At 50.0% G+C, this 142,333-nt stretch overlaps 2 protein-coding genes, 2 long non-coding RNA genes and 1 other non-coding gene across 15 annotated transcripts; 1 reads left to right on the plus strand and 4 right to left on the minus strand.

The window, feature by feature from the left end:
- Positions 1 to 33,462: 33,462 nt before the first annotated feature.
- Positions 33,463 to 95,938, plus strand: LOC127052478 (zinc finger protein OZF-like). 11 transcript variants are annotated; one of them, XM_050956194.1, is made up of 5 exons: positions 33,463 to 33,797; positions 74,984 to 75,128; positions 90,590 to 90,703; positions 91,941 to 93,035; positions 93,120 to 95,938. In XM_050956194.1, exons 4-5 carry the CDS (start codon positions 91,988 to 91,990, stop codon positions 93,812 to 93,814), a joined length of 1,743 nt encoding a protein of 580 aa, XP_050812151.1. In that variant the 5' UTR covers positions 33,463 to 33,797; positions 74,984 to 75,128; positions 90,590 to 90,703; positions 91,941 to 91,987; the 3' UTR covers positions 93,815 to 95,938. The 11 variants fall into 11 exon arrangements, with proteins under 11 accessions (XP_050812151.1, XP_050812153.1, XP_050812156.1 ...); XM_050956196.1 differs by having other exon boundaries at positions 33,464 to 33,797; positions 91,941 to 92,783; positions 93,036 to 95,938; XM_050956199.1 differs by having other exon boundaries at positions 33,464 to 33,797; positions 91,941 to 92,783.
- Positions 43,689 to 46,703, minus strand: LOC127052685 (uncharacterized). Its single transcript, XR_007774865.1, has 3 exons — positions 46,650 to 46,703; positions 45,060 to 45,212; positions 43,689 to 44,176 (listed from the first exon to the last, which is right to left on the minus strand). It is a non-coding gene; the product is annotated as an uncharacterized LOC127052685 (long non-coding RNA).
- LOC127052678 (uncharacterized) lies at positions 46,987 to 48,499 on the minus strand. Its single transcript, XR_007774858.1, has 3 exons — positions 48,423 to 48,499; positions 47,538 to 47,642; positions 46,987 to 47,129 (listed from the first exon to the last, which is right to left on the minus strand). It is a non-coding gene; the product is annotated as an uncharacterized LOC127052678 (long non-coding RNA).
- Positions 95,939 to 99,158: 3,220 nt separating the features above from the next.
- LOC127052569 (uncharacterized) lies at positions 99,159 to 109,075 on the minus strand. Its single transcript, XM_050956395.1, has 9 exons — positions 108,964 to 109,075; positions 106,289 to 106,397; positions 104,453 to 104,579; positions 102,870 to 103,036; positions 102,394 to 102,516; positions 101,968 to 102,047; positions 101,574 to 101,679; positions 100,978 to 101,077; positions 99,159 to 99,716 (listed from the first exon to the last, which is right to left on the minus strand). The coding sequence occupies exons 1-9, from the start codon at positions 109,014 to 109,016 to the stop codon at positions 99,706 to 99,708; spliced, it is 876 nt and encodes a 291-aa protein (XP_050812352.1). The 5' UTR covers positions 109,017 to 109,075; the 3' UTR covers positions 99,159 to 99,705.
- Positions 109,076 to 136,457: 27,382 nt separating this feature from the next.
- Positions 136,458 to 136,531, minus strand: TRNAT-UGU (transfer RNA threonine (anticodon UGU)). The gene has a single exon. It is a non-coding gene; the product is annotated as a tRNA-Thr (tRNA).
- Positions 136,532 to 142,333: the final 5,802 nt, after the last annotated feature.

Genomic DNA, 142,333 nt, shown 5'->3' on the forward strand with positions numbered 1-142,333 from the left:
TAGCCTGCTTTAAACCCAAAGTTGTGAGTTCAATCCTTAAGGGGGCCATTTGGGGAACTGGGATAGAAATCTGGGGATTGGTCCTGCTGTAAGCAGGGGTCTGGACTAGATGACCTCCTGAGGTCCCTTCCAATTCTATGATAGAATGAAGAGTAATGGTCTCAAGTTGCAGTGGGGGAAGTTTAGGTTGAGTATTAGGAGAACTTTTTCACTAGGAGGGTGGTGAAGCACTGGAATGGATTCCCTAGGGAGGTGGTGGAATCTTCTTCCTTAGAGATTTTTAAGGTCAGGCTCGACAAAGCCCTGGCTGGGATGATTTAGTTGGGAACTAGTCCTGCTTTCAGCAGGGGGTTGGACTAGATACCTCCTGAGGTCCCTTCCAACCCTGATATTCTATGATTCTGTGACTTCTGTTGGGGGAGACATGCTAGACAGTGCTAAGGATTGGGGAGACAACAAGTGTGAGCCCAGGGTGCAGAGAGAGTTGGGGGAGGGTCTGTGTGTCTGTAACACTTCCCTGTCCTCTCCCACAGATGGAGTCCAAGAAAGATAGGAAGGAGAGGATGAGAGCCTCAGTACTAAAGAAATATAAGGTGCATCCTAGCTGGGCCTGGGGCTCTGTGGGGTTAAGACCAGTGGAAGGGACAAGAGTCTCTTGTGCAGAGTGACTGTGTTGGGTGCAGGAGCAGTGGGGTGCTTTCCAATTGTAGCTGTGACAACATCATGCAAAGGGGGTTCAGGGTAGAGCCCTGGGGTGTGGGTGATGCGAGAAGAAGAGCCTAGCCATCACGGCAAATTGTAATGATCACTTTTGCTTTTCCTTCTTGTGTTGTGTTTGGCACCAAGGGGAAAGAAGTGTGTGGAGGGGAGGAGAGGGAGGGGAAGAGGGGAAAGAGTCCAGCCCAGTGGTGAGATAGAAAACGAGTGAGAGCAGAAGCTTTGTTGATGCCAGGAAAGACCTATTCAGCTGGGAGTGGAGCAGCTGTCACTGTAAGTGAGATAAGTGTCTGGCCTGGCAAGGGCTCTGGTCACCGACCCCCCTGGCTCCAGGCAGGGACTTTCCGTTAGCTGGGTGTGGATTTCTTAAGAAAAAAACAAAAACAAGAAAAAAAGTGTCCTGACTAGCTGTGGATTCGAGGGAGATGATGTTGCCAATTGCGGGGGCTGTTCATCTCTCTGGCCAGCAGTGGTGTGCTGCCTAGGAGAAGGTTGGATCCATGAGAGTGACTCCCTGTTCTGAGTTTCGTTCCTTCCTCCTAGGGGTCTCTCTTGCTCTCTCTCATGTTCAGTTGCCTGCATCTTCTTCCTCTGCCCCCCCCCCCCCGTAACAGTCTCCTATGGGCTAGGTTGTATCTATCTGCCTATGGGCAGAGTCTCTGCCATACTGAGAAGGATGCGTCCTGCCTGCTAGGCTAAGGGGGTTGCTCCTCCCACTTCTGTCTTTCTAGAGAGCTTGGGGAGCCTTCATAGCTGTAACTGGGTCACAGCGTAAGTGGTCAGTCATGTCTCTGGGACTGTGGGGTCTGAGACTGAGAAGGGTGGGCTCACAGCCATGGCTTTGGGCACAGAAGAAGTGGGGCTGGGCTAGAGATACGTGGAACTGCCCTTACCACTCCCTAGCTCCATTACTGCATCACCCAAAAGCCTCGCTCAGGGTCCACACCCAGTACTGGGTTTCTGATGGTGCCACTGGCACCATGGTGCTGGGCCCAGGCTCCGAAGGGGCCCTGGCCTGGCCCCCTCCACTTGTGATGCACCCTGAGGTCCCCCTGCCCACTGGCTCCTCTCCCCTCTACCCCCTTGCCCCTGTCCACTGCTCGCTTCTCTCAACCAGCCAGGCTCAGGGCTCCTCTCCTCTCCCTACCCCCTACCCACTGCCGCTGCTCACTCCTCTCGGCTGGCCAGGCCTCCTCTCCACCCCCTGCCCCCCAACCACTGCCGCTGCTCGCTCCTCTCGGCCGGCCAGGCCTCCTCTCCGCTCCCTGCCCCGACCCACTGTCGCTGCTCTCTCCTCTCGGCCAGCCAGCCTCCTCTCTGCTCCCTGCCCCCCACCCACTGCCACTGCTTACTCCTCTCTGCTGGCCAGGCCTCCTCTCCGCCCCCTGCCCCCCCCCCCACTGCTGCTGCTCTCTCCTCTCAACTGGCCAGGAAGTTTTTAGGACTGTTAGGAAGTTTTTCCTAATGTCCAACCTAAACCTCCTTTACGGCACTTTAAGCCTCTTGCTTCTTGTCCTATCCTCAGAGATTAAGAGGAACAATTTGAATCCCTCCTCGTAACAATGTTTTTTGTACTTGAAAACTTGTGTTATGTCGCCTCTCAGTCTTCTCTTCTCCAGACTAAACAAACCCATTTTTTTCAATCTTCCCTCAAAGCTCATGTTTTTTAGACCTTTAATCATTTCTGTTGCTCTTCTCTGGACTTTTGCCAATTTGTTTACATCTTTCCTGCAATATGGCACCCAGAACTGGATACAATACTCCAGCTGAGGCCTAATCAGCAAAGACTAGAGTGGAAGAATTACTTCTTGTGTCTTGCTTACAATAGTCCAGCTAATACATCCCAGAATAATGTTCCCTTTTTTTCTGTTAAGTCATATTTAGCTTGTGATCCACTATGACCCCCTGAGATCCCTTTCCGCAGTGCTCCTTCCTAGGCAGTTATTTCCCATTCTGTATGTGTGCAACTGATTGTTCCTTCCTAAGTGAAGCACTTTGCATTTGTCCTTATTGAATTTCATCTTATTTACTTCAGAGCATTTCTCCAGTTTGTCTAGATTATTTTGAAGGTTAATCTTATCCCCCAAAGCACTTGCAACCCCTCCCAGCTTGGTATCGTCCACAGGCTTTATAAGTGCACTCTCTATGCCATGGTCTAAATCGTTGATAAAAATATTGCTGTAGCATCTCCCCAGGGCTCTATCTCCCCTCAACCATGTCGGGCCCCATGGCACCATGGGAGAGATGATATCCACTGCCTCCATCTCCCATCACCACTGGGAGGCCCATGGCACCATGGGAGTGGCCGTGTCTCCTGCCTCCATTTCCTATCAGCCACTGCCAGGCCCGGCCCAAACTTCCCATTTCTGGTGCAAGTCCGGAAGCAGAAGTTGCCATGAGGTGGTGCCGGGAAGAGTGGGGCTGGTGTCAGGAGAAAGCAGGAGGAGTAGGTGGGGCCCGTGCTACTGCGGGGAGGTGCCGCCCTTGCTGTAAACGGGCCCCGCCATTATGGGAGATGTCGTCTCCCTGCCCTGCCACGCTCTGCACCTGCACCTGCCCCTGCCCCTGCTCGTCATGGGAGGTGAAGGCTGCAGCCTGCGGAGTTGCAGCAGGGACCTTTGGATGTGAGAAATAAATGGAGTTTTGGGGGCATTATTTTTTCATTTAAAAACAGAACAAAACAAACCTAATTTATCTCAAACCTACAAACAGGATTTTACAAACCATGAGTGTGGTTTAGGTCCTTAAAACCTTGCATAATTACACACAAATATTTACACACACAAATTCTTTTTTTGCCTAATATCCCTTGCACTGCTCTAATTATTTTTTTTATAATACTGTAACCTGATTACATTCCCATTTTGTATAATTGAACGCAGTCAAGTTAGCTTCCAATAGAAACCCCATATATATATATATGTATATAGATTTTGATTACAAACATTTCTGTGGGGAAAATCACCAGCAAAATCATGCTGCCCGAGAATTGTGAAATTTTCCCAGGGCCCCCCAAGTTGCCTGAGGCCCTTGGGCATGGGCCCCCTGTGCGTTAATCCGCCACTGCAATGGCTGCAGGGCTCAGGATCCCTCTTCCCAGCATGTCTGGAATGCCTGGCGGAGACGGAACAAGCAGGGAGCTACCACCAGAGCCAATCAGTAGCCAGCGCTCGGAGACAAAGGGGTTGGTTTACATTCGATTGTTGGCTGTTGGTGGAGTGGAGCGGAGGGAGACGCGTCACAGCCTGGGAGGTGCCCACTGACACTGAGACCGAAGACCCAGTAAGAATCCCCACGTTTGCTTGTTTTCCTTGTGAATTTCAAGTTGGCCAAGGAGCACAGGCAGCATCAGCCCCTAGACAACTAATACTCACCACCCATTCTGCTATGCAGGGGCTGGGAGGGAACTGGTTGGTGGGGGTTGGGCCCCTTTTAAATGCTGTGATTGTTGATGGGTTACTACTCTAGTTGCTCCTGTTCTTTCCTTAGTTCCAGACCTTTCTTCTCTCTGCCCAATAAGCTCCCTCACTTGTTATGTTATTACTGGGGGATTGTGATAGATTTGTACCCTTGAGCCTGGATGACAATCCTAGTCTGTTATTGGGCACTAAACACTTCCCCAGGGCACAGCAGCCCTTGTGACTCAGGTGTTAGGAGGGAGTGGAGTCAGCAGGGGCCAAGATAGTCCTACATTTTGGATGGAAGAATCTCTTTCACCGCTACAGGCTGGGGACCGACTGGCTAAGCAGCAGTTCTGCAAAAAGGGACCCGGGGATTACAGTGGACAAGAAGCTGGATATGAGTCAGCAGTGTGCTCTTGTTGCCAAGAAGGCTAACATCATATTGGGCTGCATTAATAGGAGCATTGCCAGCAGATCGAGGGAGGTGATTATTCCCCTCTATTCAGCACTGGTGAGGCCAGATCTGGAGCATTGTGTTCCGTTTTGGGCCCCCCAGTACAGAAAGGATGTGGAAAAATTGTAGAGAGTCCTGCGGAGGGCAATGAAAATGATCAGGGGGCTGGGGCACAAGGCTTACAAGGAGAGGCTGAGGGAGATGGGCTTCTTTAGTCTGCAGAAGAGAAAAGTGAGGGGGGATTTGATAGCAGCTTTCAATTACCTGAAGGGAGGTTCCAAAGAGGATGGTGCTCGGCTGCTCTCAGTGGCAGCAGATGACAGAACAAGGAGCAATGATCTCAAGTTGCAGTGGGGGAGGTCTAGGTTGGATGTTAGGAAACACTATTTCACTAGGAGGGTGAAGCACTGGAATGGGTTCCCTAGGGAGATGGTGGAATCTCCATCCTCAGAGGTTTTTAGAACCCAACTTGACAAAGCCCTGGTTGGGATGATTTAGTTGGAGTTGGTCCTGCTTTGAGTAGAGGGTGGGACTAGATGACCTCCTGAGGTCTCTTCCAGTCCTGATATTCTATGATTCTAAGGACCCAGGTTCCATCCCTGCTGAGGCAAGAAGCTCCACTGAGCAACAAGCAACAGGGAAAAGGCTTGAGCCAGGCCTCAGAGCAGGGGTTGCAGGGCTATTGGCTTCTCTTTCTGGCTCTGCCACTGCCCTGCTGTGGGGCCCTGGGCAGGTCACTTCCCATCTCTGTACCTCAGTTTCCCCATCTATCCAGTGAAGGGATAGACACTTCTCAAACTCCTGGCAGTAGTGAGTCTTGATCAGACAATGAACATTAAGCCCTCTGAGCTCAGAAGGACAGTGAGTGTTTGGGAAAGAAGTTCTACTGATTTCCCATTTGGCTCCATCCAAAGCCAATAACTAGGGCTGCCAATTATAATGTAAATGTATAATCCATATTTTTATGGATTTTTTTAATATATTAAGATATATTGATTTCAGTTACAAAACAGAATACAAAAACAACAAGGAGTCCTTGTGGCACCTTAGAGACTAACAGATATATCTGGGAATAAGCTTTTGTGGGCTATACCACAAAGAATTTGTTAGTCTCTAAGGTGCCACAAAGTCTCTTTGTTGTTTTTGCTGATACAGACTAACACGACTGCCCCTCTGAAACAGAATACAAAGTGTACAGTGCTCACTATATATTATTATGTTTGATTACAAATATTTACACCACAGAATAGATAAAAGAAATAGTATTTTTCAATTCACCTCATACAAGTACTGTACTGCAATCTCTTTATTGTGAAAGTGAAACTTACAAACCTAGACATTTTTTGTTACATAACTGCACTCATAAACAAACCAATGTAAAACTTTAGAGCCCACAAGTCCACTCAGTCTTACTCCTTGTTCAGCCAAACGCAAAGATAAACAAGTTTGTTTACATTTGCAGGAGATAATGCTGCCCACTTCTCATGGAGAATATCGCTGAAAGTGAGAAGAGACATTTGTATGGTACTACTGTAGCTGGCGTTGCAAGGAATTTACATGCCAGTTATGCTAAACATTTGTATGCCCCTTCAGGCTTCAACTTGTAGATCGTTTTTCTGCACAGCGCAAATATTTGTAATCCAACATAATAATTAGGGCTATCAATTAATTACAGTTAATGCATGTGATTAACCAAATTACTGCATTATTTTTTGTAACAAGAATTAATCACACACCAGGGCACCATGCTCAGGGGGGCATCACTGTGTGCCTCCAGGGCAAAGGTTCCCATCCTCCCACCACGCTGCTCCACTGCTGCTCCCACCTCCTGGCCCCCCGCCCTCATGGAGCCGCCCCTGACCAAGCTGCCTGCCCATGGTCTGCTGCGTGGGGGGGTGGGGTAGGAGTCGGGAGCTGATGTTGGGATATCCTCGATCTGGTAGCTGCTGAGCGGGGGTTGAGGAACAGGGGGCATCTGTCTGCTGTTGCCAGTGGCTCAGGTTCTCAGGAGAACCTGGGTTCTCTGCCTTCTCAGGCCGGAAAGGGAATGTGGCCTGGGGCTACAGGAGGATGATGCCTGTCCAGACTGACTACAGGTCTCTGACCCCATTGCTCTAAAAGGATGTGATTCCCTGGGGATCCCTACACCGGGGGAGCTTTGGGAGCAGCCTACATGGTGAGCCCTGCCAGTGTGTGCAGATCCCAGTCCAGGTGTCCCCCAGGGGGCATGGGATGAGAGAGTCATTCCAGCTGGGGGGCACACAGGCCCATTGGTGAGAGGCTGTCTTGCCCCAGACTCATGGCTGCTCCCTGCTCAGTTCCAGGATGGATGTGCTGAGAAGGTATCTGAGGAGGAAGGCTCCGCAGGTGGCCCCAGAGTCAGAGGGGGGCAGCTGCCAGCGTCCCCAGACAGAGAGCTGCCCCTCCATCCCCATGGCATGGGAAGCAGGCCCCGGCCACCTCAGGAGATGGTCCTGCTTGGCCTTGCTCACCAGGAGGAAACCAACCCCCAGGGCTGATGCTGAGCGGAGAGAGACAACATCCAGGCCAAGATGGAGGTGGCCCAAGTTCAATCTGGGCAGGCAGGACTCAGCCCACAGGAGAAGCCAAGCAACGCAGCTCTGGGTTTGCTTCTGCTGGAAGGCCAGCCCTCAGCCCAGCCACATGGGCCAGCAGGAGGCATCCCCAGGGCAGGAGCTGGGGGATCGCTGCCCCGGTAGCTCAACTGGTGCCGGAGGGGAGAGCAACCACTTTCTGGAGGCTCCCTGCAACACGGAGGTTGAGTGCTCCTCCAGTGCAGGTGAGGAGACCCCCTGGGCATGGAGAGGAGCAAGGGGCCATTAACACTCAGTCACTCTGTCGCAGTCATTGGGGGGATCCCAGCCCAGGGGTCTTGCTTGAGCCACGTGAGCCCAATGACATCAGCGGCAGTCGCAGAGCCACCCCCTGCAGTGGGGCATGGGAGGAGCTGCTGGGAAGTGGGTCCCTGATGCTTTGGGGCAACTCCCAGGGAGAATGGGACAGTGAAGGGCCCCATCTGCTATGGGGCCATAGAACTGAGGATCTGTGGGAGGGGCAGTGTGGGGATCTCTCTGCCATGGGGCCCTGGGGCTGAGGGGTCTGTGGTAGGGGCAGTGTGGGGATCTCTCTGTCATGGGGCCATGGGGGTGAGGGTATCTGGGAGGGGCAGTGTGGGGATCTCTCTGCCTTTAGATGCTTACATGGCAGGGGGAAACATTAAATCTGCTCTCCCCATCCCTTCACACCCCTGTCCTTCCTCTTCCCCCCTCCCCAGCAAGAGTCACCCTCTGCCCTTGTCTCTCTGATGCAGAGACCCCCACGGACCAGTCAGAGAAGGATCTTGCCCCTGAGGAAAAGGCAGAGGAGGATGAATACCCAGACAGAGAAGGAGAGGAAGAGGAGGAAGAGCTAGAGACAGAGGAGGAGGAGAAGCAGGAAGAGCAAGTCCTGATCACTGAAAAAGAGGAGGAGGTGGAGGAGCTAGTGATAAAAGAGAAGGAGAACATGACCACAGAGGAAGAGGAAGACCTGGACACAGAGGAGAAGCGGGCGGAGGAAATATCTATAGAAGAGGACAAGGAGGAGGATGAGAACCTGTCTGCAGAAGAGGATGAAGAGAAGGAGAATGAGAACGAGAACCTGTCTGCAGAAGAGGAAGAGGAGGAGGAGGAAGAGGAGGAGGAGAATGTGTCTGCAGAAGAGGAAGAGGAGAAGAAGGAGGAGGAGAACCTGTCTGCAGAAGAGGAAGAAGAGGAGGAGGAGGAGGAAGAAATTGTGTCTGCAGAAGAGGATGAGGAGGAGGAAGAGGGGAATGTGTCTGAAGAGGAGGAAGAGGAAAACTTGACTTCAGAAGAGGAAGAGGAGGAGGAGAGCCTGTTTGCAGAAGAGGAAGAAGAGGAGGAGGAGGAGGAAGAGAATGTGTCTGCAGAAGAGGAGAGGAGGAGGAGGAGGAGAATGTGTCTGCAGCAGAGGAAAGGAGGAGGAAGAGAACTTGTCAGCAGAAGAGAAGGAGGAGGAGGAGGAGAATGTGTCTGCAGCAGAGGAAAGGAGGAGGAAGAGAACTTGTCAGCAGAAGAGGAGGAGGAAGACCACTGCATAGAAGAGGAAGAGGACTTGACCACTGAGAAGGAGGAGGATGAAGAAAGTAAAGGAAGAGGAAGAGAAGGACGTGGCCCTGGAGGAGGAACACCTGATCATGGAGCAAAAGGAAGAAGAGAAGAATCTGGCCATGGAGCAGGAAGAGGAGCACCTGCCTGTAGAGGGAGAGGAAGAGGACCTGACCACAGGAGTGGAGCACCTGGCCATGGAGCAGGAGGGAGAGGAGGAGGACCTTGCTCCAGAGGAGAAAGAGGAAGACCTGGCCATGGAGAAGGACTAGGCCACAGAGGAGGACAAGGAGGATCTGGGTCAGGAGGAGGAGAAGGAAGCGGACCTGGCAATAAAGGAGGACGAGGATGTGGCCAGGCAGGAGAAGGAAGAGGAGGTACTGGCTATGGAGGAAAAGGAAGTGGAGGAGGATTGGGAAACGGCCACAGAGAAGGAGCAGGAGGAAGAGGACCTGGTCACAGAGGAGGAGGAGGAGAATGTGGCCATGCAGGGGGAAGAAGAAAAGTTGGAGGACCTGGCCATGGAGGAGGAGGAGCAAGAAGACCTGGACAGAGAGGAAGACGAGAAGGAGGAAAAGGAGGAGGAGAACCTGGCTACAGAGAAGGAGCAGGAGGAAGAGGACCTGGTCACGGAGGAGGAGGAGGAGAATGTGGCCATGCAAGGAGAAGAAGAAGAGGCAGAAGAGGAGGTAGAGGACCTAACTATAGACTAGGAGGACCCAGGAATGGAGGAGGACGAAGATGTGCTGATGGAGGGAGAAGAAGAAGAGAAGGGGGTGGACCTGGCAATGGAGGAGTAGGAGCAGGAGGACCTGGCCACAGAGAAAGATGAGAAGGAGGAGAACCTGGCCACGGAAAAGGAGCAGGAGGAAGAGGACCTGGCCAGAGAGGAGGAAGTGGAGGAGAGGGAGGACCTGCCCATGGAAATGGAGCATGTGATCATGGAGAAGAAAGCGGAAGAGGACAACTTGAATGAGGAGGAGGAAGAGGAAAGCAAAGCCAAGTCCTCCTCCACCTCCATGGCCAGTTCCCCCTTGCCCAGATGCATAATCCATTCCCACTGCCAGATTCTTGCCCGTGGTGACGATGAAGGAGCAGGAGAACCCCCGGGCTGCACAGTCGGGTGTCACGGGGACGTCTCTGGGAGCCATTGACAGAGTGTTCTGTTTAGGCCATTTTTCTTCTGTGATCCAGGGGTTCTCTGCTCCCAGAATCTCAGCTAGGGAGGCCACCTTGAAGAATATGGCCCCACAGTTTGGTGATGGGCTGCAGGTGTCACCACGTAGGTGTGTAGCAGCCATAGCACCTGCATTGACCAGGGACCAAAACCTGCAGCCCTCACAGCTCTGGTTGCCCCCATGGATGGCAATGAGAGTGTTGCCTGGGTAACTAGCTGCTGGGCCAGGGCATATAGAGAGGACTCAGAGATGCAACAAACTAGAGGGCAGAGAAGTGAAGGATCTAAGGGAAAGAGAAGAGCGAGGACATTGGGGGAGCTGCTGCAGTCAAGGGACCCCAGCCGGAAGAGAGAAGCTGGGTGGGTTAGACACACAAAGTCCTGCATCTTGGCAGGGGTTAGACTAGATGAACCTTGCCAGAGGCGGCGAGTTATATGGGCTTGTGGTGCCTGGGCTCCAGCATATTCAGGGCCCCAAGGGGCCCAGCTCCACCAGTGTTCAGGGCAGGGTTTCTCCCCCAGCTCGACCTGCTACCCCACGTGCCTCCCACAGAGCGTTCCCCGGCCCTGCCTGCCACCCTCGCGCACCTCCCCCGAGAATCCCTGCCTGCCCCCTGCATCTCCACACTGTGCTCCCTCACTGGCCGCTGCCACTGTGGGCTACAGGGGAGCGGCGCTGGGGACAGGCTGAGGCGGCTGCTGTGCCTGCGGAGGTAGGAGGCACATGGCAGCCTCCCCGCCCCCACCAGGTGACTCCAAGTTGAATCTGAGGAGGGAGGCTTATCCTGGCTGGACCTCCTTTGCAGCAGCCTGTTGGGGCCTGGGTGAGTGTCTTGTCCCTGGGGGGAATCCTCCCCTCTGGCTTCCCATCCTAGCCCCAGGGCAGCCTTCCTGCTGCACCTCAAACTGCTCATCTCTGGCCCAGCCCCACACCCTGCACCCCCTCCTACACCCCAACGCCCTGTCCCAGCCCAGAGCCTGCACTCAGCACTCAAACCCCCTCTCACACCCAGCCCCCCAAGCCCCCTTCTGCACCCCAACCCCCTGTCCCAGCCCAGACCCTGCACCCAGCCCCCAAACCCCCTACTGCATCTTAACCCCCTGTCCCAGCGCAGACCCTGCACCTAGCACCCAAACTCCCTCCCAGAGCTTGAACCCCCTTCTGCACCCCAACCCCAACCCCCTGTCCCAGCCCAGACTCTGCCCCCAGAACCCAAACTCCCTCCCAGAGCCTATACCCCAAACCCCCTTCTTCACCCAAACACCCTCCCTGGACCTTGCAGTCCCTTCTAACCCTATGGGTCTATCATTCTTTGATTCTAGCATCTGTCACCTAAAAGGAAGGGCTGGCGTGTCTGGATTTCCTCTGCCTCCTCTGCAGTGAAGACAGAAGCAAGGAATTAATGTAGCTTCGCTGCAGTGGCCTGGTCTTCCTGGAGTGCTCCTTTAGCATCGATCACCTAGTGGCTTTGCTGACCCTTTGGCAGACTTCCTGCATCCCATGTACTTAAACAACCCTTTGCTGTTAGTTGTTGTGCCTTGGCTAGTTGCTCTTCACATTCGTTTTTGGCCTCTGCCTTATATTTTTCATTTGACTTGCCAGAGTTTATGCTTCTTTGTCTTTTCCTCACTAGGATTTGACTTGCCAATTTTGAAAGGTGCCTTTTTAATGATCTTACAAAGGCTCTAGTGGCTGCACGAGCGCGAGCCTCTCCTAAACAAGGCCTGCCGTTTCACTTGCACCTGGCAACTACTCCAGCAAGCACTGGAGCTGTTTTGCTGCAAAAACAAGCTGGCCAGATGAGACCGATGGCCTCTGGTTCCAAAACTCTCAGTGAGGTGGAGGCGAGGTTTTCAGCTTGCGAATGTGAGGTATTCGCCCTGGCATGGTCCCTAACACATTGGGAGTATCTAACTGGCACAGCTCTCATTGTGGTGAGGACATGCCATACTCCAGTAAAATATGTCCTCTCTGGAAGAATTAATGAGCTCTGGGTATCCTCACCCCAGCTGGCGGGATGGACTCTAAGTCTGGTCAATCGGGATATTCGTACTGAGAAGATCCCCCATACGGGAATCCTTCCTATGCTCCAATTACCACAGGAGATGAGCACGAATGTCCATTGCCAGATCCTGATTTAGGCATACTATCTCCATTCTTCTTAGCAACATCCTGGGAAGAAGTACAAGGAAAAGCGTTAACACTCTGGGCAGTTGATGGGAGTGCTTGTCACCAGGAAGGGCATCCTGTTGCAGGGTTTGCTGCAATCCAGAAGGGGACTCAGCAAGTGGTGCAGGGTACGGTGAGGCCACCGTCAGCACAAGCTGCACAACTAATTGCGGTCCTGGCAGTATCGTCTGGGTTAGCACATGAGGAAAACATCTGTCTGTGTTCTGCTTCTAGTAGGGTGATTGAAGCCCTTACTAGCTGGCTTCCCATCCGCAAGAAAAGAGGAATGAACACCACAGATGGGAAATCTGTCAAATATGCCTCTTATTGAAACCATGCTTGGCAGTTAGCTTCATCAAGAGAGGGTCATACATACTTGTGGAAAGTAAAAGCCCATACGAAGGGGGTCGGTTCTTGCCACGCTTGACAATCAGGCCAATCAGCTAGCAAAATAAGCTGGTAGGTTAGGATCAGCATATATATGGGATAAGACCCCCATTGCAGCTGCTGTAGTTAAGTTGCCGTCTCCAGATGTGTCAGCAGGCCATGGCATCTTGACCCTGCAAAAACAGGATAAAGATCTCTAAGGCCTTTTAACAGCAGGGAAACATCACTGGCTAAAGTTGGGGTTGTTTGTTTGTTGTTTTGGGAAAGCAAACTTGCATACACGGACCTGGTCTGATTAGTTAGCTCAATCGTGCACTCAGGACGACGCAAAGCGGGTTAGGGTGGGAGTTAAGATAGGGATACGTACCTGTCTATTTCATCTGTCGTCCACGTTCAGTGTTCACTACTGGCTTCTGTTTTCTGGATTCTGCACCCCTTTATCGCTGATGTCTGTAAAGATAGAAGAACATCTTGTAGTATAAATGCATGTGTGTGCCTGTGTGTTATTCTGAATCTCCAGACTCATTAATCCATTCCCCTTTCCATTCCTTCCTCTCCCCTTAGCAAATAAAGTGTTGTTGTTTATTTGATAGTTTTGTGTGTGTGGAGTTCATTAAAGTCAGCTCTGATAGATGGCCTTAAAAGGGGAACTCAGCGGGAGATAAATTGTAAGGCCCCTGAGATCTTCTGATCAGATTGGCCTAGAGAGATAAAAATCCTTACACCTGTTGAACCTCATCAGATCTCTTTTGGCCCAGTCCTTCTTGAGAGTGGGAAGGGGCTGGGACAGCAGCTTAAAGCCACGTCTCCCCAGGGCGGCACAGCACAGTGTGCAGCGCAGGGGGGCACATTTCAGTTAGTTTCACTTTGTGCAACTTAACCCTGAGGTTCTCAGCCCTGTGAATGAGACTGTGGAATTACGCAGCCCGTGGGATAGATCGTGAGTGTAAAATACTCCCCAGGGTTGTTCCATCCCTGGGGGACCATCTGCCTCTGGAGGCTGGGGATAGAATCAGGACCTTTCACTGACAGGCCTCTGATTATGACCAGGACCAGGTCAGCCGTGATCAGGTATAAACAGTGACCTGCAATGAGCCTTAGCCCACTGACTGTTGTTAACGGGCAAGGCGGAAAGGCCTCAATTTACAACAATGGCCTAACTTTGGGTACCTCAGTTTCTCTCTTTGAGCTACAGGACTGCAGGAAACTTGTTCCAACTGCAGCCACAGCTGCGTGTGGAGTCCGTGGGCACTGCAGGTGTCCAGCCCCTACACACTTAAAGGCAGGATCCCATATTTGGACCCTACATCAAGAGACATTCTTGAAATCTGGCCCCAGCCCACCACTGTGCTCTGCCTCCCATGCTGCCCAGTGTGGGCCAAAGGGGCTGTAGGGAAGGTGTAAAGCCCTCCCCCAACCTGGGAAATTCCTTCCACACAGGTGCCACTTGGGCCTCCTCCCAGCAGTTGCAGACACAAGGAGTGTTGGGGGGGGCATGGACAGGCTGGAGTGGGAGGGGGTGCAGCAGGGATAGAGGGGTGTGACCAGGATAAAGCTGCACCTCAGTTTTATACAGGGCCACCCGGGGGGGGGGGGAAAAGAGGGGCAATTTGCCCTAGGACCCAGGCCCCACAGGGGCCCCCACGAGAGTTTTTCAGGGCCCCTGCAGCAGGGTCCTACACTCGCTCTGGGAGCCCTGGAAAATGCTCATGGGGCTTGGGACCCCGGAGCTTCTTCTGCCCCTGGTCTTCACTGGCGGGGGGTCTTCCCGCCATCAGATGGACTTTCAGCCTCTGTCTCTGTGGTGGGGGGAGGCATTGGGTCATTGCCCTGGGAGAGCTGCTGGGCGAGGGAGGCGATTTACCTGCTCACAGACCCAATGGGCTAGTTTTATTTTGGTTATTATAGTTGAAAAGTCATGGAAGATGGGAGAGATTCCAGCAGACTGGAAAAGAGCAAATGTAGTTCTCATATATAAAAAGGGAAATAAGGACAAGCCAGGCAGTTACAGACCAGTCAGTTTAACTTCAGCACCAGGAAAGATAATGCAGCAAACAATTCAGGAATCCATCTGAAAACATCTAGAAGAAAATAGGGAGATAAGCAATAGCCATCTTGGATTTATCAAGGACAAGTTGTGTCAAACCAGCCCGATAGCTTTCTTTGACTGGCTAACAAACCTTGTGGATAGGGGGAAGCAGCAGATATGATATATCTAGACTTTAGGAAGGCTTTCGATGCAATCTCACATAACCTTCTCATTAACAAACTAGGGAAATACAACCTAGATGGAGCTACTCTAAGGTGGGTGCATAACTGGTTGGGAAACTGTTCCCAGAGAGTAGTTATCAGTGGTTCACAGTCAGGCCGGAAGGGCATAAGGAGTGGGGTCCCACCATGCTCAGATCTGGGTCCGGTTCTGTTCAATATCTTCATTCACGATTTAGATCGTGGCATAGAGAGTACAGTTACATAGTTTCAGAGTAGCAGCCTTGTTAGTCTGTATCCGCAAAAAGAACAGGAATACTTGTGGCACTTAGAGACTAATAAATTTATTTGAGCATAAGGTTATGCTCAAATAAATTTATTAGTCTCTAAGGTGCCACAAATACTCTTGTTACAAAGTTTGCAGATAACACAAAGTGGGAGGGGTTGCCAGTGCTTTGGAGTATAGGATGAACATTCAAAATGATCTGGACAAACTAGAGAAATGGTCTGTGGGAAATTGGATGAAATTCTATAAGGACAAATGCAAAGTGTTCCACGTAGGAAGGAACAATCTGTTGCACACATACAGAATGAGAAATGATTGCCTAGGAAGGAGCACTGCAGAAAAGGATCCAAGGGTCATAGTGGACCACAAGCTGAAGAAGATTCAACAATATAAAGCTGTTGAAAAGAAGCCAATATCATTCTAGTCCATGCTGAATAGGCCTCAGCTGGATTATTGTGTACAGTTCTGGGCACCACATTTCTGGAAAGACACTCACAACTTGGAGAAAGTCCAGAGAAGAGCAACAAATATGATTACAGTCTGGAAACCATGACCTGTGAGAGAAGATGGAAAGAATTGGGTTTGTTTAATCTGGAGAAGAGAAGACTGAGAGGGGACATGATAACAATTTTCAAGTACGTAAAAGGTTGTGACAAGGAGGAGGAAGAAAAATTATTCTCCTTAACCTCTGATGATAGGACAAGAAGCAACCGGCTTAAATTGCAGCAAGGGTGGTTTAGGTTGGTTATTAGGAAAAACATCCTAACTGTCAGGATGGTTCAGCACTGGAATAAATTGCTTAGGGAGGTTGTGGAATCTCCATCATGGGAGATTTTTAAGAGCAGGTTAGATAAATACCTGTCAGAGATTATCTATATAGTATTTTCTCTTGCCTTGAGTGCAGGCGACTGGACTCGATGACCTCTTGGGATCCCTTCCAATCCTATGATTCTATGATTGGATGATCCAAAGGTCTTTTCTTGCCTTAAAGTCTACAGTTGTCTGCAAAACTAAGTGTGGCACATTGAGCAGCCTCTGCAGTTTTCATGTGTCACCTGCTGGATCTCCAGAATTAACACCGAGTGAGTGGGAATGGGGGAGTGACACAGCGGGAGCAGCTCAAACATGCAAAGGGGCTGGTCAGGGCAGTGACATCAGAGTAGCCTTTTGCAGGACCTCAGCTGATTGGTCAAAGGTGGTTGGGAGGCGGTGACCTCACAGAGAGTCTATGACAACGGGCAGGTAAAGAGGCTGCGTGGGGGGGGGGATGGCTTTGCTGCAGGGAGTCTCCTTCTCAAGATCTCCTCTTGAGGACTGTGAGAGAATACAGGGTCATGCCTGTGAGCATGAGGAGGAGCCTCCTTGGGGTTTTCCCCTTTCCCACTGCTAACTGAATGAGAAGACAGACGTCCTGTGGGGCAGGTATGAGCCCCAGAGAGGTTTGGTACTGGCAGAGAAAAACTTAGTTCTCACTTTTTGGTTGGGTACAGCAAAGTCAGACACTTTAATTTCTCTTTGCAATTGTATAGAGGGAGGGATGCCCTAGGACACAGGGTTGCCTCAGTCCTAGGCAGGTCTCTCTCCAGGTAAACAATTACAGCAGCATTTATACTTTTTGTTAAATACAATAATAAGCAACAGCTGCATTTGGTTTATACATAGGCCATCTTGATATCTTATTTTTCTCACTTCAATTTTGATGCCAGTCTACATTCCTCATTATCGACACAAGGTCGCAACAACTTCTCACACAGTTCTTTCCCACTCGCCTCACACAATCCTCGTTTCTACAAATCTCATGTTAGTAGGGTTACAGCTAGACTGACTCTTGCTAACAGAGACTGACATGCATTAAGATCCCCTCCAAATCCCTGTCAGTTCTTTCTCTACTTTCACACTCCCCCCTTTTGTACTTCTACTACAACAAATATTTTCAAACCTCTATTTGCATTAAGCCATGGATTTCAGATTCTAGGTCAGATGTTTCAACCTTAGGGGTTTTGATTGGATGTAATGACAATGCATGATTAGCATGGACATGAAAGGTATTACTATTAGTACATCCTTTACAACAACAACATAATCCTAAGCTAACTAATAGCAATACAAGCAATAACATTCCCATAGCAATAATATGATGGGGTTGTTGGACAGTTTTAGTCACAAAGCACAATACATCATACTTAGTACATAAAGTAGACTCTCTACAAGCTGTAGGAAAGGCATTCTTTTCAACTTGATATATATATTTTGAAGCATATGAATTTGCCCTTGTATTTCATAGATTCTTTGAACCTTTGATATCACTGACAGCACATTTTGAAATTGATCAGGTATTAAGCTGGTCCAATTAAAGGGCATCTGGAACCTAGGGCTACTTGAAAAATTCTATCTGCAGGCCATTCAATATGATTGCCTGCAGTGGTAATGAGATTAAACTGTATATCTTGCAATGTGGTGGTTTTAACATACACACAGCTATCATTAGCTTGAAAAAGTAAGTGTCCTGTCAGGATCGTTCCTTGTTCCATACCCTCCCAGCAAATGTTGTTGTGAACAGTGACAACTTCCCCGGTCTCAGTTCACAGATACACTGAAGCTGTGGGGGTTCTAATGGCCAAAATGTCCATTGACTTCCTAACCCCATCCAAATGTCACATGTATCCCAGGAGCACTGAGTAAAAATCGATTGGGCATATCAGGTAGTCTAATCTCCTAGAAGTCACCATCCTATCATCCAGTCCCACATGCATCTTCCCCATGGACCCAGCAGGATTCGGTATGTGGGAGCCCACACTCCCCTAACCGGTCCAAATGCTTGGAAGGAGCAGTGTGAATGTCCACACTTCCACCCAGAAAGTCTCCAAGTATGTCTCCATGACCACAGATCAGATGGTACTCCTGATGTGTCTGTAAGGGCAGTGGGCCAAGCCTGGTGCTCAAGATCACTCTGAATGGCCATTAGCTGGTCATACAGGAAATCCTGAATTTCTGAACATGCTAGATCCCACTGCAATGCCTTCCCAGCCTCAGTGATATTCAATACCATCTCTGTCAGCAACTTTTGGGTGATAGAACTAAGGGCGGAAATGACATGTAACTCACCAACTCCAGCCTGTACTTGGGTTAGCTGAGCTCCAGAAATAAGGCTAATGGCTTTTTCTAGTTGGCCCAATTTCTCATCATGTTCTTGGTTCTTAAAATATTCTGAACTGCTGCTGCACTATTGGCCCCATCCCACAGGGATCTGGTCAAGTTCATCTTCTGCCAGAGGAAATAACCCAGGCCCTCTGTTATGCTAATCTAATGGTAGCCCCTTGTGAGCAATTTGGGTATGTAGAGGTGATCTGGAAACTAGAGAAGGGCAATGTAACCTTAACAGTCCCTAGTGTAATATTAATCACAGTCCAGCGATATCCTAATACACCTCTCTTTGGTGTAGTACTATATCACATCTGTTATTTAACTATCCTCAGGTACTTTCAAGGGGCATTAACATTAATAGCGTAGGAGGGGATGTATTGCAATAAGGTACAGGACATTATAAGTCACTGGAATAATTTCTATATAGGTAAAATTTCCAGTGGCAGAAGAAACTCTTTGGGTATTCATTTGATTACACTGCTCTACAGCCAAAATGCTTCTGAAATAAATGTAGTCCAACTTTACTAATTCTGGGTCACTGAGAATGAAAATGATGCTTAAAATTGTTGATTGGCTCTAGTTTTCAAAATATGCTATTGGGTCAGTATATAAGACCCTTGACTTGGGAATGGCGGAGGATAAATGAGTTATAAAGGGAAGGGATCTCAATTTAAACCAGAAATGACCAAATACATCTTTGACTGGATCTATGAATAAATCTATGACTGGGTTTGGACAGTACTTGCTTTTTAGGCAAAACAATGAATGATGCAATCTGAAGCTGGTATTGTGTCATACATGATATGAATTGCATCCTGTTATTCCTAGAAGTCATGGATGATGCAATCATAACGAAGCTTACATCACTCTGCTGAACAAATTGCCCTATATCAGCTCTAGAAATCATACAGTGTCCTGCTCTCTTATTTGTCAGTGTTTCATTTTGCAAAGGGACACATTTCTTTTTAGCCAAAGTGAGCAGAGATGCCTCGTACTTGTGTGAACAGTTCAGATAACTTCTGCTATGTTTGTGGTGAAGTGATTTTTGCATCACAAAAGCGCAGTATAACCACTATGGTTAAGAAAGCCTATCACCTTTATTTTGGCTGCAAAATTGAAGATCAGGACAAGAGGTGGGCCCCACACATATGCTGCAACACTTGTGCAACAAATCTTCTCCAGTGGTTGAACAGGAAAAGGAAATCTATGCCTTTTGCGGTGCCAATGATTTGGAGCAAGCCAACAGATCATACCAGCAATTGTTACTTCTGCATGGTGCCTCCAGTTGGGAAAGGTGTGTCAAAGAAGAAAAAGTGGACTGTGCATTATCCAAACATTCCATCAGCTATACGCCCAGTACCCCACAGAGAAGGACTGCCGGTTCCTGATGCACAAGAATCATTCTCACTTGAGTCAGATGAGGAAGAGGAAGAGGATGAAACTTCTGGTCCTGAACTATCAATATCACAGGACCCACATTTTCTCCCATCCTCCTCCTCTGAACCACACCTCATAACACAAGGTGAACTGAATGACCTTGTCAGGGATTTGGAACTACCCAAGAGTAAGGGAGAGCTGTTGGGCTCCAGACTACAGCAGTGGAATCTCCTGGCAGGCTATCAGGGCAAATGGAGTCCATCAATGCTTGCAGACTATTGCTGGACAGTGACAAGAGATGCTCCATTTAATGAAAACAAGAAACAAGCCAAGAAGCGCTGATTAGACACTGAATAGGACTAAACTATGTACATAATAGTTTTTTGCCTTTTGTTTCATAATAAATTTTATTTATATAACACTTTTGCTGATTTTTAAAGTGTTTCATAAACAGGACAGGTGAAATATTATCATGTAAAGCAACCATAAACACATGAAAAGACCTAGGTTTACAATTTATGATTAAAACTCTACTATCTACACAATATACATAGACATAAAATGTAAAAACTTAAATATCTTAGAAACAGTAGCCAATCAGTTGTTTTAATTGTCATACTTGAATTCAGCACATCAAAATACATAATAAGTATCACATTTTATCTCTGAAGCAGACGACTTGTCAAAAATTGTAGACCAGTGTTATTCACTAATTGGGTGACCAAATAACAATAAGTGTCTCTTTTATGTAACACATTGCAAAGTCCAGGAACAGCCATCATATCTACTTTACTATAGAAGCCATCAATTTCAATTACAGATTCTTGGGGTTCATTTGTAGTGATATCATAGATTTCTATTTCCACAGATCCATTTATTCTCCACTCAATTATTTGCTTATATGGGATATCCGGAACTTTAAAAAAAAAAATTTCAAACAATCTTTAAATAAATCACTCAAGCGTGAAGGCCTTGGCCACTGGTTTTATCAATTATATGGCACCGTCTGTATTTGGATATATTACAGGGGTAATAGTGTAATGGAGGACATGGCAGGGGCAGTGGCAACAAGGTGCCTTTGGTACTTGTCATTTAAAATCCAATTAGGGAGGGCAATACATGCTGAAGGATTTATCCAAAACACAGGGCACAGCCTGTAGAATAAACCCCAACATCCAATCAATACCACATTGCCAAGCATGAGTCCCACAAATTTCTTCCTGCCAGCGTATAATTCTTTATTTCTTCACCAGGGTCAGTTCTGAATGTCCTTTCTAGTCAGGAATTCCTGGACTTTGGCAATTTCGGTGGAGTGAGTGTTCCTTCTTTTTTCCCAAAACAGTCGTGGTTCAGCATCCTACAGGGGAGAGGTTACCAGCACATCACCCTGTAATGGTTTTGCTTCTTCTAGAAAAATCCAAAGGCACAGTACGTCTGTCGGTGGACAACGGAGAGGTTACTAGCACTTCACCTTTTGTCCCTTTTCCCTGTTGTCCAGAAGGCACAGCAGAGCTAGAAGGAGAAATAGGCCAATCATCAGTAGGAGAATCCTCCCAAGGTGGAGGGTCTTTTTGCAGTGAGAATCATGGGTCCAGGCAGGTAGTCCTTGGCACTTCATGGCAGTGTTGGTGGTTAACAGGACTTGGAAAGGGCCTTTCCAGCTTCGAGCCAGAGCAGTCTTTCGCTGATGGACCTTTACATAGATCCAGGCTCCTGGTTCCAAGGAGTGGCAGGACTGGCAGGGTCTTTGGGCAGCGCTTCTTTACCTGTGAGAAAAGAAACCTAACACATTTCATTAATGCGTGGCAGTGTTTTCCAGATCTCATAGATGCTTGGGCACATTCAAGCCCCCCCTTTTCTTGGTTGTCAGCTAAGTCTTAGCTGTGAGCAGTGTCCTTGAATGGGGCCAATGTCTTATCTTTAGACTGAGCATACTAGCTATTTTTTTCCCCAGTTAATTCATTCTGTTCATTTTCCTTCTCCCCTTCTTGGCTTCTTTTAACCTACAAAGGAAACTTCCACTCTTCACTCATACACCTTTTCCCAACAATGAACCCATAAACATTGCCATTATACAGTACATTAGTCTTACTATTCAATGTATGCCACATATACCCTTCCACTAAAATAACTTTATTACAGAGCTTTGGAGCAACAAGCCAGGACAAGCACACCCACTTTGAGGAGTCCACTCAGTACAACCTCTGGTGTCCAATAGTTTCCCACCCTCCTCAGCTCTCTGGCTAGAAATCTGAGGTAGCCAGAAGGATCCCATGTGCAATATTGGGAGTGAGTTAACTTTTCATGTCCTGGCTTCCAAAGACTGTTGATATGCAAATTTTAACAACAATTTTTCCTATTAAAAGATCTGGCCAATGAAGTTTCTTTTTCTTACTTTAGTAAATGTATTAGACTTTAGTATATCACATTATCCTGATTTATCCAAACACTTTGTATTCCAAGTTGAATAAAACAACTATCTGCATTTTTTTTATTTAACCATTTTGTTTGATTTTAAACTAGACTATCCTATGAAAATATTAAACACAACAATTCTGGCCACGAGACAAACACCACAAGACAGGACATAGAACACAGAACATAATCCCTATTGTGCCAGTAAACGCATGGTACGTTGAATGCTGTTCAGTTGGCATCAGTTTTCTCTGATTATCTGAAAGACAAAAAAACAGAGGTCTACCCTTCTGGGCCGTCAGTCATTGCTTACAAGATACAAATACCCTTGTTGATTTCAGGAAAAACAGGGGAATTACCCCATATTTTCTTGTATTTGTTTTATTGGCAGCCCAGGTTTCAGTGGCTTCTACCTTATCAGTTAGATAATTTGATTAATAGAGATGCTTTCTGGTTTGCTTCTGGATCCAAAGCTATTCACAGCTTAAAGATTCTTACCTTAAAAGGGACATAATTAATTTATCAGAATTTTGATTGCCTTTTACTTCTAACTCCTGCTTTCAAACTCTGAAAGAAAATATCACTACTTATAGTGGCCCCTTAGAGCCTAACAGGGTTTTAATTACATAGCACTGTATACATTTATTTAGCTTATTCGACTAAATTGTTCATAGCCAAATAATTGCAATCAAATAATTTCTTGCCTGGATTTATTTACAAACATTTCAAAGACACCAAGAACCTTCCTCTTCAGCATTTTTACAAAGTTCAACTGCTGTTCCCTCCAGCAACTACAGAGTTAACTTCACTTGCTTGTCTCCCAACAGCCACTTTTATCAACTCAAATCACCATTTCAAGTATTGTCCTGGGTATTTGAAATCCCCATGCTTATACTCATTTACTCCTTCCTTCCACTATGCCCTCAACATTTTCCAACCTAGTTTCCAATCGCTCTATCTGTTGCCTGCCAGCTTGGGCCCGATCCTGCTTTCCTCGCTGAACCGTCCCTTCCACGGGCACTGGCTTTGTTCCACTACCAGTAAAGCTAGGAGGGTGGGCTTCTCAACTAGCCCCCACCCTTCCTGCTCTCTTCCCTTAAACATTCTTACTCACAAGGCTACCCAAGTCCTCCCCCATGAGGCTTGCCACCTGGGCAAAACGCATGGTCCATTGGCGTTTAACTATTCAATTTCCTCTTGTGGCAAACACACTGCTGTTATGGCGTATGCTGAGCACAAGTGGTTAAATTTTGACAAGTCCCTGAAAGACCTGTACTTGCTTAGCCAGTGCTTCCTTTTCTGCTTGGAAGTCCTGTCTCAAGGCCTGCAACTTGCTGTGGGCGTAGGTTTGAGTTGCTGCCAGGTTCATGATCTATGCTCTTAATTGCCCAATTCTAGTTATCAAGTACACATCTCTTCCCTTTTCTCCAACATCTCTATTGCCCAATCCTGCTACGACTGGGCATAGATCCACCTGCCACCCTTTCCGGTCAACCGAGGTGGAGAGAGGAATGCTAAACCCTTCTCCAGTTCTCAGACTTACTGCGGCTGAGAGTGGGCACACCTTTAATCATGCAATCTTCAACATATAACACCAACAGTACCAAGCAAAGCAAACATCAAATAACAATGGTAAAAAAAATAGATGGTGAAAATTCTGCAGGGCTCCCCCCTTCTCAATCCCCAAGCCCTTACACCCCCTTTCCTGGGAGGCTTGAGAAGAATATCTTAACCAATTGATTACAAAGTGATCAAAGACCCAAAACCCTGGGTCTTAGGACAATGGAAAAATCTGTCAGGTTCTTAAAAGAAGGATTTTATTTCAAAACAAAAAGGTAAATATGACCTCTGTAAAATCAGGATGGAAGATAACTTTACAGGGTAACAAAAGATTCAGAAACACAGCAGAACTTCCTCTAGGCTTAGTTTCAAAGTTACAAAAAACAGGAATAAACCTCCCTCCAGCCAAGGAAAAATTTACAAGCAAAACCAAAAGAGAATCTAACATGCCTTGCCTGGCTTTTACTTACAATATTTGTAATGTGAGAGACTTTTTAGGGTGGTATACAGGAGAAGGAGTTTTCTGACATGATGCTTCTCTGCTTCCCAAAAGAAAACACACACACAAAAACCACAAACAAAACCTATCTCCGTTCCCCCCTCCCCCGATTTGAAAGTATCCTTTGTCTCCATTGGTTCTTTTGGTCAGGTTATTTGAGCTTCTTAACCCCTTACAGGTAAGGAGGAATTCTAGGCAACTCTTAGCAGTATGGTTATGAAACCCGCACACCCCAACCCTCTGACCTAGCACTGAGACCCTTCCCATATCCCAAACCCCTCATCTACAGCCCTCACCCCTGCAACCCAGCCTTCTGCCTGAGCCCCTCCTATACCCCAAACCCCACAGCACCAGCCCCACTCCAGAGTCCTCACATTTTTACTTTCTTTTAAAAAATATACAGCAACTCTTTGCTTAACATTGTAGTTATGTTCCTGAAAAATGCTACGTTAAGTGAAATGATGTTAAGGAAATCCAATTTCCCCATAAGAATTTACGTAAATGGGGTGGGCGAGGGTTAGGTTCCAGGGAATTTTTTTTGTCTACACACACCCACCCACACACACACACACACTATAAATTTTAAACACACAATTTAATACTGTACACAGAAATGATGATTGTGAAGCTTGGTTGAGGTGGTGGAGTCAGAGAGTGGGCTCTTTCCCAGGGAATAGCTTCCTGCTAAATGATGAACTAGCACTCGCCTGAGCCCTCAAGCATTAGCACATAGTTGTTAATGCAGCCTCACACTCTATAAGGCAACATGAATGGGGTGCGGGGAAGACAGCATGGCAGAGAGAGACAGAGACACACACTGCATGTGTGAGAGGGAGACTTTAAGACAGCAAGTGTTCCCCCCATTCTCAGCCCTGTCATGTGTCCTGCTGTTCTTTGGAGCTAGGGGGGCAGGAACGGAGGAGGGGGACACTCTCACAACAGCACCCCTCCTCCCCTACCAGCTGCCCAAACAGCAATCAGGAGGTTCAAGGGAGCAGATCCAAGGCAGAGGGCAGGAGCAGTACATGGCAGTGGGTTGGAGGGACATCTGAACAATTGATAGTCAATTGATAGTCTTCTGGGTGGCTCCCATACAGGGAACATAGGGGAGCTGATAGGGGAGCTGCCGGTCCACCCTGGTTCCAAGCCCCCCCAGTAGCGCTCCAATGGGCTGCTCTTTCTGAAAGCAGTGGACAAAGCAGGTGGCTGCCAAACAACACTAGAAGGCAGCATGACGCAACTTTAGACAAGCATGTTCTCTAATTCAGAGGTTCTCAAACTCTGGCCCAGCTCCATTCAGGTTGTCCGTGGAAAGTTCCCTCTAAGATGCACTCCTGGGCGGCCTCACATGAGAGAATGAAGGGCCACCCACCTAATGAGTGGAGCCACGAAGGAGTGGCTTCCCTACTTAGATACCTGGACCCTGGAGAAGATGCACATGTAAGGTGAGGTGGTGGCTTTGGGGGCAATAGGGGGTAGGTTTGAGCATGCTGAGTACAAACCTGGGGTTGGAGGGCAGAGGATGTGTGAGAAGGGAGGGTGGGCGGAATTTGGGATGTTCAGGGCTATGGCAGCCAGAGAAACAGGCTCCAGGGCTACAGCTGGTGGAGAGAGACCCCCTTCCTTCCCAGCTTCAGCTCTGTGGCTGCTCTGGCATGGGAGAACCCCCTTCCTGTCCCCGGTCCTTTCTAGCCTGGACTCAGGGGCTGCTGTAGTGGTGGAGAGAGGGTACATCCATCGCATTAGAAAGGTTAAGACTACGGATATTAAAATACAAGTTGTGTGCTTTTATGCGTAGAACAAAAAAGTTAATCATTATTAAGGGTTTTTTTTAATATAGCACTGTGATGAAGTGGGATGGTTCCTAATATTTTCTCTGAGTCCTCTTTGGGTTTCCCCTATGCATTTCTTAAGTATCTTGGTGTAGGGGATAAACAGGTATGACTGTTGCAGAGGCCTAGAGGGCCAGTGTGATGCCTTCAGCACAGAGACTGGCCAACTCACTGTCTCCTGGCAAATGACGGCCTGAGCCCCTCCCCTGCAAGATGGCAACTGAAGGTGTTGGAGAACAAAGAGATCAGGTGACCTCCTGGCGCGGAAAAGAGACAAAGGCCAGAAGAGGGGCTGGAGAGTTTCGGTTTGGAGCTGGCTGGGGAAATGGAAGGAGGCGCAGACGTGGTAATCACCTTAACAACAAAAAAATGTTAATCAGGATGACTTTAAGTGAGAAGTTATTGTCTATTGACTTACAAGGCTGTGGGTGTGGCAGGACTTGGACCACCAAAAATTATTCAAAGCTACTGCCCCTGCCTGGGGACATGTTGTCTTTCTCCCATGGCACCTTCCAATGGAGGGAAGAATGTGACACATGAGGAGGAGTCTCTTCCTGGCTTCCAGATAACCAGTGATGCCCTGTGCCTGCCGATAGAGGGGATGCAGGGTGGGGGCAGAGTGAGGGCAGCTGGCTTCAGCAGTGTTACTGAGCATGCTCAGTCCATGTGAGCATGCTGAGTACAAACCTAGCAGGAACTCAGGGCTGGGGTAGGCGGGGAGAGGATGTGACACTAGATGCCTCCTCCCCTACACAGTGCCTCCGCCGATAATCCTCCTGCAGTAACACAAGTGTGTGCTCAGGGGAATGCTGTGCTGCAGTGTACATGCCCTGTAAGATACTCACTGGAAGTGTGAAGGGAAGTAACACTGCTTTTAGCATGGGAGTCTAGGCAAGAAGGAACAGAAGCTGGAAATTCTCATTGAGGAGGGGAAAGTGGATAGAACAGGGAAACCTGGTGGGACGATGCGTATTACTGGAATGTTAGTGTCACTGGTTACAACCTAGCTAGGACGGGGAGAGATGATAACAGTGGTGAGCTCGGAGGCACTTGACATTAGACATGTCATTACCTGTTTAAAAAGTTCTTGGTTCTAGAGAACCCCAGGACCTCAAATGAACAGGGCTCAACCTGCTAAGTAACACGATTTAGCAGGGGAATCAGTGGGGGGCTGGTACAGTTCACTGAAACCAAACCAGAGAAGGTTCAGTTTCTCCTTTAGCACCTGTTTGTAACTTGTGGGAAGACAATTGGGTTAGCATGGGGGACTTCCTATTTGGAGACAGGTGGGTGAGGTCTCAAGTAGCCATTAGTAAATCATCCTTGGAGATTTAAAAAAATGACAGATACTTTTCTAAGCCTTTATTGTGGGTCTCATTGTGGTGGGTAAAGATGAACTGATCACTGGCCTGCATGTTAACAGTCACTCTGGGGCCACTGATCGTGACTTGATTGTATTCAGTAAGGACCAACAGAGGACAGCTCCAACCAGCCATATTTGTATTTGGTGCATTGAAAGGGCTAACTTTTCAAACAGCTCTCTCCTTCTTGTGGTGGCAGCTGCCTCCTCTCCTGACTTGGCCCTCCAGCCCAGTCACTTCCAAAATTCTTCCCTTCTGGGGTCCTCTAGAAATAAAAGCCAAGGAATCAACACCCAACAAGGGCTAGTAGGTGTGAGGGGGAAATGCCTTCTGTGACAAAGTGGTGGGAGTTTCTTGGTTTTTCTGTGTTTTCCAGTGGGTTGCATGCAGAGGGAGTGCGACTCAGTGTCCCCGGGTATTACTGGTTTGACAAGTTGAGGGGAGAGGGAGTTTGTTGTTACAGAGAACTGGAGAGGGAACTTGGGACCCCAGCTGATGGCCTTGATGATGGATACCGCAGAGATTGGTGAGCTGGTGACACGGAGATACAGCTCAGGAGTTACAGGTGGTTCTGGCCAGTAGGAGGAAAATGGGCTGCAAAGAGAGGACTCTGGTGACTTAACTAGCTGGTTCCAGCCAGAGGAGGGCTGAGAGGAGAGGAGGCCCAGGCCACCCTGTTTACCTGGAGAGAAGACAATGGACAGAAGCGGGGCTTGGGGCTGGGGATATCAGATGCCCAGCTGAGAAGCAGAGGGACACTGGGTTGGAGAGGGGGAACAGGCAGAGCCCATCGGGATGCAGGGGGACTGGGATGTGCTGTGCTGAAGGAGGCCAGGCTTGAGTCCCTGAGAGTTTCCTTCACTGTGTTCAACCCTCAATAAACCCTCCTGTTTTATGCTGGCTGGGAGTCGCTCCAGTCTAGAGAAGAGGGTTGCATCAACCTCTTCGGGGGTGAAGGCCCCAGGGGATCCAGAACGAGTGGACTCCCCGAGGGGGGCCATGGCGAGAAACAGGTGTGCTAAGGCCCAGAGAGGTGCAGCTCCAGGAGGTGGAGGGGCCTAACCCCAAGAGAGGGTGGACCCCCGAGAAGGGCTGTCACACTGGAAGGGGCACCCCCCACAGACCACACGGGACCACGAGTGGGCACGATCTGTGAGTCCGTGACACCTCCCTCTCTGGGTATAAAAGATGCATGTCCTCTATTCCCTCAGGGAGGGATCTTCAGGCAGCTGCTGAGGGACAGAGCCAGCCTTACCTCAGGACTTCCCAGATAAAGGACCTTCCTCTTGCCAGGTCTGCCCACAAGTGAGCTGTTCTGCTCCCTTTGAAATCCTCCCTCTGCTCTGTGCTTACCCTGCAGCTGTGTTGAGGTGGGGCTGGCTGAGGCCAGAGCAGCTCCTTAACCCCTTGTTGCCCAGTGTGAGATTTGTATTCCTCATCAGAAGTCCAAACAGAGGAGAATGAGCCTTGAAGGTACAGCTTTCCATACTGTTAACGGCTAACAAGCCTAGCAGGTCTGAGGGTCTATTTTTGCAAGTCGAGCTTTTTGTTCTATTGGGTACTTTTATCTAATTCTTCAGATGTATTATCTGAGTAGCAAATTATTACCCCAACTAGCAGTAACAATATGAATTCTGAATCCTTAATGTTATCCTGGTTTCTTTTTAACTTCTTGGAAGGTGATTTTAGATGATACTTCATGCATCAAACATTCTTTTGCCCTGTGTCATCCTGGCATCTCTGTTGCAGGGCTTGGGAGGAGGGTTAGAGAGAATCCATTCTGCCAGAATAGGGGCTGCAACCTGGCACACTCTAGATAAACGTGCGCCAGGGTTTCCCTTCTGCCACAGAATGGGCAGGTGTCCAAGACAGGGGTAAACCACATGAAGTACACGCCCGAGCTCATGGTCCTGTGAAGGAGCCACCAACTGATATCTCCGGAGCGCCTGGGAACGAAAATTGAGTGTAGGCTTGACCACTGGGACTTCTCACCCTCGAGAGGTGGCAGGAGGTCCTGCCCCTTTGTGTCAGGGCAGGACTCGCGGGTGAGGAAGTGAAGGGGGTGGGCACGAGATGTACAGATGTTTCCTTGGCGCAGTCTGGAAATGAACTAGCTGCAAATCGTGCAGCTGGCTCACGGTGAAAGTGCGGGGGAGGGGCAGGGGGCAGTCAAGTCCATAGGGCAGAGGCCCCATGAAAATGTCTGGAGTGTCTGGGGTGGAGGGTGGGTGGGGCGTGCCCTTTCGCAGGACCCTTCCTGGCAGATGTTGTGCTTTCGTTCCTGGACACTGCCAGGAGGCCCAGTTTCCATCCCTGGCAGCTTTGCTGTTCCATCCCCTTCTGTGAACCTAAACTGCCGTTAAAGGACTATCCAATCCCTTCCCAGGTTTGTTCTCTCCTCGCTGAGCACAGGCTGTCCTTATAGCACCCAACAGGCCTGGATCCTACTTACATGCCGCTCCCTTCTCATGTAGCCCTGCACTTATTCCCTTCACCTGGGGATAGGTTCAGTTAAGCTGCAACCCCTTTCATGGCCATCTCACCCTGGGACAACCTGAAACTGGAAACCTGTGGGCTAATAGTAACTGTTTCTATGAAAGGTGCTGAAGACACAATGGAAGAGGAAATCCTCTGGACTGGATTTAAATGATTTCAAAGGAAAATGAATGTGAGAAAATTTCCAGCATCACCTTAATAGCAAAATAAAAAGCTGAAGGTCCGAAAGGACTTTATGTCCATCTGATAGACTCATAGACTCCAGGACTGGAAGGGACCTCGAGAGGTCATCGAGTCCAGTCCCCTGCCCTCATGGCAGGACCAAATATTGTCTAGACCATCCCTAATAGACATTTATCTAACCTACTCTTAAATATCTCCAGAGATAGCGATTCCACAACTTCCCTAGGCAATTTATTCCAGTGTTTAACTACCCTGACAGTTAGGAACTTTTTCCTAATGTCCAACCTAAATCTCCCTTACTGCAGTTTAAGCCCATTGCTTCTTGTTCTATCATTGGAGGCTAAGGTGAACAAGTTTTCTCCCTCCTCCTGATGACACCCTTTTAGATACCCGAAAGCTGCTATCATGTCCCCTCTCAGTCTTCTCTTTTCCAAACTAAACAAACCCAATTCCTTCAGCCTTCCTTCATAGCTCATGTTCTCAAGACCTTTAATCATTCTTGTTGCTCTTCTCTGGACCCTCTCCAATTTCTCCACATCTTTCTTGAAATGCGGTGCCCAGAACTGGACACAATACTCCAGGTGAGGCCTGACCAGCGCAGAGTAAAGCGGAAGAATGACTTCTCGTGTCTTGTTTACAACACACCTGTTAATGCATCCCAGAATCACGTTTGCTTTTTTTGCAACAGTATCGCACTGTTGACTCATATTAAGCTTGTGGTCCACTATGACCCCTAGATCTCTTTCTGCCATACTCCTTCCTAGACAGTCTCTTCCCATTCTGTATGTGTGAAACTGATTGTTCCTTCCTAAGTGGAGCACTTTGCATTTATCTTTATTGAACTTCATCCTGTTTACCTCAGACCATTTCTCCAATTTGTCCAGATCATTTTGAATTTTGACCCTGTCCTCCAAAGCAGTTGCAATCCCTCCCAGTTTGGTATCGTCCGCAAACTTAATAAGCGTACTTTCTATGCCAACATCTAAATCGTTGATGAAGATATTGAACAGAACCAGTCCCAAAACAGACCCCTGCGGAACTCCACTTGTTATACCTTTCCAGCAGGATTGGGAGTCATTAACAACTACTCTCTGAGTACGGTTATCCAGCCAGTTATGCACCCACCTTATAGTAGCCCCATCTAAATTGTACTTTCCTAGTTTATCTATAAGAATATCATGCGAGACCATATCAAATGCCTTACTAAAGTCTAGGTATATCACATCCACCACTTCTCCCTTATCCACAAGGCTCGTTATCCTATCAAAGAACGCTATCAGATTAGTTTGACACGATTTGTTCTTTACAAATCCATGCTGGCTATTCCCTATCACCTTACCACCTTCCAAGTGTTTGCAGATGATTTCTTTAATTACCTGCTCCATTATCTTCCCTGGCACAGAAGTTAAACTAACTGGTCTGTAGTTTCCTGGGTTGTTTTTATTTCCCTTTTTATAGATGGGCATTATATTTGCCCTCTTCCAGTCTTCTGGAATCTCCCCCGTCTCCCATGATTTCCCAAAGATAATAGCTAGAGGCTCAGATACCTCTTCTATTAACTCCTTGAGTATTCTAGGATGCATTTCATCAGGCCCTGGTGACTTGCAGGCATCTAACTTTTCTAAGTGATTTTTTAATTGCTCTTTTTTTATTTTCTCTTCTAAACCTACCCTCTTCCCGTAAGCATTCACTATATTAGACATTCCTTCAGACTTCTCAGTGAAGACCGAAACAAAGAAGTCATTAAGCATCTCTGCCATTTCCAAGTCTCCCGTTACTGTTTCCCCCTCCTCACTGAGCAGTGGGCCTACCCTGTCCTTGGTCTTCCTCTTGCTTTTAATGTATTGATAAAAAGTCTTCTTGTTTCCCTTTATTCCCATAGCTAGTCTGAGCTCATTTTGTGCCTTTGCCTTTCTAATCTTGCCTCTGCATTCCTGTGTTATTTGCCTATATTCATCCTTTGTAATCTGACCTAGTTTCCATTTTTTATATGACGCCTTTTTATTTTGTAGGTCACGCAAGATCTCGTGGTTAAGCCAAGGTGGTCTTTTGCCATATTTTCTATCTTTCCTAACCATCGGAATAACTTGCTTTTGGGCCCTTAGTAGTGTCCCTTTGAAAAACTGCCAACTCTCCTCAGTTGTTTTTCCCCTCAGTCTTGATTCCCATGGGACCTTACCTATCAGCTCTCTCAGCTTACCAAAATCCGCCTTCCTGAAATCCATTGTCTCTATTCTGCTGTACTCCCTTCTACCCTTCCTTAGAATTGCAAATTCTATGATTTCATGATGACTTTCACCCAAGCTTCCTTCTACTTTCAAATTCTCAACAAGTTCCTCCCTATTTGTTAAAATCAAGTCTAGAACAGCTTCCCCCCAGTAGCTTTTTCAACTTTCTGAAATAAAAAGTTGTCTGCAATGCAGTCCAGGAACTTATTGGATAGTCTGTGCCCCGCGGTGTTATTTTCCCAACATATATCTGGATAGTTGAAGTCCCCCATCACCACCAAATCTTGGGCTTTGGATGATTTTGTTAGTTGTTTGAAAAAAGCCTCATCCACCTCTTCCACCTGATTAGTTGGCCTGTAGTAGACTCCCAGCACGACATCACCAGTGTTTTTTACCCCTTTTAGCCTAACCCAGAGACTCTCAACACTTCCGTCTCCTATGGCCATCTCCACTTCAGTCCAAGTGTGTACATTTTTAATATATAAGGCAACACCTCCTCCCTTTTTCCCCTGTCTATCCTTCCTGAGCAAACTATACCCATCCACACCAACATTCCAGTCGTGTGTATTATCCCACCAAGTGTCAGTAATGCCAACGTCATAGTTGTATTTATTTATTAGCACTTCCAGTTCTTCCTGCTTATTACCCATACTTCTTGCATTTGTATATAGGCATCTAAGAGACTGGTTTGATCTTGCCTCCCAGCTTTGCCCTGACTCTCCTTCCTCTCTGCCATTATAGCCCGTGCTCCCTCCTGTTTCCAACCCATCTCCCAGATCTTGTTCCCCACTTACCTGTGGGGTTTGCTCACCTGTCCCCGTCGAACCTAGTTTAAAGCCCTCCTTACTAGGTTAGTCAGTCTGTGCGCAAATAAGGCCTTTCCCCTCTTCGAAAGGTGAACGCCATCTGTGCCTAGCAGTCCTTCCTCGAATAGCATCCGGTGGTCGAGGAAGCCAAAGCCCTCCTGGTGACACCATCTTCGCAGCCAGGCATTCACCTCCACGATGCATCTGTCTCTGCCCGGACCCCTACCTTCAACAGGAAGAATCGAACAGAATACCACCTGCGCTCCAAACTCCTTAACCCGTACTCCCAGAGCCCTGTAGTCACTCTTGATCTGCTCAGTGTCCCACCTCGCAGTATCATTTGTGCCCACATGGATGAGTAGCATGGGGTAGTAGTCAGAAGGCCGGATAATCCTCGACAATGCCTCTGTAACATCTCGGATACGGGCCCCTGGCAGGCAGCATACCTCTCGGGATGAACGGTCAGGGCGACAGATGGGTGTCTCCGTCCCCCTCAGCAGAGAGTCTCCAAACACCACTACCCTACGTTTCTTATCAGTGGTGGCAGCAGACCTCCCAGCCTTAGGGATACGAGGCTTCACCTCCTTGACTGTTGGGGTTGATTCCTTCTCTCCTGTATCAAGAAGAGCATAACGGTTATCTTTTACCACAGCAGGAGGGTTCGCAGCAGGGGTGGAGCACTGCCTGCTGCTAGAAGTAACCAGCTGGCTGTGTCCACCCTGAGCCTCCTCCTCCACTGGTGTGTCAGATACACCCTGAGGCATCTCCTCCTCCACTGGTGTTTCAGTAGTCCTGTGAACTCGGACAGCTACGTCAGCTGTCTCCACATGGATACTGTCCAGGAATTGCTCATGGATATGGAGGTTCCTCAGCCTAGCCACCTCCTCCTGTAGCTCTCCCACCTGCTGCCTGAGAGATTCCACCAGTAGGCACCTTTCACATTGGATTCCACCCCCAGCCTGGATATCAGTAAGTGGAAATTGCAAATTACATTCTTTGCAAGCCCACACCAGAATCTGGGTAAAAGCATCCATGCTTTCGTGCTCTGTCTGGCTACAGGCGCAGGTGGAGGAGACAGAAGCAGTGCTGGCACAGGTGTTGCGGGTCCTCCTCACCATTGTAAGCCTCCCTCTGTCAAACTCTCTCAAATTCCCATCTGCAGCTCCCTGTCCGCTCTGCTCTGCTGTAAACAGAAAGGTTTTGGATGTGGCTCAGTTTATAGGTTCAGGGGACCAATGGGTCACAGATGAGACCGACAAGGGACCCCCACTCCCTTCCTACTCTCCTTCCAAACTCCCTTGCAAAACCCCCTGTTAGCAGCTCCTGTTCGCTAAGCTCCCTGGTCACTTGTGCGCAGCTTTATAAAGCCCTGGCCTGAGTGAATGCCTCGCCCACTGGTTAAGGCTCAGCCAATTACCAGAGGCTTCTAGCTTTCAAACCTTCCTGGTAGCTCCGCTTCCAACTGCCAGCTACAGCACACGGTCCTTCAAACAAACAAACCAAACAGACTGACAAACACAAGCTCAGCACACAGCAAGTAACCCCCAAACACAAACACAAACACTGCAGACAGTCACTTACCCCACAGATGCTAAATGTGCTCCTCCTTCACCTGGAGAACTCCCTTGCAAAACTCCCTGTTAGCAGCTCCTGTTCGCTGTATAACACAGGCCCTAGAACATCACCGAGTGCTTCCTCCAGAAAACCTATGGCATGTGACTAAGCCAGACCACATCTTCTGAAAAGACATCTCCATGCATTCGAGCCAGCTGGTAAGAAAAAATCCTTCATCTGCGGTGATGTGAAGTTAAAGAACATGGAGAAGAAGAAAACCTCTACTTGGGTTGTTACTGGAGCTGAAGCAGAGAGGCCAGGATGAACACAGCTAGGGCCCAGGACTGACTATCAGCAGATCTGCCGTTTTCTGTTCTTGGCTTTTGACCATGAGCGAATCTCTTTGCTTCTGTGTGCCTCAGTTTCCACAACTATCAAATAAAGCTAATCAAGGTTCTGGTTTTTTTCTCTTCTCTTTTGCAAGGTGGGAAATTTAGATACATTTTGGGCCTGTTTACACTACCAGTCTAAAGTGTCTTTGTAAGCTGATGACCCCACCTCTTGTTCAGAACCTATGGATAACACAAGCTCCTAAGTTTGTTCTGTGCTTAGTCCCTGTGGACCAGCTGGGCTGGCCGGCCTTTTCTCGCTGGGCTGTGTGGAGCAGGTTCTGGGTACTAGGGATATGAAGAGGCTCTCAAGGACTAATTCTTGAAAATAAATATCGATGAACTGAAACACAATATAAAATCACTGCCGCTAACATTGGTGCGTGATCAAATACTAGCAGAGCGGTAATTAATGCTGAGGACAGGGCAGTGACAAAGAGTAATCGGATCCCTTGATAAGTTGGGACCCAGTGAAAGAAAACAAGTTTGAAAAGAACCAAAGGAAAGGTCCTCTACCTAGTAACAAAGCATGCAGGCCACACCTACACAATGGGGAAGTGTCTCCAGGAAAGCACTAACTGTGAAGAGGATTTAGGGGCCATGCTGGGCAAGTCATTCAACATGAGCACCCAGTGTGAACAGGGCTAATGTCATCATTAGATGTATGAAAAGAGCAGTGAATAGCATAGGGAGGTGACACACCATCAGTAAGACTGATCCTGGAATACAGCCTCCAGTTTTGGCATCCACCTTTGAAAAAGATTTTGAAATATTGGAGATGGGGCAGCCAAAAGCAATGAAACTTTTTGAGGGCTGGAGACAAATGCCTGCTAGTGAGCTATTGAAGAGCTCAGCACGTTTAGATGATCAAAAAGATCGGGAGGTGACGTCATTGAAGTGTTGAAGTGACTTCATAGAGAGAAAAGATTGGGTATTAAAGGGCTCGTTAATCTAGCAGAGAAAAGCAGAACAAGACCCCGTGGCTGGAAACTCAAAAGAGACCAATTCATATTAGAAATAGGACACAAATATTCAACAGTGAGGATGAATCACCAAAGGAAGAAACTAGAAAGGGAAGTGGTAGGAATTCCCCATTTCTTGGTGTCTTCTAATGAAGACGAGGTGCCTTTCTGGAATGTGTTTAGTGAAAAACTAGCTACTATTCTATACAGAAAGCATGTGCTATGCAGGGTGTCAGATTACATGCTCTAATTGTCAATTCTGTCCATAAAGTCTTCTAATTTATGAACAATTGAGCGTAGCATGGGGAAGAGCCTCTCGTGTTTACTGTGTAGTCGGTGTCATTCCCACAATGAAGAATCACTGAGTGGGGTGAGACAGGGGCAGCAGCTCAAACATCCAATGCAGCTGGACAGAGGCAGGACATCAGCACTGCAGGGGAGGGGTGAGTGCAGCAGTGACATCACAAGGGCGTTTGGCAGGACCTCAGCCTATTGGACAAAGGTGGTGGGGAGGCGATGATCTCAGAGAGAGATCTTGACATCAGCCAGGCAGGACAGGGGTGAAGGACAGGGGCAACCTTGGAGATCCCTGTAGCTTTGCTTCAGCACGTCTCCTTCTCGAGGTCTCTCCTTGAGGACTGAGAATTCACTTTCACATACGTGAGCGCAAGGAGGACCCTCTTTGGAGTTTTTTCCTTTTCCTTGATTGATTTTGCCAGAAAACAGACATCCCTGTACAGAAGGTAAGAACCTCCGAGAGGTTTGGAACCTGTTCAATCTGATCCATCAGGTGCTAGCTGATTTTTAGGAAAGGAAAACACTAGATCGTGGGGGCAGCATTTGATTTTCAACCTAGGACTTTGTCCCTTAGAATCACTGGGGATCTTGGGGTTTCTCCTTTTTGTTTTCCCTTTTTCTCTGTCCCTCCTACTTTTCTCTTCTTGCTTCCTTTGTCCTTTTCCTCTGCTCTCCTCCCACCACCAGGAGCTCTGTGTGTGCACTAGCAGGGGTGGGAGGCCCTCACAGAGAGGTGAGACTGGAACAGTGTTCCAAGAGCGATCCCCTCGGTGGTGACCTGCGTCATTCTTTGGGCTATTTGATGAGAACCGTTCGCCTCCCTCCCCTCAATGTCTCAACCTTTATTGGCTGAGGAGGGGGCTATTGACAGGGAGGAAACTCTGGTCTTTGTTGTTCTCTTTTATGACCAAGCACAGAAGTCACAACCAGTTATACATTTGACTAATGTTGATGTTGCTCTCCATTCATTGTCTCAGAGCAGTTCATGATCCTCTCTAACCTTCCAATTCTTCTCAAAGAATTGCTGAATAATTCCTATGAACAATTGTTGGTCTGTAGCACATTTGAGAGCAACTCTGTTTCTTAGTGGCTGCATCAGCTAAGACAAGTCACTGCTCCTTTCTCAGCCTTAGTTTCTCCTTCTGTCAAATACAAATAACAATCCTCTCCCACCTACCTCACGATGGGTGGATGATGGGGATCCATTGAAGAGTGTCACTAGTAGCAGGGCAGAAGAGGAGGTGTCCTATCACATTGAGCCATATCAGATGATGACATAATATTCTATTTTATTGATATTTTATGCTTTTGAAATTGTTAAGAGCAGCAACTACTTAGCTCAGACTGAAGCATCTCATCTAACTTTCTAGACCACAGTGTCTCCTCTTTGTGTACGATGAGACAGTTTAATGCACTGTGACAAGGAGGAGATGCTCTTGTTTTGCAAACAAATATTTTTGCAAAGAGTTTTCATCCTACTTGTTATGATTTCAAGAAACAACGTGGTTTAGTCATTCAGATTTGGATTTTTTGACAGAAAACAGTTTCCATGAAAATTGTCACCCCTTCTTTCCTGGGCTGTATCCCTGCCTCCGTGGGGGTTGCTGTCTGTTAGTTAGAACAGGAGTCAGGACTGTTGGCTTCTCTTTCTGGCTCTGTCACTGCTTTGCTGTGAGACTCCTTGGGTAGGTCCAATGGGAATAGGATCAATTCTCTAACTCCAGGCAGCAGTGAGCCTGGGTGAGAAGGGATGCTCAAGCTGTCTGCGGAGGAGAAAGGGATGTTTCCAGGTGTTGAACGTCAAGAATTCTAAACTTTGCTAAAATGGCTGGTGTAGAGAAACAAGAAATAGTTGAGACCAAACTTGAACCATTGTCTTTTTTAAAGCCCATTCAGGGATGGGAGTGCCAGAGAGCCATAGAGAGGGGGAGAAACTTGCCCAGTCCCAAAGATAAATAAGCAGCAATGGAACCAGAAGTGACACTTCCTCTCAAAGGCAGGGGGACTGGACATTAGGGCCTAGTTGCAATTGCCAGCTGTGGGAGGGAGTGTGCAGCAGTGTTAGTGAAGGGGTCCATCCATGGCTCTGACACTCGGTGTGACTCTGAGCCGGTAGCTGAGGTCCGTTTGCCATCAGTAGGGTTGGGGTCCCATGGCTACAACCCAGGGGGGTTGGGAGGCTCCAAGAAGGTGTGCAAAGTGCTGGGATGTCAAGATCCAGGAGCCGCTGTCACCTCTGCACTAGGGCAGTGTTCTGCACCCCGCGGCTGCTGGCTGACTTTCTCTGTCCCCTGACAATAAGACAGACTCTTGTTTTCACAGCCAGTCAATCGCCCTAGAGTCATCACCCTGCCTGCTACCTGGGCAGGGTAACTCCTCACGTCATCACCCTCTCCAGTCTGCCTTCGGCTTGGAGAGTGAGGAGGAGGGCGAGGGACATCTGCTGACCCTGAACATCTGCCATCCATCAGACCATCACTAGAGCAAGTTAGTGGCATTAGGGTTCCTCGGTGGCTTCCCCTGTCTGTCTGGAGAGAGACAGAAAGGGGGAGAGAACATCTCAGAAGGGGATTTCATTTGCAAACAGCCCCCAAGAGCCCCTCACTCTCATACTGGGCAGGGGCCTCTCCCGAGCCATCTCCAGTGTGTTTGGAAATGTGCCAGCAATGGGACTCCCAGCCCTTCACTTATGGGACACTGTTCTCCAGGCTGAGTCTCTGATCTGGGCCAGACCCTGTGAGCTGCTGAGCATGGGAATCAATGGGGAATGAGGAAGAATGGCCCTGGTCTTCCTTTGCCTAAGGTCTTTGTGACTTTGAAGTGGGCAATGGTTTCCCAGGAGAAGTCCGGACTCCTGGGTTTTGTTCCTTCTCTAGCCTGGGCAAGGGAGTGTGGCCTGGGATGACAGGAGGGGGCTGCTTGTCCAGAGTAACCGATGGTCTTTGGGACTGATTCCATTGCTCTAAAAGGATTAGACTTCCTTGATATTGCAGTAGCAGCAGGGATTACGAGGGGGAATGTTGGGAGCAGATCATGCAATGAACTCCTGCCAGCGTGTGTAGCTTGCACTCCCTGCCTCCTGTGGGGGGAGAAGGGGCTGCTCTGGTTGGAGCAGGGATGAGGAGGGACTGAAAAGGCCCATGAGTGAAAGGCTACCTTGAGCCCAGACTCACACTTGCTCCCCGCTCGATTCTAGGATGGCCAGGCTCCTGAGGATGCTCAGGAAGAAGGCTCTGCAGGTGGCCCCAGAGCTTGAGGGAAGCAGCTGCCATCTTCCCAAGGGGAAGAGTTGCATTCTTTATCTGAATAGTGGTGATAGGTGTATTCTCTATTCGTTCAAAGTAAAAGATTTCCTTCTGGGCAATATCTCGATGGTTGACTGGCAACAGCAGGCTGAGAGACCATCTGTATTGTCATGCAGAGTGGATTTCTTTATTTGATTTCATATGTGTGCGCAGAAAGCAACAATGCCCACCATTGCATACGACTAGCGGCTAATGGAGGAATGCCTGTGTGGGGTCCAAAAATTGAAGTCAGGGGTCAATGGTCAGAGAGAAGAGTAAACTTCTGTCCGAACAGGTACTGATGAAACTTTCGAATTCTGAAAACAATTCCCAATGCCTCACATTCGATTTGGGCATAGTTAGTTTCTGCTTTGCTTAGAGTGCGTGAAGCAAAAGCAATAGGTCTCTCTTCTCCCAAAGGCATAATGTGTGACACGACTGCTCCCACTCCATAAGGGGAAACATTGCAGGCCAACTGTAGGGGTAAGGATGGATCAAAGTGCCTCAGAACTTCAGAATTTAGCAATACATCCGTAGCTTTGTTAAAAGCAACGTCACAGGCTTCAGTTCATTTCCAGGCCTTGTTCTCTCAAGGAGTTTGTGCAGTGGTTTTAGCAGTGTGGCTAACTGTGAGATAAACTTTCCATAATAGTTCAATAGTCCTAGAAACTAGCAAATCTGGCTAACATTTCGAGGAGGGGGAGCCTCCACAATAGCCTTAACTTTGGCAGGGGCCTTACGAAGACCTGTAGCATCAATGATGTGTCCCAGATATTCAGCAGAGGGCTGGAAGAATTCACACTTGTCTTTGCAGACTCACAGTCCATACTCTTCCAGTCTTTGTAGGGCAGCCTCTAAATTCTTTAGGTGATCCTCCTCATTCCTTCCAGTGACCAGGATGTCATCCAGATAGCATTGGACTCCTGGCAAGCCACACAAGGTCTGGTCCATAGCCCTCTGGAACAGGGCGGGAGCAGATGTTATTCAAATGGGTAGGTGACAGTATCGATAAAGCCCTTTATGCTTCACAATAGTCAACAGCTCTTGGGACTTTTCATCAACGTGCATGCGTAAATATGCTTGACTCAGATCAATCTTACTGAACTTTTGTCCCCCAGCCAGGCCTGCGAAGAGGTCATCGATTTGGGGAAGCAGGTATTGCTCTGCACATAACACTGGGTTGACAATGACTTTAAAATCACCGCAAATCCAGAGGGAGCCATCTTTCTTCACTATTGGAACAATGGGAGGTGCCCATGGGCTATGGGAAACTGGTATTAAGACACCATTTGTGACCAGGTGCTCCAGGTCCGCTTCGACTTTCGGCCTGATGGCATATGGCACAGTTCTGGCTTTCAGATATTTTGGTTGACTGTCAGGTTTAATGTTCAATTTCACAGTGATTCCCTTCATACTTCCCAGAGCCTCTCCAAAAACAGCAGCATGTTTCCTTAGTATAGTGGTCAGACCCGTTTCTTCTTTAGTCACTCGGTGCACTTCTGCCCAATTCAGCTGGATCTTCCTAAGCCAAGACCTACCCATTAAGGCTGGGTAATTACCTCTCATCACAAACAGTGGCAATTTAGCAGCCTGTCCATTGAGCTCCACCTTAACATCAGTATTGCCCAACATGGGTACAGCTTCTCCCGTATATGTCTTCAACACAGTTTTTGTTGCTTTAAGTGGAAGAAGCTGTAGCTTTTCTTTATACACAGTCTCTGAGACCAGCAAAATGGCTGCACCAATGTCCAGTTCCATGCATATAGGTTTGCCGTCCAACAACAGGGTTACCCAGTATTCATGTGAGCTCACTGCCAAAGACAAAACGTGGAGTGGCTCTTCTTCTTGTGAGGAGGTATCTCCTTGGTTATCCTGGGTCTCCTTGAGGATATGCAGATTTCCCTTCTTGGTTAGCCAGACCACAGGCCTCTTTTTTCTTTTGTTTACAGGCACACTCGATGTGTCTCTTTTTGCCACAGTGTCGACACACCAGGTCCTTACACCAGCATTCTGATGCAGGGTGACCTGGCTTACCACAGTGGTAACATTCCTGACTCCCCACAGTTTTGTGGCTAGGTTCTTGTGACACCTTATGCACCCTAGGGGATGCACCGATGGCTTGTGCCTTCTTTGTAGCCAGTTCCATGGAGACAGCAATAACAATGGCCTTCTGTAAGGTAAGCTGAACCTCTATCAATAGGTGCTTCCGTATAGCTTCACTGTGCAGGCCACACACTAACCTGTCACGTAGGGCCTCATTTAACATCTCCTTAAATTCACAGTGTTCTGCAAGCTTTCTCAGAGTTGCTACAAATTGTACAACTGTTTCGTCTTCTTTCTGGTCTCTTTTGTGGAACCTATATCTTTCAGCAATTGCCAGTGGTTTTGGAGAAAAATGGGACCCCAGGATTTCCACAATGTCACTGTAAGATTTAGTCTCTGGCTTAACAGGGTGTAGTAAGTTGCACAGCAGGGAGTAGGTCTTAGCCCCTACAACACTTAAGAACATTGGCACCTTCTTCTCTTCTGTAATGTCATTTGCAATAACAAAAAGCTCAAAATGCTCAGTATATACAGGCCACTGCACTATATACTCCTCGAAAGGTTCCAATGGCCCTGAGAGTGTAGCCATGATTTTAGTTTCAGTTTGCACAGTCAGAGCAAACAAGCCACTTCTCAGCCCCTTCCAGCAGCAAACAAGGTTTGTTTGTCTGTTTTTGTACCTTTAACTTTACTTCCTTCTGTTGCTGGGGCAGCACAGAGATCCCATCCTCATCGCCACATTGTTATATCCTTGGGGGGCAACAGCTTTAGGAAGAAATCACTGGAGACACAGAGAGCTGTAAACCTTGGAGCAGCCATTTATTGCTACACACAGAACTAACCAACAGGCAGCCAAACAGGCTGGGCTATCCCCTAATACTCTGACCCAGTTGCCATAGCAACACAAGATTCTATTACCACAACAACCAAATACACAACAGAACCCGGTCCCACTCTGACACTGGTAGCAGCCCAGGGCTCTGTACTCAATAGCTAGGGCTGCTCTTTTCTCTTTGATGCAGGTTTCCATGGGCACATCCTACCTCTCTTCTCAAGTTCCCTTTTAGGCTTTCCTTGCTGCTTTCAATTTCCTACCTAGTTCTCATTCCAGTTCATAACTCAGCTAGGCTTGATCACCACTGAAGTCTGGTACTTTCGGGGCCAATACATGGTCCCTCTGAGGTAAGAATCATTCTGTAACCAGTTTGGCTAAGCCCCAGGCTCTGCAGCCCAGGGGAAAGCACTCTCCTTTCCCTGTTACAGACCTGCGCTGCCAAGGCCTGCTTTTATTGGGTTGAGGTGAGTCTTGCCCACAGGCTCAGGGTTTAGCTGATGGCCATATTTGGGCTCAGGAAGAAATTTTCCTCCAGGGCTGATTGGCAGAGTCCCTTGGGGTTTTCACCTTCCTCTGCAGTATAGGGCACGAGTCACTTGCTGGAGGATTCTCTGCACCTTCAAATCTTTAAACCATTATTTGAGGACTTCAGTAGTACAGACATAGGTTAGGGGTTTATTACAAGAGTGGGTGGATGAGATTCTGTGGCCTGTATTGTGCAGGTCGTCCGACTAGATGATCCTGAATGGTCCCCTCTGACCTTAAAGTCTAGGTGTCCATGAGTTCAGACCTCTCCAGTTCAGAGCTGGTTTCCAGAGGGGCTAAGTTCACAAAGGCTCGACTGGCTGCAGTTGGAGTTTTGCTGGTTCTGGTGACTCTGACATTCATCATTCAGAGGCTGACAGGTTTGTTGAGGGGATGGGGAAACCCCATTGCTGATCAGAAGGAGGTCAGAGTCAGATCTCTAGGAGCTGAAGGTTCATTTGTCCTGCTGCAGGACGTGGAACTGGAGAGTGGAGATGTTGTTATGTGAATGAGACTGCATGATGGAGTTGGAGCCTGAGGGATGGAAGCCTCCTCCCAGAAATGCTCCCAGGAGAACAGGTTTGAGGACATTTCTTGGGAGCCTCTTGCTAGAAAAAAAAACAAGAGTGATGGAGATGTCTCTGTTCCAGGGATGGAGGAAGCTCCCTCTCAGGCTATGCAGCAGGGATCCCATTTCTCACCCAGGAGACCCATATTCCCAAAGAAGTCAATGGCTCTTACCTCCATGAGGGAGCGGGGTCTTCCCTCTCAGCCTCTTTGAGAACTAGCACTGCTTGGTTTCATAGGACAAGGTGACCTGTCCCCACTGCTCCCTGAGGTGGCTCAGCTTCTGACTGCACCCATCTGGGAGGCTTGCACACACCCGAAGACCTAGAAGACAGGTTCCTATTCATGTCACCCTCTGAGAGCCCATAGAAGGGCCAAAGGAAGAATAAAGGGCAAGAGGTGAAGCAGGCCCTGAGCCTCTCTCTCATCCTCACCTCCTCAAATGTAGAGCTTCCCGAGCTTCAGTTGGGCAGACAGTCTGTAGCCCTGACACAAAGGTCCTTCTGCGCCATATGGGGCAGGGAGATCTCTGCCTGGCAGCATGGGGAATGGGATGGGGGTAAGAGCAAGGAAAGAGGGGAGGGGTATGGGAGTGAGTGGAAGAGCTCATGCCCCAGATGAAGGAAGTTTGGAGTCAGAGGGAAGGACCCTGGCCCACAGAGAGGGGAGAGAGTTTCTGTCAGGGACAGGGGCCTCCATTTCCCCTTCCACTAGCCCCCCAGTTACAGTGAGACAGAGCAATACCTACAGCAGGGAGCGGGAGTTGCTGAACATGGGAGGGGAACCTTTAAGGGCATCAGATGAGGCGAAGCCCTTGCAGTGCCTCAGGCACTTGGTGCAAGTGACGGATAATGCGCAGCTGACACATCACCTTGGCTGTGACATCCTCCAGCTGCAGGGGAACGAGAACGTGTCAGAGACTGAGACCCCACCCAGAAATCTGCCCAGGGAGGACTAAGGTCACCTGGAACCAGCACCACTTCCACCCAGCAGCTCCTCATGTCTGAGTGGTGGATTCACACTCCTGATCCCCAGGATGGAGGCTTGTTGTCCTCTCTAGTGACCTCAAGTGCCAACCCCCCTCCTTGTAGGGTTAGCTCCTGCCATCTCCCCGTCAGTGCCTCTGACAACTGTTGCACCTCCAACGCACCTGGGGACACTGCTCAAGTTTGTAGAACCCTCTCCTCCACCCCTACCTCCATCCTCACCCAGGTAGGGCAGGGAGCGGGGCAGGAGGGATTCTGACAGCAGTGAAGTGGGATGTGGGAATGTGAGGAGGTTGAGACCTTTCCCCAAGTCACCCAAGTGACAAATGCTGAAGCCACTGGATGGCAGCACTGGTGAAGGGGGGAGGTCAGCAGCCCCTGGTGACTGAATCCTCCCGTTCTCTCTAGAGGGGGTCCAGCCCTGCCAGCAGCAGGACAAACTTCCCCCACTCACGTGTGCCTCAGAACTGCCTGGCCAGTCGCCATCACCCATCAGTCCTTGGCCTCCCAGGCTGCCAGTGATGGGAGCAGCTCCGGGTGCTGGCTCAGGTGACATGGACACTAGGCCATGGGAAAATGGGTGCAGGTCTGTGGGGCAGGGAAGGTTCACAGAGGGCACTTAGGGGACTCTCCTGCCCTTCCCAGAAGTGAGAGCAGAGCATCATATCCTAAGAACAGAAGTCCAGAAGTCCCCACTAGGATTCTTGCTTTCAGGACAGTGAATGGTGATAGGATGGGAATGAGGCCTGGGCCCCACCCCCAATCTCTGAGTCTAATGCAGCTGCTTACCTTGTCCCCCATCAGCTGCTGGGCTTCCCTCTTGATGGAGTAAGTGAGGAGAAATGCAGCCTGGCTGACACGGAGCAGGGAGTCGTGGATAGCCAGCATTACTGTCTGGAGGAAGTATTTTCTCTGCCCCTCAGAGAAGAATTTTCCAAAGACCTAAACCCAACAGGACACGAGGCTTTAGCAGATTGTCCTGAGCCAGCCTCCAAGTCCTGTAGATAGAATGGCTTCAGCATCTGCTGCCCCAAAGGAAGGGTAAGAGAGCTGCTGTAGCCAAGGCAATTCGTTCCCCAGGAGGCTTTCAGGGTCCCATGGCTCAGGAAAGCCCCTTGATTAAAAGGTGGCAGATGCTTAGGGACCAAAGCCTCCAGTGGCTCTTTCTGGAGGGAGATTGATCGCAGGGGCCATGTTGGGCTGGAAATGGATCTCTAATGTGGGGGAGCAGGGCCCACTCTGCTGTGCAGCGCACAGAGATAATAGGGGACCCTGTATTGCTTCCAGCAGAGAGATCTCCTGCACCTCAGTGACTAGAGGACTGTGCGTGTGGGGGAGGGGGTTGGAGCTGACAGACCAAAAGTCTATTCCCACCAAATTAGTAATTGCTGGGTAAGGCCACTGCAGCTCCTTGGTTTCTTCCAAAGGGAATCCAATCTGCAACCTGACAAGGATAAGGAGACTCACGTCCCTGTCCCCATCACAGACCCTCCTAGGAAACTTTTCTTCTGCTGCAGCAATTCAGCTTGCAGGACAAGCTCACACAGTCTCTCTCACGTGTGGTCTATAGAGCAGCATTCTGTAGATGCACTTGTAGATCCAGGAGCCATTCCAAGGCCTCCTCTGTGAGATTGTGGAAATCACCCATTTCACCTTTGACTCCAATCTGGGGGCACTGGGTTATGGTGTCTTTCAAGATTTGGATGTTCTCCCCACAGTTGTGAGACGGGGCGGTGGGGGGGGTGGTCTTTGATTTTCTACTTGTGCAGCAAGTAGCTGCAACTTGGGTCAGTGACAATGTGCTTCTTGGAATAGTGGCTGAGATCCAGATACTCTGCCATTCCCTGGCCGGGTCTGGAGACATGAGGAGGGCTCATGTGGTCCATATTGACTCTGGAGCTCACTGTGTCCCCTACCCAGTGCCCAGGTTGGGGCATTCTGCTTCCTGACTGGCAATGGAATTGGGCAAACCCCACCTCCTTTCTCTGCTTCTACAGGGTGCAGGGAATTAAACAAGGGTCTCATCAAGCAATAGTGACTGACTGACCAAGTGCTCTTCTCTCAGACACTTGGGGATCAGCCAGGGGGACAAGGAGCAGAGAGACACCCAGAGCCATAATCCTCTATTAACTCACCCATCCGGGGATTCTCCTTATGCCACGTAGCAATGGCTCCATGTAAGACACTCAACTCATGGCAACTAGCGAGGTAACAGTGTGGGACCTTTAGCACCAGCCTGTCCCACTGGGTGCTGGATGAGGAACTCTGAGATGGAAATAAGGAGTGGGCTCTTGCCCTGTCTCCAGGAGGCATCCACCGCAGGGACCCCAGCCAGACCAACTAACTGAGCTGTCTCATGCCCTGCCACAGTGTCCTTACCTCCCCTACCCTGGCTGTGTTCTTATAGCCCAGGAGCCTGGTGTCCCAGGGCCAGTCGTGGCACCACAGATCTTCTGCCTCATGTATAGTCAGCCCTGGAAGAGAGAGAGAGAGAGAGAGAGAGAAAGAAAGAAAGAGATAGAGAGAGACTTTGATCCTTCTGTTTGCAGTTTCTGTGTCCATCCAATCCCATTGGTGGCTGCACAGTGGAGTGGAGAACAGAGGCAGAGAGAGACTTGACCTCCAGCTGGGGCCAGCCTGAGAGAAATTGTCTGGGGTCCCATTATCTACCTGTGGTCACTCTCAGTCCCCTATTGGGTTCCATGTGCCAGCGAGTTCCTTACCCCTCTGTTGGAGCAGCAGCTGGTACAGCCGGGAAGTCCCTTCCCTGGCCTGCCGGTTGATGTCCTTGTCTGGGTCACTGACAAACAGAGCCAGTTGGGCCACGTGGTGACCCATCCTAGGGAACTCTGCTGAGATCTAATGGAAGGGAGAGGAGAGGAGACTCCATCAGCAGTTTCCTGTCAGCTCCCTGTCCCCCCAGGCCAGAAGGATCCTTCCCCTGAGCCCCTCTGAAGGAGATGTTGGGGGAGAGGAGCCTGAGCTAGGCCCTTCATTTGCTCTGCTGCCAAGGGAGCCAGGAGCTGCTTTGGGTTGCCAAGCAGGGGCTGGAACATGATCCTCTGAAAGGCCTAGGGACAACACTTGACCAGGACAAGAAGAACTTGACTCAAGCCTACCTCATTCCTTGCTCTGACTCTGCCTCCCCAAGAGGAACACTCCGAACCCACAGCCCCTGCAGGAGCAGAAGCAGCAACAGATCCTACAGCCCGTTGCAGCCAGCCCACCTACGCCTGGAGTCAGGAAGCTGGGGTAAAGGTCACTTACGTCAAACTCAGGGAGGGTGACTGCATATCTGAGCAGGGGCGTGCTGCTTCTAATAGCCCTGGCTCTATCCTGGGACACCCTGGACACCATCCAGAGGTTGACATGCTGTGGGGAAAGGAGGCAGGTCAGGATCAATGGGCAGGTGGTGCTTTGCAAATGAGCCCCACCCCCCAGCACTAAGGGCCCGAGACATTATGCGCAGGGGGGAATAGCTGAGTCATTGATCACAGAGCTTTATAAGCGGATTTTTTCCCCCAGGACACAGCTTGTATCCTGCAGGTCACAACTCGTCAGGGTCTCTCTAGATTGGGACAAGTTCGGTGTTGGGGCTGGTCCCATCCTCCCAGAACTCCTGATTCCTGAACAGTTCACCAGAAAGGAGACTGAACCCTTGCCCTTCCCTGGTACTAAAATCCTTGCTGGCATGTAGGGAGTCACTGAGAGCACAATCCTCCCAGGAATTTCAGAGCATATCAAAGAGAAAGGCTGATTCCCTGGGGTCCTCCTGTTTCTCTAGGAAGGAGCATGTGCCTCTTCTCTGAGAACCATCTCTGGAATCTCATGGCGTGTGTGTGTTGGGGGTGTGGGGCGGGGCGGGGGAGGAAAGGGTGGGTTTTCAGACTCTCACTCCCCAAGACAAGCAGGGGCCCTGTGGTTAGTGCTCAGCAGAACCAGGCAGACCTCTGGCTTGAAGTCCCAGCTCCTTTCTCTGTCCCTCAAGAAAACAGGACCTGACACTGCATTGCACTGACCTCCCCAATAAGGATGCCCCACTGGGGACCCAGCTAGGAGAACAGAGTGGAAAATGGATCTTCCAGTCTCTCCTTACCAGTCCCCCAAAGAGTTAAGGTAAACTTGGTTCCCACCCCTCTTTATGGGGCTCACCTACAAGATGTAGTGGAGCATGTCTGCGTCTGGGAACTCTGCCAGCAGGTTCCCCAGCATGGTATCCAGGAGCTCTCGCATGATATTGTGCAGAGCCTGCAAAGCATGAGTCAGAGTTAGGGAAACTGGGCCTACACCTGCCACAGGATGGGAAGAGGGGTCTCTGGGAAGCACTGGGGAGACTCCCAAACACATATCCTAGCCTCTTTCATTCACATCCCAGTGCAGGCAATCAGGGCCGGCTTTAGGAAGTGCGGGGCCCAATTTGAACAGTTTCAATGGGGCCCCAGCAGGGAAGACAAAAAAAAACACATGAAAAAAACACATGGGGCTTGTACTCACCGGGCAGTGCTCCAAGTCACTTCGGCGGCGGGTCCTTCATTTGCTCCAGATCTTCGGTGGCACTGAAGGACCCGCCGCCGAAGACCCAGAACAAGTGAAGGACCCACCGCCGAAGTGCTGCCGAAGACCCAGAGTGCCGCTAGGTGAGTAAAAATTAAAAAGGTGCCTCTAGCCAGGGAAGAGATTCTCACTGGGTGCGGGGCCCTCTTAGGCGTGGGGCCCAATTCGGGGGAATTGGTGGAATTGGCCTAAAGCCGGCCCTGCAGGCAATTAGCAAGGATTGATGATACCTGGATCTTTGATCCATGAGCTTAGCAGGTCTCTGCAGAGGGCCTTGTAGGCAGAAGAGTATGAAACAGCCAAGTTGCTATGGATGGAAGCTGGGCTGCTGGGCAAAACACGGCATAAGAAAGAAAGAAAGAAAGAAAGGAATCCCGCAGGGAGGGGTAATCCTCTGGAGGGAAGGGTCCAATTCTGCAGCTTGTTCCATCTCTGCTTACCCCACCCCTAAACCTGGAGCTCCAGCGAATCAAAAGAGCAGGGACCAAGGACCACTCTGGAAGAGGAGGAGGTTGGAGGAGGAGGATGTACCTGGCTGTTGATGGTGTCCTTCTCCATGCCCAGGGTGAAGACGCAGCGAAGGGCAGCTCGCAAGAGGTGGGTCTCTAGGTCTGGCTCAAGGGCAGGTTTCATGGTGCTGGCAAGAGAGAGGAGCTGGTATTAGACTGTGCAGTACGGGGGTGGGACTGTAGCCAACATGAACACAAAACCACAGGGATATAGGCACAGGCTGGCGAGAATGGAAATTGAGGCCCTGAGCTAGGGAATGACAAGGCCAAGGCGTCACAGACAGACAGTGGCAGGACAGGAATAGCGCCTGTTCCCTGAAGACTGCTGCCCCTCCTGTATCTGAGCCCGGGAGTGAGCCCCTCCCCAAGGCCCCTGGAATGTTAGTGGAGTGAAAAGAACAGTCCCACCAGGAGAGAATGAAACTTTCCACCCCACCAGATGTGCCAGAGGAGCCACTCCTGGCAGGTGACCTGGGAGTGGGAGGGACAGTGACTCCCAGCCTTGGGCCTGAGCAGCACTGGGGTTAGGGGAGCCAGCGGTGGGAAGGAGGGGGCTGTCTCGGTACCTGAGGTTGCCCACTGGAACCAGGGAGTTGGCTAGGATGGTGCTGGGTGGAGAGTCCTTAGGAAGCTCCTCAATGAGCTCCTGTGAGACGCGAAGGAGACAAAGGAGCATGAGAGATTCAAGTCCTACTGACACCTCCCAATAGAGATTACACAGCCAGTGCCCCACATGGCCAGCAGGATCCCCCACTCCTGCTCCTCCGATTTCTTCCTGCCCATCAAACTTGTCCCCCTTCCAGGATTCCTGCCCAGCTCAGTCCCAATCGCCTTCTTTCCTCCTCCCTGTCAAAACTGCCCCCATTCAGCACCACCCCAACTACTGAGCTGGGACCATGTCATTCCTTGTCCCCCAGTCTCAGCTGCACTTCAGTCCCACAATTTCCTGACTGCCCAATCTCACAATTACTCCCTTCTCTTCTCCCCAGCCTTCAGCCCCAGCAATTTCTGCCCTCTGCTGCCCCCTCCAACACCCCCCACCCCCCACCCATTAGCCCGATGATACCCGTGCCAATCCCATGTCTCTCTCCTCCCTTCAGCTGCCGTATGACATGTCTCACTCACCACAATCCTCTCCACCACAGCCGCCTTGCAGCAGCGTGGCTCCAGTGTGTCCTACCCTCTGTCCTGTGCAGCAAGATACATGCGGTAGATGGCCTGCAGGAACATGAGCTGCTGCCCCTCATCCTGTACCCACCAGGAGCGGGGAATATAGTGAGAGAGAACCTGTTAGCTAGGGACCTTCCTGCCCCACCCACACCAGCTCCAGGGCTCAGGCCTCAGTCGGGTATTGTGGGGACCCATCTATTGTGCAAATCCCCCACCACTCCTACACAAGCAGGATCAGGAACTGGGACAGTGCCTATGGGGGGAGGAGAGAGCTGTTGTGGGACAAACACTCCCATCTTGGGGGTCCCACATCATGGAAGTAAAAGGGCCTCATTAGGGGTAGTGGATTATCAGGGACAAGACCCTCGGTATGGAGTGGGGATGCTGGGAAAGGACAGGACAATCTTGGTTTCAGCCCAGGTGGGGAACATTTGTACCTTTTCTCTGCACTGGAGCTGCTCTCTGATGACTTTGAGAGCAGCTTCATCTGTGGACATGGCCGGCCATTCCTCCTCCTCTGAACGCCTGGGGGTCCCTGCAACAGGGAGAGAAGGTAACAGGGTGAGGTCTGCTACCCCTTAGGGGAAGGACAGGGGCATGGTGGGGAGAGTAGGATTAAAGGCCCCCCTTCCCACTTCAGGCACCCAGGGCAGATCAGGCTACACACCTCCCTCTGAGGGATGCCTTCAGCCTCCAACAGCTTCAGAAGCCCAGAGCAGAGAGCTTCCCCTTCACTGTCAAGGACTCTGTGGAAGGTGCCGACTCCCCCAGCTCCGGAACATCAAGGTACAAAGTGGCAGCAGCTCTTGATGCCCCCCACCCCCAGTTCCCCTTGCTGCTGGGGCAGCTGTGTGACTGCTGCTGGTGTCAGTAGGGTTCACATGGCTCAGGCCAGACACCTGGGCTGGGGACCTCCCCCCACCCCGCCATATCACTGGGAGAGTGTCTGGGACCAGGGTGTTCACATCGCCATCCTCACCCCTCCCTGAGCTCAGCCTGGCTCCTCACCTGGAACAAAGCAGCAGCGTCCATCGGCGTCGCTGCTGCCAGAGTCCCAGGCACTGCTGCTGTCCCGTGCTGAGCTGCTGGTGCTGGGATAGGGATCTTCCACCTCCTGGCCTAAGGGGGCTGGAAGGTCCTCAGTGACCGGGCAGGGCGATGCCTCCTGCTGGGAATGAGGGCTGGGCTCCTGGGGCCACTGCTGCCCACAAAACAAGCACCAGAGCCTCCCTGCCTGGCTCCCCTCCTGGGCTGGGTCCTGTCTTCGAAAACACATCCTGAGCCAGCTCCATCTGGACTAGGTCGGGGCCTCTCCTAGCTCGTCGCCTGCGCCGGAAGCTGGTTTTATTCGCCAGAAGGCTGGGCACTGCCGCCTTCTGGCCTGGATGGGAGCTGCTTCCCCACCAGCAGGGATGAAGCGGTTGCTCTTCCCCTTGGGAAGATTGCAGCTGTATCCCTGAGGCTCTGGGGCCACCTGCAGAGCCTTCTTCCTGAACATCCTCAGGAGCCTGGCCAGCCTGGAATCGAGCAGGGAGCAGGTGTGAGTCTGGGCTCAAGGCATCCTTTCACTCATGGGCCTTTTCAGTCCCTCCTCATCCCTGCTCCAACCAGAGCAGACCCTTCTCCCCCCACACAAGTGCAGGGAGCGCAAGCTACACACACTGGCAGGAGTTCATTGCATGATCTGCTCCCAACATTCCCCCTCGTAATCCCTGCTGCTGCTGCTGCAGTATCCAGGAAGTCTTACCCTTTCACAGCAACAGGGTCAGTCTCAAAGACCATCGTTTACTCTGGACAAGCAGCCCCCTCCTGTCATCCCAGGCCACACTCCCCCACCCCGGCTAAAGAAGGAACAGAACCCAGGAGTCTGGACTTCTCCTAGGAAACCATTCCGCATGTCAAAGTCACAAAGACCTTAGGCACAGGAAGACCAGGGCCCTCCTCATTCCCCATTGATTTCCATGCTCAGTAGCTCGCAGGGGCTGGCCCAGCTATGAGACTCTCAGCCTGGGGAACAGTGTCCCACAAAGGAAGGGCTGGGAGCCCTGTTGCTGGCACCTTTCCAAACACACTGAAGATGGCTCTGGAGAAGCCCTTGCCAAGTCTGAGAGTGAGGGCTCTTGGCGGCTGTTTGCAAATGAAATCCCCCTCTGGAGAGGTTCTCCCCCCCTCTTTCTGCCTTTCTCCAGACACAGGGTAAGGCACCCTGGAACCCTAATGCAACTCACTTGCTCTACGTGATGGCCTGATGGATGGCGGATGTTCAGGGCCAGCAGATGTCCCTCGCCTTCCTCCTCAGTCTCCAAGTGAAGGCAGACTGGAGAGGGTGGTGACGTGAGGAGTTACCCTGCCCAGCCAGCAGGCAGGGTGATGACTCTAGGGCAATCGACTGGCTGTGAAAACAAGAGTCTGTCTTATTGCCAGGGGACAGAGAAAGTCAGCCAGCAGCCAAGGGGTGCAGAACACTGCCCTAGTGCGGAGGTGACAGCGGCTCCTGGATCCTGACATCCCAGCACTTTACACACCTTTCTGGAGCCTTCCAACCCCCCTGGGCTGTAGCCATGGGACCCCCAACCCTACTGATGGCAAACGGGCCTCAGCTACCGGCTCAGAGTCACACCGAGTGTCAGAGCCATGGATGGACCCCTTCACTAACACTGCTGCACACTCCCTCCCACAGCTGGCAATTGCATCCAGGCCCTAATGTCCAGTCCCCCTGCCTTTGAGAGGAAGTGTCACTTCTGGTTCCATTGCTGCCTATTGATCTTTGGGACTGGGCAAGTTTCTCCCCCTCTCTATGGTTCTCTGGCACTCACATACCCAAATGGGCTTTAAAAGAGACAATGGTTCAAGTTTGGCCCCAACTATTTCTTGTTTCTCTACACCAGCCATTTTAGCAAAGTGTAGAATTCTTGACGTTCAACACCAGGAAACATCCCTTTCTCCTCTGCAGACAGCTTGAGCATCCCTTCTCACCCAGGCTCACTGCTGCTTGGAGTTAGAGAATTGACCCTACTCCCATTGGACCTACTCAAGGAGTCCCACAGCAAAGCAGTGACAGAGCCAGAAAGAGTAGCCAACAGTCCTGATTCCTGTTCTAACTAACAGACAACAACCCCCATGGAGGCAGGGATAGAGCTCAGGAAAGAAGGGATGACAATTTTCATGGAAACCGTTTTCTGTCAGAAAATCCAAATCTGAATGACTAAATCACTTTGTTTCTTGAAATCATAACAAGTAGGATGAAAATTCTTTGCAAAAATATTTGTTTGCAAAACAAGAGCATCTCCTCCTTGTCACAGTGCATTAAACTGTCTCGTCGTACACAAAGAGGAGACACCGTGGTCTAGAAAGTTAGATGAGATGCTTCAGTCTGAGCTAAGCAGTTGCTGCTCTTTACAATTTCAAAAGAATAAAATACCAATACAATAGAATATTATGTCATCATCTGATATGGCTCAATGTGATAGGACACCTCCTCTTCTGCACTGCTACTAGTGACACTCTTCAATGGATCCCCATCATCCACCCATCATGGGGTAGGTAGGAGTGGATCGTTATTTGTCCTTGACAGAAGGAGAAACTAAGGCTGAGAAAGGAGCAGTGACTTGTCTTAGCTGATGCAGCCACTAAGTAGCAGAGTTGCTCTCAAATGAGCTACAGACCAACAATTGTTCACAGGAATTATTCTACAATTCTTTTTGAAGAATTGGAAGGTTAGAGAGGATCATGAACTGCTCCGAGACAATGAATGGAGAGCAGCATCAACATTGGTCAAACATATAACTGGTTGTGACTTATTTGCAATTTGCCCCAGGCCCCGGGCCCTGCAGGGGCCCCTATGAGAGTTTTTCGGGCCCCTGGATGGGGGTCCTTCACTCGCTTCGGGGGCCCTGGAAAACTCTTGTGTGGCCCGGGCTCCCGGAGCTTCTTCAGCTCCCGGTTTTCGCTGGCAGGGGATCCTTCCTTCCGTGGCAGAAGGACCCCCCCGCCAGCAAATTACCGCCGAAACAGGACCCACCGCCAAAGTGCCGCCGGGTCGTCGGCTGTAATTCGGCGTCTGGGGGCTCTTCCGTTCCAGGACTTACCACCAAAGTGCCTCGAAGCCACCAAGGACCCCAGGGCCCTGAAATCCTCTGGGCAGCCCTGCCGAGGGGATCACTCTCGGAGCACTATTCCAGTCTCATCTCTCTGTGAGGGCGTCTCAAAACCCTCCCACCCCCTCCAGTGCACACACAGAGCTCCTGGTGGTGGGAGGAGAGCAGAGGAAAGGAACAAAGGAAGCAAGAAAAGAAAGGTCAGAAGGACAGAGGAAAAGGGAAAACAAAAAGGAGAATCCCCAAGGTCCCCAGTGATTGTAAGGGATAAAGCCCTAGATTGGAAATAAAATGCTGCCCCCACAATCTAGTGTTTTCCTTTCCTAAAAATCAGCTGGCACGTGATGGATCAGACTGAACAGGTTCCAAACCTCTCAGAGGCTCTTACCTTCTCTACAGGGACATCTGTTTTCTAGCAAAATCAACCAAGGAAAAGGAGAAAACTCCGAAGAGGGTCCTCCTTGCGCTCACATACGTGAAAGTGAATTCTCTATCAGTCCTCAAGGAGAGACCTCGAGAAGAAGATGTGCTGAAGCAAAGCCACAGGGATCTCCAAGGTTGCCCCTGTCCTGCACCCCTGTCCTGCCTGGCTGATGTCAACATCCCTCTGTGAGATCATCGCCTCCTCACCACCTTTGTCCAATAGGCTGAGGTCCTGCCACTGCCTCACTCACCCCTTCCCTGCAGTGCTGATGTCTTGCCCTTGTCCAGCCACATTGGATGTTTGAGCTGCTGCCCCTGTCTCACTCCACTCAATGACTCCTCATTGTGGGGATGACACCGCCTACGCAGTAGAACACGAGAGGCTCTTCCCCATGCTACGCTCAATTGTTCATAAATTAGCAGACTTTATGGACAGAATTGACAATTAGAGCATGTAATCTGACACCCTGCATAGCACATGCTTTTTGTATAGAATAGTAGCTAGTTTTTCACTAAACACATTCCAGAAAGGCACCTCATCTTCATTAGAAGACACCAAGAAATGGGGAATTCCTACCACTTCCCTTTCTAGTTTCTTCCTTTGGTGATTCATCCTCACTGTTGAATATTTGTGTCCTATTTCTAATATGAATTGGTCTCTTTTGAGTTTCCAGCCACGGGGTCTTGTTCTGCTTTTCTCTGCTAGATTAACGAGCCCTTTAATACCCAATCTTTTCTCTCTATGAAGTCACTTCAACACTTCAATGACGTCACCTCCCGATCTTTTTGATCATCTAAACGTGCTGAGCTCTTCAATAGCTCACTAGCAGGCATTTGTCTCCAGCCCTCAAAAAGTTTCATTGCTTTTGGCTGCCCCATCTCCAATATTTCAAAATCTTTTTCAAAGGTGGATGCCAAAACTGGAGGCTGTATTCCAGGATCAGTCTTACTGATGGTGAGTCACCTCCCTATGCTATTCACTGCTCTTTTCATACATCTAATGATGGCGTTAGCCCTGTTCACACTGGGTGCTCATGTTGAATGACTTGCCCAGCATGGCCCCTAAATCCTCTTCACAGTTAGTACTTTCCTGGAGATACTTCCCCATTGTGTAGGTGTGGCCTGCATGCTTTGTTACTAGGTAGAGGACCTTTCCTTTGGTTCTTTTCAAACTTGTTTTCTTTCACTGGGTCCCAACTTATCAAGGGATCCGATTACTCTATGTCACAGCTCTGTCCTCAGCATTAATTATCACTCTGCTAGTATTTGATCACCCACCAATATTAGCAGCAGTGATTTTATATTGTGTTTCAGTTCATTGATATTTATTTTCAAGAATTAGTCCTTGAGAGCCTCTTCATATCCCTAGTACCCAGAACCTGCTGCACACAGCCCAGCGAGAAAAGGCCGGCCAACCCAGTTGGTCCATAGGGGCTAAGCACAGAACAAACTTAGGAGCTTGTGTTGTCTATAGGTTCTGAACAAGAGGTGGGGTCATCAGCTTACAAAGACACTCTAGACTGGTAGTGTAGACAGGCCCAAAATGTATCTAAGTTTCCCGCCTTGCAAAAGAGGAGAAAAAAAAAAGAATCTTGATTAGCTTTATTTGATAGTTGTGGAAACTGAGGCACACAGAAGCAAAGAGATTCGCTCATGGTCAAAAAGCCAGGAATAGAGAACGGCAGATCTGTTGAGAGTCAGTCCTGGGCCCTAGCCACGTTTATCCTGGCCTCTCTGCTTCAGCTCCAGTAACAACCCCAGTAGAAGTTTTCTTCTTCTCCATGTTCTTTAACTTCACATCACTGCAGAAGAAAGATTTTTTCTTATCAGCTGGCTCGAATGCATGGAGATGTCTTTTCAGAAGATGTGCTCTGGCTCAGTCACATGCCATAGGTTTTCTGGAGGAAGCACTCAGTGACGTTCTATGGCCTGAGTTATACAGAAGATGGACATAAAGTCCTTTCGGACCTTCAACTTTTTCTTTTGCTATTAGGGTGATGCTGGACATTTTCTCACAATCACTTTCCTTTGAAATCACTTAAATCCAGTCCAAAGGATTTCCTCTTCCATTGTACCTTCAGCAACTTTCATAGAAACAGTTACTATTAGCTCACAGGTTTCCAGTTGCAGGCTGTCCCAGGGTGAGATGGCCATGAAAGAGGTTGCAGCTCAACTGAACCTATCCCCAGGTGAAGGGAATAAGTGCAGGGCTACATGAGAAGGGAGTGGCATGTAAGTAGGATCCAGACCTGCTGGGTGCTGTAAGGACAGCCTGTGCTCAGCCTAGAGAGACCCCCCAGTGGGAGGAGACCTGGGAAGGGGTTGGATAGTTCTTTAATGGCAGTTTAGGTTCACAGTAGGGGATGGAACAGTCAAGCTGCTAGGGATGGAAGCTGGGCCTCCTGGCAGTGTCCAGGAATGAAAGCAGAGCATCTGCCAGGAAGGGTCCTGCGAAAGGGCATGCCCCACCCACCCTCCACTCCAGACACTCCAGACATTTTCATCGGGCCCTGCCCTGTGGACCTGACCGCCCCCCTGCCCCTCCCCCGCACTTTCACCAGGAGCCAGCTGCACGATTTGCAGCCAGTTCAGTTCCAGACCGTGCCAAGGAAACATCTGTACATGCTCATGCTCCACCCTCTTCACTTCATCACCCTCACATCCCGCCATGACACAAAGGGGCAGGACCTCCTGCCACCTCTCGATGGTGAGAAGTCCCACTGGACTAGCCTATACTCCACCCTGGTTCCCAGGCCCTCCGGAGATATCAGTCGGTAGCTCCTCCACAGGGATGTGAGCACAGTCATGTACTTCACACGGTTTACCCCTATTCTGAACACCTGCGCCTTCTGTGGCGCAAGGGAAACCCTGGCGCACGTTTATTTAGAGTGTGCCAGGTTGCAGCCCATATTCCGGCACAATGGATTCTCTCTAACCCTCCTCCCAAACCCAGCAACAGAGATGCCAGGATGACACAGGGGAAAAGAATGTTTGATGCATGAAGCATCATCTAAAATCACCTTCCAAGGAGTTAGAGAGAATCCAGGATAAAATTAAGGATTCAAAATTCATATTGTTACTGCTAGTAGGGGTAATAATTTGCTATTCAGATAATACATCTGAAGAATTAGATAAAAGTACCCAGTAGAACAAAAAGCTCGGCTTGCAAAATTAGACCCTCAGACCTGTTAGGCTTGTTAGCCGTTAACAGTATGGAAAGCTGTTCCTTCAAGGTTGTTTCTCCTCTGTTTGGACTTGTGACACAGGTGAAAGTAAGCAGGTATGGGCTGGTACGGAGGACCGGTAAGAAAAGCAGACTGGCTGAGGGAGGGAAAAGCCTGCCCCCTGCATAAGCATAGTTTAAACTCAGCTGTTCCCTCGGGGTTAGGAGCAGTTTCTGGCATCCTTGTTAATTTCACTCACAGTAGCTGGGGGGAGTAGGGAGGGTGTGTTTGACCATGGCAGGGGCAGTCCTTGTCAGCCCCTGGGATGAGGGGATCTTGTCTCCAATACTAATATACACAACAAATAAAAGTATTTGGCTGCACAGCTTAAATCCAGAGCTAATAAAAGCAGGTGGAAGGGGAAAACTCACTGTCACATTGGTTTCTCGTCTTCTCCATCCCCCTCCTCCAGCCAGGCTGCAGACAAGGCTCTGCATTCCTCATCCCCAGCAGGGCTCCTCCTTTAGGCTCTAGCTTGCAGTAGGGACACTGCCTGCTGCTGCTGCCTGCCTAAGAACAATTTAAATTCAGCTGTTCCCTGCGCAGTTCAGCCCCCAGGGTTAGAAGCCATTTCTGGCATCCTTGTTAATTTCACTCCCAGTTGTTATTGTTGGGGAGGGGAGAGTGTGTGTGACCATGGCAGGGGCAGTTCTTTTCTGTCCCCAGGATGAGGGGATCTCCTATACCCAAAAAACACAATCAAAATCAGGTACCATTTCCAAGTTCAAATCTATCCCATTCCCTCCCCAGCAGAGGATCATGGTTGTGATGTCCAAACTGCTTGCAGATTCTCTTTGAAATGTTACTGAACCGCACAGGGAACAGCTGAGTTTAAACCAGGGGTCAGCAACCTATGGCACGTGTGCCAAAGGCGGCACGCGAGACAATTTTTCATGGCACGCGGGGCAGACTGAGCTGCTCAGCCTGCCACCTATCTGGGGTTCCCGCTGCTGGCCCTTTGCCAGCCGGGGTCCCACTCAGCACCCGCTGCTGGCCTGGGGGAAGGAACCCCAGGCTGAGACCCCAGCTGGCAGGAGTCAGTGGTGGAAACCCCAGAGCTCTGGTGGTCAGCCCCCGGCTGCTCTGGGGTTCTGGCTGCTGGCCCCTTGCCAGCTGGGGTCCCCGCAGCCCACTCACTTTGCTTCCAGTTGGAGTTCCAGCGCAGGCCCCCTGCTAGACAGGGTCCAGACTTTCAGCCCTGCTCAGCCCTACCAGCCACCAGCTCCATTCACCTAGGCTGCTGATCTGGGGTTCCAGCCGCTGACCTTCTGCCACCTGGTTATCAACTGATAAGTCAGAAGCCTGTATGCAGCTTAAAGTATCTAAATAGGTGCCACCAGACATTGGAAAACTCAGCAAGGAAAAGCAAGAGCAAGGATCACACTACACTAATAAGATCTGAATTTTAATTTAATTTTAGATAAAGCTTCTGAAACATTTTGAAAACCTTGTTTACTTTACATATAACAGTAATTTGGTTATATAGTATAGACTGATAGAGAGACCTTCTAAAAAACCAGCACTCGAAGCCTTAAATTAGAGTGTATACATGAAGACTCGGCACACCATTGCTGAAAGGTTGCCGATCCCTGGTTTAAACTGTTCTTATACAGAAGGCAGGCTTCTCCCTTTCTCAGCCAGTCTCCCTGCTCCTGCTGCAAGCTAGAGGGAAACTCCTGCAGCTGCTGCTGAGTGCCAGGCAGGGAGAAAGCATGGAGCCCAGTGTCCGCAGCCTGGCTGGAAGAGGAGGGAAGATACGGAGAAAAATGTGACAGTGAGTTTTCACTTTTTCAGGCTTATTCCAATTGTAAAGTTTTATTACAGACAGTATTGGTAGTAGTAATAGTAGCTTTATTTTCTCTATCTATGTCATGCAATAGGAGGGATCCATGAAGTACGTAGGAGAGGTGGGTTGCTTGCGATAGGACCATACGGGTAAGAAATGTAAATTACTTTCACCCCTGCCCAAACCCCAGGGCTCCCAGCTGGTAGCTCCGGGGATGATTTAAAGGGCCTGGCTCCTAGCTTCAGCTGACTCTCCGAGCGCTTAAAATCCTGATTTAAAAGCCCCAGGATTTAAAGGCTCCACCTCTTCTGATAGAGGCCACACCTCTTCTGGTTGAGGCCCCTCTCCCTCAGCAGGACTCTGGAGTACTGGCAAGTCCTTTAAGTTACTTTCAACCCTGCCTTTCTCCATAAGAAATGGCAATGAATTGAATCACTGGGAGTCATACTTAACAATAAAAAAAAATTTTTTACATGTTTATTACAATAGAAACAAAGTATTGCTTTATTACATGAATTTAAAATACATTTGAAAAGAATATAAAGAGATGTATGAGTAAGCAAATAATAAAGAATGAAATGTCTTTTCTTGTATTTTAAAATATTACATGTGAACTACTTAAGTTATTAAAAAAAGTAATATATTCATGTTGAAGTATACAATGCAACAACAAACAACATTTTAACGAATATTTAAGCACATTTATTACTAAGTAGATAGTAGTTTCCAAATGGCTTCTTGATCTCCATAATCTTTGGTGTTGGATACACGAATTCTGGTATCTAATGTAGATCGATGACTTGTCATCCATGATTTAACATATGGTATTGGGTCCCAAGAACTTAGTGGTTTTCCCAACAAATTGATGGTCATAAAGCTTGAGTTATGTTTAACTGTTAAATTCGCCCTTTTATCACTACAAATAATATTCATCAACGAAAAAACTCTTTCTGCTTCTGCAGAACTAATTGCCATTGTGTTCATAATTTGTTTTGCTTTCCTTATTGTTTCCAGATCAGGAAGATTTTTTGATTGAAATGTTATTGTCTACATAGTCAGGAAAATCATTTAAATCGACTACAAATTTTATGAATGTACTTAATTCATGCACTTCTTCTTCTCCTGATTTCCAAGGTAACCTGACTTCTTCAATATTCCATGAAATGAGATCCATAACACTGAATTATTCAACTATTTTAGGTATATTACAAGAATGACCTAAATTATCTTCTTTATATTTAATGTGCTTTTCGTTTAATAATCTTGCCTTCATTTTTTCAATAATGCACTCTATTACATTGTCCTGTGGCAGTGATTTAAACCTTACATTATCTTCAAACTCTATGCATTAAAAAGCATCACTTTCTATCATTTCATTAATTTTATTTTCTTGTATACCAAAACTATCTTTTAATTGGATGAAAAAAAATTGTTCGTTTGATTAGTTTATCTTCCTTTGTTAAACTCAATTGTCTAGCTTGCAGTGAATTTGATAATAATGCAAGTTCATCCAAAATGTCAATCATTAATGCCAAGTCTTTTAAAAATTCTTTGTTTTTCAATCTTTTCTGGCATGCCAGAAAATTTCTGATTTTTGGAAAAGTAAATATAAAGAGCTGGATACGCTCTCCAGACCTCTTCGACAGCTCTAAGGCTTCAAGAAACCCATCGTGGACCAAAAACACAGCCTATTTTGATGATTTCAATATATAGTTCTTCAGAAACTTGTTTAAGTTCAAACTGATTTATATTTGACTGATGAAAAATTGCATAAATCTTTTCCAAAAAAATCTTGAAATGGCTTATTTCATTGATATCATTTATAGAATCATCTTAAGCCACTTGTAGCCAATGATTCAAACAATGCCAAATTATAATGTTTGTAAAATCTTCAATCAGTCTTGTAGCAACTTCAGATTTATGTCCAAGCATGGTGCTCGTGCCATCAGAACAAAAACTGATTAACTTTTCTTTAAATATTCTGTATCAAATCCTGTATCAGTTAATGTACGTCTCAAAGCATTATAAATATTTTCTACTTTTGTTGATTCTAATTCCACTAAATCAAGAAAAATTGTTGGTGAAGAATCTTGTAATTCACATTTTAGAAGAATTACAAGCACAGTTTTACTTGAAATTGTAGAAGCTTCATCAATAATAATACAAATCTTTGAATAGTTTTTGATTATTTTACTAAAAATTATTCTTCTTATTCATTCAGCAATATGTTCTACGATTCTGATGGCTGAAAATTGAGAATGTAGGCAGTTCCCTAAATCAGTTTCATTCTTAATTTGTAGCTCTACTTCATCCTCCATATCTGACATTGGTCGTTTTCTTCTTACTAAGCTGTAAACGATGTTGAAATTTTTGCTGGTTATTGCAATATTTTTTTCAGTAAGTTTATCATTCACTGTAGTGAGAGGTTCTTTTTTAGATTCATTTAAAAAATATTTATAACTCTCATATGAGAGCTTGATTCGAAATGTTCCTTCATTTTTCTTCTTAATGAAGCTTGCTGAACTTTTTTATCAGTTCCAGATGCTTTAATAGTACATTTTTGCCATTTCGAAGAAATGTGTAAAGATTTTCCTCCAAGGACCCCCAAATGTGACGTCTTTGCGCAGTGGGAACAGCCAAGTTTTTTGCCTTCAATTATCAAGCCATTATATTTCTTTAAAAAATATCGTGCCTGCTCAGAAGTCCAACAATCGGGTACTACATTTTCACAATCATGTAAATCTTCTTCCATTGTGGACACATTTTCAGATGATTCAACATTTAAGATATTTTCATCACCAAAATTATTGTCATCGGCGTTTTCAGTAATTAAATCATTATTTTTCACTACTCGAACTACTGACTAATGATTTTGTCATTTTACTGGAAAACCAATCACTAATGCTTTTCTGGCATTTCATTATGAAGGGTAAATAATATTGAATAGAAAACTTTAATCTTCCAATAACAGTCCATTTAGTATTACACACTGAAATATCACACGCAATTTACTAGAAACAAACAGACCGACTATGACTGGTCGTGTAGAAAACAGTTGCACAACTGCACGAATAAGGCAAGTGCGACTTCAATTAACTAACACAAGAAACAAGACGTTGTCTCTCTCTCTCTCTCTCAACAAGACGAACTTTGGGAGCGATAACATTTGACTCACATGCATATATCAACTTAACGAACGAGGCAAGTGCGACCCTGTTAATAAAATAATAAACTAGTTTGCGGTGAGCAAACATTGGCAGAGCTGGCTTTAGGCCGATTCCACCAATTCCCCTGAATTGGACCCCGTGCCCAGTGAGAATCCCTTCCCTGGCTAGAGGCGCCTTTTTAATTTTTTCTTACCCGGCGGTGTTCCGGGTCTTCAGCGGGTTCTTTGGGGTCCACTTGGGGCTTCGAGAACTGCATCAGGCAGCTTGTTTTCAGAAAGTGACCTAGACAGAATGTGTGTGCAGATACTTGGAAGGCTGCAGCAACTGTCTGAAAACTCCATAGCTAGTTGCTGCCAGCCAGCCCCAGATGGCCGCCGGGCACAGCACTGCCAAGTGCAACCTGGGCATAGGCTGCTCCATTTGGCTTACCTGGGGTAGGATGACTAGACGGCAAATGTGAAAAATCGGACAGGGGGTGAGGGGTAATAGGAGCCTATACAAGAAAAAAACCACAAAAATCGGCACATCTGGTCACCCTAACCCAGGACCACGGACCCTGCCCCACTAGCCACGGCCTGCCTTACCAAATGCTACTGCAGGAGAGATCTGAACCCACCCAGAGGCAGAACTGGGGGCTGACTCTCCTCTGGAGGATAAAGGGAGCCCCCCCACACATACCCTGTCCTGGTTCCATCCTTCCCTCCTGCCCTCATCACACAGGTTCCTCCAGGACCTGCATTCAGAGGTTCATAAATTACAGATCAACAAACAAGCTGCTGGCTGCCAGGAGCCCTAGGCAGCCAACCCAAGGCACGCCAGCTACACAACCACTGCACAACAGCCCCCATCTACACCACACTCAACAAACAATCCATTGTGCTGCAAGAACCCTGTGCAGGCCCAGCAGAGCATACAGCACCTCACCCCCAGCAACACAACCACAACACACTGTACACAGCCCTCCTCCTCCCATACACACCATAAGTGACCTGAACTGCACAACCCCAAGTATTATACATCCCTCCCCAGTGCACAACCCCCAGCCCTCACCCACCACTGTGCAGACCCTCCCCTAGCCGCACAACTCCCCTGCTACACAACCAACCTGCAACACACAACTCTGTCTGACGCACACACTATACACACGTCTCCACCACAGCACTCCTCGAACTAAAAAATGCACAGTGCTCTGAGCCAGGGGATGTGGGAAGGTGGAGTCGGAGCCAGGAGTGGGCACATCCTCGTGGGGCAGAGGGCCCCTACAGGGCCCGGGGCAAATTGCCCCACATGCCCCCCGAGCAGGCCTGGAGCTCCCAGTCCCCCCTTACCTTGGCGGCCGCTCAAAGCAGCAGGACAAATCTGCAGCTGGCCACACTGCGGCTCTGCAGGTGAGAGGCTGGGGGCGAGGGGGCATCCTCGTTGGGCAGGGGAGCCCTGCAGGGCCCGGGGCAATTTGCCCCACTTGCCCTCAGGCGGCCCTGGAGCTCCCAGCCCCCCATATCTTTTGGCGGCCACTCACTGACTGTTGTTAACGGGCAAGGCGGGAAGGCCTCAATTTACAACAATGGCCTAACTTTGGGTACCTCAGTTTCTCTCTTTGAGCTACAGGACTGCAGGGAACTTGTTCCAACTGCAGCCACAGTTGCGTGTGGAGTCCGTGGGCACTGCAGGTGTCCAGCCCCTACGCATGTTAAGGCAGGATCCCATATTTGGACCCTACGTCAAGAGACATTCTTGAAATCTGACCCCAGCCCACCACTGTGTCTGCCTCCCATGCTGCCCAGTGTGGGCCAAAGGGGCTGTAGGGAAGGTGTAAATCCCTCCCCGACCCTGGGAAATTCCTCCCACAAAGGTATCACTTGGGCCTCCCCCCAGCAGCTGCAGGCACAAGGAGTGTTCGGGGGAGGGGGGCATGGACAGGCTGGAGGGGGAGGGGATGGAGCAGGGATAGAGGAGTGTGACCAGGATGAAGCTGCACCTCAGTTTTATACCCTGGCAAAGCCCCTAACACCATTAAAACGGGTGCAGCACATTACTCAGCTGAGCTGAAACCTTTATATTAACCATGTAATTAAAGTGCTGCAGCGTCGTACCCAGGGAACTAGCTGCATCTGCAGCAGCCTCTCTGCTCAGCCCTGCTTCCCCAGTACAGCTGAATTCCCTCCTTCTCCCAGACAGCTGCTTTCCCGACTCCTACCCCAGTCCCCTCGGGCTGCTCCCAGATCCCCTCCTGCAGTGGGATGGACACATGGCCTGAGAGCCCTGGACACTGGAGTTCTCTGTTCATCCCACACCATGGACCCTGCAGGAGCACAAGTGCAAGCTCCTCTCACCCGCTGCCCTTGACCACTGGGTTGCAGCCCCCAGCTGGGGGAGAGGAGCTCATTCTCCATGGACCAGTGAGTCCCTGGTTTCTCTGCTGGGACTCACAGACAGGGAGAAAATCGGTGCAAGCCTTGCTGGGGGTGGTTGTGTGTGACGGGGTCACCTACCTCACTAGGGCCCAGGCTGAGATCTCAGCACATTCCACGCCAGCCCCTGACCCACCATCAAATGGACTTTCAGCCTCTGTCCCTGTGGTAGGGGGAGGCATTGGGTCATTGCCCTGGGGGAGCTGCTGGGCGAAGGAGGCGATTTACCTGCTCACAGACCCAATGGGCTAGTTTTACTTTGGTTATTATAGTTGAAAAGTCAAGGAAGATGGGAGAGATTCCAGCAGACTGGAAAAGGGCAAATGTAGTTCCCACACATAAAAAGGGAAATAAGGACAAGCCAGGCAGTTACAGACCAGTCAGTTTAACTTCTGCACCACGAAAGATAATGCAGCAAACAATTCAGGAATCTATCTGAAAACATCTAGAAGATAATAGGGAGATAAGCGATAGCCAGCTTGGATTTATCAAGGACAAGTTGTGTCAAATCAGCCCCGATAGCTTTCTTTGACTGGGTAACAAACCTTGTGGATGGGGGGAAGCGGCAAATATACTATATCTAGACTTTAGGAAGGCTTTCGATACAGTCTCACATGACCTTTTCATTAACAAACTGGGGAAATACAACCTAGATGGAGCTACTCTAAGGTGGGCGCATAACTGGTTGGGAAACTGTTCCCAGAGAGTAGTTATCAGTGGTTCACAGTCAGGCTGGAAGAGCATCAAAAGTGGAGTCCCACTGTGCTCACACCTGGGTCCGGTTCTGTTCAATATCTTCACCAATGATTTAGATCGTAGCATAGAGAGTACAGTTACATAGTTTCACATGATAGCAAGTTGGGAGGGGTTGCAAGTGCTTTGGAGGATAGAATGAATATTCAAAATGATCTGGACAAACTGGAGAAATGGTCTGAGGGAAATAGGATGAAATTCAATAAGGACAAATGGAAAGTGCTCCACGTAGGAAGGAACAATCAGTTGCACACATACAGAATGGGAAATGATTGCCTAGGAAGGAGCGCTGCAGAAAAGGATCCAAGGGTCATAGTGGACCACAAGCTAAATAAGAGTCAACAATGTAGAGCTGTTGAAAAGAAGCCTACATCATTCTACTCCATGCTGATTAGGCCTCAACTGGATTATTGTGTACAGTTCTGGGCACCACATTTCTGGAAAGATGCTCACAACTTGGAGAAAGTCCAGAGAAGAGCAACAAATATGATTAAAGTCTAGAAAACATGACCTATGAGAGAAGATTGAAAGAACTGGGTTTGTTTAGTCTGGAGAAGAGAAGACTGAGAGGGGACATGATAACAGTTTTCAACTATGTAAAAGGTTTTTACAAGGAGAAGGAAGAAAAAATATTCTCCTTAACCTCTGATGATAGGACAAGAAGCAACGGGCTTAAATTGCAGCAAGGAAGGTTTAGGTTAGTTATTAGGAAAAACTTCCTAACTGTCAGGGTGGTTCAGCACTGGAATAAATTGCCTAGGGAGGTTGTGGAATCTCCATCCTTGGAGATTTTTAAGAGGAGGTTAGACAAACACCTGTCAGAGATGATCTATATAGTATTTACTCTTGCCTTGAGTGCAAGCGACTGGACTCAATGACCTCTTGGGGGTCCCTTCCAGTCCTATGATTCTATGATTGGATGATCCAAAGGTCTCTTCTTGCCTTAACATCTACAAATCTCTGCAAAACTAAGGGCTTGGCTACACTTGAGAGTTACAGCGCTGGGGGTGGCTTTACAGCGCTGTAACTTACCCCCCGTCCACACTGGCAAGGCACATGCAGCGCTGTATCTCCCTGGCTACAGCACTGCATGTACTCCACCTCGATGACAGGAATAAAGAGAACAGCGCTGCTGTTGCATCGCTGGGGTGCCAGTGTAATCAGTGATTAACCTTACTACGCAGTAACTGACCTCCGGAACCTTCCCATAATGCTTTTAAGTAAAGATAACACCCTTTGTTTTGTTGTGATGCCTCTCTTTGTTTTGTTGTGAACTCAGGGCTCCCAGAGCTGCTTATCTAAAAAACAAACACAGCTACTGTTTGCAGTGAATGAGCAGAGGTAGGCAGGGGGATCCCTTTGGACTGTCCACAGCTAGTGTTTGCTTGAGGAGAGAAGCAGCACAGCGGACGGGAGGCGGGGGGTCCGTTTCGGAGCAGCTGCTTATCTGGTCTGTGAGGAAAAAAACAAAGAAGGCTATTTGCATTTAGTGAATGAGAGAGGGGTGGGGGAAGGGGTCGGAACTTGCAAGGCAGGGAGCTGACACAGTGTCAGCTCCAAAAATCCACCCTCTCTGTCTCCCCCACGCTCCTTGTCACACTCCACCTTACCCCCCTCTTTTGAAAAGCACGTTGCAGCCATTTGAACTCTGGGATAGCTGCCCACAATGCACCACTCCCAACACCGCTGCAAATGCTGCAAATGTGGCCACACTGCAGCGCTGGTAGCTGTCAGTGTGGCCACACTGCAGCGCTTTCCCTACACACCTGTACGAAGACAGCTGTAACTCCTAGCGCTGTACAGCTGCAAGTGTAGCCAAACCCTAAGGGCTTGGCTATCCTGGCACTTTACAGCGCTGCAACTTTCGCGCTCAGGGGTGTGAAAAAACACTCCCCTGAGTGCTGCAAGATACAGCGCTGTAAAGCCTCAGTGTAATCAGTGCCACAGCGCTGGGAGCGTGGCTCCCAGCGCTGCAAGCTACACCCATAAGGGATGTGGTTTACATGCAGCGCTGGGAGAGCTCTCTCCCAGCGCTGGCGCTCCAACCACATTCACACTTCAAAGCGCTGCCGCGACAGCGCTCCTGCAGCGCTGCCGCGGCAGCGCTTTGAAATTTCAAGTGTGGCCATACCCTCAGTGCGGCACATTGAGCAGCCTCTGATGTTTTCATGTATCACGTGCTTGATCTCCAGAACTAACACTGAGTGGGTGGGGGTGGGGGTGGGGGTGTGACACAGCAGGAGCAGCTCAAATATGCAAAGGGGCTGGTCAGGGCAGTGACATCACAGTAGCCTTTTGCAGGACCTCAGCTGATTGGTCAAAGGCGGTTGGGAGGCGGTGACCTCACAGATAGTCTATGACAACAGACAAGTAAAAGAGGCGGCAGGGTGGGGAAATGGCTTTGCTGCAGGGAGTCTCCTTCTCAAGGTCTCCCCTTGAGGACTGTGAGAGAATACAGGATCATGCCTGTGAGCGTGAGGAGGAGCCTCCTTGTGGTTTTCCCCTTTCCCACTGCTAATTGAGCGAGAAGACAGACGTCCTGTACAGCAGGTAAGAGCCACAGAGAGGTTTGGTACCTAGGCAGCCTGACCCACCTGGTGCTGGCCAAATTTAAGGCATGGAAAACACTAGGTTAAGATGTGAGGATTTCCCCCCTGCACACACCTTAGGCCATTGTCCCTCAGAATTACTGGCAGGGGCGGCTCTAGACATTTTGCCGCCTCAAGCATGGCGGCATGCCGCGGGGGGCGCTCTGCCGGTCGTCGGTCCCGTGGCTCTGGTGGACCTCCCGCAGGCATGCCTGCAGAGGGTCCGCTGGTCCTGTGGCTTCAGTGGACTTCCCGCAGGCATGCCTGAGGAGGGTCTGTGGCTTCGGTGGACAGGAGCGCATGGAGACCTCCTGGCCCGCCCAACCTGGGACCCACTGCCGGAGGGGTGCCTCAGGTAAGCACTGAACCCCCCACCCCCTTCCAGAGTCTGTACTCACACCCCCTCCCCCACACACCCTCCTGTCCCCAAATTCAATGCTGCACACCCACCCCGTCTAGCCCCCAAACTCCCTCCCAGAGCCCACATCCCTCCGCCACACCCACCTCTTGCCCCAGCCCAGAGCCTGCATCCAGCACCCAAATTCCTTCCTACAGCCTGCATCTCTCACCCCCCGGCTCCAATCCCCTGCCTAACCCAGAGCCTGCACCCAAACTTTCTTCCAGAGCCTGCACCCCAGAGCCCCACCCAAACCCAAAGCCTTAGACAGGTGGGTGGAGGGGTGGGGGGAATTCGGAGGGGTAGGTTCTTGACATCACCAAAATTTCTACAAACCTGCCGTCCTTGGGCATTATTAGCACCACGCTCTCACAGGCTGAGCTAGCCGGTCCACAGAAAACAGCCTGCCAAGCAGCCCTTTCGGAAAGAAGTCATGGGCAGCCGCAGGGTCGTTCTTGGCCTCTGGAATGAGACGGGTGGCTGAGGACATCTACTTGTGTACAGTAGAATTAGTTCAAGTGGTTGAGTGCTCGCTTTACATGCGAGAGGCAGTGGGATCAATGGCCCCATTCCTCGGTGGCAGGAGTGTTCCCATCCTCTGCCTTCCTTTTGAAAGCACTGACAGTTTGATAGATAGGATGCTTTAAAGTGGGCACGAAGGCCCATAAGATAGGCCCATAAGATAGGCTGAGCAGGTGATCACACGCTTGATGCATGAACAAGGAGGGCTCAGAAGGTGAGTGAATGAAGTCAGCAAGCAGGAGCTGGGTGGATAAACCCCTTCCCCCCCGCTTGCTCTCAAGCTTGGGAAGTGCCGATAAAAAAATTCTCAGTACTGATAAGGAAGATGCTTGTGCGTCAGGGACTGCTCAAGGCCATGAATTTTGTAATCAAATGCTTCACCAGGTGCTGTTTATTAAGCGCAGGCAATTAAATGCTTTAACTGTGATATAAACTTGCTTATATAAATTTGTGCTGTATTGAAGAAAGTCGGGAGGGGGGGCTGTTTCTGGTTCTCTGTGGAGAACAGGCATGTTCTTTGTTGCTTATGTGCATGCATCAATAAATAACTTGGTTTTGGACTTTGCTGGGTTGCCTGTCTCTCTTGCCGTCAGACAAGGAACCTGAAAAGTCTGGGATAAAGATAACCTCAACAAGTTCAACTCCCCCACAACTCCCGCTTCTCCCCTTCCCGCCCAACACCCCTCTCCCCCCACGGACCTGCCCCCTGGCCCCAGGCTCCGCCCCCCCACCTGGTCCTAGGCTCCGCCCCCACAATCCCAGCGAGGCCGGGGCCGATCCTGCTGCAGCTCCACTGGGGCTGAGGCAGCTCCGAAGCTTCTCCCAGGTTCCCCGGGACAGAGAGTCACTTTCCCACCCGGCCCCAGCGCCAGGGCCGTCCTTAGCCATAGGCAGAATAGGCAGCCGCCTAGGGCACCACTAAGTCTGAACAGATGGGAAGCAGTGGAGCGTGTAAGAGCAGAGCTGCTGGGTCCTAAAGAGAGCCGAATGCAGCACAGTCTGAGGGAGGGGATTGGCTGCTGGTGTCTCTGGCAAGGGGTCGGGGAAGGAAATCACCTGTGAATGTGACTCTTTCCCCTGGCATGAGGTGAGGCAGGCTCGGTGGCTCTGGCAGTATCCTTTGTTGTCCCCCATAACCTTCATTCTTCTCCCCTCTGCCCCACAGAGCACCCCCGTTTCTCCCTCCCCCCCACGGAGCACCTCTCTCTTCCCCTTCCCCTCCATCAGGGCTGGGTTGGTGAAGTGCTGTGGGGGAGAGGAGAATGGCTGGCTGGCTGCCTGCTGAGGAATGAAAGTGAAAGTAACTCACTTCCTCGCAGGCAGCCAGGATTGGAAGGGTCGCACAGGGCTGGGCTGGGGATAGCCAGATAGCATGCACAAAAAATCAGGACAGGGGGTTGGGGTAGGGTGAGCAGATGTCCCACTTTTATAGGGCCAGTCCCAATTTTGGGGTCTTTTTCTTATATAGGCTCCTATTCCCCCCCACCCCCTTCCTGATTTTTCACACTTGCTATCTGGTCATCCTAGGTGGGGGTAATTGGTGCCTATATAAGACAAAGCCCCAAATATCGGGACTGGCCCTATAAAATCAGGACATCTGGATCTGGTCACCCTAGCTGGGGAGCATGTCTCTCCCCCGGGCTGGCAGCGATCCATCTCATTTGGGGAGAACTGCACAGGGCAGGATGAGCTGCTGTGGCTCCATGAGTGCCCCGTCCCTGAGATCAGATGCTGTGCTAACTTCACCATGATCCGTTGGGCACGCGGTGGTGCCCATTGGTGTGTGATCGGACCTGAGGGTTTGCTGCTGCTGTTGCCACTCTGCACCCCAAGAGGTGGATTTTGGGGTTCTGCAGTTTTCCACCTATGTCCTCCTCTACTGCAGCTGTTGGACCAGCAGGCTGGGGGGTGAGCCAAGCATGAAAGCAGTACTGTGTTGCCATATAAAGTGTCATTTAACAACTTTGTTTGCCAAAAATGCTTGCTAACAATCCTGAATTCAATTTCAATATTTTTTTTAAATCAATATCTTAGCCAAAAACAGAAGATTAAGTTAACAATTATTTGTGACAAGTTTGGTATGGGGAAGGGAGTGGGCCAGTTTTCATCAGAGAAACAAAAAATGTTGACTGACTTTCTGATAGCCCTGTTACTGCTAAATAGAGCCCTCCAACAACTGTAATATGCTCATCTCCTTACTAATGTATAGAGCAGGGGTCGGCAACCTACGGCACACGTGCCAAAGGTGACACGCAAGCTGATTTTTGATGGCACGCAGTGGCGAACTGAGTGGCTCAGCCTGCCACTGCTCTGGGGTTCCGTCTGCTGCCCCATTGGCACCCACGGTCCCGGCCGCCGGCCCCACTCAGCACCCACTGCTGGCTTGGGGACCCTCAAGGAACCCCAGGCTGGCAGCGGCTGAGCAGGCTGGTGGCTGAGACCCCAGCTGAGCCACTCAACCCATTGTCGGCCTGGGGTTCCATTCACTCAGCTGGCAGCGGGCTGAGTGGGACTAAATTCAACGAAATAGGAAAACAAGAGCAACTAATGACAAAGTGCAAGAGCTTAGAGCAGTGGTCCCCAAACTTTTTCGTCTGGCGGGCGACGGATGAAGGACCGTGGTGGCAGACAAGCATCCGCCGAAATGATGCCGAATTTTGGCGGCATTTCGGCAGATGCTCATCCTCCGGCCAGTACATGGGTGCACTGAGAGGCCCCTGTGGGTGCCGGGGCACGTGCGGGCACCACATTGGGGACCCCTGACCTACAGAGCCTCCTGAAGCACGGTGATCGTTTTGATTTAAATGGACTTGAACTGTACAAAGAATTGAGTTGTTGCCACATGCAAAATCGATGATGGACACTGTACAGTTTATACATACCAGCAAACTTGTTGACATATATCCTAATGTGTACATTGCCACTCGTATTCTACCGACAATTCCTGTAACAGTAGCATCAGGAGAATGGAGTTTTTCAAAACTAAATCTCATTAAAAACTATCTCCGCTCTACAATGAGTCAGGAACACTTGACTGGTCTTGCTATTCTTGCAATCAAACAAGACATCACTTTGTCTTTGTCATAGGATGACATTATTACTGATTTTGCAACCAAAAAAGCCATAAAGATTGCTTTTAATTAAAAACTAATCCTTGTTTCAATACCTCTTCATGTACATTTCCAATAAGATATTATTTGCATCATTCTGTCAAATCAGAATTTTTTCTATAGCGCTACTTCTTTAGTGCTAGTCCATCAGCATTACAGTGTGCTTCATTAAGTTAAACTGGTTTTAATAACATGCTTGTGGCAAGTTTTCCAATAGTGTTAGCTTATGTTTGTGTTGCTAAGAGCAAGACATGCAGGGGGCACCAGTTTAATAATCTCGCCTAGGGCACCATAAAGTCTAAGAACGGCCCTGGCCAGTGCCCCCGGGGTCTCTCACTCACGGGGGCCTCGGGGCTGGGGCGGGTCCCAGCTGGAGAAAGCCCCCTCGGCCGGGCACGGAGTGGTTAATGCCGGGACGCCCCCGCACAGACCTGGGAGCAGCAGCTGCTCAGCCCCGGCCCGGCTCACACGGAGACGGCAGCAGCAGCAGCTTTGTTCTCCCGCCCCCACCGGGGCTCTCACGGAATATGCGCAATTTCACCTGTTGAACCCCTCCCTTACCTGAGCTGGAGAGGGTGGAAGCGCCCCGGGGTAGGCTGGGAAATGTAGTTCCTGACTCTCAGGCTGGCCTTTCCCGTCACTGGGCATGCGCAGATCGGGGGGAGGGGCGGAGTGTGATCCGCTGCTCTATTGTGATCTGGGAGCGCGAGCGGAGCGGAAGGGTCTGTTGCGGGGGAGACTCATTAACCACCCCCCCCCCCCGTGCCCGGCGCCGACCCCGCTCCCGCTGGAGCCGCCCCGGGCTTCGCCTGCCCCGCTGCGGAGCTGCAGCCTCCAGGTACCGGAGCGCGCCTGGGGGGGCGGGGCCGGGCGGTGACTCTGCCCCAGTATCTCGCAGCGCCGGAATCTGCTCCCTGGGCCGCGCCCGCTGGGGGCTCGGAGCAGCTGCCCCCGCAGGAGCCCAGCGCCCCCCGGGCCCGGCCAGGATCTGCCCTGGGGGCCTGGCGCCACTGGGGTCGCGGCGTGGGGGTCCTGGGGGGAGACTGGGAAAGAGGCGGATGAAAAGTGTCTGTGCAGCCCGGACATGGGCGAGGGCGAGGGCGAGGGCGGGGGGGGGAAGAGCCGGTGACCCCCGAGGAGCGGGGAGAATAATGGCGGGGCTGAGAGCCCCTCGGATTTACCGCTGCCCCCTCCCGTGGGGATTTCCCCCCCCGTTCCCTCCAGTCCTGCCCCCTTTCTCTCTCGAGAGCAACGAACAACATCCAGGGTGACTCCCCCCTCAAATCCCTGAGAAGTGCCCTGTTTTCTTCCCTCGTTTGTGTCCCATTTTCTCTCCACTTCGCCAATGTCCAGTTCAAATCTCAGGTTTGGGGTGTTTCTCCCCCATTTTTACCTGCAGTGATTTGTCCTTGTTTAGGTGGGAAATCGTTCCCCTGAGTGATTGCTGAACTGGGCAGAGGGTTAATGGGCAGAGGCTGGGGGAGCCCTGAGACAGGGACACCTCTGAGCTGGGCTGACGGGGGGAAGGCACTCTCTGCTGGCAACAGGGCATGGGAAGGCCCAGGAAGCAAAAGGAGGAATAAGCCTCTCCCCCTGGAGATGGCCCAGACCCAGGCTTCCCTGTACCAGCTACTTCCCCCCACCGCCTACTAGTCACATTCCCAGACCCCACAGCCAGTGACTTTCACAGTCACAGCCAGCGACCTTCTAACTCCAGCCCCACTCCTTTCTCCTGTGAAAGCCACATCACCCAGGGCTTCCTGCTGGCCATGTGAATGTGAGGCAAGAAGAATCCATCCCATTCTGTTGTTGATTCAATATCATTGTATAATCCCCTCAAATTTCCCCTTTTTTCTCTTGAGTGGTTGAATGATGACATAAAATCTCCCCACATGTTAATGCTTGTCTCTTATATTGGAAAATATTTAGTTTGTGCCCCTTTTTTTCCTCAGTTCTGAAATACTGAACAAATTCTCAAAAATCTTCCCGCTTTTCTCTCCAGGTGTGTGACTGAGATCAGGGCTCTTATCGTACTAAGCATGGCCCTGTTCTGCCACGTGCTGCAGAAACCCCAACTGAAATCTGGGCCCTGTTCTGCCAGGCACTGAAGAGACCCCACGTGAGATCAGACCCCACTGTTGTGCCAGGTAAACTGAGATCTGGACTGAGATCACGGCCCCCCTTGTGCCGGGCAGCGCACGACTGCTACCCAAACTGCTGCCTCCATAGTGCTGGGCACTTCAGAGGCCTTGACTGAGATCTGTGTCCCTGTGAGGGTCTGGAACTGCACTGACCCCAAAATCAGGGATCCTGTAATACTGGGAGTTGCAGAGTCCCCAAATGAGATCAGGGGACTGTTGTGTCCCCTGTTGTGCAGGGCTCTGCACAGACACCGACCAAGATCAGGGTCCCTATTGTGACAGGTGCTGAACAGACACCAAGGATATCTTTACCCTGCTGTTAAAACCCCCCAGCTGGCCCCTGGCAGCTGCCTCAGGCTCACAGGGCTCAGGCGAAGGGGCTGGTTAATTGCCATGTAGATGTCTGGGCTTGGGCTGGAGCCAAGCTATAGGACCCTGCGAGGTGGTAGGGTGCCAGACATCCAGCTCCAGCCCAAGCCGGAACATCTACACCACCATTAAACAGCCCTGCAGCCTGAGCAGTGTGAGCCCAAGTCAGCGGGCATGGGCCAGCCGCCGGTGTCTGACTGCAGTGTGGACATGCCCACAGTGACACCAAGGCCTTGCCACAAAAAGCTCAAAGCCTAAATAGGCCGATGGTGGGAGGCGACTCTCCATTTTACAGATGAGGAAACTGAATCTCCGAGAGCTGAAGTAATTTGCTAGTTTGCATGGAGAATTTGGGGCAGAACCGGGAACTGAACCCAGATTGTTTGAATTCTTTCCTCTCCCCTTAACTCCAAGCCCAGCGTGTGCGTGTGCAGCTTGTTTTGGTCTGTGTTTGCCTTGCGTTGTTTTCCAAGGGAGGCTGTGGCATTTCCTTCATTGGAGGTTTCTAAGACCAGGTTAGAGGTACACCAGGCTGGGAATGTCTAGGAACTCTTGGTCCTGCTTCAGCCCAGGAGGCTTGAGTAGACGCCCTGTCAAGATCCCTTCCAGGCCTACATTGAAATCATTCTCTTTCCTGCTGTTGTGTACTATGCTGAGCTGTTTTGCATAGTGCCGTTTGGAATTGGGATTGCCCCATGCTGTACTGCAGAGTTTTATGGTGCATTGTTTTGCCTCAGCTTGTTTGGTGTCTGTTGTGTTGGTTTAAGCTGAGCTTTTGTGCATTGTGTACTTTTGTCCTAGGGTGTGTTAGTTTGCATTGTGTTGCTTTCTTCTTCTTTGTATTGTGTCATTTTAGGCTGTGGAGTGTCGTTTTTTTGGTTTTTGATGTTTTTCTGAATTGCCTGACAGTATGTTGTGGTGGGTTTTTTCTGTACGTTGTGTTTTATACGTATCTATTGCATAGCATCAGAGACATGTAGGGCTGGACAGGACCTCAAGATGTCATCAAGTCCAACTCTCTCTGCCGAGGCAGGATCAAGTCTATGTAGATTATCTCTGCCAGAGGTTTGTCCTACCTGTTCTTAAAAGCTTCCAGGGACAGAGACTCCACAGCCCCACTTGTAAGACCATTCCAGAGCTGAACTATCTTAGCTCTGGTGACCCTCTCAGATTTGAGTGGTGAGCAGCTGTGGAGAGAGGAGACCCCAGTGAGTGGGCACCTTGGTAAAGAGACTAAAGTTGAGAGGAAAAACATTGACGTGTCCAAGGTCACCCAGGCTGTCCCTGACAGAGCTAGAAATAGATCCCAGTTCTAGTGCCACCATACTGCTGTTTTGGGCACTGAAGGGCTCTGCCACACTGGTGTTTTAGGCACTGGTGTAAACCCTTAGTATAGACAAAATTTACACGAGTGCACTTGGATTGGCACTGGTGCACCATGTCCGAGTTTGAAGGTTTGGAGTGTGGGGGGACAGTGACCTCGCTAAGGCCTGGGACTGGCTGAACAGTGCAGCTGGTAACGGAGCGGCAGCAGTGAGTGCTGGAGGTGTGAGCCAGGAGCACAGGGCTGTGTGCAGGGACTGCAGCTGAGCTCCATGCCAAGACAGCCTGTGCATCCATGGGCAGACCACCTCTTCCTGCAGCCTAATACAATGGGGTCTGGAGACCATTCCAGGCTGCGGATGACGGGGCTCTGGAGTTACTGGGGTCTGTTCCGGGGTCTGTCACTGAGCTGCTTGGTGACCTTGGGGAAGTCACAGCCCCTCTCTGTTTTCCTCCTACTCATTGTCTACTTGGATTGTGATCTGTTTGGGGCAGGGACTGTCCCTCTCTGTCAGCAGTGCCCAGCACAATGGTGATGCTGATCTCAGTCAGATTCTCTGCCATGTGCAGCACGATGGGGCCCTGATCTCCACCAGTGTCTGTGCAACGCAAGGCACAGTTTATAGACTCAGGGCATGGCTACACTTGAAACTTCAAAGCGCTGCCGCGTCAGCACTTTGAAGTGCGAGTGTGGTCGCAGCGCCAGCGCTGGGAGAGAATTCTCCGAGCACTGCACGTACTCCACATCCTCATGGGGTTTAGCTTGCAACACTGGGAGCCGCGCTTCCAGCGCTGCGGCACTGTTTACACTGGCGCTTTACAGCGCTGTATCTTGCAGTGCTCAGGGGGGTGTTTTTTTCACACCCCTGAGTGAGAAAGTTGCAGTTCTGTAAAGCGCCAGTGTAGCCATGGCCTCACAGACTTTAAGGCCAGAATGGACCATCATGATCATCTAGTCTGACCTCCTGCACAACACAGGCCAGTGAACCTCATTCACCCACTCCTGTAATAGACCCCTAACCTCTGGCTGGGTTAATGAAGTTCTCAGATCATTATTTAAAGACTTCAAGTTACAAATAAATCCACCATTTACACTAGTTTAAACCTGCAAATGACCCAGGCCATGCCCCATGCTGCAGAGGAAGGCAAAAAAAACCCCAAACCCCAGGATCTCTGCCAATCTGAGTCTGGGCAAAATTTCTTCCCATCCCCTAATCTGGCAATCAATTAGACCCTGAGCATGTGGGCAAGACCCAGCAGCCAGACACACGGGAAAGAATTCTCTGTAGTAACTCAGAGCCCTCCCCATCTAGTGTCCCATCACCGGCCGTTGGAGATATTTGCTGCTAGAAGCTGCAGATCAGCTACATGGCACTGTAGAAAGCCCCATCATACCACTCCCTCCATGAAGGTATCGAGCTCAGTCTTGAAGCCAGTTAGATTTTTTTGCCCCCACTGCTTCCCTTGAAAGGTTGTTCCAAAACTTCACTTTGATGGTTAGAAACCTTTGCCTAATATCAAGCCAACATGTGTTGATGGCCAATATTCATTTGTTCTAGTGCCAACATTGGTGCTTAACCTACATTACTCCTCTCCTTCCCTAGTATTTATCCTTCTGATGTATTTCTAGAGAGCGATCATATCTCCCCTCAGCCTTCTTTTGGGTAGGCTAAACAAGCCAAGCTCTTTGAGTCTCCTCTCATAAGGCAGATTTTCCATTCCTCAGATCATCCTAGTATACAATCATAGAATATCAGGGTTGGAAGGGACCTCAGGAGGTCATCTAGTCCAACCGCCTGCTCAAAGCAGGACCAATCCCCAAATAAATCATCCCAGCCAGGACTTTGTCAAGCCTGACCTAGTAGCCCTTCTCTGCACCTGTTCCACTTTGAATTAAACCTTCTTAAACATGAGAGACCAGAATTGCCCACAGTATTTCAGATGAGGTCTCATCAGTGCCTTGTATAACATTATTAACCCTTCTCTGTGTCTACTGGAAATACCTCGCCAGATGCATCCTAGGACTGCATTAACCTATTTCACGGCTGCAGCACATTGATAGGTCATAATTATCCTTTGATCAACCAATACACCCAGATCTTTCTCCTCCTCTGTCACTTCCAACTGATAAGTCCCCAGCTTCTTGCAAATATTCTTGTCCTTTGTCCCGAAGTGCATAAGTTTGCACTATTAATTTTCATCCCATTTCTATTACTCCAGCTTTCAAGGTCACACAGATCTTCTTGTGTGATATTCCTGTTCTCCATCTTGGCAATACCTCTCAGTTTTGTGTCACTTTTTGTGCCAAGGTCGCTAATAAAAAGGGTGAATAAGATTGGTCCCAAGACTGATCTCTAAGGAACTCCACTAATAACCTCCCTCCAGCCTGACAGCTCACCGTTCAGTATGGCCCCTTGTAGTCTCCCCTGTAACCAATTCCTTATTGACCTTTCGGTTCTCATATTAATCTCCGTCTTCTCCAATGTAACAAACAGTTTCCCATGTGGAACTGTACCAAATGCCTTATTGACATCCACATAGATGAGAGCTACTGCATTTCCTTTGTGCAAAAAATTAGTTACCTTCTCACAGAAGGAGAACAGGTTTCTCTGGCATGATCTACCTTTTGTAACACCATGTTTTATTTATTTATAGTGCTGAAGGCTGGAAGGAGCTGTTAGCAATGGGCTGAGAATGGCCACGTGGAGGTGTGGGAGGGGATGGGATGCTGGAGGTGTATCAGGGATTTTGTTTTGTAGGAGTCCATGTGTCTGCTCCCTGTGGCTGTGGTGCCTTCCGTATCAAAGCAGCACGTCAGCAGAGCAGACACACACACCGTAACTCCGTCTGGAACACGCAGCATTTGCTGCCAGGCAGAATGGGTGATTTTTTCAGTGGCCCAGCTTGATATGCCTGGCTGGGGTGGGTTCAGTTGGACGGGGGTCTGGGGCTCTGATAGTTTGCGATGTTCCTTTTTGCATAGTTAGTTCTTTCCCTTTATTGTTTTACCCCCGCCTGTGCCCGATGTCACTCTCTTCTTAACTTGCTTTGGTTATTTCAGTTCCAGTTTTTAAATGGGATCTAAGAATTGCAAAGCTGAATGAAAGATAAAACAAACAGAACCATTTGAATTTTGGCACATAGCTGGTAGAACGATACCTAGTGGAGATCTGCTGTAATGACCTGGTTACCTACAGCCTTTTCTGGTGGAGTGCATAAAGCAATGTCAGAGAGCCAAAAACGCTTTTAGGGCAAAAGGGCTCATCAGGTGTTTGCTCTCTAGGGAGCAAGTCACCAGCCGGGGCTTGCAGTCTTTCAGGAGTGGTGCGGTGGGTTGTATTTAGTAATGTCAAAATAAAAAGTTAAGATGGCTGGTTCACAATGTCTAGTGAAATCTTGCAAACAATTATACAAATAGATTCTGATGATATTTAAACAACATAGTGTTAATACTGATCCAAAGCTAAAATTAAAATTGAGATAAATGCATGAGAAATGAACTGGCACCTAATTTCAATTTCTTAATGCCTGAAATTTTTACATTGGCTCATGCCAACTTTTTTTTAAAGCGATGCACAGCACACAGTCAAGTTAATTCATGAAAGCACACCAATTATTGACTGCTTTGTGTTACATAGGCATCTGATTAAGCACCTAATTAAAACTGTACCACTGTCATTGGAAATGCATCAAAACAGCTTAGCTCCAATGCGTTTAAATGTGAATGAAAAGTTTCTATATTAAATACATGGCAGGATGGTAAATGGGGAAAATACACAGAAGTGCCTCTACCCAGTCCTGTTCACTTCTTGTCCCAACCCCCCATGAGTTATGGCCTCTTGGTCAACTCAGCCCCCAGTCCCACATCAGCTGTGGCCTCTCCCAGCCTAAGCCATTTCCACTGCACTTCTTTATCCCCCTCCTCCAGGCAGAGGTTGGCGCTGCAGCCCCTAAGGCACCTGCGTTAATCACTGTCTCACATACTGGGGCTATTTAGATTTCAGGGAAGGATAATCAGAGTTACTGACTCTGGAAGGTGGGAGAGAGGAGAGGGTCACAGGGAGTTTGCTCCCCACACTCTGTAGGGCCATGTTCAACCCTGGTAACCTCCATGTTACCTCATCCTCCACCCTCCCCCATGGGTCTCTGCTCATGTGTCAGTGTCAGCTTCTGATCAGAATGCCACTGGCCTCAGCAGAGCTCCCAGACAGGAGCTACATCACAATGAGGTTACAGTACTGAGAGTAAAATATATCATGAAAGGTGTAATTATCCTCAAAGGAAGCATTACAGTCTAGGAAGTGAAAGAATTAAAGTACTTAAATGTATGCTTGAAAGGATTGGATTTTTATTAATAAATTGCAATAAATGTTGATTTCACTGTACACACAGAGATGAAAGATATTTATATATAATTAGTCAAGGTTTGGCTTTCTGACACTCAACAGTTACTGTTATTAAATAATTGTTGCCTGGTCACCCCTATAATTTCCCACAGCTCTGAACATTGAAATTGTAAACATTGAAAAAAAGGATTTAAAAATAAATATTGATACCATCAACTGAAATTTAAAAAAAGAAAGACAAAATTCATTTTGTCTAACCCAATTAATAGCAATCACAATATACTAGGGAATGGAAATTCACAGCTATGACACCCAACCTTAATTCTGCCCCGTAGTGACTCCAGGCCGTCACTATAGGGCTACGAATAAGGCATTTTAGTGTATAAAGTCCCAGATTAGATTATACCAATTTATAAAGACACATGAGATCTTTCTCTCAGGGTATCAACTTCACTGGGTTGTTTCCTTTATTGGTACTTCCCAGAAGTCAATAGATAAATAACATTCTATCAGTTATGAACTGGCTATTTCAGATTTCTGGGGAGTGCCTGTTATTTTGAACTAGGGTCCAGGTGGTTGGAAAGACAGAACCTTGGTTTAATTTTAACTTGTCCATGCTCAGCAGCTTCCAGAATTTGGTTCAAAGAATTTACATGTTTCCCTGACCTGTTTTTAAAAAGTGCTGCTATAGAAAGTGGGGAAGGGCAGAAACTCACTGCAGGATTGGTTGGTGAGTCCCTTAAATATTTATAGCTCATCGGAAGATGGACGGGATTGGTGGATGTCTGGAGATTTAATAATAAACACACAAATATCATTGTTCTTAATGAATTTCCCTCTTCTAATTCTCATAACCCGCTAACTATCCCTGACTGCCCCCAGCAGTCTGGGGAGGGAGTACTAGTAAACTCCTGTGACCGGTGTGGAACTGAAGGCACAAGGATCTTTCGGTGGCTGGCTCAATTCACTTCACTACCCCTGTGTGCTGAGACTTCAGCTTTCTGCCCTGGGCCTCAGAGAGGCTAATGCCGGCCTTGCTTGGCAGTCCCTCTGAAAGCTGCTTGCAGTCCCCAGGGGGCCAGAGACCCCTGGTTGAGAACCACTGCCTTACACCATGAATCACTGCAATGTTCAGGTTACTGCCAGTCCCAAAGGACCAGTCACTTACTTAAGTCCATTGAATCTTAGGCCTGGTCTACACTACGTGTTTATACCGATTTTAGCAGCGTTAAACCGATTTAACGCCGCATTCGTCCACACTACGATGCCCTTTACATCGATATAAAGGGCTCTTTAAATCGGTTTCTGTACTCCTCCTCAACGAGAGGAGTAGCGCTAAAATCGGTATTATTATATCGGATTAGGGTTAGTGTGGCCGCAAATCAATGGTATTGGCTTCCGGGCCGTATCCCACAGTGCACCACTGACCGCTCTGGACAGCTATCTGAACTCGGATGCACTGGCCAGGTAGACAGGAAAAGCCCCGCGAACTTTTGAATTTCATTTCCTGTTTGGCCAGCGTGGAGCTCTGATCAGCACAGGTGACCACGCAGAGTTCATCAGCACAGGTAACAATGCAGTCTCCTGAGAATAGAAAAAGAGCTCCAGCATGGACCACACGGGAGGACTGGATTTGATCGCTATATGGGGAGAGGATTCAGTGCTAACAGAACTCCGTTCCAAAAGACGAAATGAAAAAAACTTTTGAAAAAATTTCCAAGATCATGAAGGAGAGAGGCCACACCAGGGACTCAGTGCAGTGCAGAGTGAAAGTGAAGGAGCTCAGATAAGCCTACCAGAAAACCAAAGATGCAAATGGAAGGTCTGGGGCAGGGCTGAAAACATGCCGCTTCTACGCTGAGCTGCATGCAATTTTAGGGGGCTGCACCACCACTACCCCCCTCCCCCCGTCCTTGGATTCCGTGGTGGGGATTGTAATCTCAGCCATGCCTGAGGATTATGCGGACGGGGAAGGTGAGAAGGAGAAAGAGGAGGATAAACTTGAAGAGAGCACACAGCACTCTGTTAACCGCAACAGCCAGGAGCTCTTTCTGACCCAGACAGAATTACCGTCCCAGCCCTCCCAAGCCACTAGCCCAGACAGTGAAGCCATGGAAGCAACCTCTGGTGAGTGTATGTTTGTAAATATAAAACATGGTTTAAAAGCAAGCTTTTTTTAATGATTTATTTGCCCTGAGGGCTTGGGATGCATTCGTGGGCAGTAAAGTTACTAGAAAAGTTTGTTAACATGTCTAGGGCTACGTCTAGACTACCCGCCGTATCGGCGGGTTAAAATCGATTGCTCAGGGATCGATATATTGCGTCTAGATGAGACGCTATATATCGATCCCCGAGCGCGCTTATATCGATTCCGGAACTCCTCCAACCCCAACGGAGTTGCGGAATCGACAGGGGGAGCCACGGACATCGATCCTGCGTGGTGAGGACGGGTGAGTAATCAGATCTTAGATATTCGACTTCAGCTACATTATTCACGTAGCTGAAGTTGCGTATCTAAGATCGATTTCCCCCTCGTAGTGTAGACCAGCCCTAGGGATGGAGCGGAAATCCTCCAGGGACATCTCCGTGAAGCGCTCCTGGAGGTACTCCAAAAGCCTTTGCAGAAGGTTTCTGGGCAAGGCAGCCTTGTTCCATCCACCATGGTAGGACACTTTACCACGCCATGCATGTAGCAAGTAATCGGGTATCATTGCATGACAAAGCATAGCTGCGTATGGTCCCGGTGATTGCAGGCATTCAAGAAACATCCGTTCTTTATCTCGCTCTGTTATCCTCAGCAAAGTGATATCGTTCATGGTAACCTGGTTGAAATTCAGGAATTTAATTAAGGGGACAGAGATGGCCTTTTTCCTACAGGGGTGTTTGCCTGTTGCTTACAAGAAATCCTTCCTTGCATGTGGCCAAGCAGGGGGAGGAGAGGAAGGATAGCGCTGACCTTTCTCGTGTTTGGCTAGCAGGAATCTTCCCAGCTACCAGCCACACAGTGTGGGGGAAAGGGGGTGATTAGCGGTGATCTTCCATGATACCAGCCATGCGGTGGGGGGAGGGGGTAAAGCGATCATCCTTGAGAATTGGAGGGGGGTGGGGGTGGCTTCTGTGAATGGAAGTGAAGGCTGCTGAAGCCGAAAGACAATGGCTTACCATGGTCGCATGCAAGCTGAATTCTGATGCCTGGACCTGCGTCTGTGAGATCTGTAACACCAGAGCCCAGGCACTCAAAGTTAAGATGCAAAATGCGACCTTGTAGTGAAATAACATGTGCTGTGTAAGATGAATAGTGTTGTTCACTGTGAAAGAGTATAACCATTGTTCTGTAAAATGTATCTTCTCTCCCTTTTTTCCCTCCCTCATGCAGCTGCACATTTTTCAAGCCTCCCTACTCCATCCCGAAGGCTAGCTCAGATAAGGCGGAGGAAGAAGAGGACTCGAGATGAAACGTTCTCTGAAATCATGGAAGTAACCCGCAATGAAAGAGCTCATCTGAATCAGTGGAAGGACGTGGTATCAAATTACAGGAAAGATGCCAGTGAACGTGAGGACAGGAGAAACGCTCGAGATCAGAGGTAGTGGCAGGAAGATCAGAGGTGTAGGCAGGAAGATCAGAGGTGGCGGAATGAAACGCTGGGGCTGCTGCGTGATCAAACTGACATCCTCTGACATCTGGTGGAGCTTCAGGAAGAGCAGCGAGGTCACAGAGTGCCACTGCAGCCCCTGTGTAACCACCCTCAGTACTCATCATGTTCCATATCTTCCTCACCCAGACGTGTAAGAATGTGTGGGGGGAGGCTTTGTGCACCCACCCACTCCCCTCCTGTGGACAGCCCAACCAAAAGGCGGTCATTACATTGAAATGATTTTAGTGGCCTTTTCCTTCCCTCCTATCCTCCTCCCAAACCGCACCCTTGCCAGTTCTCTCCCTCTTTTTATAATGAGCTTTTTAATAAAGAATACATGATTTTTAAACGATAGTGACTTTATTTTCTTAAGCAAGCTGTAATCGAAGGGGGAGGGGGAGTTGCTTACAGGAAATGAGTCAATCAAGGGGGTGGGGTTCATCAAGGGGAAACAAACACAGCAGTCACACCATACCCTGGCCCATGATGAAACTCGTTTTCAAAGCTTCTCTGATGCGCACCGCTTCCCGGTGTTCTCTTCTAATCGCCCTGGTGTCTGGCTGCGCGTAATAGCGGCCAGGTGATTTGCCTCAGCCTCCCACCCCGCCATAAAGGTCTCCCCCTTACTCTCACAGAGATTGTGGAGCACACAGCAAGCAGCAATAACAAAGGGGACATTGGTTTGGCTGAGATCTGAGCGAGTCAGTAATGTGCGCTAGCGCGCCTTTAAATGGCCAAATGCACATTCTGCCACCATTCTTCACTTGCTCAGCCTGTAGTTGAACAGCTCCTGACCACTGTCCAGGCTGCCTGTGTATGGCTTCATGAGCCATGGCATCAAGGCTGGGTCCCCCAGGAGAACGACAGGCATTTCAACATCCCCAACAGTTATTTTCTGGTCTGGGAAGTAAATTCCTTGCTGCAGCATTTTAAACAGAGCAGTGCTTCTGAAGACGCGAGCGTCATGAACCCTTCCTGACCATCCCACATGGATGTTGGTGAAACGTCCCTTGTGATCCACCATTGCTTGCAGCACCATTGAAAAGTACCCCTTGTGGTTTACGTACTGGGTGGCCTGGTGCGCTGGTGCCAAGATAGGGATATGGGTTCCATCTATCGCCCCCCCACAGTTAGGGAATCCCATTGCAGCAAAGCCATCCACTATGGCCTGCACGTTTCCTAGAGTCACAACCTTTTGTAGCAGCAGCTTAGTGATTGCTTTGGCTACTTGCATCACAGCAGCCCCCACTCCAAATTGATTCCCGACTGACCGGTAGCTGTCTGGCATTGCAAACTTCCACAGGACTATTGCCACTTGCTTCTCCACTGTAAGGGCTGCTCTCATCTTGGTATTGTGGCGTTTCAGGGCAGGGGAAAGCAAGTCACAAAGTTCCATGAAAGTGCTGTTATGCATGCGAATGTTTCGCAGCCACTGCGAATCGTCCCACACCTGCAAAACTATGCGGTCCCACCAGTCTGTGCTTGTTTCTTGGGCCCAAAATCGGCATTCAGTGGGTAGAACCTGCCCCATTACCAGCAGGAGCTCCAAAGTGCAGGGGCACACCTTTAAGGAGAATTCAGTTTCCATGTCCTCATCACTCTCGTCGCTGTGCTGCCGTAGCCGCTGCCTCCTCCTCGCCTGGCTTTGCAGTTCATGGTTCACTATAGACTGCACGAGAATGCGTGAGGTGTTTACAATGTTCACGATCGCGGTGTTGATCTGAGCGGTGTCCATGCTTGCAGTGCTATGGCGTCTGCACAGTTCACCCAGGAAAAAAGGCGCGAAACGGTTGTCTGCTGCTTTCACTTAGGGAGGGATGAGGCTGTACCCAGAACCACCTGCGAAAATGATTTCTGTCCATCAGGCACTGGGCTCTCAAACCAGAATTCCAATGGGTGGAGGAGACTGCGAGAATTATGGGATAGCTACGGGATAGCTACCCACAGTGCAACGCTCCAGAAATCAACACTAGCCTCGGACCATGGACGCACACCGCTGAATTAATGTACCTAGTGTGGCCGCGCGCAATCGACTTTATACTATCTGTTTTATAAAACCGGTTTATGTTAAATCGAATTTATCCCGTAGGGTAGACGTACGCTTAGACATCACAGCAAAGACAGACTTGTAGCCAGTCCTGTAATAACCTGTATTAACATTTATATAAAAGGCAATGAGAGTTGTTTACAAAGTTAAAGCAGGTGATCATATAGATGCAGACGAGTTACAGTCTTAAATTTCAAAAGGTAATAGAAGCTTCTATAATAAGCAAGCTCTATATCTTCCTTAGGACTAACACAGGCTAATCAGCTGGGGATCTCTTGCCTATGCCTAAAAACTTTTCCTTCCAGAGTCCAAGCAGCATACACATAATCGGTTACTTCTGTATGGGGTTTTTATCAGCTTCCCTGCCTCTCTCCTCTCCCAGAGCCTCAGTGTGCCACATCCTCGAACGTCCCTGGACAGTGCTGCAGTGGCGGTATCTTCAGCAGGGCCTGAGCTCCCACCGGTTGACCTGGAGCTCGCAGCCCCTCCCCTTTACCACATGGCTCTGAGTTGGAGGAGCTCAGGCCCCGCTGGAGCCATACTGCTGCAGTGCTGTCCAGGGTGGCTCCTGGACGCGGTGCACTGAGGCTCCGGGAGAGGGGGGAGGCGGGGGTAAGTGGCATGGTAAGGGGCTGGGGCCGGGGGGCATTGGATATGGGGCAGGGAGTCCCGGGGACAGGGAACGGGATGGGGGGGTTGGATGGGGCAGAGGTTCTGGGGGTGCGGTCAGGAGACAGGGAACAGGGGAGTTAGATGGGGGAAGGTGGAGGCAGGGCCAGTGCTGGGGGGGAGCCTCAGAAGTCCCACTTCCTCCCCCCAGGGGCCTTGCCAACTTCCTTCCAGCCCTGGCCTGGCCCCCTTACTATGCCGCTCAAAGCTACAAGAGCTGCGCTGGTGGCTCGGCACGCTGTCGCTCTGCGACGAGGGGAGCCTCCCCCTCTGGGAGCTCAGGCAGGCCAGACAGTACGGTCCCGCGGACCGGATATGACCTGCAGACCAGAGTTTGCCCACCCGCCCGCCTCTTTAGCAACCGGTAGTTTCTAAATTTCACAACCAATTCTTGTGAGCTGGTGCGAACTGGCTCCAGCTCACAACTGCAAAAATCCCATTTGATTCTCTCACAAGCTGTCTTCTCTCCAGCTTCTTGGATCTTTGAGCTTGTCCCTCCTGAGGTTGCGTGGCCCAGTTCTTGTTTGTTACATTTTCCTTTTCCGGAAGAATTAGAGGCTGTTGCTCCTGAATGTCAGTGTTTAATTCCCCAGCCTTCTCCTCTCACTGGGGGAGTTTAATTCTCCCTCCCATTACACCTGAATCACTAGATTTCCTAATTCCCCAGAATGTGCTTTTGCAGTATCACAGTTCTGGGACAGCCAAGCCTCTGACCTGCCTCCATGGGGTGCTCAAGGAATGGCCTCTCGGGTATCAGGCCTCTAGTCAGCCCCTCTCTGTGGGTAGGGACCCACATGCCTCTCCTTTTTGACCAGGTTTGAGGATTGCAGCTTCTCCTACACTGTGTTCACTGGACTAACCTCCAGTTCCTGTGCTTTGCTTTCTCTCCAAGGGCTGTGAGCTCTGTGTGTGTGTGTGTGATAGAGGTGGGAATTTTGGCAATATTTCTATGATGCCAATACACACCTCAGTTTCCCTCTGTGATTGGGATTGCTATGATTAGAAAGCAGGAGACATGAGGTGTTTTGTCACGTAGCTGTCATGGGGTGATATGAATGGGTGGGTCATTAAGGACTGGCTGGGCCAACCTACATCAATGGAATACCTGACAGAGACAAGGGAATAATTGTCACCTGTCCATGGGAGGATCTCAGCTTGGCCAAGTGAAGCGTTTATGGACTTGTTATGTTTTTGGGAGCAGGAAGAACTGGGTTTGCAGACGCAGGGAGCTCTACTGAAGTGAAGACAAATGGACAGGCACAGTGAAAGGAAACCAAACTTTTCTACAGCAGCATGGCTCAAGGGCATTGGCCAGTATGGACTATATTGTCATCTTTGCATCTCTGTGCTAATCTAAGGACTTTCCAATGCTATGTTTCAGTTGACTAATAAACCCTGCTGTGTTTTAAAAGTCTGCCCAGTGTCACAGCAAAAACTTGCTGAGGTGCATCGAAGCATGAGTGAGGAACAGTCTCTGCACAGGAGTGTCGTTCAGCTGGACCTGCTGGGCAGAGCTCACAGATTGAAATAGGAGTGTTGAAGCCAGAGGCTCAGTCGTAGGTGTTGAAGCTACATGGCCTATCCTTGTGGAAGAGTGGGACCCCGTGGGGGTCTAGCGCACTCAAGGGGCACCTCCCAAGGACTGTTTAAAAGCCAGGGTATTGCACAGATCCTGTGGATCCATGACAGTGCGCCAGAGGGTAAGCCTTTTGAGGGAAAGATATAAAACAAGAAAAGGATCTAAATGTGTATTTACCATTGCCCCCTCATCAGTACTCGTGGGAATCCCTGATCTGTTCCAAAGTGTATTAAAGCCTTCCTTAAAGGCTTACCTCTTGGTTATCAGGTCATGTCAGTTTTGTTACAGGGCTTTCTCTTCCCCCGCCCACTTTCCTGGTTCTTATCACACAGACAGCAAGCAGCAAAGGATCAGAAGTCTGAAGCGCAGACAAAGTGATGTTTACTGGGGTTAGTTTCCAAGCAAGCAGATTCCGAAGCCCTTCACACTAGTCGGGCTTATCTCTATACGCCAATAGAGTCTGTTCCGCAGTGTCCGCCTTCTCAGTTCTGACGCCGCAGAGCGTTTATGCAGCGTCCCCCTTCCCAGCTTTGATGCCGCAGAGCCTTGCCTGTGTCCCTGTAACCCCCCCATAACAAATATGATTCCAATTTCCTTTCCCCCTCCTGTCTGACCCCAGTTTATACAGTAATATTCTCAGCTATACCGTAACCAGTCGTTTTACTGAAATTTAACTAACCAATTCTAACATATTGTAACATAATTCTCTAGCCAATTATATTCCAATACCCTAATTAACTTACACCCAGCAAAATTAATTGTACAGCAGACAGAAACAATTAGAGAACCAGACAGATTAACAATGGAAAAGTGAGGGCCATAAAGATAAAACATACAGAAATGAGGGTTTCACAACCGCAACCATTGAGAAGGGATTTCTTGCCAGACCGGATGCTCTCTTAAGATCTGTTTCTTTATCTGGTGGTGATGGGCACTATTGGGACAGAATCGTCTTCCTAACAGCCCAACTCCACCTTATTTCAGTGTGATGGCTTTTGGAGGTGAGGATGTGACCGTTCACTTCCCAGCTTATGGCTGCCCCTGCTGCTTCGCCAAAGGCCTTAGCCTACGAACAAGGGCTCAGACTTTCCTAGGGAGAGAAGGCCCAGACACAGGCATACTGGGATTTTGGTTCTTTGTTTTATGCCCCTGTCACTAGCTAATGCTAAAAATACACCTAAGGTCTTAAAGTCTTAAAAGCAGGCCTGAATATCTCTATTCTAACAGTGGGTTCTATCCCTTCCCCCATTCTGTGTCTGTCTTGTCTATTTAGATTGTACATTCTTCAGGGCATGGGACAGCTACTATTCTGGGTTTGTACTTTGCCTAGCACAATGGGGACGCACTGTTAGTTGGGTCCTTAGGCACTACGGTAATGAATAGATGGCCTTGGGATGTTACTGCTTAAAAATGAGCTGGGCTTAAAGCCATGGACTATTCCTTGTGACAAGTATCCCACAAACTCCACTGACCTCCCTTCTTTTCTTTGCCTGGAGTAGAGTTTCCAGTTTCCAAACTGAATGTGACCTCGTGGCTGGAAGGAGGGGAAGAGCCGTGGGTCCAATACCTCCAGGGCTCTGAGAAAGAAGTGCTCCCGAGAGCTGCCTGCACAGGTGAGAGTAGTGGTTCCTCATTCTCCCGCTCAGAAGGAGGCCACTCGATCTAGTTGCTTTTGAGCTCGTCTGGCCCAGGCACGAAGCTGCAGGACAGTCTAGGGCCCCTGTCTCCACCCGAGGTGGAGCAAGGCCCTCCAGGTCCTCTCGTTCCCAGCCCCACAAAGTCACGGCCAGGCTTTAGCCTGGGCTTGGGGAGGCTCAAGCTGCCAGCAATTAAACAGACTTACGGCTGGCTTTAGCCTGGGCGGGGCTCAGGTAGCCAGCAAAGCAACAGTCTATAAGGGAGCTGGTAAGGGAGGCTCCTTCTTCAGATCAGGAGCTTCCCTGCACAGTGTAAGAAGTCAGCTACCCCAGGGTGGGGTGGCAGGGGGACGTGGGCCCACTCTATTCCACCACGTCCCAGCCCACGGCGCTGGCAGATGCAGGATTGGCTGCTCCTGCGTCGGCGCAGATCCAGCCACAACATGCGAACAGAGCTACACCCAGCTCCACAGCCGGCTGCTCTGTGGCTGCCCCTGGACCACTTCCTGCCTCCCTGGGGTTTGGTACCTCTCTCTTCCAGGGCTCCTCAGGCTCCTTGCGGTACACCGTGGCCAGTAGTCTGGGCTAGTCCTTGTCGGGGTCTCCCACTTCTGTGGCTATGGGACAGCCAGGTGTAAGTTCCCCTCCTGGGCACAGCAGCACGGCCGGAGTGTCCTTCTCCTCTGGGGATTCTGCCCCAGCTGGGCTGCAGGGCCTGCCTCTTATACTTCCGGCCTAGCCCCGGCATTTCTGGCAAGGGAGGCGGGGCAGGCTTGGCTCCTCCCACCAAGGGAAGTGTAGTGGTCCCTCGCTCTCCCGTTCAGAGGGAGGCCACTTGGCCTCGCTACCGTGAGGAATTGGTTAAACCAACTCAAAAACTGTCTGTGAATACAGAAAACATTTGGGATGCCCTACAAAGACCTCCTGAGCTCTCCAAGTTCAGGATTGTTCTCTGCAGATGTGGAATCATGGCAGATGTCACTCATGGCTTCCCACCTATTCTGACTGACAACTGGAAGCAGGTCCCTCCCCAATCTCACTTTCTTCTGAATGATCTCATGAGATACAGACCAAAACTGATCCCTTCCTCTCTCCTCTGGGGAAGGGTTTGGGGAAAATCAGATCCTGATAGGTTTGATCTCTCCTGCACGTATTTTGGTTTGTTCATCCCTTTTCCATTCCTCTCTCTGAGATTCCTTTCTCTCCGGCATAGGGGGTGACCTATGTCTGGATTCTCTCTATCTCCCATCAGGTGATGGGATGGTGAGTGAGAATGAGGAGGAGAAACCCCAGCAGGAAGATGCTGAACAAGTAGAACCACATGGAACATTAGCAGGAAGATCCAAAGGGAATGTTTCCGGGAGTTGTGCACTCCCAGAAAAAGCGAAAGACTGTGAGACTCAGCACAGGCCAGAGGAAAACTTCAGTAGCCACTCAGACCTTATTAGAGGCAAGAGAATCAACCTGGACGAGACACGCTACAGATGCCATAAGTGTGGGAAAAGCTTCAATCGGAGCTCAACTCTTCTCACACATTGGAGAACCCACACTGGAGAGAAACCCTACACGTGCTCTGAGTGCGGGAAAAGCTTCAATCGGAGCTCTGCCCTGATCACACATCGGAGAATCCACACAGGTGAGAAACCTTATGGATGCTCTGAGTGTGGGAAACACTTCAGTCAGAGGCCACACCTTACCGCACATCAGACAATCCACACGGGCGAGAAACCTTATGAATGCTCTGAGTGTGGGAAACGCTTCATTGATAGTTCAACTCTCATCTCACATCAGCGAATCCACACAGGAGAGATGCCCTACACATGCTCTGAGTGCGGGAAAAGCTTTAATCAGCACTCACACCTTATCACACATCATAGAATCCACACAGGAGAGACACCCTACACGTGCGCCGAATGCGGGAAAAGCTTCAATCAGAGCTCAAACCTTATCAAACATAGGAGAATCCACACAGGTGAGAAACCTCATAGATGCTCTGAGTGTGGGAAACGCTTCATTCATCATTCAGCCCTCATCTCACATCAGAGAATCCACACTGGTGAGAAACCTCATGGATGCTCTGAGTGTGGGAAACGCTTCAGTGATAGTTCAGCCCTCATTTCACATCAGCGAATCCACACAGGAGAGACGCCCTACACATGCTTGGAGTGTGGGAAAAGTTTTAGTCGGCACTCAGCCCTTATCACACATTGTAGAATCCACACAGGAGAGATGCCCTACACGTGCTCTGAGTGCGGGAAGAGCTTCAATCGGAGCTCAAACCTTATCACACATAGGAGAATCCACACAGGTGAGAAACCTTATGGATGCTCTGAGTGTGGGAAACGCTTCATTCATCGTTCAGCCCTCATCTCACATCAGAGAATCCACACAGGAGAGACGCCCTACACATGCTCTGAGTGTGGGAAAAGCTTCAATCAGAGCTCTGCCCTGATCACACATCAGAGAATCCACACAGGAGAGATGCCCTACACATGCTCTGAGTGTGGGAAAAGCTTCAATAAGAGCTCAAACCTTATCACACACAGGAGAATCCACACAGGTGAAAAACCATATGGATGCTCTGAGTGTGGGAAACGCTTCATTGATAATTCAACCCTCACCTCACATCAGCGGATCCACACGGGAGAGAAGCCCTACACGTGCTCTGAGTGTGGGAAAAGCTTCAATCAGAGCTCAAACCTTATCAAACATCATAGAATCCACACAGGAGAGATGCCCTTCACATGCTCTGAGTGTGGGAAAAGCTTTAGTCAGCACTCACAACTTATCTCACATTGTAGAATCCACACAGGAGAGAAACCCTACACATGCTCTGAGTGCGGAAAACACTTCCGTTATAGCTCAGCCCTTACCACACATCAGAGAATCCACACAGGTGAGAAGCCCTACATATGCTCGGAGTGCGGGGAAAGCTTCAATCAGAACTCTACCCTGATTGCACATCAGAGAATCCACACAAGAGAGAGACCGTACACATGCTCTGAGTGTGGGAAAAGCTTCAATCAGAGCTCAAACCTTATTAAACATCAAAAAATCCACATGGGAGATGCCCTAAGGATTAGCTGAGTGTAGGGGTATGTCTACACTGCGGGATTATTCCGATTTTACAGAAACCTGTTTTTGGAAACAGATTGTATAAAGTCGAGTGCACGTGGCCACACTAAGCACATTAATTCGGCAGTGTGCGTCCATGTACCAAGGCTAGCATTGATTTCTGGAGTGTTGCAATGTGGGTAGCTATCCCATAGTTTCCGTAGTCTCCCCTGCCCATTGGAATTCTGGATTGAGATACCAGTGAATGATGGGGCAAAAACAGTGTCACGGGTGATTCTGGGTAAATGTCATCAGACAATCCTCCCTCCATGAAAGCAACGGCAGACAATTATTTCACACCCTTTTCCCTGGATTGCCCGGGCAGACGCCATAACAGCAACCATGGAGCCCGTTCAGCCTTTTTTCACTGTCACCATATGTCTACTGGATGTTGCTAATGAATGTGGTACTGCAGCGCTACACAGCATCATCCCCTTGCCTTTTGCAAATCAGCAAGGAGGATTACCAGCTCTACTGTATCATCTGCTGCCTTGCAAGTTGACAATGACGGTAACCAGTCATACTGTACCGTCTGCTGTTGTCATGGGTGTTCCTGGCCAGCCTCGGTGAGGTCAGCCGGAGGCACAAGGACAAAAATGGGAATGACTCCCCAGGTCATTCTCTTCTTCAAGTTTTGTCTAAAGGGAGAGTCTGTCCTGCCTAGAATATCAGGCAAGCCTACTAAAGAACCAGAGAGGCAAACAGCTGCTCCAGGTCGGAGCCCCAGACATCCCGCAGAAATGATAAGTTGCATGCCATTCTAGGGGGTGCCCCTGCAACAATGCCACCCATTGTTTCCCTCCTCCCCCACCCCTCCTGGGCTACCGTGGCAGTTATCCCCCCATTTGTGTGATGAAGTAATAAAGAGTGCATGAATTTGAAACAACACTGACTTTATTGCCTCTGCAAGCAGAGATCAAAGGGGGGAGGGGAGGGCAGCCTCCAGCTGCTATGATATTCCAGGCAGGAGTGAATCTCCAGGAGACAAAACTTAAAGAAGAGAATGATCTAGGGAGTCATTCTCATTTTTGCCCAGGCGCCCCCGGCCGACCTCACCGAGGCTGACCAGGAGCAGTCATGGGACGACGATGATAGATATCAGTCATACTGCATTGTCTGCAAGGGAAGGGAAGGGGATGCTGCAGTGTAGCGCTGCAGCATTGCGTCTGCCAGCAGCATCCAGTAGAGATACAGTGACATTGAAAAAAGGCGGGAAACAATTTTTTTCCCTTTGGTTTCACAGAGGGAGGGTCCAGGGCCTGATGACATATACCCTGAGCCACCCGCAACAATGTTTTTGACCCTTCGGGCTTTGGGAGCTCAGCCAAGAATTCAAATGGTTTTCAGAGAGTGCAGGAACTGTGGGATAGCTACAGTTGTCAGTTGCCCCTCCCTCCGTGAGTGTCCATTTCATTCTTTGGCTTTCTGGTACACTTGTCTCAGCTCCTTAAGTTTCACACAGCACTGTGTCCAGTCCCTGTTGTGGCCTCTGTCCATCATAGTCTTGGAGATTTTTTCAAATGTTTTGGCATTTCATCTATTGGAATGGAGTTCTGGTAGAATAGATTCATCTCCCCATACAGGGATCAGATTCAGTATCTCCTGTATGGTCCATGCTGGAGCTCTTTTTTGATTCTGGGACTGAATGGTCACCTGTGCCGATCAGCGCTCCACGCTGGGCAAACAGGAAATTAAATTCAAAAGTTCCTGGGGCTTTTCCTGTCTATCTGCCCAGTGCATCCGAGTTCAGATTGCTGTCCAGAGTGGTCACAACGGTGCACTGTGGGATAGCTCCCGGAGGCCAATACCGTCGAATTGCAGCCACACTAACCCTAATTCGAAATGGCAATACCAATTTCAGAGCTACTCCCCTCATGGGGGAGGAGTGCAGATATCAATATTAAGAGCCCTTTATACCAAAATAAAGGGTTTCATTGTGTGGACGGGTGCAGCGTTAATTTGGTTTAACGCTGCTATATTCGAAATAAACTCGTAGTGTAAACCAGGCCTAGGAAAACCTTCAATCAGAGCTCAAGCCTTATTAGACATCAGAAAATCCACATGGGAGAGACACCCTACACATGCCCTGAGTGTGGAAAAAGCTTCAGTTATAACTCAAAGCTTTTCACACATCAGAGAATCCATGGTGGAGAGACTCTACATGTGCTCTGAGTGTGGGAAAAGCTTCAATCAGAGCTCAAGCCTTATTAGACCTCATAAAATCCACACGAGAGAGAACTGTAATAAATGCCTTGATTAGGGTTAGCCAGAGACTTTTTTTTTAATCACATTTGTTAATTCCCCACATAGTGATCTTCACACCATCTTCACCGTGGTCTCTCAGCTCTCGCAGATGAGTTGCCTGCTTCTGCTTTTTGCAGCTCACCCTTTTTTGAGGTCAATCCTGTGATCTTTTCTATCAACTTGTTTCCTTTTGAGTCGTAGGAGTGTGTGTCCCTTCAGCTAGGAATGTTCATCAGCTCTAGGTGGGGAAGAGAGGCTTGATCCCAACAAGCTACACTGAGACAAAAACTACCTGGGCCTTCCATCCACTAGGGCTGTACATGGCGTTGGCTGCTCAAGTTAGTGATCTTGGTGTAAACAGACAATTATAGTTGTAGTGCAGCTGCAGCCCAGGTGCAGTGGTTGGTATTAGCTTTCCCCTTGACCTGACCTAAACTCGATCACTTTTCCTAGTCTAAACAAACCCTGAGCATCACCGTTATACTGTTCCCCCATTTCAAAGCAATTGTTGGTCATCAACAAATTGTTTTGTTCCCAGTTGCTCTGATGTTGCTTCATGTTGTGCTGGAGAGCAAATTTTTACTACCACTTTTGTCACTTAAAATATATTGAACTATAACAAAGAGAAGGAAGAGGGAGGGATAACTCAGTGGTTTGAGCATTGGCCTGTTACACCTAGGGCTGTGAGTTCAGCCCTTAAGGGGACTATTTAGGGATTTGGGGCAAAAAACTGGGGATTGGTCATGCTTTGAGCAGGGGGGTTGAACTAGATGATCTCCTGAGGTCCCTTCTAACCCTGATATTCTATATATTTATATTTTGTAATCTTTGAATAAGTTGTTACCTGATTTGCCCAGAGACCTCGCGAGAGGTGTGGTAAGGTGGAGTAAGCTGGAATCTACAATAAAGTAAAAGGTAAGGGTGGGAGTCCTTCAGCTTTCAGATCAACAAGCATGTTCTGTTCATTCCCTCTGAAGCACCTGGCACTGGTCACTCTCAGGCAGCACACTGGACTAGATGGCCCATTGGTTTGACCTAGTATGACCTGTCTTGTGTTCTTATGTAAGTCATCTAAGAGAGACTGACTTCCAGGATCCCAGGACTGATCCCTTCTAGGGAATGAAGCACAACGGTGACAGGCTGTGCAGCCTTCACTGGTCTCCTGTACCTGAAAAACCTGCTAGCCCGAAGTGCTGGGCCAGCTATGCCAGTACCTAGTTCCGCAACTGCAGCTACAGGTCCTGCTCCATGTGACTCCAAAGCCGAAGAGCTGCAGAGATCCAACCCCTCGTAATCTTTGCCATTTATTTTCCTTTTTCTATTATTAGTGATGCAATAGTGAAATCTAAGGAGAAAACTAATTCGCTTGGAGGCTGTGGGCTAAATATAAGCAATAATTTGATTTCGGTATTGAAATGTTCAGCTGGCTGAATGTAGGATGCACTGCCTGGGTGAAAACCTCTGATTGGGATTTTGGCATCACTAAATATGCACCTGCCTCCTTGGGTTGCTGATCTAGGATTTATAAGTTGATTTTCTGCTGTATTCATCTGACGGTTTGACTAAATTGACGACTTGATTCCAACGCAATATCCTAGGTAACTCGTTGATTTACTGATTTGACCTGAACTTTCACTGTGTTGTTTAACCCTTCGTTAGCTGTGTAGTATTTATAGTCATTTAGCCTTAGCAATGTGTGTTCTTGGTTTTATTTGTTCATGTTAGTAAAACATGAAACTGGGATATTGAGTCATTGATTTCAATAAGCAACAGGGGCTGGAACTGTGGAGAATGTGAATGGAGATCAGTCACTCCATGTCTGAGCCTTATCAGATTCGTCTACATTAACACTGTGTTTCCCAAAAGTGAGCAATGGAGGGGGCATCTATCTTAGCTCCAACTGTGGCCGGGTCGGGAGGGAGAGCTCAGACCATCACAAGGGAAAATAAGCTCCCCTACCCAGGCTTTCAGGAATTTGGGGAGGGGTGCGGTGTGTCCAAGTGAGGAGAGATCAGTGAGGTGGGGCTGATCTGAGTAGGGGTCAGGGGTCTTGCTATGCAGTCACTCTCATGGCCCTGTCCAATCCTTACCCCAGTCTGGTTTGCCCAGGGGTTGGGCCTCGTCAGGCCAAGATGGAGTTGGAGCTCTGGTTGGAGGGGCTGGAAAAGGTAGTGAACATTTTGTAGATTTCAACCAGCAGGGTGTTGGCAGAGTAAATATGTGTGTGTGTTAAAGGGATGCTGCTGACAGAGGACAGGATGAAGGTGGTGCAGGCAACTGTAACTGCATCTCCTGCTTTTCAGAAGTTTGAGTTTTGCGGCTGCAGAGGTTCTGCAAGGGGCTGATATTGCACCAGCCAATCTTAACTCTGCATTAAGAAAGGGTTTTGCCCTTTAATTAATACTTCTCCCTCAGTACTAACTGGGCTGTGTGGCTGACCCCCGAGCTAAATGCTTAGAAAGAAAACAAAGAAAATATCCACTGTCCATGACTCATTTAAAACAAATCCTGTCCCTCCTGTCTGCACTGGCAATGGTGAGGGGAAACCAAGCCAAGTGATTCATTGCCTCGGAAGAAGTTTAACCACTTCCATTCTCTGTATCTTTACTGTAAGGGAAAGGAACAAAAAAAAGCAAATTGAGTTCACAGAGAAAAAGTGGCAGATTTCTTTTCTCTCCAAGGCTCTGAGAGCAAACCCTCTTCTCCACATGACCCTCTTCTTTATATTTAACTCCTCCCCATTGGGTTGGATTACTGCTAGTAGCAAATCCTCACTCTGCTCCCTTCAACGTCTCAATGTGGTTACGATTAGATGAGTAATGTCTGTCCTTTCCCCTTCAACCTGCAAAGGAAACTTCTGCTTCACCACACTGGCTAACAAGAAGTCACGAAAGCAGTTTCCTTGGGAATTCCAGTCCTTGTACTAGCACCGAAAACACCAGACTGAGAAATGAGTGGTTCTTTAAAATCAATGTCTTCAACTAAGAGGCTATTCTGATCCCACAGGACCAGCCACCCACCCAGGTCAATAGATAACTTAGATATTTCCCAAAAATCACGTTGATGCCAATCCTTCAGTATCTAAATGGTAAAGGTTTATTTATAAAAAGAAAGAAAGAAAGGTGAGAATTAAAATTGGTTAAAGTAATCAAATACAATAATTGCAAAGTTTTTGGTTCAGGCTTATAGCAGTGATGGAATAAACTGCTGGCTTGGTAAGTCTTTGGGTGCTTCCAAATCACTGGAAGTTCCTCTTCCTTGGTTAGATGCTCCCATTAATATAAGTCCATAGTCCAGAGGTTTGAGCAGGAAAGAGGCTGAAGCAGGACAGAGGCACAGTGGAGATGTTTCCAGGGCCTCTTTTAACTTCTGTCATGTGAAGGGAGACCCACTGTTTCAAAGTCCTCAGCACAGCTAGTGGAAAATCACAGGTGAAAGATGGGAGCTTGGAGTCACATGGGCAAGTCCCCATCCATGACCGATTTTGCTCAGTCATTGCAGGATGGTTACTTTGCAGGATACATCAGATGGAACGTTCACAGAAAAGTCCGTTCAGTGTAGATGGGCACCTCCCATGGTCCGTTGTGAATTAAGTGTCCGTTCGATGGGCCACTCACTGGCTAACAGCTCACTTCAACAGATGCATAGAATGGAACACATAGAAAGAAGATATTTATACATACAGAGACCATGAAAAGGTGGAAGTAGCCATACCAACTTTAAGAGGCCAATCAATTGAGATGAGCTATCATCAGCAGGAGAAAAAAACCTTTGAAGTGATAATTGAGATGACCCATAGAAGGTGTGAGGATACTTAACATGGGGAAATAGATTCAATTAGTGTAATGACCCAACCATTCCCAGTCTGTTTAAAACTAAGTTAATTGTATCTAATTTGCATATTAATTCAAGTTCAGCAGTCTCTCTTTGGAGTCTGTTTTTGAAGTTTTTTTGTTGCAAAATTGCCACCTTCAAGTCTGTCACTGAGTGGTTAGAGAGGTTGAAGTGTTCTACTGGTTTTTGAATGTTGTGATTCCTGATGTCAGATGTGTCCATTTATTCTTTTGTGTAGAGACTGTCCGGTTTGGCCAATATACATGGCAGAGGGGCATTGCTGGCACATGATGGCATATATCACTTTGGTAGATGTGCAGGTGAATGAGCCCCTGATGGCGTGGTCACTTTGGAGAAGTGGGGCTCCAGAGTGTCCAGCCCCTGCTGCTGTGCCAAGAAGCACAGACGTGGGACAGCATGGAGGAAGCCGAGCTGTTTGACCCTGTCTTCCACTGGGCACAAGCTGTCATTGTCTTGGGACAATGGTCGGTCTTGGGGCTGGTCTGTTTGCTCTGAACCCTCAGATCATGTGCTCTGATCCATGAACAGCACGTCAGGATCAAGGCACATGCCCTGGACCCCAGACCCCAGCTGCAAAAGCCTTGGTAGGATGGATGGAGTGGCCATGAGGACAATCCCTCCAGGAACTGCAGTGTCCCTAGGACAGAAGAGCTGATTCCCTGAGGCGCCTCCTGTATCTCAGGGTCTCCCTAGAAAGGAGCCAGTGACTTTTCTCAGAGGCCCATGTCCTGCATCTCACAGGGGTGGGTTTCAGTCTCTCAGGCCCCAGCCAGGCCTGGTTTTCACTGTTAGTGCTTAATGCCACCATGCAGAGCTCTGGCTGACAGTCCCAGCTCCTTCCCTCTGCTCCCCTGCTCTCCTGCCCCAGGAGGCATAAGGGTCCCAACATTACACTGCACTGACAGCTCTGGGAACATGGGGCTGCTTGGATCCAAGCTAGGAGGACACAATGGAAATGGGACTCTTCTAGTCTCTCCTCTGCAGCCGTCTCACGGGGTTAAGAGGAAATTCTGCCTCAGACCAGCCCATTCACTCACCTCCAAGACGTGCTGCAGCTTTTCTGGCGGGGGGGGGGGTCTCGGTGAGCAGGCACCCGACCATGGCGTCCAGGCTCTGTAAATAGATGTTGTGCAGAGCCTGCAAGAAAAGGGAACACCCGTCAGTCATGGGACATGGGGCTACACCAGTCACAGGACCAGGGGAGTTCTCTGGGAGCCCTGGCCAGACCCAAAAGGCACATCCTGGCCTCTCCCATTCACATCACTCCAAGGACACTTAGCAAGAGTTCATGGCCGGATGCCTGCTGGCTCCTTAATCCTTGCCCTTAGCAGTTCTCTGTGCAGGGCCTGGTACCCAGCAGACTAGGGACCAGCCAAACTGCAATGAGTGGGAGGAAGTATCCCCGGGAGAGTCTAGGCAGCAGAGCACAGAATGAGGAGAGGGAAGGCTGGGATCAGCCACAAAGGGGTAACAATCCCCCCTGGAGGGAAGGGGCCGTCCCTGCCAGTTTGTCCTGGGCCTGTTCCCAGCTCTGCTCACCCCTCCCCTATTCTCAGCAGCTCCATCAAAGCAAGGGAGCACGGACCAGAGGCAGCTCCTGCTCCTGGGTCAGAGAAGTAGGATCGTGACCTACCTGGAAGTGGGTGGTATCCTTCCCAGTGCCTATGGTGAAGATGGTGTAAAGAAGAGCCCGCAGGAGGTGTGATTCCAGCTCCAGGGCAAGCAGCTGCTTCAGTTTGCTGTGGGGAGAGAGGAGCCCATGTTATCCTTGGCAGCACCGGAGTGGCGCTGGCACTGCCATGGACATGACCCTCTCCCCTGCAGTGGTCCCCTCCCTACGACCACTCAAACGTTACTGGAGTGAAATCACCCCCCAGCCAGGAAAGGGGGGACATTCCCACCTCCTCTGCTGGGGAATGTGAACAGCCACAGTTGGGGGTAATCTAGGCCAGAGAAGATCTGGGACTCCCAGCTCCAGACCCGATCAGCACCAGGGTTAGGGCAGCTGGAAGGGACGGTCCTGGTACCTGAGGCTGCAAACTGCGGCCATGAAGCTGGAGATGATGAAGGTTGGCTCTGGCACCACGGGCAGATTTTCAATCAGCTCCTGAGAGACCCCAAGAAGATAAAATTGCATGTGAGACTCAGGCCCCACAGACCCACAGGCACTTCCCAGGGAGAAGGCCAAAGTGCTCTGCAGAAACAGCCAGTGTCACCCCCCACCCCCAACCAGCTGGGCCCCCCATTCCTCCCATCCATCAAACTTCCTTCCCCCTCCCCTCCGGCCTTTCAATTCCCCCACTGCCAGCTCCCGATCGGTGTCAGAAGCTCTCCCTTCCCTGCTCCCCAGCCCCAGGAACCACTGTCCTCTGCTTCCCCCTCTGGCCCCACCAACTCTTCCTCCCATTTCTGGGTCTCTCGCCCCAGGGGCCAAACACGGGGGTCCCACTCACCGCAATGCTCTCCACGAGGGCCACTTTGGAGAAGTGGGGCTTCAGAGTGTTCAGCCCCTGCTGCTGTGCCGAGAAGCACAGACATGGGAGAGTATGGAGGAAGCGGAGCTGTTTGGCCACCAGCTAGGAGTGGGGTGGGGGGAGAGAGAGAGACAGTTAGGTAGGGACCTCCCCAACCCACCTACACCAGCTCCATGGCTCAGGAACCCCATGGAGTTGGACAAGGAAAGCCGCCCCGCTTCCCGAAACCAGCGTCGCCCTGCACAGACTGGGGTTGTAACTGGGACAGTGTCTGCGGGGAGCGGACACCTTGGCGTGCATGAGACACATGCTCTCACTTGGGGTGCCAGGTAACAAGGGAGAAGTTCCCCCCATTGGGGGTGAGGGATTCTCTGGGACAAGACCCCCTGTGTAGGTGGGGATGGAAGAAGGGGCAGGGCAGACTCAGGGGCAGCGCAGCTGAAAGATTTTTGTACCTCAGCTCTGCCCCAGAGGTGCTCCTGGATGACTCTGATGGTGTCTTGTTCAGGGGACACACCCTCCTCCTCCTTCTCTTCTTCCTCCTCCTCCTCAGCCCACTCCTGCTCGGCACTGGGGGTCTCTGCACCAGGGAGAGGAGGAGAAAGGATAATCCCTGCTGCCACTGGGGGGATGCAGTGTAGAGAAATGGCTCAATGTCCCCCATCCTCAACAAGAAACCCCATGGCATAGAGGGCCCCACCCTGCCCCTCCCAGAGACACCCTCAGGCCCATCAGCCTCAGGGCCCCGTGGCCATCAGCCCCCCCCCCCCCCCCGCAACATCAGGGAAGGCTGGAGCTCCCCGGACTCTGCCCAGCATCCCCTGCCACAGGGTGTGGCTGTGCCACCCCCATGGTTTTAGTGGGGCTCCCATGGCTCAGTCCTGGTGCCTTGGTGACCCAATGGGCACAGGGTGTTACTAGTCCCCCACTGCCCTCGTCCTTCCCCCTGTCCCCTGGGTCTCCCCTCACCTGCACAAAGGGAGCCTTCAGCCTCAGGGCTGTCAGACCCCACAGAAGAGCTGGCCCCTCAGGAATAGGCAGAGCTGCTGGTCCCCGTGCCGAAGCCACCCAGCTCCTGTTCTGGGCTGGCTGGGGGCTCCTCAGTGGGCAGGCTGGTGGATGGCTCCTGCTGGGCCCTGGGGCTGGGCTCCTGGCTCCTCTGCTTCCTGGAAAGGAATCCACAGAGCCACCCTGCCCGGCTCCCGCCCTCTCCTGGGTCCCTCCTACATAGCACCATCCGAGGCCACCTCCATTTGGGACCAGAAGGTGCCTCAGGGCCTGCTAAGGGAGCTGGTGTTTTTCTCTTCCTCCAGAAGGTCAGGGAGCTTCTCCACTTTGCCTGCCCACTGGCCTCTTCCCTGCCCGCAGGGACAGAGGGGCCACTCTCCTCCTGGGCAAGACGGACGCTGCTCTCTACTGGCTCCAGAGCCACCTGCCCAGCCTCCCTCCTCAGCATCCGCTTCAACCGCTCCATCCTGGAACTCAGTGGGGGGCAGCCATGAGTCTGGGCTCAAAGCAGCCTCTCATTAACAGGCCTGGCTGCTCCCCTGCCCACGTCCCCTCTGCTGAGGCAATTCCTCCTCACCACACACCCCACCCCAGGGCAGGTGGGCTGCCGTCCACAAGCACTGGCAGCAGCTCACAGCACAGGCTGCTCCCAATGTTCCTCCTCACAAATAAGGCCCTGTGAAACTGAGAGAGTCTCGTTCTTTCAGAGCAATGGGGCGCTCCGTTCGTTTGGACAAGCAGCTCCCTCCACCCCAGAAGGCCCCGCTCCCTCCCAGGCCAGAGAAAGAGCAGAACCTGGATAGTCCTCAACGAAAGTTCGCTCACAAGGTGCCGATCCTAGAAGGGATGAGTCGCTCTCAGTTCCCACTGATTTCACTGCTTGCGGTTGTGGGTGTTCAGCACTTGGCAGGTTCTGCCCTCCCCAAAGACTCTCGATGTTGGGAACAAACTCCTGCAAGGGAAGGGCTGGGAGCCCTATTGCTGGGCCATTCCCACCACACTGGCGATGGCTCTGGAGACCTCCACTCACTTGCTGGGATGGAGCTGGATGGCAGATGCTCTCTTCCTCGATCTCCTGCACCCAGGTAGGCTGGAAAGGGTGCTGCACAATGCCCTGCCAGCAGGGTAGGGGGTAGAAGCCAAGAGATCGAAAGTGGCTGTGAAAACAAGACAATGTTTTATTGCCAGGAGATAGATAAACTCAGCCTAGCAACTGGGGGGTCACAACACTGACCTACGGCCAGCAGGACACCCCCCATCTCCAGGTCTCCTAGTATCTCATGCACATTCCTGAAACGTGATGGCCCAAGGGCTCTAGGGCATTTCTTCGGAGGTGTCTCCGTTGTCGTCGTCTTTGCTGTTGTCATGTTCCATTCTAGATGATTTTATAAAAATATGCTAATGAGTGTGAATATAATGTAACTTCAATATGCTTCATGCAAAAGGTCTCTTGTAAGGTATCATTACAATGCTTATAATCTACTGAATGTGGTCATCCTATTTGTATAAATGTATCACTTTTGTATCTGTATCTGGGTGGAAGAGAACAAATGGGGCAGCCATTATGAGAAATCCACGAGCTACCACCTGAGCTGGAACAAAGGCTGTACCAGGGGAAAGGAGCGTGAGGAGGGCTCCAGGGAGGGATGGCAAGGCCCAGCCCAGCGGCTCCCTCCAGTCTATTCCTGACTGAGCGGCTCCCTCTGGCCTGGCTTCGTTGGCCCCTACCTGGCCCCAGCTGAGTGCCCCAGACCCAGCCTGGTCCCAGCCTGGCCACGACTGTTTTGATCATATATGGCCTGTGACGCTATGGGTGTAATATAATATCTCATTGGAAGGCGACAGGGCCAGAAAGAGTTAATTAACTCACAGACTGACTTAACCTTTTAAAGACTGGTTAGGAAGATATGTAAAAATCCACTGACCTTCCTTTTGAAAGAGCCAGTGTGGATAGCTTTGAAAAAGTCTCAGATGGAGTAAGAGCTGTTAAGAAAGTTGAGCAGCTCTATAACCAAGTGGCTGTGTTTGGCCAGCTGGTTGGGAAGACAAAGGTGTTGGAACAGGAATGTCTCCATTCTGATTCTTTAAGTGAGCAGTCTGTGCTTCTGTGTTGATGCAAATTACTTGCCTGGTAGGGAGAAGAAAGACTTGCTAATGGCTGTTAGCAAAGAGAGCCCACCCCATCAGCCAGTAATGTGAGTTCTTCACTCTACTTGATGGCATTTCTCTGTTTGTAACATGAACTTGTGAACACCACATCCAATCAATTCCAAAATTCCAGGAATATTCTAGGCATTAGTGAGCAGAACCGTACTGGTTTTGGTGAAAATTGGAATGGGAAATAGATCAGTAGTGCTTAAGTTAGGTTTGGCGCCTAACTCCTATTGAAATCGGTGGGTGTTACGCACCTAACCTGCTGGTGTGATTTTCAAAAGCACCTTTAAGCATCTGTTTGCATCTTAAGCACCTAAATACCTTTGAAAATCTGGTCCTTCATCTCTGCCTCAGTTCCCCATCTATAAATGGAAGTTAATAATACTTTATCCTACTGTTTGCCTATCTTGTCTATTTGTTTAGATTGTATTTGAGGCACGGGACAATCTCTTACTATGTTTTTGTAATGGGACCCTGAATTTTGGTTGGGACATCTAAACACTACCATAAAACAAAAAAGGATCAACCCCATAATATAAAGGCCCACCAATGATCTATTTTTCAGGGCAAGTCACAGGCCCAGCTGCCTCAGAGGAAAGTCTGAGAAATCCCACACCAAACAATTATAGATTAACCTGCCCATAGGAGAAGTTTCTTCCTGACCCCTATCAGTTAGTGGTAGGCTTATATCCTGAAGCATGAGGATTTATACCTCTTCTACATTTGGTATACCAGCAAAGTTTGGATGATATTGTCCATATAAATGTCTAATCCTTTTCTGAATCAGCAGCATCTCACCCAGGAAACTCAACCCCAATATCCTGAGGGGAGAGAGAGAAAGAGACAATCAGACAGAGACTGAGAGCTCCCCCTACCTTTAGCAACAACTGAAACCCCCTCCCCACAGGGACAAGTCCTTATTTTATTTGCCCCCATGTTAATCCAGCCCAGAGCCTGCACCCCTCCCACCTGGTGAAAGTGAGCGAGGGTCGGGGAGAGCAAGTGACGGAGGAAGGGGGAAGGTGTGAGCGGGGCGGGGCCTCGGTAGATCCTGGGCTGCTCTGAAGTTCACAAAGTGACTGTGTGTGAAGAGGCTGCAGCCCCTAAACTACCGACAACTCAAAGACTGATTCTGCCCCTCGCACGCGGGATGGGACATCAGATTTCTTTTGGCCCAATCCTCCAATTTGTCTAGGTCACTCTGGACTCTATCCCTACCCTCCAGCATATCTATCACGTCAGTGTCATCTGCAAACTTGCTGAGGGTGCAATTAATCCCGTCATCCAGATCACCGATAAAGATGTTGAACAAAACCGGCCCCACGACAGACCCCTGGGGCACTCTGCTTGCTACCAGCTGCCAAATAGACATCAAGCCATTGATCACTACCCATTGAGTCTGACAATCTAGCCAGCTTTCTATCCATCTTATAGTCCATTCATCCAATCCATACTTTTTTAAACTTGCTGGGAAGAATACTGTGGGAGATCATATCAAAAGCTTTGCTAAAGTGAAGATATATCATATCCAGTGATTTCCCCATATCCACAAATCCAGTTATCTCCTCATAGAAGGCAGTCAGGTTGGTCAGGCATGACTTGTCCTTGGTGAATCCATGTTTACGGATTGATTTCTCAGACAACTGGGCCCTTCCCGGTGCATCCCGGACATCGCCCGGCCCCGTGGCCCCAGGCTGCCGCTTGTGGGGCTCCCAGGCAGCTCAGCTCCGCCCCCCCGCCCCTTTCACTCCGCGCTGCCTCTGCCCTGTGGCTGCCCCCAGCCCGGCTCCCATGGGCCCGGGGCTGCTCCCGGGGCTGGGCCTGGCACCTGGAACTGGGTGTCTGAGCCCCCGGCCCCCCCGTGAGGAGCCGCCACCCACCGTCCCGCCTCAGCGCTCCTCAGACCAGCCCCGGCCCCGTGTCCCCGCCCCCCCCACTCCGGGCCCCCCAGCAGCGCCGCGGCGGATCCCACTGGTGCCGCCCGCGAGGACTGAACCGCATGACCCCCCGGCTCCCCAGGGCTGGGGCCGCCCCTGGCCGCGAGCGGGATTCGAATCCCAACGGCGGCAGCACGCGCCTGGGGTTGGGGGGGGGCAGCGAAGCCTCGGGGCGAGGGAACCGGGGCCTCACCCCACGCGCAAAGTCTCTGTCCCGCGCTCTCTCCACCAATCAAGGAGCGGGGAGGGGCTCGGCACAGTGACGAGTTACGGCCCCTCCTCCAATAGAAGGCAGCGTGTGAGTGGGAGCTACGCTTCCCAGTGTGCACCGGGAAGGGCCCAGTTGTCTGAGCAATCAATCCGTCACTTCCGCTCTGAGAAGAGCCAGGAACTACAACTCCCAGCCTGCCCTGGGGCACTTCCGTCCTCTCGAGCCCTGGTAAGGGCGGGTCCGTGGGTCAACCTGACTCCTCCCCCCCAACTCCTCATCCCCGCCGCGCCCACCCCCCCCCGTGCGGTGTATTAAACTGCCCCGCGTAGGATCGTGCTGCGCCGCTTCGCCCCTTTCACTCCCTGCACAAAGCAGCTGATGGGGGCGGGGGCGGGAGAGCGAGGACCGGGGCGGCCGAAGATCCCGCCGCCGGAGGCGCTGCCGGCCCTGGGCGAGGGGCAGGTCTGTCTCTGTTCCCCTTTCCAAGATCTGTGTTGCTTGGGTGCGTCCCTCCCCCAAGTCAGAATCCCCATCGTCTGGGTGCTCCTATCCCCTCCCCCTCCAGGCTCTGCAGGGGGTGTCTGTATAAAAAGAGACCGTGTCTCGTTGTCTGCCCAGGCTACACTGCAGGGGCTATTCATAGGCGTGATCCCACTACTGATCGGCACGGGAGTTTTGACCTGCTCCGTTTCTGACCTGGGCCGGTTCACCCCTCCTTAGGCAGCCTGGGGACCCCAAGCTCCCCAGGGATCGCCGTATTGATGCCAAACTTAGTGCGGACACCCGATCGGCACAGCCCACTGCAGCCCAGAACTCCTGAGCTCAAGCGATCTGCCGGCCTCAGCCTCCCCAGGAGCTGGGATCACAGGCACCAGCCACGGTGCCCAGCTGGTTGCAGACTCTCCCACTTACAATTTCAGGCTCAGCCTGGGAGCTCTGCTCTCTGAGCGGGTGGAAGTGGAGCCTGGAACTGAGCTGATGCGCTGAGGGTTATTTGCACTGTGCGCTCCACAGGGAGGTGAAAACACGGGGCACGGATCTTTGAGCACAACCCTCGTCCTGAGGAATGGGGGAGGGGCTGCATAAAGAGAGACCGGCTCTCCCTGAAGGGGCCACAGCGGCTCTCCACAGAGCAGTCCCACTGTCAATTGGTACCAGAGTTTTCACAGCTTCCCTGCCTGGCTCCCTAGGGAACCTGGTGACCCCAAACTTACGAGAAAGCACCATAGAGAGGCCAACCTGAGCACAGACACCTGCTCAGCACCCCGGGGTGCAGTCCTGAACACCAGCATCAGGTACGCTCAGTCTCCTACTGCATAGCCAGGATTACACGCAAGAGCCTCCAGGTCCGTCCCAGCGCCAGCTTTAAACTCTAAGCTTTGGCCACACGGGGGCAGCCTGGAGCTCAGCCAATGCCTCCCGCTGCTGGTTGCATTTCCCACTCCTCGTGGCAGGTTAACACCCCGCAGGCAGATCTCTGAACCGAAGCGAACAGTTCCCCAAATCCAGCGCTTTAGCAGCAGCTTTGCTAGGAAAGTGCTGACGTCACCAAGTAAAGTAAGAGCCAGAGTTCTGTGTCCAGGATCTTCTCTTGGGCCCCTCCCTGTGGTGTCTGACAGGCGCAAGGAGAAACCAGGGAAATGTTTTCATGGAGTTTAAGGGCAGAAGGGGCCATTAGCTCAGCTAGTCGGACCCCCGTATGACACAGGACAGTGCACATATTGATCCCAAAGACCTTAGATAGATCAAAGCCTTTCAGCCCTCAGGAAGGAGGCTAAACTGGGTGCCAGAGGCAGCGAACAAGGACCCCCCAAGGCAATGGCAGGGCACTGACCAGGTGAAATATGCCCAGATGATCCCGGCAGGCAACCCACCCCCATGCTACAGAGGTGGAAGTCCCTGTTCCTCCTGCCCTTAGAATCTCTGGTGGTAAGTGGGTAGCCCAAGTTCCCCAGTTAAGAATCCTCCATGTGGTTTCCCTCCCTTCACCTTCAAATAAGAAGTGTGTGTGGAGGGAATGAGAGGAAGGTTGTTTGGCAGATATGTAAAGGGGGGACTGTGTCTCCCTGTCTGGCCCAGGCTCCTGGGAGGAAGTGATCTCAGTGTGTATGGCTGTCTCCATTCCTCCTACCCATAAGAATGCCTGGTGTGTGGGTGCACCCTAGACCATTAAGGATCTCTGGTGGGTGGGTGTCTCTCTTCCCCTAGTCAGGATCTCTGGTGCGTGGCGGTATAAAAAGAGACTTTTGACTCACCCAGGCTGGGCTGCCATCATGGAACAGACCAGGTCCTTCTGTGGGGTGTTTGGATTCCTTCAAGGATGTGATCTCAATGTGTGTGGGTGTCCCTGTCTCTTCAACCCTTAACAATCCCTGGTGTGTGAGTGCACTGGGCCCCATTACAATCCCTGGTGTTTGGGTGCCTCTGCCTTACCCATGAGGAATCCGGTGGATGTGGGTGTTCTCCACAGTACTGGGGGTGTCTGGTGCCCCTGTCCCTCCTGGTTAATAGTGGAGTGTGTGGGTGTCCCCCAGCCCCTTAAGGATCACTGTTGTGTGGATGTCCCCGTTCTTCTCATTAAGAATGGTGCAATGGAGTATATGGGTATGTCCCCCATCCCATGAACTAGCTCCTGTGTGTGCTTCCCCTGCCCCCCTCCAGGCTCTGTGGTGTGTGGGTGTCACTGTTCCCCTTTTCAAGATCTGTGTGGCAGGGGGGCGTCCCTTCCCCGAAGTCAGGATCCCCATCGTGTGAGTGCTCCCATCCCCCTCTCCAGGCTCTGCATGGGTTGTGTGTATAAAAAGAGACTGTGTCTCACGCAGGCTACACTGCAGTGGCTATTCACAGGCACAATCCCACTACTGATCAGCACAGGAGTATTGACTGGCTCCATTTCCAACCTGGGCCAGTTCACCTCTCCTTAGGCAACTTGGGGACCCCAAGCATCACCATATTGATGCCAAACTTAGTGCGGACACCCGATCGGCACAGCCTGCTGCAGCCCAGAACTCCTAAGCTCAAGCAATCCGCTGGCCTCAGCCTCCCTGGGAGCTGGGATCACAGGCACCAGCCACAGTGCCCGGCTGGTTCCACATTCTCCCACTTCCAACTTCAGCCTCCAGTACAGGATACCAGCTATGTTGGTGTCTGTGTTTCTCCTTTTCAAGATCCCTGTTGCATGGGTGCATCCCTCCCCCACAATTCAGGATCCTCGAGTGAGCGGGGCTGGGGCTGGGGCAGGAGTGGGTCAAGGGTGTTTGCTTTGTGTGATTACTTTTATTTCTACATTGTCTTTCAGGTAGATCCTGGACTGTGCTTAAATTGAAAAAGTGACCTTAAAAACATTGCAGACCACTGATGTAGCTATTACTGTTCTCCAGAGTGTAGGAAACTTGGCATTTAGCCATGAAAGCAGCAGGGTGTTTTGCCCATTAGGTCTCTAATGTCTTCTCTGCTCTGCAGCGTTTTAAGACTGGTTACAGGCACTAGCTGTGAAACATTAGTCTCACAAGGTCTTTTAACATAAAGTGTGGTGTCAGGTAATGACACAGCATAACCATAATGGTGTCTAGCACATAGTGAGTTCCCAACATACTTAAGAGTTTTCCCAAAAGCTCATGCACATTGTACATTTTTATAGTTTTTGGTATCAGAAACAAAAGTCACAAAAGTTAACAGCAATAATATTATCATCAAATATATCACGTGTACATTTACAAATATTTTTGTCACGTCACATCTTTGGTTCAATGTCATTGAGGTTTTGGCATTTAATGTTTAACCTGTGACTTCCATTAGCAGGATAAAGTTTGTCCCTTCCTCCCTGTCCTAGAGGGTCAAAATCTGAGCTCTTTTGTGTAACAATCCATTGGCTGGTTAGGTGCTTTATACACAGAAACTTTAGTGTAGACAAGGTCCTCAATAGAACCTTCATATGAAAGTCCCATCAGGTGTGGATGGTTATCTTCCACGGTCCATTGTGAGTTAAGTATTCCTGAATGGGCCATTTAACTTCAATGGTCCCTTCAAGATGTGCAGGCTAAATACCTTCTGGGTGTTACCACAGGAGCAAACATATGAAATACAGGTACAGAGTTAATATTCATAACTTCAGATACAAACGTGATACATGCATACAAGTAGCATAATCATATTCCGCACATCATCAAATTTGTGGTGATCGGGGGAGGTCCTGGACTATTGGAAAAAGGCAAATATAGTGGCCATATTTAAAAAAGGTAAGAAACACAATCCGGGGAACTACAGACCAGTTAGCCTCACTTCAGTCACTGGCAAAATCATGGAGCAGGTCCTCAAGCAATCCATTTTAAAGCACTTGGAGGTGAGGAAGATGATCAGGAACAGTAAACATGGATTCACCAAGGACAAGACATGTCTGACCAACCTGACTGCCTTCTATGAGGAGATAACTGGATTTGTGGATATGGGGAAATCACTGGATATGATATATCTTCACTTTAGCAAAGCTTTTGATATGATCTCCCACAGTGCCCCAGAGTGCCCCAGAGTGCCCCAGGGGTCTGTCGTGGGGCCGGTTTTGTTCAACATCTTTATCGGTGATCTGGATGATGGGATTAATTGCACCCTCAGCAAGTTTGCAGATGACACTGATGTGATAGATATGCTGGAGGGTAGGGATAGAGTCCAGAGTGACCTAGACAAATTGGAGGATTGGGCCAAAAGAAATCTGATGAGGTTCAACAAGGACAATTGCAGAGTCCTGCACTTAGGACAGAAGAATCCCGTGCACTGCTGTAGGCTAGAGACCTACTGGCTAAGCAGCAGTTGTGCAAAAAAGGACCTGGGGGATTACAGTGGATGAGAAGCTGGATATGAGTTAGCAGTGTGCCCTTGTTGCCAAGACGGCCAACGGCATATTGGGCTGTATTAGTAGGAGCATTGTCAACAGATTGAGAGAAGTGATGATTCCTCTCTATTTGGCACTGGTGAGGCCACATCTGGAGTATTGCATCCAGTTTTGGTCCCTCGGCTACAGAAGGGATGTGGACAAATTGGAGAGAGTCCAGCAGAAGGCAATGAAAATTATCAGGGGGCTAGGGCAAATGACTTACGAGAGGAGGCTGAGAGAACTGGGCTTATTTAGTCTGCAGAAGAGAAGACTGAGGGGGGATTTGATAGCAGCCTTCAACTACCTGAAGGGGGTTCCAAAGAGGATGGATTGAGACTGTTCTCAGTGGTACCTGATGACAGAATAAGGAGTAATGGTCTCAAGTTGCAGTGGGGGAGGTCTGGGTTGGATATTAGGAAACACTATTTCACGAGGAGGGTGGTGAAGCACTGGAATGGGTTCCCTAGGGAGGTGGTGGAATCTCCATCCTTAGAGATTTTGAAGACCCAGCTTGACAAAGCCCTGGCTGGGATGATTTAGTTGCTATTGGTCCTGCTTTGAGCAGGAGGTTGGACTAGATGACTCCTGAGGTCCCTTCCAACCCTGATAGTCTATGATTCTATGATAACCTTTCCATAGACATCTTACATGCCACACTTTGGACAATATTTGTTGTGATTATATAACAGTGGTAGCAACAATGATCTACATAGTCATATTTTATCAGATAATATCACAGGCACCTGCACAGCCAGGATCCTTTATGGGGGGGGATAGAGGCACCTGCACACCCAGGGTGCTCTACAGAGGCACAGGCAATAAGGACTCTGTATGGACGGATATGGACACCCAGACACCTGGGCTCCTGAACAGGGGCAAGAGGGCACCGAAACATCCAGGATCTTATCTGGGGAGGATAGCGAAGCCCACACATCTGAGATACTCTACAGGGGCAGGAACATTAGCCCAGTTGCAGGCTGCCCCTGTCTGGCCACATTATTCACAACCAGAGGTTAAAACTGGAGCTGGTAGTAAGTAAAGTCAGCCGGGCATTGTGGCTGGTGCCTGTCATCCCAGCTCCTAGGGAGGCTGAGGCCGGCGAATCGCTTGAGCTCAGGAGTTCTGGGCTGTAGTGGGCTGTGCCGATCGGGTGTCCACACTAAGTTCGGTATCAATACGGTTATCCCTGGGAAGCTTGGGGTCTCCAGGTTCCCTAAGGAGGAGTGAACCGGCCCAGGTCAGAAACGGAGCAAGTCAAAACTCCCGTGCCGATCAGTAGTGGGATCGTGCCTGTGAATAGCCTCTGCAGCGTAGCCTGGGCAAGATGGTGAGACATGGTCTCTTTTTATACACCTCCCGTCCCCCGTAGAGGGGGGGGATGGGAGCACCCATTGTGGGGATCCTGAACTGGTGGAAGGGAGGCACCATGTACCAGGGATCCCGAAACGTGGAACAGGGACACCCACACGCCAGGTATCTTGCAGCAAGGGCTGCAATGTTGATTTACAAACTGCAAGTGATGGGGAATTTACCACCTCCCTTGCGGAGCTTGTTCCACTAGATAATCAGCCTCATGGTTCAAAAATGGTCATTTCCAGTTGGGATTTTGTGATATTGACTGCAGGCCAATGGGGTCTTGTTCAATCTTCCTCTGATGAATTAAAGACCTTTTAAAATCACATATTCCCCCCTCTGGGAATTTGTAAAACGTATTTAAAACAGTGATTAAATCGCCTCTTAACCTCCAGTCAATGAAATCAATGGAGCTTCTTTAGTCTCTCGATGTAAACAGAACAACAATCAGGGCCAGCTCTAGCAATTTCGCCGCCCCAAGCACGGCGGCACTCCACGGGGGGTGCTCTGCCGCTCGCCAGTCCCACGGCTCTGGTGGACCACCCGCAGGTGTGCCTGCGGATGCTCCACCGGAGCCGCGGGACCAGCAGACCCTCCGCAGGGACACCTGCGGGAGATCCACTGGAGCCACCTGCCACCCTCCCGGCAACTGACAGAGCGCCCTCCATGGCATGCCACCCCAAGCACGTGCTTAGTGCACTGTGGCCTGGAGCCGGCCCTGAGAACAATGCACATTTTCTTTGTTTTTAAAGGCAAAAATCCCGATCTTTCCAAGGGAGCTTCTGTTTAGTTTGAGGAAGGATTTGGCTGCACTCAGAGAACTGTCCGTGGGTTATAATCTGCAATCTGAAGGGTTGAATGCAAACAGCGTTTAGATTACAGACACTTAGTGCTGCTCCCGTCTGTCCGGAGAGGGGAGCTCACAAGCAGAGTTGAAAGCTGGAGCTGGGACGGTCCTGGCTGGACATGCGGGGCACAAAGGCTCTTGCGTATAATCCTTGCTGTGCAGTAGGAGGCTGAGGCAATCTGACGGAATTCAGAGCTGCACCCTGCCATGCTGAGCAGTGTCTGTGCTAAGGTTGGAGTCAATAAAGTGATTCTGGGAAGTTTGGGGTCCCCAGGTTCCCAAAGGAGAGATGAAGTAGGTCACCCCTGGAGCAGGTTAAAGCTGCAGGTTGACAGTGGGATTGCTGCCCCTGTGAACAGCTGCTGTAGCACCGACAGGGCGGGAGAGTGAGAGCCCGTTATACCCCCCCGCCCCCGCCTGTATCGGGGGATGGGAGCACTCACACCCTAGGGACCCTGAGTTGGGTTGGAGGGAGGCCCCTGTGCACCAGGGATGCTGTAAGGGCAAGAGGGTCATCCAGCCACCCACCTGAAATCTTCTATGGGGAGAGAGTTGCACCCACACACCCAGGATCTTGTAGGAGGGGACAAGGGCATCCACACTCCGGGATCCTCTGCAGAGGACGGACACCCACACATTCAGGATTCTGTATGGGGAGCAGAGGCATCCGGACATCTGGGTTCCTGGACGGGGGGTGGGGGCACCGAAACATCCGGGATCTTATCTGGGAGGACAGCGATGCCTGCAGCCCGACATGAGATGGGGTGGGGGAAGCAGGAGCATTACCCAGTTCCAGGCTGTCCCCATCTGGCAAAGGCACAGAGCTCACAAGCAGAGTTTAAAGCTTGAGCTGCGAGACAGCAAAACCAGCTGGGCACCATGGCTGGTGCCTGTGATCCCAGCTCCTGGTGAGGCTGAGGCTGGCGGATCACATGAGCTCGGGAGCTCTGGGCTGCAGTCAGGGCCGGCCGTAGCCATTTCGCCACCACAAGCACGGTGGCACGCTGCGGGGGGTGCTCTGCTGGTCCTGCGGGACCAGCAGACCCTCCACAGGCATGCCTGTGGGAGGGCCACCGGAGCAGCCTGCTGGCAGAGTGCTCCCAGCAGCATGCCGACCCAAGCATGCGCTTGGTGTGCTGGGGCCTGGAGCCGGCCCTGTGTGCGGGGCAGTTTAGTGCCAGATCTGTCTCTGTCCGATGACTTTATACGTTTGTCTGCACCGTGGGGATGTTCCCTGTGCCCCTTGTTTGCTGGGGCTTTAACCCCCCCCCCCCCCGTCTAGGGTGTGAGCTAGTTTCTGTGTGTGTCTGATGAGCCTTGTAACCGGCTACTTGTCAGCTTCCCTAACTCCCGCTGTCCCCAGCCATATAGCCCCTCCCTTGGGTGAGCTTGGCTTTAAACACCCACTGCACTAACAATGTCACCCACGGACAAACCTGCCACTGATCTGAATTAATCCTCCTCATTCCCCGAGCCCCCCCTCGCTCTGCTCCTTCCCCCAAAGCCCTGCCCCTGCCCCCCCTTTCCCTGAGGTCCTGCCCTCACGCTGCCCCTACCCCCGAGGTCCCCGCCTCACATTGCCTGTTCCCCCTAATCCCCGCCCCTTTCGCTAAAGTCCTGCTCCTGCCCTGCCCCTTCCTCCAAGGCACCACCCTCGCATTGCCCCTTTTCCCCAATACCCCACCCTCACTCTGCCCCTTCCCCCGAATCCCCACTCTCGCATTGCCCCTCCCCAATACACCCCTCCCCTGCCCTCACATTGCCCCTTCCCCCAAGTTTCTGCCCCTGCACCAACCAGTGACCCAGCAGCAGGCCAAACCAGGGAGAGGGGAGGCAGAAACATGCTTTGCTCTGCCACAGACTTCCCAAGTGTCCTTGGGCACATCACTCAGCCTCTCTGGGCCTCAGTTCTCCCGTGCGGGAAATGGGGCTGGTAGTGCTTCCCGCCCTTACACGAGCCTGGGAGGAGAACTACCCTGCAAATTAGGAAGATGCTCAGATCCTGGAGTAATGGGGGAGGGGCGCAGGGGGAGCATATTAGCACCATCATTTGGTATATTGAGTCTGTTTGGAAACAAAATATTTCCCTGAAGTCATTCCAAACCCTGTATTCAGCCATAACCTTGGGAAATATGTAACGGAGCAGTGTGGTTTTTCCCCGTGTAGCCAGCACCGACCTGGCACCACCCCCAGCTCTGCCCCTTTCCTGCCACTGCGATGCCATCTCACCTCCTGACCCTGGCTGGACACCCCCAGCCCCTCGTAGCAGGGGGCTGTGTAGGGGGGTCTCCTTGCAACCATGAGTAGATGTCTCGTGGGTGCTGTCACCTCCGCCAGAGACCCCCAAGAAACTCACTAGCTTCCTCCACATGTGGGGAGGGGCTCCTACTTTTTGACTTGCGGCGGGGGGCGAGATTCCGTGATATCAGAGCCTGTGGGAGGAGGGGTTCTAATCACAAGTCTGGAGTGGCAGGGCAACCCCCTCCCCCAGTCAGATTCTGCTAGGGGGCTGGGCTGGGATCTCCAGGGAGGGGGAGACAGGAAAAAACAGTTGCCGCTATGGAACCCAGGAGTCCTGGCTCCCAGTCCCCCTGCTTTTACCTCTAGACCCCCCTCTGCTCCCAGAGCCAGTGATGGAACCCAACCTCCACCCTGCTCTGACCATTAGACCCCACTCAGGCTTGCTGCCTCATCTATCCGCTGAGCCCACCTGTCCATCCCTTTGCTGCAGGTTTCTGGGGTGTCACCCCTGCTCTGCATTCCCCCAGTGCAGCCAAAGACCTTTCCTCCCCCCAACCACATTTCCTCTCCCCCTTGTGCTGGATCATCTGCTTGGCCCCCCACCGCCTCTTGGGGTGTGCTGTGTGGCGTGACTGGGGATTGTGCAATGGCCTAGCACCAGACAATGCAGAATGTAAACCACAGGCCCTGCCCTGCACCACCCCACCAGAGCTGCTTTCCAGGTGCATCGGAGCCCAGCGCCCTGCACCTGTGCCCTCCTGCCCCACAGTCCCCACCCCGTTCCACAGAGGGAAAAAGGGTCAAGCCAACCAGCCCATTTAGGATGGGGGAATCAACACCCTTTTTTCTGAACAGCCACTGTCCATCAGCAGGATTCCTCCTCTTCCTCCCTCCTGTGCCTCAGTGCGACTAAATCTCTGCACCTAGACAGCCGGTCCATTCGCTGCACCTCAATCCCCCATGCCTAAGCCTCCCTGCCAAAGTCCTGCACCTGGCCCCATAGAATTAAGTCTCACATGTCGCTGGGAACTCGACTTCTTGTGCCCAGAGAGTCTCAGCCCCCCTCAGTAGATAACCTGAGTCTGAGAAACACAGTGTTCGTCTTCTCCAAAGAAGTACTTGGAGAAATTTTTCTTGTGTGACCCTGTGGCCTAATGGCTAAGGCATCTGACTCTGGATCAGGCATTTGAGGGTTTGAGTCCCTTTGTGGTTGTTCTTGTGCAGTTTTACCATTGTGCTGAAAGTCCTGCTCCCTTCTGGGCTGGAACCTCTTCTTAGCCGCTCTGGCTTCAGCTAGAGCCACAAGGAGGAGTTGGGATTTGGGGGTCACAAAGGCTGGGGCATGAGCCCCAGGTGCTTCCAGTCTAGCCTTTGCCATTCCTGACTTGCCAAAGTAAATGGGCAGCTGCCCGGGCTAATGTGTGGAGCATTTTCCCTCTGTCCCTGTGCTTGAGGGGGTTTGCTACATAGCGCTTTGGGAGCCTTGGTGTTTCTCTGCTTCTCGCCAGCTGGGGAAAAGCCTCTTGGGGTAAAATCGCCTGCCCCACTGCCAAAGTGAGCACCTTGAGTGGGAATGGTTAGAGGCCCCACCAGGGGGGCTGACCCTGCTTTCTTACCGTCCTCTGATGTTGGCCACAGAGCATCAGCAGCCGCCCCGCATGCTGATCTGCGGGTGGCCTTCAGTGGGTGTTTGGCATGGCAGGAAGCAGGCTGGCTAGGGGTCTTTGTCGCTGTCTGCTGGCCACGCATAGGCATGGTCCTCCCCTCCTCTGAACAGCCAGTTAGTCTGCGCTTGAAAAGAAAGACACAGGAGACTCAAGACAAGAGGTTGAGAAAGACTGAGAAAGGAGCTATGAAGACAGCACACACTACAGGGACACTGCCTGATTAAGGGATGTGGAGGCACCAAATTGCCCATTTTTCCTGGTGCCCTACGCAGCTGCGTACTGCTCCAGCAGCCAGCCCGATCCCCTGGCTGGCTGAACCGGCCAGGAAAGCTGCACCTGCTCCGCCTCTTCCCCAAAACCCCCACCCCGCCTCTTCCCACCACTGCTCCAACCCATCCCCCCAACTCCACTCCTTCCCCTGAGCTACATCCCGGTGGACTGCAGGAGGATCAGGTGCACCCTGCACTCACTGGGTGGTGGGAAGTGGAAGGACCTGGACCCAGCCTGCTCTGCTCCACCAGCTCCCAGCTGCACCGCTGGTGAGTGTTGAGGGACATTTCCCCCCCACCCACCCCACAAGTTTCAGGACTGGGAGCAGAGTGCAGCAGGCTGGGGCCAGATCACTCCACTTCTCGCCGCCCCATGAGTGTGGGGTCAGGCCTGCCCTGCAATTACACTGCTCTACAGCCAAAATGCTTCTGAAATAAATGTAGTCCAACTTTACTAATTCTGGGTCACTGAGAACGAAAATGATGCTTAAAATTGTTGATCGGCTCTAGTTTTCAAGATATGCTATTGGGTCAGTATATACGACCCTTGACTTGGGAATGGCGGAGGATAAGTGAGTTATAAAGGGAAGAGATCTCAATTTAAACCAGAAATGACTAAAATACATCTTTGACTGGATCAATGAATAAATTTATGACTGGGTTTGGACAGTATTTGCTTTTTAGGCAAACCAATGAATGATGCAATCTGAAGCTGGTATTGTGTCATACATGATATGAATTGCATCATGTTATTCCTAGAAGTCATGGATGATGCAATCATAACGAAGCTTATATCACTCTGCTGAACAAATTGCCCTATATCAGCTCTAGCAATCATAGGGTGTCCTGCTTTCTTATTTGTCAGTGTTTGATTTTGCAAAGGGACACATTTCTGTTTAGCCAAAGTGAACAGAGATGCCTCGTACTTGTGAGAACAGTTCAGATAACTTCTGCTATGTTTGTGGTGAAGTGACTTTAGCATCACAAAAGCACAGTATAACCATTATGGTTAAGAAAGCCTATCACCTTTCTTTTGCCTTCAAAATTGGAGATCAGGACAAGAGGTGGGCCCCACACATATGCTGCAACACTTGTGCAACAAATCTTCTCCAGTGGTTGAACAGGAAAAGGAAATCTATGCCTTTTGGGAAAAGTGGGAAAAGTGTGTCAAAGAAGAAAAAGTGGACTGTGCATTATCCAAACATTCCATCAGTTATACGCCCAGTACCCCATGGAGAAGGACTGCTGGTTCTTGATGCACCAGAATCATTCTCACTTGAGTCAGACGAGGAAGAGGATGAAACTTCTGGTCCTGAAACTTCAATGTCACAGGACCCACATTTTCTCCCATCCTCCTCCTCTGAACCACACCTCATAACACAAGGTGAACTGAAGGACCTTGTCAGGGATTTGGAACTACCCAAGAGTAAGGGAGAGCTGTTGGGCTCCAGACTACAGCAGTGGAATCTCCTGGCAGGCTATCAGGGCAAATGGAGTCCATCAATGCTTGCAGACTATTGCTGGACAGTGACAAGAGATGCTCCATTTAATGAATACAAGAGACAAGCCAAGAAGCGCCGAGTAGACACTGAATAGGACTAAACTATGTACATAATAGTTTTTTGCCTTTTGTTTCATAATAAATTTTATTTATATAACCCTTTTGCTGATTTTTAAAGTGTTACATAAACAGGACAGGTGAAATATTATCATGTAAAGCAACCATAAACACATGAAAAGACCTAGGTTTACAATTTATGATTAAAACTCTACTATTTACACAATATACATAGACATAAAATGTAAAAACTTAAATATCTTAGAAACAGTAGCCAATCAGTTGTTTTAATTGTTATATTTGAATTCAGCTAATCAAAATACATAATAAATATCACATTTTATCTCTGAAGCAGATGACTTCTCAAAAATTGTAGACCAGTGTTACCAGGTTGCAGGAAGTGGAGTGACCTGGGGCTGGTGGGGCAGAAAGGATTGTATATTCTGACCTGCACTCTGGAGAGGAGATAATAAGTGAAGGGGGCATTTTTGACTCCTCTCCTCCTCAGGGGCTAGAATTCTACATTCCGCAGGGCCAAATGAGGGGATGACAACGCTTGGTTAATGAAAACCAGGGCTCCCGGGGAGGTTTGAACTCACAGCCTCAGCATAGCTCCTCTCATCACTGCCTTATAAGTACTGTGGGCTAATCAATTGCACCACTGGAGCACCTATTAATTGCTGTTTCTCCCAGACCCCTAGGTTGATAAAGGCAAGGAGTGACCCCAAAACATTCTCAGTGGAATTGAGAGCGGGTAGCAACAAGTGTTGGTACTTGGTGGGGTGGATTCTTCTTAAGGATTCCAGGCACCATTTGACCCTTTTGTTCTTCTCTGTGTAATAACAGAGCTGATTAAGACTCAATGTAGACTCTTGCTGCAGACCAACAGATCTGCAATCACTGATAACCAGGTCTAAGCATTAGTCCTGCTTTGAGACAGTGTCTCTCATACAAGAAATTGCCCAGTCTGCGCTAGCAGTGAGGCTCCCTCACTGAACAGCTGAAATCAGGGAGAGCTGTGTGAAGTGCAGGGCCCCAGGGGTGCTTGAACAGGGGGGAACAACACCCCAGGACTTTTAAAAATGGGAGGGCTCTGCCTTACCACTTTGTGATGACTGTAAGAGCAAGTGAGGTGGGGAGGGGGCGAAGATCAGTAAGCGGGAGGCGGGGTCTTGGGGAAGGAGGCAGCATAGGAGTGGGGCCTTGGGGAGAAAGGGTGGTGCAGGGTCATGGCCTGGAGTGGAAGGGATGGGGTTACTGTTTGGGCTTCTGGTAGCTGCTACTTTTAGGCAGTCCTGCTCAGCTCCTGGTGGGACCACAAGACATCCCAGAGGAGAGAGGGTGGCCAGCAGAGCGGTGACAGGCTGGAACGGCAAGTGACCAGCAATGTGGCCAGACAAGCAGAGGGAGAAAGGGGCTTTCCCCCTGGGAGGTGAGAGGTGAACTCTGGGTTTTCATTGACCCAGGCACAGCAGCTGTGAGTGAGGTGCAGTGAAGGGAGGGGCATATCCAAAGAGCTTTTGGTGTCTGGATTTAAGAGCCTGAGGCAAAAGGCCACTGCCCAGCACGCTGTGGGTGGGTGTTTTGCTCATAGTGTTGTGTTATGAATCCTGATTGTGGTGTTTTCCCAAGTTAATATAAGGTGATTTTCCTCCTTTTTATTAAAGTTTCTTTTCTACACTCAGTGCGTGTGAGTGGGGAAAGTATCACATCTTAGAGGCACCCAGTGGCCAGGGTTAGTTTCCCCAGGTACTGGGTGGGGGCTTAAGCAGATTGTGTGTTGTGTTGTTGAAGAGGAGCCCCAAGCACCCAGACAGGGAATTGTAACTTCAACCTTCAGAGTAAGAGCCAGAGGTGCTGCCAGCTGAGCTAGCCAGGGCACCTAAACGTATTAACCCCTTTCACTGCAAGAGCAAACACCGGATACTTCTGTGCTTCTCAGCAGCTGAGGAAAAGCCTCTTGGGGAAATATCTCCTGCCCCATCACCAAAAGGAGCCCCTTGAGTGGGAACGGTCAGAGGCCCCACCGGGGGGCTGGCCCTGCTTTCCAACCACCTTGTGATGCTGGCCGCAGAACGAATGCTGGTCTGTGGGTGGCCTTCAGTGGGGGTTTGGCATGGCAAGGAGCAGGCTGGCTGGGTGTCTTTGTGGCTGTCTGCTGGCCACACAAAGACATGGTTCTCCCCTCCTCTTGCCCTGCCCTTGGTTGCTCTGTGGCTTTTAAGCCTTCCCTTGGAGCTGTCAGCACCAGCTGCCTCTGCTCTAGGTGCCCAGAGCAGGAAAGGTGTGTTGGGCTTCAGCCTGGGACTCTTCCTCCCTCCTGCCTAGCCCTGACTATGAAGCCTGGCCCTGGCCCTCCTTCCTTTAAATGCCATGTGGGCAAGAGAAAGAGTGTGGCAGCTGCAGAGACCAAAGTTGTGGACATCAGGTGAAGCAGCGAGAAACAACCATATGATCAACCAACAGGAATCTCTAGCCAGACTGTTAAGTTCTACAGCCCCAACCTATAGTAGCCAGCCCATTGAACCTGTGGGACCAAAGACCTATCTCCAGTGGGCATCAGTCACTAAGCAGGAGGGAAAAAGCCTTGCTTTTAGTTCACCTTGAGCGGGGCTAGCCAAGCACATTTTGCTCCAGGGCTTTGTAGCAAAGCAACACATCTCTAGGAATCCCACTGAGATTAGAACTCAAACTCCAGGATTCAAAGTCCTGAGTGCTGCCCATTACACCATGAGGCCTGCTACTTTTCCATTTTCTAGACCCCCTTTGACTCTCAGCTGGCTGGTTTGCACTCTGAACTTATTGCTTCCCACTAGTGGCTTCCTCTCACAGGACTCTTTCTCCTCCTCCAGTGACTGTGGTCCTGCACTATCAGATCCGTGCGGTCCTGCCCTGAGTCCCTGCATCCCCCTGCTTTGTCTTCATTCCCTGCAGGCTGCAAAAATGTCAGGGGAGGCCGCCCCTCCCGTCACTCGGTGCTCCCACTCAAATCGGCCAGCTGCAGCCTCATCTCCTGGAACTCGGCCAGCTGTCGTTTGATCCAGTCGTACAGTCACACGCTGACTGGCTCCCCAGCCTGGATGGCCTTGTGGAAATCCCACAGGTGATGCTGCAGGACTTGGCACCATTGGTTTCTTTAATGTTGTGCTGTTTTCCTGACCACCAGAACAAAGCCTCCAGCTCCACCCTCACGACTCCCACCAATACCCCTGGTTGTCATAGAAACCCTCTGATGCTTTCCTGTTCTGCCAACACCACCAGGCCTCTCCATCCTGCTCCTTTATCTTGCAAGCTCTGGATGTTCAGCTTCCAATATCCTCTGCTGTGGGTCAGGGAATTGCCCACATTGAGCACACGGTGAGAGTTGCATGATCCGAACAGTCCATTGGCACCACCCTGCACTGGGCTGTCAATGTGCTCTCGTTCACGTAATCTGGTCAATGCGACTCCTGGCCTGTTCCCACAGAAACATGTATCCCCTCTGCTGCTGGTGTTAGTTTAGGTCAGAGGAATAGGAGGCTACCACCCACCCCCCACTTGTTCCACTACAGAGAAACACGTCTTCTAAGCCAACCTCGCTACAGACCTGCAGCAGGTAATGCTCATCATAGAAGACTTTCCTCTGACGGTCAGGAAAACAGGACCAGCAGTCCTCAGGTCAGCTGCAACAATTGAAATCCTGCCCCAACATCAAACACTGTCCAGAGGAAGGGAGCCAGTTCCCTCCATAGAACTTTCCTTTCACGCCTTAACTGGGGACCATACACACTAATATAGCTGTAACCAGTGCCACAGAGCACAAAGCCCACCAGTAATGCCCTCCCTGATTGGAGTTCCAGCCCCTTCTGTACTCACATCATGAATGTGAAGAACAAGACTCCAACCCCATCATTCTTCCCTGGTGTGGAGGACCAGAGAAATGGGCCCTTCCACCAATCACCCTCTGCCCATCAAGCTACCCTAGACTTGTTAATGTGCTTTTCCTAAACGCCCATGAAGAGAAGATTGCTCAGCTTGACTTGCTGCCTCACGCTGTTCCTGCCTTAGTGCCCGGGTTGACCTGGTGGCAGAAGGGGACTGGAGGCCAGTAGCGCGGGGAGGAGGTTGAGCTGGACCCTGATCTAGACTAGAACCTGGCAGCGAGAGTCTGGCCACCACTTGCCACTCCACCCTGTTGTCCAGGCTTCCCCCACTGGATGTCATTTTGAGAGGGAAGTGGGGATTCTGCCTCCCCTCCCCGATTTTCACACCAAAGAGGCATGCGAAGAGGAAAACGAAAGGCTGCTCCACACCCCCAGCGGAGGAACCCGGCACCCTTAACTGTGGTAAGTAAGAAGTGTCTGTTGGCTGACAGGGCCTGTCCCCGAGGAGCTGGAACAGCAGCTGCTGCCTCCCCCTTGGCTCCAGGCTGTGGGAAATGGTCATTGCCTGGCTGCATGGGCGGATGCTGCTCCGTGCTCTGGAGAGCGTCTGTATTGCACTGTCAACCCCCCGTCTTCACTGAGCCAGTCTGGTAAGTGCCCCCTCTGACTTGGCAGCTGAGAGTCTGTGCAGACCTCAACCCCCCTGCCAGCCCCGCAGCAGCAGCAGCACCAGCCCCCCCAGCACCACAAGGGTACTCAATGCACTTCCTGTGAGGAAATGGCTCCTTGGCGTCCAGCTGCTGGAGTGAGAGCCAGGAGAGAGCAGTGTCTGGCTCACTTTTGGGGAGAGAAGAGACCTGATGAGTGTGGATCTCCCTCAGTGTCCCCCGCAATGCTGGTCAGTTTTATTGTCACTGTGATAGTAAGTGCTTCCCTTCAGGGCCAGCCCTAGAGGGGTCTGGGGTCCAGGACAAATCTCCTCCTTTCTTCCTCAGGCCCTGTCCCCACTCCGCTCCTTTCCCCAAGCCCCCACCCCTGTCCCGTCTCTTCCCACCCTGCATTTTCCTGCCCCATTCCTCTCCCTGTCCCTGCTCCTCCCCATTGCCCCTCCAGCACCTCCTGCACCCCACTGAACAGCTGAGCACCTTTTTTTTTCTTTTGGTGTTGCAGCCCCAGAGCACCCATGGAGTCGCTGATTTGGCTCCTTTCACACTCTAGAGAGAGGAGAAGAACCAGGGCTATGGCTGATCTATGGGGCACCAGGTGAGTGGCAGAGGCTTCAGGGACTGAGAGTTTGCCTGACACCTTAGGGACACAGTGTGAGGTGGTGCCCCAGGGATCTCTATGAAAGGAGCAGACCAGTATTTACTTGGGGTGGGGAGAGAATTGAGAGTGTCAGGGGGTTGTACAGAGGTATTGCCCAGGTGAGAGACTGGCTAAAACATGGGCTTCACTGTGAGCAAGATTCAAACCTGCATAGGGTAGCCTTATTAGATTTCAACTCCAATGCCTTAACCACTCAGCCATCACAGCTGTGAGCACAAGTTGCCTGAATGCCAGACAAACTAGTAAAGAATCACAATGCCCAGGCTTGAAGTCATCTGAACTACAGAATTCCCACAGCAAACCTGGCTCCCAAAGCACAGAGGGGATTTGGGGTTCGTTCTGTTTGCTTAGCCATGTGCAGTTGCACAGAGAGCGCTTTTAAAAATCTCCCCTCCCACAGAGCGGGAATGGGAAATGATTCTGAACTTGAAGCCTGATGTGAATGAGGATGTCTGGACCACAGGGCCAAGGACTGATCTTTGCTATAGAAACCAGTGACACACGGAACCAGGCTAAGGAAACTGTTTCCTGGAGTCAATAACTGGAATAGCAGCAGTATTGTGCAGCAAAACATCTCACAAGAGGAGTCGGCGCATTGGTGGTTCGGTTGCAGAAGTCACAGCTACAGTGAGGGAGGTCTAGCTTTGGTCTCTGGCCAACAGAGGGATGAGTTTTATTATCTCCAAATTTCAGTAGAAAAATTCAGACCCAAACTGTGTGTGGTGGGGGTTTCTTTAGTTTGGTTTGTTTTTCTCATTTGAAATGTTCTTGATCATTTTTCTGGAAAAAAACTATTTGGACAAGGCCAAGGAAGAGTTAGAACAATTACAAATCTCCATGAGAGCGAGGGCGTCTCAGCACCAGGGGAGGGATGGAGATTTTCTTGGAGGGGAGTTGAGATAAATGAGAGGCTTTTGCTCCAGCAGAGGGAGCGGCTTGGCAGTTTCATTTTTACCAAGTGAATCCTCCCTCCCCCCACACACACACATTGCTCCCCTGCTGCTGCTACCCCAGCTCAAACCCCACTGTCACCCCCAGCATGTGACCTACAGCTTCCTGCTGACAAAGCCCTTATCTATCAGAGACAAAATCCCCTCGTCTGTCCCTTCTCCCAGCTGAGCCCTCCACCCCGAGAGCCCAGGGCAACCCCAACCTAGCCATGCCCGGAGTTCAGGCTTAATCTTCAAGGCCGAGCGCAAAACCTTCAAACGGCCACGTTTCATTCCCTTCCCACCTCGGCCCAAGTGGCAAGGGAGAAACGGACGAGACACGCCAGCTGCAAGACGCCTCCCTCCCACTTCTCTATAGCCATCTGTGACATTATTAATATGAACTGGGACTGTAGAGATCATTGTTGCCACCACTGTTATATATTTGCAGCAAATATTGTACAAAGGTTGTCATGTGAGGTGTCTATGACAAGGTTATGATTTGCTGGTTATAATTATACTAGCTGTATGTGTCTACCATTTTTGTATTTGAAGTTATGAATATGGGCTATGTACCGGTATCTCAAATGTATTCGATTCCAAGTAGCCTCAGTGTCGTCAGCCCCCAACTCCTGCAGGAGTCCATAGCAAAGAAACCCCCACACACACACTGTCCGGGACTCCCTGGGGGGTGCCTTCCCCACTCCCTGCCCAATGGATCACCAAAGATTAAAGTGGCAGCATCTAGTGTCAGTGGGGTTCAGTGGCTCAGGCCAAACACCTGAGCTGGGGACCTGCCCCCATAGCACTGATTGAGGACCTGGGCCCAGAGTGTTCACAGCCCCCACCCCCACCCCTCCCTGAGCCCTGCCTGGTTCTCACCTGGAACAAAACAGAAGCGTCCGTCGGCCTCGCTGCTGTCCGAGTCCCAGGTACTGCTGCTGTCCCATGGGGAGAGGGCCGAGCTGCTGGGGCTGGGAGAGGGATCCTCCACCTCCTGCCCTGGGGAGGCTGGAAGGTCCCCACTGACTGGGCAGGGTGATGCCTCCTGCTGTAAATTGGGGCTGGGCTCCTGGGGCCGCTGCCGCCCACACAACAAGCCCCAGAGCCACCCTGCCTGGTTCCACTCCTGGGCTGGGTCCTGCCTGCCCAGTCGCATCCTGGCTCAGCTCCATTTTGGCCTGGCCAGTGCCTCTCCCACCTCGACGCCTGCGCTGGGAGCAGGTTTCCTCTTTCAGAAGGCTGGACACTTCCACCACCTGGCGCGGCTGGGAGCTCCTTCCATGCCAGCGGGGACGGAGGGGCCGCTCCGCTCCCGGGAAGATGGCAGCTGCTTCCCTCAGGCTCTGGGGCCATCTGCAGAACCTTCTTCCTGAACATCCTCAGGAGCCTGGCCATCCTGGAACTGAGCGGGGAGCAGCCATGAGTCTGGGCTCAAGGCAGCCTCTCACTAACCAGCCTGTTTGGTCTGTCCCCATCCCTGCCCCAGCCAGAGCAGCTCCTCCTCCCCCCACGGGGGTGCAGGGAGTGCAAGCTACACACACTGGCAGGAGTTCATTGCATGGTCTGCTCCCCCTCAACGTTCCCCCTTGTCATCCCTGGGGCTGCAAGAACCAGGGAGTCTTGTCCTTTTCGAGCACTAGGCTCAGTTACAAAGACCATCGGTCACTTTGGACAAGCAGTTCCCTCCTGCCAGTCCAGGTCACACTCACACTTCCCCCCCCCACACCCCCTGCCCAGGCTAGAGAAGGAACAGAACCCAGGAGGCTGGACTTCTCCTGGGAAACCATTCCCCACTTCAAAGTTCCTAGGCATAGCAATGCCAGGGCCCCCTCATTTCCCATTGATTTGCATGCTCAGCTGCTCACTGGGTCTGGCCCAGCTCAGAGACTCTCAGCCTAGGGAACAGTCTCCCACAAGGGAAAGGCTGGGAGCCCCATTGCTGGGACCTTGCCAAACACATTGGAGACGGCTCTGGAGAAGCCCCTCCCCAGTCTGAGAGTGAGGGGCTCCTGGGGACTGTTTGCAAATCCAATGTCCTTTGGGAGAGATTCTCTCCCCCTCTTTCTCCCTTTCCCCAGATGGACAGGGGACACCACCGAGGATCTCTAATGCCACTCACTTGCTCTGGTGACGGAGCGATGGGTGGAGGATGTTCAGTGTCCTCCCTCGCCCTTCTCACTCTCCAAGCCCAAGGCAGGCTGGAGACGGGGCTGGTGACCTGAGGAGTTACCCTGCCCAGCCAGCAGGCAGGGTGATGACACTGGATGATCGGCTGGCTGTGAAAACAAGAGTTTGTCTTATTGCCAAGGAAAGGAGAAACTTGGCCAGCAGCAGGGGGTGCAGAACATCACCCTAGTGTGGGGGTGACAGCACTTCCGGGATCCTGAAATCCCAGCACTTTACACACCTTCCTGGAGCCTCCCAACCCCCCTGGGCTGTCGGGACTATGACCCCAACCCTACTGATGAGAAATAGGCCTGGGGAGGGGAAGCTACTGGCTCAGAGTCACACCAAGTGTTAAAAGTATGGATGGGACCCAGCAGTCCTTCTTTCCAGGCCTCTTTGCTAACCACTGCTGCACACTCCCTCCCACAGCTGGCAATTACAAGCAGGCCCTTCTGGCGCCTCCCCCTGCTTTTGAGAGGGAGTGTGCTCCGCCGGAGTGACTGGGACAGGGACTGGGAGTCAGGACTCCTGAGTTCCATTGCTGGGGATTTAATACTTTCCCACTATTGGAAAGTGCTGGAAGAATCTCCCAGACAAAGCTGCTCTGACAGTGCTAAGCAGCATCTGACCATTCAAGGTCGGAGCGCACTGCCCAGGAGGAGAAATGTTTGGCTCTTGGGTTTCACTTCAGCCCAGTCTGTGGAGAGGGGCCCAGCCATGGAGTTTGGCTCAAGAAGACCAATTCTCCAATTTGTTAAGGACATTTTGAATTCCAATCCTGTGCTCCAAAGTGCTTGGTATCAGTTGCAAATTTTAGAAGCATGCTCTCCACTCCATTTTCCAAATAATTCATGAAACTATTGAATAGTACTGGACCCCGGACTGATCCCTGCCGGATCCACTAGGTGCACCCTCTCCGTTGGACAGCCAAACATGGAGAAGGGCTCTTGGAGTTTCAGCTTTCAACCAGCTCTGCACCCACATCATACTGATTGCATCTAGACCGCATTTCCCTCATTTGCTTGTGAGAATGTCCTACGGGACTGTGTCAAAAGCCTTAGTAACACCAAGATAGATCCCATCTACTGTTTACCCACCTTCACTAGGCCCGGAACCCTGCCAGAGAAAGAAAGAGGATTGGTTTGGAATGATTTGTTCTTGACAAATCCATGCTCACTAGTTCTAAGAACCAAAGTATGCTGTAGGTGCTGCTGACAAACTGATTGTTTAAGAATGTATTCCAGGATCTCTCCAGCTATGGAAGTGAGGCTAGCTAGTCTGTAAGTCCCAGGGGTCTCTTTGTTCCCCTTTGAAAGATAGGTCCTGTCTTGTTCATGGATGGGAAGATGTTCTTTTTCAGGGATCTCAGAAGAGAACTGGGGCACAACACCTGGTTTGTTAGGGCCACAAAAACAAAGGCAGTAACCTCTTCTCTCCTGCTGGCAAAGAATTCCAGGTACCTAAGAGACAGGGACTCCCGTCCCTGAACGGGCTTTAAAAAAGGCAGTGGTTAAAAAGTTTGACCCCGACCATTTCCTGTTTCTGCAGACTAGACAGTTTAGCAAACTTTAGAATTCCTTGGTGCTAAACACCATGAAACTCCCCTTTCTCTTTCACAGAGGGCTTTAACGCCCCTTATCTCACTCAGGCTTACAACTGCCCAGAGTTCAAGAATTGTTCCTGTTCCCATCGGACAGATGGGGAGGAGCCTGAGGTACAGAGAAGGGAAGTGACCTACCCAAGGGCCTAGACAGCAAGGCGGTGGCAGAGCCAGAAAGAGAAGCCACCAGTCCTGACTCCTGTTCTAACAAACAGCAAAACCTCCCAGAGGCAGGGATAGAGCCCAGGAATTGAGATGGTGGGGAAATGTCATTGAAACCATTTCTGTCAGAAAATCCCCTTCAGACTAAACCAGTTTGTTTCTCGAAATCAAAACAAGTGGAATGAAAGTTCTTTGCAAAAAGATTTTGTTGCAAAACAAAAGCATCTCCTGTTTGTCAGAGAGTGTTAAATTGTCTCATCGCATGCAAAGAGGAGACACTTAGATCGCAAACATTAGATAAGATGCTTCAGTCTGAGCTAAGTAGTTGCTGCTCTTAATAATTTCAAAATAAAAACATACAAATAAAATCGACTATTTCAGCTATTCTATTATGTCATAATCTGCTCTGAGTAATCATGATAGGACACCTCATATTATGCACTACTCCCAGTGACACTCTCCAATGGATCCCTGTCCTACACCCACTGTGAGATAGGTAGGAGTGGATCATTATTATCCCTACTTGAAAGAGAGAGAAGCTAAGGCTGAGAAAGGAGAATTGACTTGTCTTAGGTCACACAGCCAGTCAGTGGCAGAGCTGGGAATAGGACCCAAGAGCCCTGATTTTCAAACTAACCATCAGATCTTGAATTTCAAATATTGACTGACTTGAGTAAAGTGTTCTCAAATGAGATCGAGACCAACAACAGTGCACAGTAATTATTCAGCAAGTATTTGAGAACTGCAATGTTAGAGAGAATCATGAACTGCTCAGAGACCATTCATGAAGAGAAGCAGCAAAATTCATCAAACATATAGCTTGTTATGACTTATTTACTTGGTCTTAAAAGAGAACAACAAGGATTTGAGTCTCCTCCCTGTCAATAATCCCCTGCTCAGCCAATCAGGGTAGAGACTGAGGATGGGAGGATGAGGATTCTCACCAGAGAGCCCAAAGGATGGCCCAGGTCACCGGTGGGGATCACTGCCCGAGCACTATTTCAGCCCCACATTTTTGGGTGGACCTCCCACAGTGGGAGCTGCAGAGCACTCCACCGCAACACACACACACACACACACACTCTCCTGATGTTGGGAAGGGAACAGGAGAAAGGACAAAAGAGACAAGAGACAAAGAGAAAGGAATGAAGGATGGATAGAGGAAAAGGTGAAACCAAAAGGACAAACCCTAATGTCCCCCGTGATTCTAGGGGACAAAATCCCAAGTGTGGAATAAAATTCTGCCTCCTTAAGCTTGTGTTTTCCATGCCTAGAATTCAACTGTCACCAGATGGATCAGACTGAACAGATTTCAAACCTCGAGGATGCTCTTACCTTCTAAACAGGGATGGCTCTTTTCTAGTAAAATCAGGAAAAGGGAAGGAGAAAACTTGAAAGAGGTTCCTCCTGGCACTCATATACATGAACCCGAATACTCTCTCAGTTCTCAGAGAGAGACCTGGAGAAGGAGATTTGCTGAAGCAAAGCCACAGGGGTCTCTGAGGTTTCCCTGGCCCCTCGCCCCTGTCCTGCCTGACTGATGTCAGCATCTCTCTGTGAGGTCACTACCTCTCCACCACCTTTGACCAATAGCCTGAGGTACTGCAAAAGGTCTTTGTGATGTCACTGCCACACTCCTCCTTTGCTGTGCTCGTGTCCTGCTCCTGCCCAGGCACTTTGGAGGTTTGAGCTACTCCCTCTGGATCACCCCACTCAAGGAGCGTTCATTCTAGGAAGCAAGCCGGCTAGACAAGAAAACATCAGACGCTGCTCCCAATGCTACACTCAGTTTTTCAGAAATTAGTCAACTTTATGGCCAGAAGAGACCATTAGAGCATCTAATCTGACCCTCTGCATATCACAGGCCTCCTGTATGACACAATAGCTACTTTTGGGGCAAATACATTCCAGAAAGGCATTTAGTCTTCATTAAATGGCATCAGGAGATGGCAAATCCATCACTTTTCATGGTAGCTTATTCCTGTGGTGAATTATCCTCGCTGTTAAATATTTGTGTCTTATTTGTAATATGAATTTGTCTCTTTTCACCTTCCAGCCATTGGGTCTTGTTAGGCCTTTCTCTGCTAGATTAAAGAGCCCTTTAATAGCCAATCTTTTCTTTCCATTAAGGCACTTCAACACTTCAGTGAAGTCACCTTTCAATCTTCTTTTGATAAGCTAAATAGGTTGAGCTCTTTCAGTAGCTCACTAGAAGGCATTTTTCTCCAGCCCTCAGAACATTTGTTGGCTCTTTGGTCATCAGACTCCTGAACTGCAGCTGGATGTGGTTCTTGTTCTTCTGCATAACATAGCTTCTTGGAGAAGAGGGATCTGCAAATGTACATTCATATGATACCTTTGTTTAATTGATGAAAACATAAACTAGACACTTAGAGGATTGGAACTGATTTCAGCTGATGGACACGTTTGATAGGTTTTTATGCATTTGGACAGTGAAATGTTGAGTGTTTACATTCATATCATTCACTTCCATATAGTGGAGCTCCTGAACATAATGGAGAATGGAAATGAAAATGTTTTTTTTTTTTAATAAAAAGAAAGAGGGTCAGAAGAGAACACTGGTGTTTGAACCAAGAACAACTTGATTGGTAGTCAAGCACTCTATCACTGAGCTCTACACCCATGATGAGAGTAATGTGGAATCATTATTTCCAGGACTTCGAAGGACAAACCCTGCTTCATTGAGGTTCTTTGCCATTCCCAGACCACAGGTGGTTTTGAAAATGGGGTTTGATTAAACTTCTTAAATGTGGTAAACACCACAGCTTGCGCACCCACCAATATAGCTTCTCCCACTGACATAGCTGCCACTTCTTGGGAAGTGGATTAACTACACCCACAGGAAAACTCTCTCCCATCAGCATAGAGTAGTGGTTCTCAAATTGTGAGTCAGGACACCAAGTGGGTCATAACCCTGTTATAACAGGATTGCCAGGGCTGGCATTAGACTTGTTGGGGCCTGGGGCTGAAGCCCTCAAGCTCTGGTTTTGCCCTCCCCTAACTGGGGCAGGGCTCAGGCTTTGTCTCCCCTGCCTCTCCCCAGTGTGGAGGGACTTGGTCCCTTTCCAGGGCCATGTAGCAAGGTTTTTTTGGCAGAAGGGGATTGCTGTGAACACAAGTTTGAGAAACCCTGGCAAAGACCCTCTGAATAGGTCTAGACTTGGCTCTTTGGGTAATCAGACACTGAAAGTACAGCCATGAAGAAACCACACACCAGGCAAGAATCAGACCTCCACAGAAAGAAACCCATTGCTTTTTAACCCATCTCCCTAAGCACTCAGCCACAACCACTTAACAAAGGGGCTTTTCTATGCTACAGCTCACTGAATGGTCATTTCCAATTGCTGAGATCGGCATTAGGGAAAATGATGCCCTGGGCAAAGCTTGTACTTTGGCACTTCCCCATTGCCCCTGGATGATCCCCACTCCCACTTTACTGCTAGCTCCTGCACTCCCAAACCTTACACCTCCTTCACCTCTAACTAACTCCTGCCCCCTCCTGTGTCCCCTTTGCCACCAGCCATTGCCACTCTCCTGCAGCCCCTTCACATGGTTCCAGTGCTGGGGGCCTCGCACTTGTTCTCACTTTCCCTGGGCTTTGGCATCACTAGCCCCTGATTAGTGTTCAATGGTCCCCAAAATGTGGGGCATGACTCCTAGGGGGACACAGAGGAACATTCATGGGGGCACCTCAGGGCCTGAGCCACCCCCATGGAGGTAGCACCACTCAGCCCCACTCTTTCCCAGCTTTTCCCCAACCCCACCCTCAGCCTGGGCCTCTGGCTCCAAGCTCGGCCTCAACCCCCTTACTCCTGTCTGCACCCCTCTCCCCAGCAAGCAACAGCCCCACTCCCAGCCTCGGTTCTTGACCGTGGCTTCTGAGGTTCCACAGCCATGGATAAGATGGCACAGTGTGAAATGTTTGGGGGCCACTGTTTTAGGATGCCATTCTCAGTCACTTCTATGAAGTCCAATAAAAGCTATTCATCACCCACCCACCCCTCCATCAGGACCAACTAGGTATGTTCTGCTGCCCTTCACTCCTGCAGGAAGGATAATAACATTTCATTCCATTCAACCCTAAAGTGATTTGTAATCTGCCACCAGCCAAAACTGGTCATTTTGAGAAAGTGGCCCCATCATGCTGCATATCTAGGCAGAATAGGTATGTCTATGCAAACATGGTCTGTTCCTGAAGTCTTTCCCCCAGCTCATCACTAGATGTGAGGGGGGAGCTCATTCATCCCCTGCTTCCGCTTAGTATTTAAAAACTCCTTATTGTCCCTATCTCTGCTGGCCTCAGATTTCTCCTACTGTCTCTTTCTTGACAGCTCAGATGAGCTGACCAAGTGGTTAAGGTGATAAACTGCTCATCTATTGTGTTTTGTATGCATGGGTTCAAATCCCATCCTTATTGGATGCTTTTAGTCTTCACTCCTCCTTTATAGATAAACATCTCCCCCTTTGGTACAATAATAGCTCAAGCAATGTTGCTTCCTGCAAACAAAAACCTTCTCAGAAACTCAGACCCTTCCCCCCCACCCCCCCCTTTAAAAAAAGTCTAAATCCCAGATTTCCTTTAAAAAAAAATAATTCTCTAGTCCTGTCTTTCTTAGTTTTTATCTCAAAAGGTAACATCCTCATCACCTCCCCCAAACACCCTGGGACCTGCCCAAATTACTAAAATACACTCAATCTGAGCAAGGCCAGAACAGTGAACCGCAGCTAGTGTCTAGGCCAAGCTATTCTGAAGGAGGCAACTCAAACATTTTCTCCCTTCTTCCCTTGGCAAGGTCTGACTGAGAAAACAAAATTCCTCAAATTGAAAATTTTCTGCTGAAAAACCAAAATTAGTCTGGTTGGGGACTTTGGTTTGAAAGTATTATTATTATTATTCTCTTCTGCTTTCTGAATCAGTTCAGTCTTTGTCCTCCAGGTGTGTTTCCAGCTGCTGAGTTGTGGGGGAGAGAGGCCAAGTCATGATGTCTCTTCCCCTCTTTCATAGTTTCTTCCAACTTGCTAGGAAGCTCCTTTGCTATGATGTGAGTCAAGCAGTGTCCATTATTGCTGTGCTATCTTGGAGAAGTCTGCATTGTACACGGTTCCCGGAATAGTCCTTGGGAGTGTGGATACCTTCAATGGGACAGCAGCGAGTCTGGCTCCTCCCTTCTCGCACCTGAAAGGCTGGTGGTGGGCATTTCCCAACCTCATAACATATTTCAGTAACGCACACAGAGCAAAACTTCATAACTTCCCAGCCAATGCTAGCACACACAATCCAACAAGATATTAATGTTCAACAGATCAAGACTTTTGAAATCATACCTCACAAGGCAGACTTTGTACAAACCATGTCATCATTATATGAGAGTGATGAATATGGGGCTTCTACGTGGTGCGTTGAGCACAATGTGCCACACCTGGGCTTCCATTGCAATGGAGACGTAACCTTAGAGTTCATCTCTCCTGAGATAAAGATGGCAGCAGTGCTGGCCTGGGTCATTTGACCTGGGCTCCTAGACGTAAAGCTAAGGGGCTAAAAACTGTGGTGCAGATATTTGTGTTCACACTGAAGTCTGGGTTCAGAAACCCTTGCCCCTCATGGAGCCTCAGAGTTTGGGCTCAAGCCCATATGTCTGCACTGTAATTTTAAAGAGGTTGGGAGGGAGTTTAGCAAGTGGAAATGGTAAAACCACACTGAGAGGACAGGACCACTGACCTATCAGCTCTTAACACCGAAACTTTCAGTAACTCTATTGTCAGTGCCTGTGAATGTAATTTAAACCGTAGGTCTATCTAGCTCTGAATCTTGTCTTCTGACAGTAGCCAATACCAGGTGCCCCAAAAAGCACTCCCCAAGGCACCACTGGGAGATGAACCCAGGATCTCCTGTTTACAAAACAGGGGCTTTAACCAGCTAAGCCATGGCGCCTGTTGCTCCTTTAGCCTTCTGTCTGCCCACACCTGACTCTCTGCCAAGCCCCACTGGGCCCTGACAAGTGTTGCTCATGTTTGGCTTCTGTAAAGCAGAGGAGTAGGTGAAGTTTTGCTCCCAAGGTGTGTGTGTGTGATTCTTTGGACAGGTCTACACTACAAAATTAGGTTGGTGTAATTACATTACTTAGACTGGCAATGCAGTTATATCAACCTAATCCTGGTGTAGATAGCAGCTCAGCTGTCAGAACTTTCTGGAGCTATGAAAGGGGAAGGGCCCAGCCTCTGTAGCAGGAATGCAGGGCAGGCAAGTTCACAGCAGGCATGGTGGAGGCCAGTTATGGTGATATAACGACCAGCAGCATTTACACTGTCAATTTGTCGCTTTAAGTTTGCTGCAAAAAGCTCTAGGCCTCTCATCAAGGTGGTTTTATTTTGTCACCAAAACAGGGCAGTTTTGTCGCCAGACGTGGCATTGCAGTGTGTGCACCAGCCATAAACTGCAGACCGAGGGAGCGTTGTGTGTTTTTCACACACCTGAGCAATATAATGATGCTGAAATAACTTTGTAGTGCAGACCTGGCCAAAGATTCACACACACACACAGTTTGCAAGGAAAACCTCACCTGCTCCTCTGCTTTGCAGAATCCAAACACATGCAAAGCTTTTCAGGCCCCGGTGGGGATGGCAGGGAGTCAGGTGTGGGCAGACAGTGTGTCTTAGCCACAGGCATGCATTATGCTTTGTCTTGCTAAAGCATCTGTTTTGTAAACAGGAGATCCTGGATTCAATTCCCAGTGGTGCCTTGTTGAGTAACTCTTGGGGCACCTGGTATTGGCTACTGTCAGAGGACAAAACACAGAGCTAGATGGGCTTTTGGTCTAGCCCAGAGTATCTGTTTTTATGCTTTAAATTACACTCACAGGCACTGATAATAGTTGCTGAAAGTCTGGGAGTTAAGAGCCGATAGGTCAGTGTTCCAGCCCATCACGGATGACCCCCTCCCTCTGGGACAGGGGCAGATCTGGGTTCTCACACCAAATGGCTCATTGTGGCTGCCAGAATCTGTGGGCAGCTTGTTTAGTTTCCACCGAGAGTTGAGTCCTGTTTCATGTACCATGTGTGAGAATGAAAATCCTAAACCACCCTTTGAAATAATGAATGCAGCAGGACGTGTTATTGTTCCTGCCCCAAAGCAGACAGACCAATGGAGAAATGCCAATGAGTCCATGGTAATACTCCACTGCCATTTTACCTTTTTTGCTTGCTAAACTCCCTCCCAACCTTGTGGGGTCCCAGAGCCCAGTATTGAGCCTGAGCCGAGATGTCTACACTGCAAATTTACCACCCCACAGCCCAAGCTCTGGGAGCCTGAGCTGGCATGGGGCAGCCCTGGGTGTTTCATTGCAGTGTGGACATAGCCTAGCATTATGTCTACACTGCCATTAACACACCCAAGCCACTATTCTCAAACCCTGGGTCAGCTGATTCAGGCTTGTGGGGCTTGTGCTGCAGGGTTATAAAATTACAGTGTAGACACTTGGGCTTGAACCTAGCCTCTGAGACCCCACGAGGTTTGAGGGTCTCTGAGCCTGGGCTCCAGTCTGAGCCTCAGGAGCCTGTAGCAGGCTGGTGTGGCTCCCCTCCCCCTCAGGGAGGGTCGAGCCCTGGCGGACACCTAAGGGGGCGGGGATAAAGAGCAGTGAGCCCGCCCCTCAAAGGGTCAGGAAGCCACCTGGAAGTATAAAAGCCGGACATCAGAGCTCAGCTGGAGACCAGCCACTGTTGGGAGCAGACCTGCCAGAGGGGGCTTGCGACTCGGAAGCCACTGGGGCCCAGGGCAGTTGCCCTGACTGGCCACAGCCTCCCCACACCGTTACTGGGAGGAGCTCCTGGAGCTTCCCCATGCCCGCTATGAGGAGGAGCTGCTGGAGCCGCCCCGTCCTTGCTGTTACCATGAGAAACCCCCAGAGCAAGCCCGGCCAGACTTCCCGGAGGAGCTGCCGGACCTACTGCCCAGCCCCTGCTGGGAGAAGCCCATGCTACTGGACTTCCTGGCAGCTGGCACCATGGACCAGATAGGCCTGGAGGGGGAAATTGGAGGTAGCCTGGGGGCAGCTGACCCCAGTCAGGCTGCAGATGTACCGGAACCGATGTCAGTACCTTGTGGTCAGGAACCCCACTGACCGTTAGTGGTGATAGCAGCTACTAGGGCCCCGGGCTGGAACGCAGTGGAGTGGGAGGGCCTGCGTTCCCCCCTGCCACCCTCTCCAGAGTGGCAGACTCCCCCTCCCCCTGGCCTGAGGAGGCCACTCAGATAGGTCTGTGTTTGGTGCCCCGCCTGAGGGCTAGGCCCCTTTAAACTGTATTATTGCTCAGACCTGCAGCAGAGGGCGACTGTGCAGTGTTGCTCAGCCCTGAAGAATAGGGCAGGACCTGACTATGTGTAGCAGGCCGGTGTGGCTCCCCTCCACCCTCAGGGAGGGTTGAGCCCCGGCCGCACAATGTTACAGAGCCCAAATCAGATCACCCAGGCCAGCGAGATTTTATCACGGTATAGATGCCCTCTCAGGGTATGTCTACATTGCAATGTAAGCCTAGGGATAGCAGAAGTCATGTCAGCAGCCCCAACACAGAAACATAAACCACGAGGGAAAGACCCACCCCCAAATAAGCTGAGCAGTGTCATTCTCCCTATGGTTCGTAAGTCCAGCAACCAAAAGTCCTTTAACATGAGCCATCCCCTCTCTGCACCCCACTCACAGCTGTTGTCCTTAGTCAGTACAAGCCCAGAGGTGCCTCTGTAGAGTTCACCTGCCATTCTGGGTGGAAAAGGGGGAAAATAAGAAGGCACTGTACTCACTATGTTGTCTAGGGACTCACTCATCCCTCCACAGCCACCCTGTCCTAAAGTTGCTCTAACCCCTAAATTTTAGTATTAGGACCCACACCCTGGCCCACTTGGCTTTGGAACCCATGTCTCCTGCCTAGCAAGTGCTATTGAATTGAGGGCGAGTCCCTCAATCAGGGCCTGCCAAGCACAATTTTGCTGCCCTCAAGTCACACAACAGGATAACAACTCTTTATTTCTCCTGCCCCAATAACAAGGAGACTGGGAATCCAGCACCAGCCAAAAGTGATCATTTCTGCAAGCAGTCCAACATATTCTCAACCTACTGTAAAATCCACATGCAGACCTGTCATGGTATAATTCCCCACTCTGAACCTTAGCGTCCAAAAGATGGGGTACCAGCATGAATTCCTCTAAGCTCAATTACCAGCTTAGTACTTGTAGCACTGCCACCAACCAGGAATTCCAGTGCCTGGTACACTCTGGTCCCCCCAAAGCTTTGCCCGGGGACCCCCCAGACCCTCTGGATCTTTACACAAGGAAAGTAAACCCTTTCCCTCACCGTTGCCTCTCCCAGACTTCCCCTCCCTGGGTTACCCTGGAAGATCACTGTGATTCAAACTCCTCGAATCTCAAGACCGAGAGGAAAATTCACCTTCCTCGCTCCTTCTCTCTCCCCCTCCCAGACTCCCCTGAGAGAGAAAGTAATCCTAACACAGAGAGAAATTAACCTTTCTCTCTCCCTTCCCTCCTTTCTCCCCACCAATTCCCTGGTGAATCCAGACCCATTCCCCTGGGGTCTCACCAGAATAAAAAAACAATCAGGTTCTTAAAGAAGAAAAGCTTTTAATTAAGAAGGAAAAACAGTAAAAATTATCTTTGTAAATTTAAGATGTAATATTTTACAGGGTCTTTCAGCTATAAACACTGGGAATACCCTCCCAGCCTAAGTATACAAGTACAAATTTGAACTCCTTCCAGCCAAATACACATTTGCAAATAAAGAAAACAAACATAAGCCTAACTTGCTTTATCTACCTAGTACTTACTATTCTGGACATATAAGAGACTGTATCAGGGAGATTGGAGAGAAACCTGGTTGCACGTCTGGTCACTCTCAGAACCCAGAGAGAACAACCAAAACCTAACAGCACACGCACAAACTTCCCTCCCTCAAGATTTGAAAGTATCCTGTCCCCTGATTGGTCCTCTGGTCAGGTGACAGCCAGGCTCACTGATTTTGTTAACCCTTTACCAGCAAAAGAGACATGAAGTACTTCTGTTCTATTAACCCTTAACTATCCATTTATGACAAGACCCATACATGAAACCTTGCAAGAAAATCTTCCTGAGGGAGTCTGAAGCACCTGCTGCTGGAGGGAAGGAGGGAGCCATGGGTTGGGATTGAGGGGCACTGGGAATAGGAGGAGGCTGTGGGTTGGGACAGAGGAGAAGGGTGAAGAGGAGCAGGCTCTGGTTGGGAGTGAGGAGCAGTGTGCATAGGAGGGCCTATGGGTTGGGACTAAGGGGCACTGGGAATAGGGAGGACTTGGAATTGGGCTGAAGAGAATCCTCGTTTAGGGATCCAGCAGGACAGGGGAAGGCAGCAGGTGATTCTCATTCCTTAGGGATATTGTGTGTGTGTGCGTGTTCATGCACACGTGTGTGCAGGGGAGGAACATGCTGTATGCCCAGAGGCCTTTATTCCTCCAGGTTGCAAGGACATAGGGGATGTCAGGAAGTTGCCCTTTCAAACCCACACACACAAAGGCCCTTCTTAGGAAAGGCAAAATCTGAAAGAGACAAAGTAACATCAAAGAGGACTCCAGAAAGACAGACTTCAAAGATCTTGGTGAGTAGTTTATCACCTGACCAGGGACTTGAACCCTCAGATTAAGAGTCTGATGCTCTACCAACTGAGCCAGCCAGGCTCACAAAAGAAAAGAGCAAGTTGATGCAGCCAAGAAATTAGCGAAGAAAAAGTGAGTGGGAAACAATAGGGGAAACCTGCTGCTCTCTCTCTCTTCCCAGCCCTGGCCTGGCCTGGTATTAGTGCTGGTTAAAAAGAGGGGAAAGTATCAGCATCTACCAGCCTTTCATAGCTGTACAAGAATCAGGCACAATACAAAGGTGCCCATCTGCAAGTGCCGAATGGTTGGATTGGCTAATGCAGCCTGTAGACGTCCAGGGCACACTGGGATATAGAGCCAAGCATTCATCATCATTTCAAAGGGATAATGATAATGATGGGAAGGTTCACAACTGACTCAGCAGTTGTATACAAAGGTGCATGTTTGGCAGTTAGATTGGGAAATTCTGGCTCCTTCTCAGGCTTAGGTTGGTCACCCTCGTCTAGATGTAGAAGTTACAACATTAAAACTTGAAAGAGGGGCCAATTTCCCCATCATTTCCCACCCTTACATCCAAACACGATGACTTTCTGAATGAACCCTCCTCGTTCAGCCAGAAGATCTTGGAGTGGATGTAGGAGTCACTGGGTAAAATTCTCTGGACTCTGTTCTGAATCAGGTCACAGCAGAGGTACACAGTGATCTAGTCTGGCTGTAAAATCTATATATCAACACCAAATACAGTGTGAAATTAATCCTCAGAAACAGCTGTTCCCCACCCAGACCCCAGCAAAGGGCTCTCCAAGGAAGGGGGCTGTTCAGGAAGGAAAGAAGGAAGATGTCTTCCACTCCCTGGAGGTACTGGGATCTGCGCTTTGGACAGAAAGGAAGGGAAGGAAATAGCCACACGATGGCAGAGGAGCCTAAGAAATTAAACACAACAGGCTTCTGAGCAAGTTGATTCTGCACAGTGAACGAACCTGACTCCAGTATCATGAAAAGCCAAAAAGCTGTTTCTTTCTATGCCCAGGAGAAAAGAGTTCCAATCATTCCTGCCTGTTTACTTTTGAATTATTTTATATTGTAAGGAAAATTGTAA

This window comes from Gopherus flavomarginatus, chromosome 5 (assembly GCF_025201925.1).
Source record: "Gopherus flavomarginatus isolate rGopFla2 chromosome 5, rGopFla2.mat.asm, whole genome shotgun sequence".
NCBI classification, from domain to species: Eukaryota; Metazoa; Chordata; order Testudines; family Testudinidae; genus Gopherus; species Gopherus flavomarginatus.

Bases quoted from the DNA above. Each gene is read 5' to 3' on its own strand.
- LOC127052478 (XM_050956188.1), top strand. From the start codon at position 91,988: ATGGTGAGTGAGAATGAGGAGGAGAAACCCCAGCAGGAAGATGCTGAA.
- LOC127052569 (XM_050956395.1), bottom strand. From the start codon at position 109,016: ATGCTGGTGTTCAGGACTGCACCCCGGGGTGCTGAGCAGGTGTCTGTG. The intron at 103,037-104,452 runs GTGAGTGGAGGT...GCATCCCCCCAG, and splicing joins ATCCAGCTCCATCCCAGCAA to TGGCAGCAGGGATTATCCTT. The intron at 101,078-101,573 runs GTAGGTCACGAT...CTTTTCTTGCAG, and splicing joins AGGATACCACCCACTTCCAG to GCTCTGCACAACATCTATTT.